The 144,179-nt window shown below is 39.5% G+C and overlaps 2 protein-coding genes across 8 annotated transcripts in view; both read right to left on the bottom strand.

Annotated features, from left to right (window-relative positions):
- The window catches only part of GRM8 (glutamate metabotropic receptor 8), a 680,449-nt gene extending 657,514 nt beyond the window's left edge, over nucleotides 1-22,935 (bottom strand). The window contains exons 1-2 of one of the 5 annotated variants that reach the window (XM_074315645.1): nucleotides 22,588-22,935; nucleotides 12,029-12,852 (exon numbers count right to left, since the gene is read on the bottom strand). In XM_074315645.1, coding sequence (XP_074171746.1) covers nucleotides 12,029-12,538 — 510 coding nt within the window. In that variant the 5' untranslated portion in view covers nucleotides 12,539-12,852; nucleotides 22,588-22,935. Of the gene's footprint in view, nucleotides 1-12,028; nucleotides 12,853-21,915; nucleotides 22,168-22,587 lie in introns of those variants that run through there. The other 4 variants (XM_019749052.2, XM_019749054.2, XM_019749053.2 and 1 more) reach the window with 4 other exon arrangements.
- Nucleotides 22,936-67,526: 44,591 nt separating this feature from the next.
- On the bottom strand, nucleotides 67,527-111,207 carry ZNF800 (zinc finger protein 800). Of its 3 annotated transcripts, none has more exons than XM_074315644.1 (6): nucleotides 111,067-111,207; nucleotides 110,472-110,590; nucleotides 105,456-105,551; nucleotides 97,392-97,535; nucleotides 93,552-95,244; nucleotides 67,527-68,676 (listed from the first exon to the last, which is right to left on the bottom strand). In XM_074315644.1, exons 2-6 carry the CDS (start codon nucleotides 110,530-110,532, stop codon nucleotides 68,490-68,492), a joined length of 2,181 nt encoding a protein of 726 aa, XP_074171745.1. In that variant the 5' UTR covers nucleotides 110,533-110,590; nucleotides 111,067-111,207; the 3' UTR covers nucleotides 67,527-68,489. The 3 variants fall into 3 exon arrangements, with proteins under 3 accessions (XP_074171745.1, XP_019604609.1, XP_019604610.1); XM_019749050.2 differs by lacking the exon at nucleotides 67,527-68,676 and adding an exon at nucleotides 68,684-71,139; XM_019749051.2 differs by lacking the exon at nucleotides 67,527-68,676 and adding an exon at nucleotides 90,514-92,306.
- Between the last annotated feature and the right edge of the window lie 32,972 nt (nucleotides 111,208-144,179).

Here is a 144,179-nt window from a genome sequence, read left to right as displayed (position 1 = left end):
CACTCAAAACACTTTACGCTTAGAATATTGTAAAATCTCCAAATTTTTACCTTACCGACATCTATGGCCACTTTGTGAAACAGGGAAAGTGCATATATGCTTACTCCCAGTTTTTCGAGGGTCCAGAAGACAGAAAGAACAAATTGTGAGCCTTGCAAGGACCGTGGCTTTCCTTATTGGAATGAGGCAAGTAAAATCGATTCACTGAGAAAGCGTTTCATTTCTCTCTCAGCAATTAATTGTGTATCCATGCTTAATGAGAACGGTATAAACAGTCAAGATACATGTGGCAAATGAACATTTTTTTTCTTTGATCTTAAGCTACATGGATTTGCAAAGTGAAAGAATGGGGAGTGAGGGTAGGGCTTCTGCTGGGTCCTCCAGCTCCTTCCTTGAATCCCACAGTAATTCAGCTCCTTTATCTATTCCCACCCAGATTAAGAAGGTATAGCATTCTGCCCTCTGGACGTTCTTACCCACTACTTGGACTTGAACTGAGGCCTCAAGTTTTGTGTTCAATGGGAGCTGGGGACAGAGCCCTCCAACCTTCCTCATTTTGAATCCTCCTAGGAGACTCTTAAAGTAACCCTTTGAAGTTTTGTCAAGGGAGAGAGGCTATGAGGAAGGAATGAAGTTTTCACTTACTTCCATTTTCACATAGCTGAACGGGACCGGGCCTCAGGTCAAAGGTTCAGGGGTTCCCCCATGCCGAGAAGAGCCCTCTTCGCCTGGCCAATCGGTTTTTACACTCCTACCCAACCCGCTAGACCCAGGCCAATCCCACAATTCCACACCCAGCCTTCGCTGAGAGCCGCAGCTTCCTCAGGTGCAGTTGGTCTTTCTTCTCAACGCTGGTACCACCCTACGGTCCTTATTACATCGTTTTATATTATTCATTGTTGTTTTATATGTGTTAGTGGCTTCTCCCCAATTAGGTTCTAAGCAACATGAAGGCTTAGAATCTTCTACTTCTTTCATAGTTATCCCCTACAGTGCCAAACACGATGGATACACTTACAGGATGCTGAATAAATACCTGCTGGGGGATTGATTGATTATTACCTGTTTCACCTGTTAAGTAAAGAAGGCAAATAATTGGATAATATGCTGGTATTTCTTCATCTTATTCTGCTTCTCTTAGTGGGGGAAAAAATACAGATTTAGCATTTACTGAATTTAAAGAACTGTACCAAAAACTATTCAGCAGTATCTCACAACACTCCGATAGGAGTCTGTGCTTCCTAATGAAACCACAGAATTCCACATTATGAAAATATTGTTTCTCTTTCTCTGTGAAGTCCTTTTACATTTGAGCACATTATCCATGTTTGATTAACATGGAAATTTACCAGGGCATAATGGATATGTGTTGACCTGAATGATTCATATTATAAACAGGTGGAGCAAGACAGGTCATAGTGTGAGTCAAACTTGAATATATTTAGTTCCACTATTTTTCTGGTTGTCCAAAAGTGAATGTGACTTCTAAAGAAAGCACCTCTAAATTCTTTTGTTGTTGACATTTCTGATGTCTGTATCAGAAAGTAATAGATATGTGTTATACAGTCCATCACTGGGAGAAAGAAAAATTATTCCTGCAATAAAAGGGTAGTATTCTTTGTCCAGAGTGGGCCTGGGTTTCTGTCTATGTCGGGTCCTTGTACCAAACACGGCAAAAAAAATAAAATAAAATAAAATAAAATAAAAGTTGCAGAAGGAATTCCAACCCAAAAGACAGACTCACAGGCTGCCATCTACACTTGGGGTTAGTTAGCCGCTATCCTCAACCACAGCTTCACCTTTTATACCATCAAATTGGGGGTACTAGGAAAGATTCCAAAAGAGCCAGAATTTGCTGTTGTTTTTTTCCAAAACTGAACCCAAGTGGCACTTTTGTTTGGGTACTGGAACAATATTAGACTGTAGCACAGCTTATCTTTGGGTCATCCAATCTTCCCCGGGGTTTCTGTTCATTAAATAAAACTGACTCTGCCCACCTACCACCTGGGTTTGGGAGACTTCCAAACCCGACTTCCTTAGCTCAGTTGGTGGGAGCACAGGACTGGTGAGATCCAGTCTCCTATTTGGCCTTCAGGCGGACAAGACACCCTTGCTCAATGCCAGAGCCTATCCGGACCTGTCAATTGTGCTATTTCTTGGTCCACGACTACACCTTTAATGCTAACCTGCCACTGTTCACAAACTAAGGCAAGTCGGTATGAATGGCTGAGAAATGCGAGGAGAAGCATAACTCGAAATAAATATCCTATTGATGGTAGACATGTATCATCCCCCTCGTTCTCATCATCAGAGCCATCATTTATGGTGTTAACCGTACGTGTAGAATCCTGCTTAGGATTCTACACTCCTATCTTATTTGTCTTTACTTTAAACCTTATGAAGGAAGTACTATTATTATCTACTCTTTACAGATAAGAAAGCTAAGATTTAGAGAGATTAACTAGCTTGATTAAGGTAATACAGCTAATAAGCGTTGCATAAGAATTTGAAAGCAAATCTGACTACAGAGCCTGACCTATTTCATAGAATTCATATTAATCTGTTTCACTCAAAAGAGTTTGAGCACCACTGGATAAATACAATATAATAACCTATAATTTGAATAGACAGCGCCTGATGATAAATATCTATAGGCCACAAGTATCTATACAACCAATCTGCTTAAGTATGATATGCCATTTGTTCTATAAACATTACAAATGCAAGCATTCTCAGAGCTGAGACGATAAATCACTTTGACAACTCTAATATATGAAATTGTCACAATGTGCACTTAAAGTGTAAGAAATAGCACGTGCACTAAGCAAAGCTAGAGTTCACAACCCACCCATGTGAAAGGAAGCAAGGGTGAGATGCTGGAGCAAGAATACGTCACCATCTTCACATCCTAAGGGAGACCGGTGTGGCACTGGGGGGACGCAGAGACAGACCTGTGACTCTTCCAAAGCTGGGGCAGTCCAATAGATCTGGGGCAAAATTATGCCAGGGAACCCAGTCTCCTCAAGTACCGAGGGAGCTGGGATTGTCTGGGAAAGAGACTAATGGCCAACAATGAGAACACACTGTATTAGCTTGGTGCGCCTAATGGGTAAGCAGCAGAGATTGGCCGCCTTCTGGAAACAGATAAAGGTGGCTTTGGACAAAGCTATACCTGGACCCCTTGCCTCCCCACCAGGCTGGTGCTCATTACGTATTTAAAATACAGAGATTACATGTATATTTTCATGATATTAAGAGTGCCTGAAGATAGGGAAAATCCCTAACTACAGCTAAAAGAGATGTCTCTCTTTTGCCAGAGAGTGTGTTCTGTCAATTAAATGGGTAAATGGGCCCTCTTTCCCCACTGCGGGGAGAGAAGGGCCCCTTGTGACCCTCTATTGATTAAGACTGCTGTGGAATGTTATTTGCAATCCCGTTGCATAATGGAAATCAGGAGGTAGCTGTCATGGTTTCTGAAGACAAATTGCTGGTAGCTGAGACAAATCATAGCCTCTGTCGTCTCTTACTGTTCTCAATTCCCAGTTAATGTGTATCTTACAGTCTAAGTTTCTTAAATCAGTCTGCTGTACTGTCACAGGTAGTGAAAATGAGTAAAAGTGGTCATCTGAGTGACTCTGCTTTAGAAACTGTGTTCAAGTAACCATTGCACTGACCATTACTCCTGAGCTATGCATTATTTAATAAGAAACACAACTTCCAAAAGAGCACACAATTAAAAATAGATCCATACAGCAGCTGCTGTGATTATGACCAATACAAACAGAAATCCAACCAGGCCTGAGTCAAAAGAAAAAAGGCTGCTGCCAGACAGAACCTTGTTCAATCTCATTTTTGTTTTGTGTCCTTTGACTTGCTAAGTCAGCCAGCAAGTGATGTGTATGGAGCAGTGGTTCTCAAAGTGTGTTCTGAATAACATCAGCCTCTGGGAACTGCTGGAAATGCAAAGACTCAGACCCCAACCCAGAAACTCAGAAGGTAGGCTCAGCAAGCTGGGTTTTAACAAGCCCTCTGGGAGATTTTGATATACACTAAAGTTTAATAACTACTGGGTGGGAGCCAGGGGGCCGCCCGCAGATTGTAAATCTTCCCAGGATGGTACAATTTTGGTTGCAAAAAGCACCTTCAGAAGACTCTGGGAAGCAAACTGTCCTGAAACCAAATACGAGGTTGGACAATTATGTTCACGAACTCATCCTAGAGAAAGTGCTACATACCTCATTGCTGAGTATCACTATAGTCACCTTCAAAGTGCTCCCCTTGGGAAGCTGTGCACCAATACCAGCGCCTAGTCCACCCTTCAAAGCAATTTTGGAACTCTTTTTCTGGAATGGCCATCAGAGCTGTCATCGTATTACCCTTGATGTCCTGAATGTCATCAAAAGGTCTTCCTTTCAATATTTCCTTTATGTTCAGGTAAAGGAAGAAGTCATTGGGGGTCAGATCAGGTGAGTAGGGAAGGTGTTCCAATACAGTTATTTGTTTACTGGCTAAAAACTCCCTCACAGACAGTGTCATGTGAGCTGGTGCATTGTCGTGATGCAAGAGCCATGAATTGTTGCTGAAAAGTTCAGGTCATTTAACTTTTTCACACAGCCTTTTCAGCGCTTCCAAATAGGAAACTTCATTAACTGTTTGTCCTGTTGGTGCAAATTCATAATGAGTAAGCCCTCTGATATCAAAAAAGGTTAGCAACATCATTGTAACAAGTTCACGAACTTGATTGTCAGACCTCATAAAACCACTGCAATCTTTAGGGTGAATAAGTAGAAAGAAGAGCACAGGACTTTTCTTCTTTTTTTTTTTTTTTTTTTATTTTAAGTGTGTATTTTTTTCCAGGACCCATCAGCTCCAAGTTAAGTAATTGTTTCAATCTAGTTGTGGAGGACGTAGCTCACAGTGGCCCATGTGGGGATCGAACCGGCAACCTTGTTGTTAAGAGCACCGCGCTCTAACCAACTGAGCTAACCGGCCGCCCCCAGGATTTTTCTTATGCGAATTTACTTCTTTTTCTACTATCTCCTGATTTGTTCTATAAAGGTTTTCAGAGAACTTCTTAAATAAAATATCTATAGCATCCAGTCACAAGCCGTTCTCTTGGAAAGACTCCTCACTACTTTTAAAACAACCTCATTATTTAAAAACACCCAAAAGATAGGCATTAATCACAAGGTAAGCTATCGGGATGTCTCCAGTATTCACTGTAGGATTTCAGACCTTTAAAGACTAGTGGGGAAAAAGTAAGAAAGATTCAACTTAAATTAACCAAGTTAAAAATCTGCTCCGCCCAACGAGAGCCACAATGCTCCTTTAGCGGTCTGAGCATACGATCACTGCCCTGATTCTAAGTTACTACATGTCATGAAGAGCCATGGCCTGTGAGGTGTGTAGTGTGAGTCAACCATGTAGTAAGGTGTTTGTGGTGATTCATTAATTGAACCCCTTTGCTGGTCAAAAAAGGGGCTGTACGAAACCGAAATTCACTCTAGAGCTAATAGTGTTCGAATAAGCCTCTGGCACCACTTCCACTTTTTGCAAATGATAAATGATCTTAAGAACTGAAAGGGAAGTAAGCCATCAGTAAGGGATTTATTAAATAAATTAAGGTCTATTCATATAATTAAAAACCAAGCAACTGCTTAGAAAAGGTTTTGTAGTTCTCACTCCTGGACAAATATCAAAATCACCTGGTGATCATTTAAAAACATACAAATGCCAGGGCTCTCACCCAGTTCCGTTGGTCTTGGGCAGGGTTTGGGCGTCCATATTTTTTAAAAAGCCATCCAGGTGATTCTAATGTGCAGCCAGGATTGAGAATCACTGGGGTAGACTTGTCGTAACCAATGTGGAAATTTCTCCCAGATATATTATTACATGGAAATGAAAGTCGTAAGACACATAGCTATTATTAAATTGTGTGTGTGTAATTTTATTAATAGATATGTGTGTTTGGATGTGGTTTCTTTCCACTTTACACTATTTATTTATTCATTGCTTAAACCTTCCAAAATGAAAATGTGCTCATGTCTTTTACTTATTTAATTTTTAAATTTAAAAACCTGTTTAGAGAAACTGTGAATTGGTTTAAAAAAAGAAATGCGGAAACAACATGAAAACAGGAACTCCAGCAATACACCATATCTCCTTCTTTCTCCTCTTCTCCCTCCTTCCGTTCCCTTTTCTCAAAGAGTATAAAAGCAAAATACACCAATTTCTATCCTATCTACCCAATACCTATTATTTCCAATATTTGGGTTGGGGTAAGGGAAGGAGTATGGAGGGGATTGAGCGATACGATTCATTCATTCATTCATTCATTCATTCATTTAGCAAACATTTATTGGGTTTCCAGACAGGTCCATGCTAAGTGCTGGAAATAAAACAACAAACAAGATACACAAGCCCTCATGGATATTAGGGATATCATTCTGCTCTCGTGGAGTTTTGAAACATTAACAAACTTACTTAATCTGTCAAGAGAAGTGAGAAAAGATTTCCCAAAGTACAGGTGGATGGCCTTCATCCTGGAGGAAATGTTAGCCATTAGAGTTTTAGGAAGGGGAGTCACATTCCCAAATCAAACATTTATATATATATATATATAAAATGGCTGTGAGTTTAAGTGCTGATAACCATGGGCAGTGCCCATTTCCCCTAATACTCCCACTTACGGCAATTCTAAGAAAGAATACCCAGCATCTCTCATATGAGGTGAGTGGGCTCGTTACAAATAAATTAGAGCTTGCTACAGTAGCAAAGGATGGAGTGAAGGAGTCTATCTTTCCATTTTCTATCATCTATTTACCATCAAATAAGATTTAACATCAAATATTACCTCCTGCTAAGTTTATTGACTGGGCTTATTTATGGGTCCATCTAATTAGATGAGCCCGGAAATGGCAGATTTAGCTTTTCAGAGTTTACAGTTAATAAAGCCCACTGTATGCAATACATAACTCACAAAACTCTTGGCCTTATGGAAGTGGTTGCTACACTTAGTACAGTCTCTTGGAAGAAAATATATCTTCATAAACATAGGTGGGTGGGAAAGACTTCCAGGGTAACAGGACGCCTCACAGGACTTCATTTACTTAACACGAAGGTCAAGTGTAGCCATTTATCACCAGGACTCTTCCACATGGGAAGAAATTACCTAGCCCACCCACAGGTGGATTTCTCTTTAAATGTCTCATTTGATTGCTTTGGGAAGTATTCACTACAGACTATCTACCGTGTTTCCCCAAAAATAAGACCAGATCTTATATTAAGTTTTATGCCAAAAGACGCATTAGGGCTTATGTTCAGGGGATATTATCCTGAAAAATCATGCCAGGGCTTATTTTCCAGTTAGGTCTCACTTTCGGGGAAACACAGTAACCCCTATCCGTCAAGAGTAGAAAGTTAACTCTCTAGGTAAAGTTAACTGGACACACATGAGAGAGAAATTATATCTGACACTGGCCTTTTATAACCCCAGTGCATCTATGGGACATTACTGTGTATTACCAGCATCACTGTGCTATTTTTAACTCAGAATGTTCCATCTTTGCTCAAAGTAAGACATAGGTTAGTGTTTTGATTTGCTCTAATTTAAAGGCGAGGGGTGGAAATGTTCTAGAAAAGGAGGGAAAATCAGAGCTCTTTATAAAACATATACATATTCGTTGAAACTGCTTTATAAAACATGGAAATTATGGGCTTCCCAGTCAATATTTCCAAAAGGCCCTCTTATTCTTCTTTAATTATTTTCAAACTACACAATGTCTCGGTGAGAGCTGGACCCCTCTTTCCTTCAATCTCTGCAATACAGAAGCCACCGAGCTGGCATGGTCACCTTTATATAGGATGGACCAGTTCTGGGTTTGCTTTTCTGGACTGGCATGTCACATTATCCTGTTTGATACTACTATTACCTAAAACCATTAACTTGCGATAAGGATTAAACTATCACTTAGGTGACCATTCTAACCCATGTTAACCCACATATGAAGTGTGTGTGTGTGTGTGTGTGTGTGTGTGTGTGTCTGTCTGTCTGTCTGTCTGTCTGTCTGTCTGTCTGTGTTAAGACATAATAGCGCTTCTAAAAACTTCAGATCATTAAAGTCTTGTTCTGTAACTCTCCAACTTGTTTTCACTCCCAACACACCTAAGAAATTTGAGGCAGTTCAGTCAGTAAAAATGATTCCCAGGGAGGGAGTTGGGAGGCAGGCACTCAAGCCATCCGAGACATGAGGAGAGCATTCAGTGTCCCAGGGGCCCAGACTTCAGGGCCGGTGGTGTCAGGTGGTGTCAGGCTCCAGCCTCCTGTACAAGTCTCCTCTGAAGTTACAGGGGCTGAATTTTTTCATTTGCCTCTGAGCTTTGATAAGAAGAGAAACAAAGGTAGGACAACACCCCTCCCCTCTAGAGATGAGCAGGGCCAGCTGTACTCCCGGAAGGAGGAGGCTGCCCCCAGGGAGGTGCAGTCTCTGGGTAGCTACATGAACCCCCCCACACACTGATGCTTGCATCCCCTTTACAAAGACGAGTCACTGCATTCCACAGTTAGTGACCCTGCAGAAAATGCAAGCCTGCTCTGACTTAAACACAGGCATACTATAGGCAGATGACTGATAACACAGCGCCTTCCCTGAAACCAGGATCCAATTAGGAGAACACAGAAGCATATAAGGACAGGTGAGGGGCACGGGAGGGGCAAGATTGAAGGACGAGGAAGATGGGGAGTCCTGGAAGACTTTGTGTCCTTAGCCCAGGCAGATACTACATGGCTTTACCAGGATTGTCCAAAGAAAAGAGAAATGAGAAATGTGAAAATTACTTCTGATTTCAGCCCATTTGCAATACAGTTTTAAACAGGTCCCAGCCACATTCTAAAATCCCCAACTAATGTTTATTGTTGAGCAGGACAGTAAATAAATTCATTAATCAAGACCTTACCTACACCCCAATGGTCAAGGTTAATATTTTGTATGTTTTCAAACCAAGATGCTCTACCTTCATTAACTCCATGAATTCAGGAGTAAGTGGCAATATATTTATATCCATGCACCTTTTTAGATCCTGTGGGTCTTACACTGTCCTGGGGGGACCCAAGCTCCATAAAACTGTCCTGAAGTTTCACCTTTACTCAAGTCATAGAATTTGTCTTACTCTCAGTATTATTTTTCAAAACAGAACTATAAGCGAATCCCTAGTGCATTAATGTGCTAATTATTCCTTTGATAACTATTCTACTATTTCACGTCAGTCGTGACATAGGTGTTTAAATAGGATACATTCTTACATAAAATGAAACATTTTCTATTCCGAGAGTGACCATAATAATATCACAATTAATATCCTTGTGAAGTGCTGGCTGGAGGTGTCGTAGAAATCATCAAAGTAAATTAAAGTAGCACAACAATAAGCTGTAATTATCAGATTCACGTGCATGTGGTTCCAGGTTCAGCTGGAAGATGGCTGAGCACCCATATCCCTTCACTTACTTTTGAAAGACACAATTTTTTCAAGTGCCGGTATGTTGGTCAATAAGTCCATTTGCTTCCATATAGTAAATGCTCACTCCATGACGGGGCTGATCTTAGTCAGGACATCCACCATAACCAGCACCCCCTCCGAGCTAAAAGTCACCCATCCCTTGTGTTTTGGTTCAGGGTGGCAAGAGCAGCCCCTTTCTGTGCCGGCCACTGTCCCAGGAGTTAGCCTGGAGCATTGGACTCTGTCCAAAGAGTCAGTGGTAATTCTCCCACCTGGTTAGATAAGGTCCATCCAGAATCACCCAAGAGAGTAAGGAGAGAATTGGCCGGTCAGTGAGGGAAGAATGGGGCAAAAAGAAGCCAGGTCCAGAATGTATAAAAACAAACCCCACTCTTCACGTTGCCTAAAAAGGCTCCCAGGTTCCTATGGGCAGGTTAAGGGGGCAAAGGACATGGCCAGGTCTTGGTGGAACCCTTCACCTGCATTTTCTCATTAAATCCATCCAACAACCTAACAGAATGTTAATATTCCCATTTCACAGATAAGCCAATTCTGTGGCAAAATTAATGTAAACAAGCTATGAGAACCTCAAGTAAGCATTTGTCACTTCCATCCCACTCCTCAAATCCTTGCCTACCGTCGGTGGGCACCAGGCTACAGGAGGGAGACAGTGGGGTTGATGGGAACCAGAATCAATGTATAAGGGGAGATAAGAGAAGGAAAGGAGAAGATCCTCGTGAAGGTTCTCCTCGTCTCTAAAAGTGGGTGTTGTTGGGCCACAGTTGCTGAGTTAAGAACAGAAAAGAGATGCTTTGGAGACGGCAGGGAGGGAGATCAAGTCGGAGGGGAGGGGAGGGGAGGAGAGCAGAAGGGAAGAGAGAGGATTGGGAAAGTGGCTAGAGTTGGACCTCATCCCCGACCAGAAAATGCCATGCGGTTCAGAATTGACACTACTAAGAGAAATCCTAGGTCCCAGGATGTGGGGAAAAACCTATAGAATCCTGGTTCTGCATCTTGCCTCCAAGCAGGAGGTCAGCTAGCATAAGAAAAATGATGAACAACTTTCCTGTTTCCCTTGAAAGTTTCCAGCAATGGAGAATTAGCGCCCCCTTGGCTGCCTGTTTCAACCTTGTGTCCTTCTCACTGCCACGAGGCTCTTCCTGACGTCCTGCTCAATGTCTCTGGAATTCCCTGAAGCCTGTCTGTGCCTGTTTGGTGCTCCTTAGACACACCCCCTCTGCTCAGCAGCATCCTCATTCGAGAAAATGTCATCAATCTGAAAATAGTCATTACACTGCCTCTTAGCACTGTCGCTTATAAACGAAGGGAATTCACACAGAAGCTGGACAGCCACTTGGGGGTGGGGGTGGGGCTGAGGGTCGGTTACAGAGAGGATTCCAGCATATGAAGTGAACCAGACTAGATGGTCCCCCAAGATATCATCCGAACCAGAAAAACATTGATTCGATTCCTTTTCTTTTTTGTGAAGCAAATTTTCTATCACTTTGATTTTGTCACTAGATCTGTCACCTGTCCAACTTCTCCATATTCTTTTAATATTTTAAAATCTAATATGCCTAAGTACATTTTCTTATAATATAAAATGAAGCCTCATTAATTCAGAAAACGTTGGAAAAGTCATGTCCCATTGAGTTGAGTAAGAAATCAGAGTGAAAAGTATTGTCAATTTAAAAAAAAGTATGCCATTACGAAAGACTACGTAATGGATATTAATAAATAAAATGAGAAAGTTAAGGAAAGATGGTGAGTTATGATAACTATTTTTATGGCACTTCATACTTCCAAAGTGTTAATGGTATATTGTTGTATTTTGCCATTTTTATTCAATATGTAAATGCAGTTTACAGGTAATAGATCATCTGAGTAGAAATCTAAATCAAAAAGTCTTGAGTTATCCTATAAACTTGAACTTTTAACTCAAGAAGAATTACATATAATTATTCCAAGTCTGCATCAGAGCAGTCTGAATGAGGTTCTGCTCTATTGTAGCTATAATAAATCTGACAATTTTATGGCCATCTTATATCCCGGAGTGTCACTCTCATCTACATATTAGTAATAAATACTGTGTCTTCACACAGGAGCTTTTGTCATAACAGAGCATTCCACTTTAAAGAAGTTTCACCAACTAAATTATCTTATACCTCGAATACCATAGAGGTGTTTTATATGATAAATGGGTGAGTTCATTCTACTCTAAACGTACTTGCTTTGATTTAAAATGAACCTCAGTAAAGAGGCTAGTCCAAGATATTCAGCCCTCCACATGTCACAGAAATGATCACCTTTCTATTTGTTCAGGGGGGAAAACGTCACAATTAATGCAACTAATTGCAAATAATGGAACTAAACAAACACATGTAGAAACCCAGACACAGATTTCCTCTAGTTGAGGAACCTGGTAACTCTATGAGCATCTTGACCATTTTCACTTTCTTCCTAAACCTGCAGTTGGAGTCAGAACAATGTATTACCCTTTCGCAATGGTCTGAAAGACGATGCCTTTACCTACCTTAAAAAGTCTTAAAATGTTAGCGACCATGATGGACACAGAGCTTGCTGCAGCACCTATGACTCCAGAAATCTTGTCAGGTTTGGTGAAAATGGGCGGATCTCCGTTGGCACACTTCACGTCGGAAGCGTCCTTCTCAATCAAGGCTTGCACGAACGTCAGCGACTGCTCCAGAGCATAGGTGTCCCTGGAGCACGTGTCAAGGATCCGGACACCCAGTGTGATATTGGAGAGGAGATCAGGGTCCTTATTAATCTGGTCAATTGCATAAAGCATGGCCTCCAGTCTGTGGATCCCCTTTTCCTTCTTGAGCTCCCCACAAGGCACCCCTCTCTCTCCCTTGGCATGGACAGGGAAAAGACCCCCCAAAATGATGTCCCCGTCCACGCGTATGGAGTGGGCATACTCCTGGCTGTGAGTTCTTTGCATCATTGTGAGGATCCAGTAGAACTTGGCGGTCAGGAGGAAGAAACAAGGGCAGGAAGCTGATCGCTTTCCCTCGTGTACCATTTTCTCCACAGGTGGTGCTGCGATCCAAGACCCAAAGTTTATTCTTGCCACAGAAGCAGGAGGACCACCTGAGGCTGCGACTTCTGGAGGCTACCATCAGGGCCCATGGGGAAAAGGCTCTGTGGGTTTCAGCTAGTTTTCTTGATTTGAATGTCACAGTGAACGTCCATCAGACCCTTAAGGTTCAATTTTATTTCCATATACAGTCAACTTGCCTGGAATGGTGCAGAAATTAGAATAACAGCTGAGGTTCTGATGTTGGGGTGAGGTCAACAATTCACATCCTTGAAGTCAGCCCTGATGCAGAATTATTCCTGGAGGCAGGAGGAAGGGAAAAAAAGGTTCAGTTCAATGGGTCTACATTTTTAAGCCCTGTTGACACCAACTTTTTTTTTTTTTAATTTCCTCTGTTCAGCAAGAAGCTAATTCTTTTTGTCCCCCTCTGATTCTGAACACCTGGCTGCACAGCATCCAAACAGAGAGATTGATGACACTTTTGGAGCAAGGAAAACAGAAAAGTATCAGAAATGAGGTTGATTCTCCCAAGCCAGAAAGTATTTTTATTTACCAGTTTATTTCAATAAATCAAATTCCCATGAAGGTAAAAATCCTGTGATTGATGGCATTATTTCTTTTCAAACCTGTTTTTACTTTTTACAGCTGTCTGAATTTAGCATTGAAATTTTGTCCACAAAATCATAATAATGAAAGGTTATTTTCTGTGATGTATTCAACAAGCCAGTCATCTGTTAATGACATTTTTTGGTGCCTCAGATTCCCCAGTGGGAAAAAGCGATTATTCAATCACAACAAAAAAACACACACAAAAGCAAGAAATCCACCCAAGGAGCCCAAAATGTCTAAGTTTCATAGCTTGTGAAAAGATTTTACATAGCATGTCAGCTACTTCATAAAAATTGTCTTATTGTTCTCTGATAACAAAACAAAGACTTAAAAATGAAACACACAGGGAGGGTTGTGTGTGAAGATATTCCTATTGCCATTGTCAGCATTTCCTATTAAATTTGTTGGGGTGGAAGCCATGGGTAGGCTTACAGTTCTGAAGTAAACACTCCTGGATCCTACAATCACTAGCAGCAAATCAGAGCTGGAGATCAATTGAAGAGCTTCTTAATTTTGTCTGACTCAGTGGGGAAAACAGTTACTTCATCAAGACTGGAAATAACCTAGAGTGAAAACGTCTACAAGCACATCTATAGAAAAAAAGTTCATTCTAGGACCTTCGCTCTTAAAGAATTCTATGAGAGTCTTTCAAAGGGCTTTTGAGAAGACTTAACGGAAACCAAGAACTGACTTAACATAAGGGAATCTCATATTTGAAACGCACATACAATTAAGAAAATCAACAGCACCAACATATTTGGGCAGGATGGTTAATCGAATGCTGATTTCTAACATATATTTATGTGTGTATGTGTATATATATGTATATACACACACACATATACATATATATATGCTATGGATTTGAAACCTGAAATTTGGACAATCTTCCTCTGCCCTAGCCAACCAACATCTGCGTTTATTTTCCATTCACTTGTTCAATTTCCAGTTCACGAAATTTCCATCCCATCCTCCCCGTCCCAAAGGAAAGGATGGTGCCTCCCTGGAGGACAACTGAACATATGTCCAAGAGCCTTCAGAGGAAGCTGCACATTTTTCACTTTCAGATTAGAACAGGGGACTTGTCACAGCCCACTGCCCTAGATTTCTGAGTATTCACCTGGACGATACTCAGAGACGCAGCCAATGGCCGGCTCTGCTGAGATAGTTCCATTCTGCCTATGACAAGCAGTGCTTGCTTCCTGGCACAGGCTAGGTCCTAGATTTCCTCTCTCCTGGCGCAAGATACTTAGTCCTTTTCTGACTTTTCTCACCATTTGAGTGATATTCCCTTACACTCAGTTCTCCTGGCAGCTGCTTCTCCTTCAGAAAAAAAATCTGTGATTCAACAACAGCCTAACCTCAGGCATGCTGCAAAAGGAAACACTTAGAAAGTCAACTTGACTTTCTGGATGAAACCATCTAAGAAATGGATCATAAATTACACCGACCACCTATTAAGGAAAGTAGGAGTGTGTTTTACAGTTTCACAGGAAAGACCAATTATGAGACAGTCAAACCTCATTAACTCTGACCACCAATTCAGAACTTCAATCCAGGTCCAATGGCTAGGCTGACCCGTCGCATAACCATTCTGACAGAGCACAAAATAAACAGATACATGAAGGAGGCCTGTGTATGGGGCAAAGGAAGGGGACCTGTTGTTCTCCAAAGACCAGCCTTTCTTCATTTCACAGACCCGCCTCCCAAGTATTTAAAACACTACAGAGAACAAACAGTTTTCAATTACAGACAACATAAAGACAGCCCATCTGTTAATAGCAAAGCATCCTTACCTACTTGCTGTACAGTGCTAGAATAAAATTGAGGTTCTTTTCAAAGTATTCAAGTTTGCAATAATTTTTAGTCTCTTTAGCATCTCAAGGCTCTGTTTAGAGCTTTAAGTTAAGGGAAGGTTGGGGGTTGAATAGCAGTGAGGCAGGAAATAGTTGTGTTTAGTGGATGGACGCCCTTAAATAAAAAACGAGAGGTTCATTTTGGTTATTCTTTCTTGGACAGCTCACTTGAATTTTTGCTTAAGGTCCTTCCTTTGCAACATACAACTAGTGGCCAATCATCTCCCTAAAGCTTGGTTTTCTTGCCTGTGAAGGGGTGACAGAACCTGCCACACAGTACACACATACCTGGCACAGGGTAAGAGCTCAGTAAACAGGAACTACCATCACTGATGTAGTCTGCAACTCATTTTCCATTAAAGCAGAGCGACTTTCTCCATGTTTGCCCAGTTGGTGAGGTTGTCACTGAATTCTGTCACTTTAAAATTAAAATCAGAGCTACTTATAAAATATTGAAATATTGAGGTTGTTTCAAAATCTGATACAGTGTCATAAAAATCACAGACTTGACAGCCAGAAGGTTGTTTCCCTTTTAAATTCTAAGGAAAATATATTTGAAAGTGTGTAGAAAACTACATAAATTCGGTTTCATTGTATAATCTTACATTGCTTCCTCTTGCTGGCATGAAATTCTTGGGAGCTTTAATCTAAACTCATCGACTCCAGCTGGAGTCGATGAGTTTTAAAGAAATAATGACTTTGGGGGTCTACAGAACCCAGTAGCTCCACTTCCCCTTCTGTGCTTGATTTGAACTAGAAGAGTTTTTCTCTCAAACTGACCTGCTTCCTCTGGGGTTTGGTACAAACCTCACTTGTGCTGAGGGACTTCTTCACGGAGGTGAGAGGTCTGCTGCACTCCTGAGATCGACCTCTGAGGGGAGCAGAGGCCGTGAAGTGTTTCTGAGCCCACAGGAGGGGCTCTGCAACCTTGGAGAAGGCCTAACCATTAACCTGAGCCGGGGAAGCCCTTCCGCTTCACTCCCTCCCAGCGAGTCCTAAGTAAATGACACAGCATCTATCATTAGCACCTAACAGTCTTGCTGGCCTGGGTCTGCTGGGGAGCAGACACCCCCACACACACCACACACAGACAGCCCTCCCACACACACACACACACACACACACACTGGAACTTGAGTCTGGGGCTCCCTGACAGTGTTCTAGCTCTTTCCTGAAAGTCCAGTGACAAGGATAGCTCCTCCAGGGGTCATGGCCCTGAATTCTGCTCCTTTTTATTTCCTACGCACCTTCTCTGTACCAAAGTCTCAAATGCCTTACACTGAGTTGTAATGAAATTCAATGTATCTTATTGAATTTTCATACACGGATTATTAGCTCTTGTATAAATAAGAAAGGGAGGCTCAGAAAGGTTGAGCAAGGCCCCAGGCCCCAAGCTAGTAAGTGGCACGACAGTCCAAGTCCTCGGGCCCCAAGGTGGGTCCTGTCCTCTGAGCAAGGCCCCAGCACTGCAGAGACTGGCTGTGGCAGCGCACGTGAGCTTGCCAGCACCTCCCCTGCACTGAAATCGTTCCGAACTGTGTCCATCGTCAATGGTCAGCTCTTTAAGAAAATGAATGTACTAATTAAGAGGGGACAACCTGGGGGCATTTCCAGAGCAGCATGATCTCTGAATCTCTCAAAGGGTGGAGAATCTTAAATACAGTTTGTCCAAACACCTCTACTTCACGTCAAGTTTCCTCGCCATCCTGATGGCAGTGAGAACAAACCCACCAACATAGGATCTATCAGGGTCTGTCATGCCCGTGGCAAGTGCTTGTAAGACGTGACATGGTTTTTGTTTCTCATTCGTGTGTCTTGTGCTTTTGTTGTTTTTGGTCACCCCAATAAACTTTAATTTAAAAAAATAAAAGATATGACATGGTAAAATCCTCACTGAAGAATACCATTAGCCAAAAATTGTCATTTTTATTTTTCCTATAAAAAGCATCCCTGTGCTGGACTCCATTCAGTTCTTTAACAAAAAGGTTAAGCTGAATATTGTCACCAATTCACAAAATTGCAAACCCAGCAGTTTTCCCTTGAAAGTGCTCCTACTTGCCGCTGTTTCGGGTTGTTTTAGAAAATGCATCATAGTCGCCTATTATCTCCTATTTGGAAACATGTGTGTCTGGCCTGGAATCTTGCTGGGAACAGAGTGAGGGTAGGTCAGACAGAGCCTTCCCCTTGCAATGAAGGCCTGGAATTGGATCCTTGTCTGCTGGCCACTGCTTGGCGACACTGACCATGTCACTTTACCTCTGTGTGCTTCCATCTCCTCATCTGAGAAACGAGATGGGCCATGTGATGTCTAAGGTACCTTCCAGCTTCCCGTTCTGAGATTCTATTATTGAATAATAAGGGAATATGAGATTATGCTCAAACACTAGAGCCGAGCTTTGCCAAATGAACACAATAACTAATTTTATTTGTAAGCTGAGGGACTTTTTCCCATGAGTGAGAGATGAGGAAAGCTATTCTGTACAAGAAAGCCCCATATTAAGAAAATCTGATACATGAGAAGTTCAACTGACTAAACAGATAAATTAGAAAGTGATTATGTGCATCGCAAAAGAATTCACTACAGATTTCCTTTAAATAGCTAAATCCCCTGTGCATTTAAAATGCAATCTGATTTAGTGGAATTCAATTTGCCCAATTTTTTTTCAATAACACTGCTATTGCATAAACAGACCAAACTTAAAGTAATGAGAAGCTACTTTTTTAGTATGAATTATATAAGAAGAGGGACGGGGGTAAATCCGATATTCATTGACTGCCTACAGTTTACCTAGAACCTCACACATGTTATCTCATTTCCTTTGCAAAATACACCTATGAGGTTGATATCACGGCCCCTGTTTGAGATACAAGAAACTGAAACACAGAAATCTTATACGAATATGTCGAAAATATTGAGCCAGAATTCAGATGTGGAACGGCTGCTACTACTACATTCTTTCCCTGATTCCACATCCCTTGGGAGCAGGACAACATGATAGCTATCGAGCTAACCCTGATCAGATAACAGGGACTCTGAGTGTGGCCGCCTGGGGTCCAAGAAGTCCCTGATTCTAATCTCACTTCCACCAGTACTCACTATATGACATTGGGCAGGTCACTTAGCCTGGGCTCAGTTTCTTTGTTTCTAAACTGAGGAATGATTTCTGGCCACCTCTCCCGGTTGTGAAATGAAATGATATAATGCATGCAAAGGTACTTTATAAACTGCCAGTATTATAAGAATGTACACGGGTATTATTAGTTTAACAAGCAACCACAGAACGCAAATATTTTGCTGGAGTACTGTGCTTAGAAGACCTGAAGAGAAAAAAAAACACTTTCCTTTCCCACTCAGGGCTGATCAGATCTTCACAAGTCATGTGTCCCAGAAATAGAAGGATATCGAAGGAAAACTGGGAAGGACACCGAGGAAAAGTCAATGGAAGCGTAATATCTGACCTGGGTGCTGAATATCATGAACACTTGGAACATCCAAGAGGCTATTCTGCAGGAAGTGGTGACAAGATATTCTTCTGCAGTGAAAAGAGGACAATTGGAAACCTTCCTAAGTTGTATGCAGGATATAATACAGAGCTTCTACAACTAAGGGTCATTACCACTGGAAAAGTTAGCCAATAAACAACCAGCAGATTTCTATCTTTAGGCATAACCTCATCTGGAAAAGTATGAAACTGGGAACACAGGTGCTCAATAATCTCCACATACCCTTCGGTGGGCGTCTCCTGCATCTTCCTACTTCTGCTCACCTGCTCCCTCCCCACCCCCCCACCCCCAACCCCCAGACCTGGCTGTCCTCCCTGCCTCAGTACTGATGTGTCCTACAGGTCATAGTCTTAAGACCTGGTTCTGTCCTTACCTTGGCCCTCCCCAAGGAGCGAGTAGATTCATTAACAGGTATCAAAACCAGAAGATACATTACTGTCGTCTCCCAGTTGGAACATCTGCATTTATAAGATAATTTCCAGGAGATCCATAATTTCTTTACCAAAGAAAGCTCTCTAATAATGGTAAAGACTGGCAATGTAATAAGCCAAAGAAGGGAATTATCAGGAGCCTCTCAGCAGTGCCCCTTAAATCACTCCAACAGGGTCCACCACTCAGAAGGCAGGTCCTAGCATCAGAATGCATCACATTCAAGGTCCTTAGTCAGTGAGTTAGTCACCACTTGTCAAAGCACCAAGTAGGTATGAAAATCAAAGAAAACACCTCTCTGAGCCAAGAAAGAGTGAGAGAAGAAAGAAAAGAAAAGAAAAGAAAAGAAAAGAAAAGAAAAGAAAAGAAAAGAAAAGAAAAGAGAAAAGAAAAGAAAAGAAAAGAAAGAAGAGAGAGGGAGGGAAGCAAAGAAGGGAGGGAGGGAGGGAGGGAGGGAGGGAGGGAGGGAGGGAAGGAGGGAGGGAAGGAGGGAGGGAAGGAGGGAGGGGAAGGGGAAGAAAGGGATATAAATTCCTAGCAGACAGAAAACTCCGCTCTTAGGATGGAAACGATATGTCCCAGTTGGCTCTCTGTTCACATCCTCACCTCAAACAATGCTAGTGACGGTTTCTCCTCAGCAAAGTGCATGTGTGAGTCTGGTAATGTCCAGTCAAGTTGGACAAGAAAACAGAGACAGTTTCCTGACCCTTCGAAAGCCAGCCTATTCAACAGGCTTGGAGATGGGCCAGGTCTTAGCTGAGTCCAGTTAAGAGATAAATATAGGCAGCATCTTCTGTTTAAGACATTGGAACAGAGCAACTCCACTTCCCAGACTAAAGCAAGGATCTCTTCATGTTGGGCATTCTAACTACAGGAGGGAGACAGTAAGAAACTTGGAAGGCAAATCATCATTGCTACCAGGAGTGTGTGTGTACAGTGCCTCGTGCCCTGAAGACAATGGAACATTCTTACACAAAGATTCGCATTGGATTGTCAACATGAATATCAGCTGGTTGTTTGCTACGTAAATACTGATTAAACGAGCCCTGTAGCAGCTCCAACCTACCCAGCCAACTTTGAATAGAGCACATCTCTCCAGACCTCTAACTTTCTCCTGAACTCATTGAAGCTCAACTCTGCCTTGTATCTATTCCTTTTGGATTTAGATGTTTTTAGAATTATTCAAGTAGTCATAATTTGCATGGCCAGGCAAAACTAGCTAACACAAACCAAATAGAACAAATCAAGCCTAAATAACACAATACAGCTGTGTTCTCAGCATCTTATTTCTTTATTCTGGGTAAAATCCTCTCCTAGAGAGCTTCCCCTCAGCTATTTCTCCACGAGTCCCAGATTTTAAAGCAAGAATTCTCTGTCTTTATCTCAGGTATGATACAACCTATAGTTGACTCTGAAATGGAAAAACTACATTTAACACTCTTACTTCATTTTCCCTGATGAATATGGCTTTTCTCTTCAAAATTATCAAACCACACATTTTCAAACACCAGGCAATGAGTTTCAGACAGGCGATTCTGTCTCCTCCAGAGATCTTTCAAGACATTACTCACAAGCAAGTGGCTAAGGTACGCTAAAGTGGTTTCTGTAGCTATTTGCAATTATTGACAAACAATTTCATAACGGAAAATAGAAATTACAGTCAAGTGTTTATCCAAGATCTACCTGCTGGTGGCTCTTTTTCTCTTTTTATTTTTTTCTTTCAAGCAAAATACACGCTATCATCGGAATGCATTTGTCCCGTTTTTTATTTTTCTTGTATCTCCATTACCAACCCTGATTTCCAGTTCTGTCCTTTGGCAGAATTGGTATTCAATCGGGGTAAGTGGTGGAGACAGTAGTATACTCTTGAGTGTTCGCGAGAGAGACTCCCACGCCGTCAGGTCTGTGGGAAAGGATCACCCCAAATGGCAAACACGGCATTCCCTCCCAGGGCGAGAACTGAGAGGTTTGGGTTTCTGCAGCTGGTGAACAGGTCTATTTTCACTCCAGCCATCCCCGGCCGCAGACACCTGACCCCAAGCTCTGCAGTTTGGGCCCCGGGGAAAACAATCTTCAAGGAAGCGTGAGGGTGCTGTCTTGCGCAGTTGAGTGACTCGCACGTCCCTCTGCCTTTCATTTGCACTAAGGGAGCGCGTCAGACAGACGGGTTTTGGGTGTGTGTGTGTGTGTGTGATTCTATTATATTTTCGCCAACTGTACGAACCTCAAGGGTCTCCGAGCTATTTGGCAGAGCAGATGGGCTGGCTCCCCGTGCGGCTCAGAGGGTTCTCTCCCTCTACCGCTGTCTCAGCCCGCAGCCACTCACCCCGGCCCCCTCCCCTCTTCTCCACCGCATCTTCCTTTTTCTTCTGGGTTCCTTCAGCTGATGAACCGGGGTTCGAGGAGAGACCTGGGCCTTGGGAGAAGTACCTGGTGGCTCTCGCCTCTCCCGCGCCGCCGGGATCTGCCTGCGCCGCCCCAGGAGCGCGCGGGGATCCAGCCTCCGCCCCACCGCACCTGGCCGCCCGAAGCGCCCACGCCCCGCGCGGGTCCGTGCGAAACTGGGGCCAGACTGGCCGCAGGTGCTTGGGAGGAGCTGTTGGGCGCATTTGCCTTTGCTTCTTAAACTCAAGATACTCGGGATCATTCCTCCTCCCCTCCCCCCGCCCCCAACAGGACGCGGAACTCCAGTGTTTTCCCGAAAGCCACAAAAGGGGGGGCGCGGAAATCCCAGCCTCGCCGCGCCAACTCCGAGAACGCAAACTCCAGGCAGGCGTACGCGGTGCGGGGATGCGGGGTCTCGAGGACGCCCCAGCCGCTGGGCTTCTGCCGCGACCCCCATCTTCCCAGGTCCTGGTCAGACATGCATCGCCCAGCCCCACGCTCAGGAAGACGGGGGTTACCCCAACGCATCTCTAACTTCAGAAATCCCTCCCGTTAGTTAGATTCGCAGAACGGAGGTACCTCGTCATCTCGGCGGGCAAGTCCGGATTCCGCCAGGGCAGGTCCGGGAGGTCACCCAGGGCAGGCCAGCCGAGGGAGGGCGCCTGGAAATCCGCCGCCGCGCGCCCGCAGAGCGACCTGGGCGCCAGCCCCCTTCCCTCGCCCTTCAGGCTCCCATTCGCCGGCTAAACTTTTGGGGGATCACATCTCCAAGACTTGGCAGTCCCGAGCTAAGCCTCCCTCTTTTCTGAACCTCTTCACTGGAATGTAATCATGGGAAGACAAGAGGGGTGGCTGCCTTGTTCTTTGCCACGTAAAATCAACAGACACCCAATCAAGCGCCAATGCCCGGCCAGCCCCTCGCCCCCTGGTGCCCGCTCTCCCTCGCCCCCCATTCCCGTCCCCTCCGCCTGCCAGTTCTCTCCCAGACTCCGGGGGTGCAAGGCCATGGACCGTGCCCAGGAAAAGCAAATCACTAAAGTGATCCGAGAAGGAACGGTGCACCTGGTTGGCTCTACACTGAACGGTTTGGGAGAAGAAAACGGAAAGGGGAATCCAATACGGGGCGGGGGGGTGGGGGGAGGTCCCCTTTTCCTCCAACACGGCGTTTGGGGGGAGTTGGGGCGGGGGCTTCTTCCTGCGGTTCGGCACTGGCTCTCCTCTCTTCCTGGGTCTGCGCTCAGCGAGTCTTACCCTGCTCCCCGCAGAGGGCGCGGTGAGGAAGCCGGCGGGGACACCGCAGCTCCATGTCAGCGCCGCCGCCGCCGCCGCCGCCGCGTGAGGCGAGCGCCGCAGCCGCACTTGTGGCTGGTCTCGGGGCTGAGGGGGCTGAGCTGGCCCTGCCGGCGCCAAGTCTCTTCCATGTGAATAACAAATACTCCCACCGGCGGCCGCGATTGGTCTGCGCCCGGCGCCTCCCGATCCTCCGCCCGCGGCCATTCACCCGGCGCGGCGCGGGGAGCCGCGGCCGGGATCGCGCCCGGAGTCGCCAATCGCTTCGCGCCAACCAGTCACCTCTGGAAACGGAAGGAGGAACCCCGTGGGGCAGGAGCCCCTGGATGTCGCTGTCACTGAGCTGCCCCGGCGCGGGCGCGGGCGCAGAGAGGGACGCTCGGCGGATTCCCCTCCGCGCATCATCGCCTCAGCCCTCACCCGCGCGGGGACCAGAAATGTCAACAGTTCTGATTTTTAAAATCACCCCTAGCATCCCGCCCCCAACAGAAAAGGGAGGACCCAAAGGCGGCGGGGAAGGGGGAGAGAGGCGGGGAGGGGGTGGATAGAAGGAGGCACACGGCTGGAAAGGAGCTAAGCAGCTCCGACTGCCTGCCCAGCGCGGGACCCACGCGGGCAGGCGCCGCGCGACCGCCACCCACCCGGAGCACGGAGTCGGGGACCGCAAGCCGGGGCTCCTGGTTCCCGAGCACGGCTCCGAAAAGGGTCCCTGTAAGAATACATGGTAGATGGCAAGTGTCCCGCCACACGCTCTCTTTTCGGGGATGCTCAAAGTAGAATCGGCCGGCCGCGCGGTCCCCCTGCAAAGTTTGCCTCCAGCCGCGCGGCTGCTCCGCCATTCGTCCTGCCCCGCAGCTTGGGCGACAGTCTCCCGCACCCTCGCCCCGGGGGGTCTCGGGGGTGCCCTCCACCGAGCCGCCGAAGCGCGTGGTGGACACGACACGGCCCTGCTGCGGGCACAGCACTGAGGGGGCCGCGGGCGGTCACAGTGACGGTCATTTTATTGAGCTGATTCAAGGAGCCGCGGACACCCGCAGGAACTCCTGGTGACCGCGCCGCGTGGCTGCTGGGTTTCTGAGGGAAACCTCGGGATTCCCTTCGCCTCGAGCTCATGGAAACTCGCCGGGCTGACGTGCACAGTCCCGCGGCCCTCCCCACGAGTTACCGCCCCGGCGCCCTGCACCTGCAGCGGCGACAGGCGGAGGGAGCGCCCTGGTCGCCCCGCGCGCGGGCAGCGGCGGCCCGGCCTTCTGTTGGTGAGAAAGTTCCATCTAGAGGCGGCCGCGCGCAACTGCAGCTGGCGCCGGGTGAGCCCAGATGCGGTGGGAGCACTGAGGGACAGGGACAGCCGGCAGGACACAGAGGATGGAGGAGGGAGGGCAGGCCCTATGCAAGGCAGGTCCTCTTCCCCCATTCGGCATCTCTGCAATGAACGCCAACTCCCTAAGCATCGTGATAGGTATCTCGCATTATCCTGTATATTGCTTCTCCTGTTTGGGCTTCTTTAATTCTCACAACAGCTCTGTGAGGTGATCAAAATTAAGTTCAATACAGATGAAGAAGGAAAGGGACTTAGAGACACAGCTGGAAAGTGCTAAAGCCAAAAATCAGGGCTGCCCAGCTTCCACACCCCACACACACTTCCTCCCTGGCTTGTTGCTTTTCCCAAGGCTGGTATTACTGCATGAAGTTTCCATTGAGGAAACAGCTGTCTCTTTCCTGGTTTCATAAAGCCACTCTTTGTCACTTAGAAAACGTTACATGCTTCCAGCCCAGGAGACCTCTTCCTTTTTCTTTCCCTTCTCCTCTACATAAGGGGCTATAGAATCATTGTTTTCTGGCCACAACAACCTGGAGGGAGAATGAGGGGTTTGGAGAGATAAAATGGGGTGAGCCTGGGTGCCCTGTCCTCAGTTTCTATATAGGGAAGCTCAATTCACAGCCTTGAAAGGGGTGACCAGTGGGGAGCGCAGCATGGAGCAGGGAAGGTGCAGGGAAGAACCCCTAACTGGCACAGAAAGGGGGCTCAGGTTGGGGGCTCGTTGGTCACTTATTGGCACATGAAGTTTGGGGAATTTCTTACCAACTGGAAGGGCTCCCTCCTTTTCCCCAGAAGGAAGCTCAGCAGCCTGGTTTCTATAGTAGACAGCCCACCCCACCCCAGCCCCACCTGCAGATTGGTGATGCCTGTCTCAGAAGAGATATCATAGGTAACACCATGTATGAATGTCCCTCTCTAAACCCTTTACTATGTGTGCATTACAATACTGGCGGGGCATGAAGGAGGGAGCAGGCAGAGCAAGCCCAAAAATACCCGAAGCCCATAAAGCTTCTGACCACACCATGGTCGTCAGGGTCCCGTAGAGGCCAACTGTGGGCCCAGTAGAGTTGTTGCCCCAGAACGAGCAAGGAGGGCAGCACCCTGAAACTGGTGGGCCCATTTCAGTAATAAGGACAGCACAGCGGGCTGTGGTTTGGGAAGCCTGACAAGGTTAAGTGAGCTGCTCAGGGCAGAAATGCCTAATGAGCTGCTTTTTTCCTTTCCTTGTTGATCATTCCCTGCAGAGAACTGGTGTTCTACAGGCATAATGCTACCTTTTTTGGTACAGCCATCTGAGAAGTGAGTAAAATCGATGTCTCTTAGGGAAAATACAATCTGATGTCTTGAAACTCAGAATGGGGCCTCACCCCACTCCTACATGGAATCTGGTCAAGTAGAAAACAGATCCATTCTAATATTCTGGAGTGTTTCTAAGGACTTTATCTGGTGGCCCCTAAGCGAGTGACATAAGCTTATACACAGGTTACAATCCATCCAAAATGAAAGCAACATCGGGGCACAGGAAGAGAGATGGTCTCCACGACTCATTGGTCCCTGTCAGTAACACGCGAAAAAGGCACTCAGCTGTTCAACCCCTATTCATCAAGCTCACTTCCCATGGTTCTGCTTGCCTTCTGCTGCAGCCTGTGTCAGAGAAGAGGGTCTGAGCCCAGGTCCAGAGAGCAGCTGATTCCAGAGTCATGCCCTGGTCTTGCCTTGGGCTACCACGTGACAATATGAAAGGTGTCTTTGGATACCTTTCGGACCTCATCATCTATCCCACCCCAAATATTTAAGCAAACCAAATCTATTTCCCGGTGGCTAAGCCTCCAAGAAGATTTGCCTATAATCTTCTCATATTCAGTTGATTTAAGATACGAGAAACTGCCCATGTGTTAGAAAATACAGAAAACAATGCCATATGTTTAGGGTCCATTTAACGCAAGCTGTTATGTGTATTGCACACATGGAAATTTATGCCACAATTCCTGCTTTGGGGTAATCATTCAGACTCGGAACCTTTGCAGGCTACTCACCCAGGAGAAGTATTGACAGCGTGAAGCTCCCACATGGAGCAAAGCTGACAGGGCAAAGTGGGAATGGGATTTGTTTGTTTTAGAAACGAAGACCATATTTTTCTTGCTAGACTACCTGCAAGTGGTGATAAGTGTACCGTGTGGGTTTTGCTCAGTTTATTAACGTCCTGGCTACTGGCAGCAGATCAAGCATGAGGGTCTGACAGACAGAGCCTGTGCGGTTGCCAGCAGCACTGTGCTGTTCACCTCCGCAATCAGCTCCCACCTCTGAGCAGGAGCCGTGGAAGGGGTTTCCTGAGAGGGTACATGTGGCACAGTGTACTACATGCATCCCTACATGCACAGTGTACTTTGGGTTCCCCCAGAAGTACGAGCTGAGGCAAACATTCAAGGGCAGGTGGTGTATCTCAGAGCTGAAGGGAGTCCCAGTAGTCGGGTGGATAAGTTGGCCAGTAAAGGGTACCTTACCGAGCCCGCTGCCAGTCTGGGCGCCCAGAGCTTAATTCCACTGGAGAACTCTGGAAGGCTGGAATACACAGCACAGCGCTGCTTCAACCTAGGTATGAGGAAGTCGAGAAATCTGTGCACCCACTGCTGTCAGTTGTTGGTAGGACCTGCTCCCAGGTGGTTAATTTTCCAGCAGTTCCAGCCTACCACATCCACGTGGCCGTTCTTAGCAACATTTACGCACCCAGACACACAGGGGCATGTTTACGTCCTTCCCAAGCGCAATCCTCCCAACCGCTGGCATAACCTGGCCCAAAGGAAGGAAAAGACAATGCAACAACTCCACATAATTGTGGTGTTTGCCTCCTCCCCGAAGAGCCACTCACTGGGACCAGCGACATCTCCAGGCCAAGGGCACTGCACTGACGACAGAAGAATTGCTTTTCACTTTTTCTTATACGACCTCTTTCAAGGACCAAAGAAATATTCTTTGGAACCACCTGGGAGATGGAAATTGTTTCCTAGCACTGCAACACATTCATTGTCTCTTCGCTACCCATCCTTCCCAGACCAGTTCAGTCCTCTTTTTCCCAAAACCCTTCCCAAACTCCTAGAGCACCTTACTACGACCTCTACAACTCAGTGGTTGGTTGTCTATAGTCTTACGTTGTCTCCCGTATTGCACGTCTGTCCGGCTGGACTATACCGTCTTATGGCGTAGCAGCAGTGACTTCATTTTGGGTCCCTGGACACATACTAAGTAATCGTGAGTTACTTGACGGTTGACGTTAGAAAGAATCAAACAGCCACATGCCCATTACTGTGGCTATTGTCCAGAAAACAATTTGTATTACATTTCCTACGGGTTTGCATTCATAACAAACGCTTCTTGTGATAATCTTGATGGCAAAAATGAGCATTAGCTTCATGAGCCTTCCAGTGACAGGCTATTTTGGCTGGTTTTGCTGCTTGTCATCAGTTGACCAGGTTGTAATAACCCAACAGAAGTCCTCAGATGATCATGGAATCAATAATGAGTCCAGAGAAGCCATTTGATTCTTTCCAAGATTAGTGACCACGTGACTCATGATTACCTTCATGGCCCAGGGAACTAAATAAAGTCACAGTCATACATCATAAGATAATATAGTCCAACCGGACAAATGTGTAATAATATAGAGAAAATGCAGGAAAATAAACAACCCACAGCTAAATTATATAGGTCAGAAGAGGGTGCTGCGGAATTTGGGAAGGTTTTTAGAGGATAGAACCAAGCTGGTCTAGGAAGAATGGGTAGAGAAGAAATAATGAGCATATTCTTGTGCTTGTGGGAATCACAGCTTTCCCTTCCGAGGCAGTTCTAACGAATATTACTAAAACATTATTTTCTAGGTGTAAAATGTGGCTTACAATAAGCAAATCATGAATCCCACCTAGGTATATTGGGATACCAAAAGGACTCTGTTAATGGAAGTTAACTTAAAAGGCAGTGTGCTAGGTATTTACTGCTATGTAGCAAATCACCCCAAAACTTATCAGCTTTAAATAGCACAAATTTATTATCTCAAAATTTCTATTGGTCAGGAATCCAGACCTGATTTCCCTAGGTCTCCAGCTCAGATTCTCTCACAAAACTGCCAAGTGTTGGCTGGGGCCTCATCTCAAGACTTGACTGGGACAGGATCTGCTTCCAAACTTACTTAGTGGTGTTGGCAGGATTTAGTTCCTGGCGGGATAGTGAACAGACAGCTTCAGTTCCTTGCTGGCTGTTGGGCAGAGGCCGCCCCTAGTTCCTTGCCACCTGACCTCTCTATAATGCAGCTAACATGATGACAACTGACTTCATCAGAGTGAACAAGTGAGAGGGAAAGCAGAAGGGAAAGCCAGCACGATGGATGGAAGTCATAGTCTTCTGTAACCCAGTCTTGGAAGTGACATCCCATCAGTTTGCCATATTCTATTCAGCAAAAGTGAGTCACTAGGTTCAATTTCCACTCAAGGAAAAGGGGGCAATTACACAAGGGTTTGAATTCCAGGAAGCGGGGATCCTTGGGGGCCATCTGAGAATTTTGCCTCCCACAGGTAGGTCTTCAGTTGTTGCCCTGAAGATCCTATTACAGGGGTGTGGGGGGAGCGGGGGGGGGGCTATAGAGCTTTAAATATGTCTGTCTATAGCTCCATCAGGCACTCAGAGCAGTTGTTAAACAAGGAACAGCATCTACCATTTATAAAGCGCTCCTCAATTGACAAAGTGCTAATATATTGTTGCATTTAAAGAGAAAAATATAAATTTGGGAGGTAGAGAAACAACAGTGGGAATCCACTGCTTTTTAACAGGCTTTAATTTTGTTATTTTCCTTCTTGATGGTTGCAAAGCACTAAAGGATTTCTCCTGCCCATGCCTGACAGTATTCTTATTTTCCCCTTTCTTCTTCTTTTCCTCTTTATCTTCTCACTTCTCCCATCTTCAGATACTTAGTGGTGATTTAATTGGAGGGAACAAGAGTGAAAAATGTGATCTTTGTTTGGAAGAGTTATTGCACCTCTTAATTTTCTTTCCTATTTCAAGCTGAGAGAAGGGAGGGAGAGAAGCAGAAAAGGAATCAAACAGGGAAGGAGACAGAGGAGGGGAAATGAAGGGTCTGAGGAAGACTCTCGCCATCTGAGTGTTGCCTCCAATTAGAAATGAGGGAGGAGTCCCCGGTCCACTTTCCTGAGTTAGAGAAGCAAATTCCAGGAGGATTTCCAGGGGCGAGTTCTGGGTGCAGTTTTTTGAGTGGGAAAGTGAGTGGTAGAGATGGGTGTGGAGCCTGGTGGGAACACGCAGGGCTGCAGATGGGGAGGGCTGCCCCACAGCTCGGGGGCTCGGTGAGTCCAGGGCAAGTCTGGGAAGGTCAGGGGAGAAAACTGTCACAAGAACAGTAGCTGGTGGGCGGGGCCAGGCCCAGAGAAGGGGATATGAAAAGTGAGAAATTAAACAAGAGATGAAGAAGGAGTAATTTTTCCCAAGGACATGTTAATGGTTGCTCAGAACTGGGAGGGGTATTAAACTGGCCCGTGGAAAGTCTCCATCCCTACGTCCTGGATCTGCTCATTCGCTCCTTTCCTTCTCTACCTTTACCTCCTAACTCCATCCTTTCACTGTCTGCTTTCCTTTCTTCCATCTTTCTTTCTCCCTTTCTTTCAGTCCTCATTCCTGAAGCAGAACAGAAGAATATTTATTGTATGGTGTACTTCCAGAATAGAATTTCCCATTTTCTGTTCTCAGTTAAAAACCTTAAACAGATGGGTTTTTTGTTTAAAACCCTTATTATGTTTTGTTATTTTTAATTTGTGGTACCTTCAATAGATTTTTTTCCCCTTCTCTGACCCCCGATAGAAAAAGTTTTCATATCCTTCCTATAATGGTAGGGTTGAGTCTCTATATATTATGCTTGGCTATAAAATAGAACACTTGTTAGTAAATTCTTCCTTGATGAAATGGTCATTTAAAAAGAAAGTCCAAGTTTCCAATTGGAAATTAGCATGACCTGTCAAATCTGAACTAAATTAAAAATCTTTTCATGTGACCTGTGGCTTGAAGATCTCTTACCATATAAAGTCAGTACAAAGACAGACTTATGTTAAACTGGTTTCAGTAACCTGTACTACAAATGTATTGCTACAGCCTGGTGAATGACGTTAAAGAGTTTTATGGGTGGCAGCAAAAAAATACAAAAGATGATCAGCAACAATTTGATCTCAGCCTTTGGAAAAAAAAATTTTAAGCCTAGCTCTTAAAAGCCTAAAATTAAAACTTTCACCTCAATTCTGATACTTTTTTAACAGCATGTGTAAGGCCTCCAGCTGCTACACTCTGAGGTGTGATCCAGTCATTGCCACAGCATAAGGAGGACTGTGTCACAGCAGTGTCTTGACTAGGGAAATGCCCAGAGGTAACTGAATGTCACTGGATGGTGCCCCAGCTGCCACAAGTAAGGGGGAGCCTCACCCTTCCCTATTCCAGGCCAAAACAGCCCCCCACGTAAGTAAACATTTCAGGCACATCCGGTGACCTACCACAGAGACATTAAATAGTTCACTGTGTCCAAGTCCAAATTAATAGGGAGGAATTTGTAAACTCCCTGTGAAATGGACAGACAATACTAGCATATCTTCAGAGCAGCTCTGTGCCCAATCAGCAGCATGGATGGTGCCATTTTACCATCCGACAAGACCAGCCATTTTGCTGGGGTGACTCCTTCTTAAGAATTGTTTTTAGACAAATACATTCTCACACATTCATCTCTGAAGCTAAAATTAAACGTATAATGTGTGAGGTTTCACTTTATGAAAGTTTATAAGTGTTGGGAGAAGAAATTCGAAACTTCCCTCTATCGATGAGAACACCCACTCCCACCTGGGCTTTCAGAAGAGACAACAGTGTAAGAAAAAAAAAAGGGCAAAGGAAACAGAGAGGGAGATAAGGCAGGAAGGGAAGCCAGAAAGATGCTTCGGAATGGACAGAATTAAAGTCACCAAAACAGAGTAGCATTGTTGCTAAAGAACTTAAATTTTGGCCCAACCTATAATCACTGAGCTAGAAAAAAATGTTGAGATGATCGCTTCCAAACCCTTCAAATCATGGTGAGGAAAGTGATGCCCAGAACAGGACACAGACTTGCCCAAAGTTCCCTTGTGGGTCAGAGGAAGAGATGAAAGTAGAAGATTGGCCTGCTGATGCTGGCCCAGTCCTTTGCACAGCACCCCAAAACTCTACTAAGGAGTGTTTAAGTTTACATTATTAGATGTGTATCTATGTATATATGTTTATACTATTATAGATTTCTTTCCCTGTGTTTGTAGATTGTCTTATGCAACATACTTTTCAAATTAAGGTGATAAATTGTTTTCTACAAATCATGCTCTAATGTTTACCGGGTATTTAAGTTTACTTGACCAAAAGTCTTAACCACAAATATATTGAAATAAAGGAGACAGATAAACAAACTAACAATTCTAATTTATTTACATTTTCCAAAAGCGTGTATTAAGCGTTACCTACTCTTGAGCACAGCATTATCCTGGCTATGGCTTTCTATAGTCAATCTTATTTTCAAGACATATAAATAAAAGGTATGGAGACTATGACAACCTAGACTCCTCCCTGAGAATAGGATTAATCCTGGATAACGCCGACAAACTACCAAGATTGCTAACGTTCATCTTCCCAAGCTATCCTGACCTTAGTCCCCAGCCTTCCTCCTCCCTGTCCCTTGCACCCTCTATACCAGGAGTAAAATTATAAACATTTTACTGCAAACCCTTAATGCTTAACATATGCAGCCTATTTCTTCATTAATGAAAACTATTCAGATTACTGAATCGTATCAATCCAAATATTCCAGAGCTGAAAGCAGTCATGTGTTAATTTGGTAGACAAAGAAATATAATTTCCCAGATTTTGCCCTCAGCTAAGGTTAAACTACCTAGCTCCTCAAGGATTGCTCCTAAGTGACTTACTTAGCAACCTCTGTGGCATGTTTAAGCTGGTGCCCATTTATAAGACAATGAGATCCTTTGAATTTCTAGAACTTGTTTCCTCCACCTGCCCTACTAACACCCCCCCGTCAGGGCCCAGATAACTATAGGAAGGTTTGGCTGAATTTCTGTAATGTCCTTCTTTCCCTTCTGTTCCTTTCTTTCTCACCTTAACCAGTCAGCCAACCAACAAATAACTAACCAATCATCTTCTCTCAAAATAATAACTTAAAACCAATTCCTACAAACCTCCTACACATTCTTAAGAATGACTGGAATTCTGTCATCCATTTTCTTCATTCTATTTTTCCAAGGGAAGTCTCTCTTTTCATCCCTTGGGTGCTCAAATGCTCTCACATTCTCTATTCCAATCAAAATCTACTCTCAAGAAAAGACTGAGACATCAGAAGCATGGCAGTGTGAGAGGTCCCCTAGTCTCTCCCCTTGAAGTTACAACAAGTTGAACAACTATCATTCAAGAAAGGATTCCCTGCTCAACACACAAATATGTCTGAGAGGTGCGCACACTGAAACATCTGAAGGTGGATGAATCAGAGCAAATGGGGCGAGGGGGGAGAAGAGCAGAAATGGGTGCCATAGACGCAGCCCAGAGCTCACTACAGGTTTCAGGAGAGGGGACGAATCAGGTTGCAGTGTACACTCTCTGCAGTCCCGAGGAACAGAGACATAGAATAAGCACTCCTGCCTGAGTCATCAGCACATACTGTGGCTGAACCCAGCGAGCAGGTCAGAGATGGAATACAGAAGTGCAGCAGCTGTGGTCCAGGCAAAAAACAAAGCCATGGAGCCTGTGCACCTACCCTGACCCTCCCAGAGCTAGCAGCTGGCCCCAGAAGAAGCTGTAGCAGTGAGTGTTGCGTTACAGAGCACACTATCTGCAGTCCTGAGAACTGGAGAGGCAGAAGTATTCCTCCTTGAGTGTCAGGTGCACAGTGCAGCTAATCTCAGTGACAAGGGTTGCGATACAAAGATGTAGCAGCTAAGGTCTGGTGATCGCCATTACTGGGAGGAGAACAAAGCCACAAATGCAGGATATGGCCTCTCCCAGCCCACCCCACCCCAACCCCACCCATCGCAGCTGATCCCAGCAGGGGCACCTGGAATACCTTGGGCAGTGCCACACCGCCAGCAGCATCTGGTTGCAGGGGGCAGCCCTGGGACCTCACAGGCTCAGAACCCCATCACCCACCACATTTCCCAATGGGGGTGGTGCCCTGAGCCAGCGGTGACCTGGTCATAGAGGAGACGCCCACCTCAGGGCATACAAGGCATTTTCCACTGCCCCACAGAGATCCAAGAAGCTGGAGCAGTGCAAGAGAAAATGAAAACTTGAACTTTGGCACCACCTATTGGAAAACAAAAGAAAAACCTCTTCTTAACCGGCTAAATAGAGAAGTGCCACTTTTTTAAAAACCAGATTTCACTCCCATAACTGCCTAGGCAGATAAATAATCCATCAAATAACATGAATAACCTAGGTAATAAGGCAGCTCAGAAAGAAAATGAGAAACCTCCAGAAGATAAACTTAAAGACTTGGAAATATGTGATTTAAATGACAGAGAATTCAAGATTGCAATTCTGAAAAAAAAATCTCAATGAAATAAAAAGAAACTCAGATACACCGCTTAATGAACTCAGAAATGAAATCAATGAACAAAAGGAGTACTTTACCAAAGACATTGAAACTTTAAAAAGAAACCAAATAGAAATTCTGGAGCTGAAGAACTCAATAAAAAATATGAAGAATGAACTAGTGAGCTTACGAAATAGAGTTAAACAGATGGAAGAAAGAACTAGTGGTATCGAAGATAGAAATTGAGAAATGACACAGATGGAAGTAGATAGAAAATGGGGAGAGAAAAAAAAATGAAAGAGCTCCATGAGAACTATCTGACTCCAGCAGAAAGAGCAATATAAGAATAATGGGTATACCAGAAGGAGAAGAGAGGGAGCAGGACAAAGAAATCCTATTCAAATAGTGGGCAAGAACTTCCAAAACCAATGAAAAGAGCTGGATCCTCAAATCCAAGAAGCAAACAGATTATCTCAATCCAAAAAGGCCTCTCCAAGTGACATTATATTAAAACTGTCAAAAATTAATGACAAAGAAAGAATTCTCAAGGCAGCCACGGGGAAAAAAAAGATGGGAACCTATTAAGGAAATCCCATTCGATTATCATCAAATTTTTAAAGCAGAAACCCTACAAGAGAAGAGAGAGTGGAATCAAATATTCAAATTATTGAAAGAGAAATTACTAGCCAAGAATAATATATCCAAAAAAGTTATCCTTTAGATATGAAGGTGAAATAAAGACTTTTCCAGACATACAGAAGCTGAGGGAATTTACTACCACAAGACCTGTATTACAGGAAATACTGAAGGGGGTTATTTTGCCTGAAACAAAAACACGAAAGGTTACAAAACTATGATAAGATGACTAACAAACAGACAAAAGAAAGAAATTGCAACTCTTATTCAGAATAGGGTATTATACACTTAAATATAACATAAAGTTTAAAGGAGATAAAGACATTTTAAAAAGAAGACAATAGTTACTGCAATTTGGAAATGATCTCAGAGCATAAAAAGACATTATTTGTGGCAACAATCACATAAAATGAATGTTTTCTTTTGCAAAGACATGTCTGAATTTGCAAAGAGGAATGCAGATAAGATGTGTTCAACAGAAAAAGGACTACTGTATATATGAAATGTTCTTTTGCATAAACCTAATAGTAACCACACACAAACAAATCTAGAACTGAGACACATAACATAAAAGAAGAGGAAACAAAAGAAAATATCATAAAATACCACCAAACTAAAATAACAGACAGAAACACAAGGGGAAAGAAAAAATGGAGACACAAAGCTGCCAAAAAAGAGAAAAAGAAAAAAAAAGATAAAATGACTATAGGAAATCCTCATCAATAATCACCCTAAATGTAAATGGACTGAACTCACCAGTAAAAAGGCACAGAGTAGCAGATCGGATCAAAAAACAAAATGCAACCATATTCTGCCTTCAGGAAACATATCTCAGCTGCAAGAGCAAATATAAACTCAAAGTGAAAGGGTGGAAAAATGATACTCCAAGCAAATGGCATTCAGAAAAAAGCAGGTATATTCATACTTATATTTGGGGAAAAAACGTTTCAAGATACAAAAGGTAACAAGAGACAAAGATGGACATTTTATAGTGATAAAGGGGACAATACATCATGAACACACAACACTTATCAATATATATACACCCAACCAAAGAGCAGCAAAATATATAAAGCAACTAATAACAGAACTAAAGGGAGAAACTGACAAAAACACAGTTATAGTAGGGGACCTAAATACCCCATTGACAGCTATGGATAGATCAACCAAACAGAAAATCAATAAGGAAATATCAGCCTTAAATGACACAGACCAAATGGATATAATCGACATTTATGGAGCCTTTCATCCCAGAACACCAGATGTTGGGACACAAAACTAGCCTCACCAATAAATTTAAGGAAATCGATATCATACCAAACATATTCTGCGACCATAATGCTTTGAAGTCAGGGAGTGTGATACTTCTGGCTTTGCTCTTTTTGTTTAATTGAATCAACATATAGTTCAGTAGGCAAAATTAAAGATTTCCAGATCAAACTATCTTCATTAGGATACTGCTATCAGAGTGATAAATGTTTCTATTGATAATTCATACGGGAGGGTTTGAGAATCTTGGCATTAGAAAGAAATCTTTGAATTGCAATATTGTTGTTTTACTCTTGGCAAACAAAATAACACCTGTAATATAATTTTATGGATGTCTTGTCTCACGAACTAGTTTATAAACTTATTTTCAGAGAAGACATAGGTCTGATATCTTAAGGATGTATTCTCCACATTTCTTAACAGATGCCTTACCTGTAATCAGAGTTCAGCCAATGCTTGCTGAATAAATGTGAGAATAAATTAATAAAAAATGAGATAGGAAAATAGATAGATGGAAGGATGAATGGATGGATGAATAAATGGATGGTTGGATAGATGAAAGAAAAGAGAGTGTCAATGGGACTAGAAGGGCAGTCAGGTTAAATGCCACAATTCACTTTCACCCAAGATAAAACAAGTAGAGTGTCAATTAGAAGGAAATATATATAAATATATATATATATATATATATATATACACACACACACACACACACACACACATATTTCCTTCTAATAAATGCATAAATATATATATATATATATATGTATACGTATGTATATATGTACATATATTTATTGGAGACAGAAAGGGGAGAGAGTGGTGATGGTAAGAGAGTGGTGATGGTAAGAAATCTTGGCATACCAGGTATCCGAAAATTATCTTGGAAATAGGCAAAAAGAGATTACTAGGAACACTTTTCAGTGCAGTGCTGGGCTTGGCTTTTTGTTCTCTGGACCAATTTACAACTCTGTAGGGGCAGAGGTTAATGTGCAGATTTTTGTTTGGTGGAATAGATAACCAGAGAGGTTATGGTTTATGGCTCTGTTGGATATTAACCAGTTTTGTATCTAACCCTTCACTCTTATCTTAGTATTGCCTACAAAAGCCCAGCTACTCAAATTTTCTTTGAACAAGTTATAACATCATACTGGTTCCCTCATAATGAATGAGTTGAATAAAATCTTTGACAAATGTTCATTTTACATATGCATGAGAGTCATGATTTTCTTTTTACCAAAATTATCAATGATCTTCATGACACATCATTAGGGAAACATTAGGTGATTTAGAAACTAAAACGTCTACAGTTGTACCTGGTTCTCAGGCTCTGCAATGTAACCAGCTACTTGGCTAGTCCTTTGATGTCTGGCTTCTCATCTGTGACAGTCTTATTATCTTCATCCAGTGCTACCAAAGGAGTGATAAGTAACAAATATCTTTACGTTACTTTATATACATCTTTTTGATGACCAAAGTAAATATTTATTCATTCATTCCACAATATTAATATTAAGTACCTTTTTTATATTGTCTCTGTACTAGAAAATATGGGAAAATGACCTTTTGAAAAAAATCAATTGTTTTCAAATTATAAGGACATAAAAAGCTATTGCACAGTTTTTTACCAGTTTTTCTAAAAAAGAAATTTAATGGTTCCCTTTCTGTTTGAAGGAGACTAAACTTGAAAAGTCTATATCTGCAGTAAAAATATGGCTTTAATGGGCCAATGCTTTTCCAAGACCGAAAGAGGAAATACTTTTAAAACCCAAGGTAATTACTAATACTTGAAAATTTCAAGAAAATGGAGGCAATGAGAATTTTGGTAATGCTTAGACAAAGTTCTCTAGCAGTAGTAATTAGATTGAGGTCTACACACAGCAAGTATTTCTCCCTCATTCGTCTCATAATGAAAACAAACAGTATTGGTAATCTGGGAGAACCCATATGGACTGGTTAGTTTGGTTAGAATGCTGTGTTAAAGAGATCGTGATGGAAGGTCATCTTCCCAGGTGAGCTAGTTGTTTACTCATTCCCACAGCTGAAAAACTGTCCCCATATCTCCAGTTAACCGTAAGAACATGAGGCAGTGTGAATTACATAGAAGAGTCCATAATTAGTAGTCAGAGGGCTGGAAATAGTCTAGATTCTACCACTAACAGGCTACATGACCTTAGGTAAGACACAATCCACTCAGACCCTCAAGAGGAGGTCCCTTATGAAGTCATGTGTTGGCTTAATTTAGAAAGAGTTTGCCAATAAAATTAGAGGTCAGAAAGTAACTCACTAAAATGTAGCACTAAGATAAATTGTTAAGTGTTTTAAGAAGTGACACTGTAATAATAAAAGTTTGGGGGAACTGATAAAGGGTCAAAAACAGCAGGGTCATCAAAATAAATATTTGTAACTTCAGCTCGGAGGAAGAAAGTACCTAAATATCGATAATCAGGATTTAGTTAGACAAAAATATTCATTCCTAAGCTGGAGAAAGCTCACTTAGGAATTAATATTAACCTAAATCAAATATCATTTCAGTGACACCCTCTTTCCTCCCTCTAACTCTCTGCTCACCAACCACAGCCGTAGCCTCCAAGAACAAACCCATCATCCCACCATCTAAGGGACGTGGTCCTTCCTGTGCAATTGAGGACACTGGAATTCCTATTTATTCATAAAACATCCTATGAATCTGGCTTGATTTAATCAACCCCAAGACAAGTTAAGCTTCATGAAGTGACAAATTTAATTTCATAACGTATAAAAACTGAGGATCTCAGCCTGGGCTAAAGTAATATAATTCCAAAACGTAACCCATGAGGTTCTACCTGAAACAGGCAGTCAGCCATACCCTGACCTGCAGCACAAATGCATGTGTGGGGCTTTTACCAGAATTTTCCCATAAACACTGTTAGCAAACTCATTGATTAGGCTTCGTTTTAATTACGTCTATGTTGAGGCACAGCTCCCAACTACATGGTGACAACAAAAAGATTTCAAGAAAAAAAAAAGAAGGATTTTTCTATACAGTGAAAGGCATTGATTCAATGCTCCTGCCTCTCTAGATTCTTCATAAGTTGTGGAACTTGGGAGAGCAGCCTAGGGATATAGATGCTGAAGACATTAACATTTAAACTTAATGACAGTCGCGAGGATAACCGTTACATTTCATTTATAGAGAGCTCTTCAAGAGAGTTTGCGGAGCACTCGCATTGCAAGTCAATGAATATTTTCAGAAGGCATGTTTGCACCCAAGAACTGTGTGTTCCAATCACCACCCCTGTCAGTAACTGTCAGTCACCAACCAGCCAAATGGCGAAGGCTCCTTAAGGGAGCAGTTAAACCAACGTGAATGTCTTCATATGACAGAATCCTCCATTTTTTAGAGGAAGAGATTAAAACTGAAATATTGAATATTTTAGGGACTCAATAAGTCTCTAAAGTCTTTTTTTTTTTTTTTTTTTTTTTTTCACTTACCTTAGGGACAGATTTCTGGCTGTGATCTCTAGGTCAGCTGCTTCGAAACCACAGGAGAGCTGGTTGAGAATGCAGATTTCCAGGTCCACAGATTTATTAAACTAAGCCTGGAGTGCAGCCTATGAATCGGTATTTAATGTAATCCCCAGGAAGTGTCTAAGCACACTCAAGCTTGAGAGACACTATCGTAAGAGATGTTAGGTGAACAGGAAGCTAGAAATAAAAAACAAACTGAAGGTCACACTGCTTACTATATCCCTCCTTTTGACCAACGTCTACTTAGTCTTTCTCCTTCTGTTCTAGGTTAGTTTGTTTTACATGTAAATTCAAGAATGTTGTAATTCAGCTTTCTGGACTCACCTCTCTGATCTTCAAATTCCATACCCCCTTCCCCCAGACCTCAGAACCTCAAAAGGTCATGTTCAAGGCTAGAATTACAAAAAATCCACAAACTTCCCTTTGTTTGTATGCAGTCGCCTTCATCCTAGCATGACAAACCACAATTCAGTCTGTTTTTATCAAGTATAATCCCATTTTAGAGGACGTGATGTTGGCATTAAAGAAAGCACACTGGTTTCGGTGGCAGGCAGACCTGTCATGAATCCTGTCCCTGGCTCTTGGTAACTTCTTTTATTTGGACAAGATACTCAATCTCTCTGATCTCCAGATTCCTCGTCTACAAAACAGGAATCATCGCACTAGGGACGGTGAAGAAGACTCAGAATCATTTCTGCAATGTGGTTGTTCAATCAGGCATTCAACAAATATTTCCTAAGCACCAACTGTGTACCTAGCATTCCCTCAGGCCCTTGGGACCCATAGGAGAAAAAAGATCCCTGTCCTCATGCAGCCTGAGGACAGGAATCTTTTAGAAAGATCCGTTTTAGGAAAAGGAGCTAAATGGTAAACAGTAAATAAAATAAAAAGTAAATTATAGCAGAGGGTAGAAATGCTAAATTTAATGGAAAGAAAAGAAAAAGTAAGGGCAGGGTCATTGAGATTGGGGTAGCAGGTGTGGGGGAGCAGGTGAAGGCGGGCTTCTTTGAGAAAGTGAGATTTGAGCAGACTTGATGGACGGGAGGGAGGGAGCCAGAGGACGAACTTTCCAAGAGGGAACAGCGGGTGCGAAGGCCCTGCGACAATGGGGGAGTGAAAGGGGCGGGCCTTTGCAGCCGCCATGATGACTTTGGCTTCTACTCGGGGTGAAAGGCAGAGTAGTTACAGGATTTTGAACAGAGGAGTGATGTGAGCATGAGAATCATGATTCCTAACCTCTCCTTACAGATGATGCCCTTCCATCATATTCCATCATATATTCTAAGGTGTTCGCTGAAGTCCAAAAAATGTTAATAGATGAGTCCTTTTCAAGAGGAATAGATTCTGCTTGGGTTTAGAGTGATTGTTTTTTATAATAGAACTTTAAAACAGGACAAAGTTTGCCCACGGACTCTCTCACATTTGCATAACCATCTTTAAACATGGTATCTCTGGAGATGAGTGTGAGTGTTGTGTGTATGTGTGTGTGAGGGTGTATGTATACTTGTGCACACACTCTCAACCTAATACCTAAGCGTCACCGCCAGCCCTACCTGGATATCAGGCCAAGTCCCACCCTACTCTGACATTTGACATTTAGGTGCAAACCTGTGTTCTGAAGAAAAAGCGATAGCCCTAGACCTTTAGTCACAAGCCATTATATCTGCGCAAGACAGGAAAATTCAACCCTAGATATACACACCTCAGGCCACTTGACATTCTAAGTGAAAGATTTTATAAATTATGCATGTGCTCAATTCTGCACAGTTAAATGAGAGATGATACAATGTTAGATCTGTGCATGAAGGAAATGGGCAGGCATTTAATCTACACCAGATTTGGAAACAGCTTGCAAGGGTAAGATGGTATCCTTTCTATCATGGAGCACCACATATTTCAAAGAAATGTTACTACTAGGACTTTGTGGTACATTTTAGGGACCCTAGTAGCCAGAGTATTAACTTTCCATATTTTACCTCACTCCTGATATCTTTATTGAAAGTTAATTTTTCTTTACAGGCCATTGTACTTGCTAATATTGCCTGAATAAAGTGTAATGGTGCAATAAAATAAAATTTGTCCCATGGAACGGATAAATGCCAGGCTATTGAATGGGGACACACCTGTGTTGAGCTGTGGGTATTTTTATATTGAACATCAGTGTGAAAATGAATTTTAAGCACAGAGGGCTTCTTGGAATCAATGACCCACTTTTAACCTTTGATCATTTCCTGGAATTATTGATATGGGTTAGAAATCTCAATGTCCTATGTGATTCAGATCTAATTATGCTGTTTGGGCTTCTAACACTAATATTCTTTTATATTGTACGCACTCAACTGCATGAAGCCATGACTTATCCCTTTCTTCCTTTCCTGAACACTTTCTTTTACCTGTCCTATTGTCTTCCCAGGGGTGGTATATCTATCTCTACCCAGTACACATATCTACCTGCTTCTTTTACCCCCATTTTCAGATTTTCATTTCTTACAAAATTTCTTTGTGGCTCACTCATGCTTAAAAGTGATGAACCATAGAACAGGGTAGGACCAGTGCTTTGTCTTAGAAACAGGAATCGTTTCTAAATTAATTGACTTAAAGTCAATACTTTCCCACCATGAAGCCTATTATGCAAATGAATAAAACTTTAAAGTAAAGAATTAAAGATAATTTTTCATTTTATACTGTTTGCCATATTTGACTCACAAATTTCACATTTAAATAAAAGAAGCTGGGGTTGAAATAAAAGACTATTAACACAAGGAAAAAAATTATTTAATAGAAATCTAATGATTAAGCGCAGGTATATTTCTCTTAAAAAGAAAATAGATTACTTTTGACAAAAGTATTCAAATGAGTGACTTGTGACATTATTAGTTATGCATTGAAATATGAATTTTTTTTGCACACACAATTAGTGAATTGCCTTGGAAAACTTGGGGTTTTTTTCCCAACCTATGGCCAACTGATGTGAATAGTATCATTTGCACTCCTACTAAACGAGTAAGCTATGTTTCAGACAAACTGGATAGAGGAATCAGAAAATGGAACTATAGAGTTTTTAAGAATTTGCCAATATTATATTTTTATATTACAGAAACTAAATATATATGTGTGTGTATATATATATATATACGTATATATATATATATATATATATATATATATACGTATATACGTATATATATATATACGTATATATATATATATCACTTTCATATATAAATGTGAGCGTGTGTGTGTGTGTTTCAAAACAGAAACTATAGAAAGCAAACCAATGTTTGCCAACATTCTCTAGGCTGGAAGAAATATGCACGATACACAGTGATTCTCAAACGGAGGTTCACCCTTTGGGGGTGGCATTGGAATCTCAGAAAAAAAGGAGTGAAAAGTAAATTTTTTATCAACTGTGGTTAAAGATTTTAAAGGGTTGTACAATATTGGCATATGGGAGCTATAAAGAGGGTAAATGGACATTAGGGCTATTTGGACTGAAGAAGTCTCTATTTGGACTCCTGCCCTGAGCTCACAATCATAACTCCAACATTTTGACCATCACTCTGTGCCAGGCTCTAGGCCAAGCCCTTTAGCACCATCTCGTTTAGTCCTCCCCCAACCCTTGACATACACACTAATGTATCTCCATTTTATGGATCAAGGAATGGATGCTTCGAGGGCTCAAATAACTCACCCAAGATCACACAGAGAGTGAGCTCGAAGCCAAGATTTTAAAAAGGACATCCAAGCTCTTAATCATCTTACTCGATTCTATTCTACTGGAAAGAGCTGATGCTCACCTCTCACTAGAACATTCCCCTTAACATTCTTACTATAATTGACTGTAATTACCTCATACAGTCTCTTCTCTTAAACTGTGTCATTTCCTAAGAGCTATATTGGGTGTTCAGCATAAACTAGTAATAGTCATGGGTTATATTAGGATTCAAATTGTCAAATTACTAATTCCCTACAAATTTGTTCTGTCATGAGGTGTATAATGAAAGCTCTTGTCCAATAGGAATAATAATAATAATAATAATAATAATAACTAATCATTATTGAGTGTCATGTGCTAGGTATTGTTCTAAGAACTTTATCAACTGAAATAGATTTAGTCTTCATAACAACCTTACGAGGCAGGTGATACAATATCTAATTTATGGATGAGAAAACTGAAAATGTGTTTTGAAAGCCTATGAAAATACATGATGCCTAAAAAGATATGAAAAGAAAACTGCAAAATGAAAACAAATCCTTAATAAAATGTCTACCACAGACAGCATTGCATAGGTTCTATTAATTCTTGAATGTAATATATCTAAAATCTTTACTATATCTGAAAACAACTTGTAGGATAGATTTTTGTCACTTGCAGGAATACTCATGCTAAGATATCACTGTCACTTTTTAAATAGCCTAATAACTCAAGAACAAAATTATAAAAATCTCTCAAAATTCTCACAGGAAAAAGAAAAAAATCAGAGAGGAGAAAAGATAGAGAAAGATGTTGGGGTTTTTCCCAAAGAAAAAGGAAGACCTATGAAGAGGCTAAAACTGCCACAATTTGTGCTTGTGATTACTCCAGGAACCTGGGAAGAGCTGACAGACTTTACATTCACTTGTTCAAGTTCACTCTAAGTTTATGTGGCACCAAAGAGCCATGAAAGAGACTTGAAAGCTTCTGATCCTGCTCTGCTCCCTGCTGGCTGTGACCCTGGGCAAAGCCCTCGGAAGCCCCGTTTCTCATCATCAAAAGGTGTGGTTGTAAGATTAAACGACATGGGATATTGCTCAGACAACTACATATTTCTGTGGATGCTAAGATATACAGTTTTGCTCTTACTGAAGGAAGCACAGTGAAAATTCTAAGATGTTTTTGGGAAAAATTTTGTTTTCTTACCATTAAGTAAAGGCAATAACCCAACAAAATGCTGTCAAATAGATATCCGCCCTTGGGAGTCTTTCTATAAAGGGCTAAGAATAATTGGCCTATTGACATTCCTTAAATGAGCTTGTTTTACATGCCAGAGAAGTTTATTTAAGTAGTTCCCACATACTCTCTGAAATATTACTTGGACCCGCCAGATCTCATCAAGGTGTTTTGGACTCGGTGGCAGCCACCACCTTTGCGTAAGGTGTTGATGAAGACCTGAAAGGCAAATGTCCTCTCCGTTTTTCTCAGAAACCCGAGTTCTAGAACTGCGTGTGGGGCTGCCCTGGACGGTGTGAGACTCTCCACCCCCCCGCAAAGCCTGGGCCTGAGCAGAAGAGACACAGACCTTCCTTGCTGCAGTCTAGTGAGGAGATGGCCCAATCTGTCAGCCAGAGACTTTTTCCTGGTTTCCCTGACCTTCAAAAAATGTAGGGGACCAAAGAAGGGGCACCTGCAGGCCCACCTGGACATGGGGGTGAATGGAGATAAATGAAGAAGAAGCAGAAAGACAGGAGAATGATGGAATCCCGTGATTCTCCATCTACATGCAGATAATTGTGACAATAGTCTCACCTGGCTGGGTGGAGCCTCCAATACTGAGTGTGGCCGAACCTCCACTCTGCCTTCTCTTAGTTCAACTGTCTCCCCACTTCAATACCTGTCTCTGCCCAGCCATATGCATTATGCATAGCATTTATGTTTTCTTCCCGGAGGAAACTGGTGTGGAGTGATGAAAAGGGCCGTCTTATCTTAGAAGTGGCATGTAAGACCCCGTCCAAGAGAGCTTGCTTCCTCCTCACGTGTATCAGGGGCGTCCAGATGCTAAATCCCATTCATGGGAGACACTCCTAGCTGCACATACAATGGACTCAGGGGCCGGGGTCCCACATTCTTGAGGTTGTTTTGTCTGTCTTCTTGGTTGCACCTCAGAACAGAGGTTCATCATATTCCATAGCTCATGGCATATTGTTTTTCTCGACTCCAGGAAAGGTCTCTCTTTTACTTTACTTTTTACTTTCCCCTACTGCCATCTCCATCTCCCTCTTCCACCACGTTTCTAATGGTTTTGATGCCTATTTCTTTAAGGGAACCACTCCTACTCTGTACCTCCTCCTCCTCCCTATCTTGGCACCCATTCTCCAGGGTCTTCTTCTCCCCATCCTCACATTTGATCACACCTTTTTTTTTTTAAGTTTCAGGTGTACAAAACAGTGTAATAGTTAGACATTTATAATTTATATCCCTCACACAGTGATAACCATCTTCTACCCCTCTGACATCGCACACAGCCATTACATTTCCACTGTCTCTGTTCCTAATGCTGTACTCCCCTTCTTGTAACTATATATATAAAGTTGTAGTTGATGTTCATTATTGTTCAGCTTCAGCTTCAGGTGTACAGTGGAGTGATCGGGCATCTACATTATCCCTGAGGTGGTTTCCCTAATGGGACAAGTGTCCATCGGATACCCTACAAGATCTTTGGTGCCCTTCTGCCTCCTCACTTGCCATTTCAGTCCCTTCATTCCCTGTGGGCTTGGTGTTGCCATGACAATGAGTAGTAACACCCTTCCTAGGCTCAGGGTTATAGCTCTCCAACAAGGACCACCCTGGCAGGAATGGCCTGGCCCTTCCAGAGAAGACTTTGGCTCCCCATAATCTACCGTCAGGGAGTCTCCATCTAATACTAACCAAAAATGAATAAATAACTCTTCTAGAACTCCGATCATGTGTCAGACTTACTCCTAACTCACAGTCAGGAAATAAAAACATCTTCCTCGCTGATGTCAGGCTTTACTTGAGAGGAATTTGGAAAGTGCAAATGAGAAGAAACACCTGTGTGTGCCTGCTCTTCATCAATGGTGCTGTACTCGTCAGGATTTGCACAGCAACTGTAACATTCAGACATCGACTAGCTCTCCAGAACGCAGACAATGTGTGCCCCCAAGTCTTAAGAAAAAGAATGAGAAAATATTGTTGTGCTTATAACACCATAAAAGAATTGGAAACGAGCCAGGGCCTACCTAACTGACAAGGCTCAGGTTTGTGCTCCTTTTTTGGGCCTGTTGCTGGTCTGGGATGACAGTAGCCCCTGCTGTAGACTGAAGGAGCCTTAACGTGTCCAAGAACCTCTGTTCACCCACTGGACACACTGTTCTTTGGGTAGATTTTCCATGACAGGCATGGCAAACATGTGGCTTGGTAACATAGACTGTGAGTAATTGTGTTCTTTATGAAAAAGGCTTCAAAATATGCAATACCATGAAAATTCTTTAAAACTCATTGTAACCTTCAATCTGGCAGTGTCAAGCAGACAAAATGTAGAGGAGCATATGTTTTTAAGTATCTCACAGCTGTCATCTTAAAAGCTGTGGACGGCTTTAGTTCAGCCAACACACTCATTTCCTGCAAATAAAGGGCTGAACTGACAAATACCCATATCTCTGCATTCATAATGCATGTGCTTGAGTATTATTCTTCACTTACATGTATCACTTTTTATTGTCCAAGGGCTTTGCGATTGCCCTGGTTACTTACTCCGTGTGGCAATCCTGTGAATTACATTTCCTAAATTGACAGACAAAAGAACTGGAACACTGAGATTATGTTACAGGCTGAGGGACTGTACCTCCGGGGCCTGCAGCTCCATGCACTAGGGAGAAGAGACAGTTAAAAAAGTGTAAGAACAGTACGTTCAAAGACCTGTGAATCACCACATCCTGTCCTAAGTGGATAACTTCCTGTCCTAAGTAGATGTTCCTGGGAAGACCTGGTAGGTAGTAGAATCTCTCCTAGTGGGCAGTGTGAAAGTAATGCTGGTCTACATTTTATGATTCTTTTCTCCTAAGATACTTAAAGTACTTTTCAGGTAATAACTCGCAAATTACCCTAACATCTCTGTGATGTGTCTGTGGCAGATAGCTCCATTTTAGCAAGGAGGAAGAAATTGAAGGAGAGAATCATGGAACAACTTGGAGCCTCTCCTGGCTCCCGGGCAGCCGGCTGATTTAGCAAAGGAGGATGCAAGGAAGTTCAATGAAGAGCATTTGGACAGAAAAAACTTAAAACATGCTTATTTACTAGCAAGAAAACTAAGACATAATTATATGTGAAACTTATAACAGAGCTATTTGCACTGATGATTCTCAATCAATATGAGATGGCTATAGCAACAATATGGACCTGGTTGTTCTTTGTTTAGGAGCCCATCCCAGACCCCCCTTTGGCCATGTAAATGTCTTTCAAGGCCACTAAATTCTTACTGAGGTATTAATAGAAGTCCCTTTTGTTTCTCTGAAAAAAATTCAACCAGAAAAGAAAAAAAAAGCTTATGAAAAAAGCAAAAAATAAATGGAGCATGTCTACTTCCTGTGATGCATAATTAACCAGGTACCTCTTTGCATGCATGTGTGTTTATTCATTTGATTTTCTAGCTCTCTCAGGGATCCAAATGCAAAATAGAGCACTTGGGAACAACTCAACAGATTTACAAGGCACTCCAGGGAGTACAAGGTCTATAAACTGACACATTAGCCTCATCCATAGATGGGGTGTAAAGGACTTTTACCACCACAACACAGACCACTGTGTTTCTAATCCAGAAATAATTTGGTATCGGTACCAACACAACACTGGCACAAAATGTCCTTCATTTCCCTTAACTGCTTTCAACTGTGGAAAAGTAAATGCAACTGAATGGAAATTGCTTCTCAAGGAGTTGTGCTGTGCTAGAAATGTGAAGCAAGGGATCGAGAGTCCATCTCATGAAACCAGGCCCAAGACCGAGCACTTTCTATTTGAAAACGTGACAGAAAGTTCATAAGGGGGCTTCCTGTGTTGAAGTTGTATGATTTCCGTAGTTACGTACTAAACACAGTTTTTACAAGCGAATCATCAGGGGTACAGCACTATAACCTTTACCTTTCCGAGAATTGAACTTGTATCTCAAGCTCTCAATCCTTTCTGTAGTGGGACAATTTACCTCCATAATTTAACTCAAATTAGTGATTCTTCAATCATTTTATGGATAAAATCAGATAAATTCAGGGTTTCACCCTTTTCCTTTCATTCTCTTGAGATGGCAGCGAAGTTCTGTGGGTGTGCGTGTGGCGTGGCATTGGGGAGTGAGGCAGCCCCTCCACAGGCATCTGATGAGGGTCTATGGTCATTGGTCTCTATCTCCATAGCGTCCCCTGCCCTTGTGCATGGGTCCACTATGGCCTCTGGCTTTTCTATGCTGCTCTTGCTAACAGTGAACCCTCATCACAACCTCTCTCAGCTATGTCCACAACCCTCTCACAGACAATGAATATTTTGTGGGCTCTCCTCTGGGCTGCAGGAGACTCAAAACTGTCAGATCCCTTCTTGCCTAGACTGGCCAGGCTGCCATCTCTGCTTTACTACTGTTCCAATGTGCCCAGGAAGTTTGGTGCACACTCAGGCTTCATGCTGGAGCAAGGCACAGATCGTCCCTGCTCTTGGAACCTGCCAAACCAAGATGAGTGTTCTGTCATCCTCGCCCAGAGCTTGATAACTGCCAACCAAGTGAGTGCAAACACGGGCTCGGCCACTTACTATGTGATTTGGGGCCCATCACTTGCCCCTCTGTGCCTCAGTTTCCTCACCTGCAAAATGGGATCTCATAAGGGTGTTGAGAGGGTAAATGAATTAAAATATGTAATGCACTTAGAATAATGCTTGGCACATAGTAAATATTAGATGTGTTGGGTAGTGTTATTGTTGCTAATCCATGATGGAGGCTGGAATGGGAATCCCTTCTCCTAGGACCGTACCAGCATCTTCCACCTAGCCTTTTAGGAGAACTAGCTGTCACCCTTGTGCTGTCTGTCCAAAGCTATTGTCTATTCTATGAACTTTGTGCTCTGAATCTTTCAGTCTCTTAGCCTCCCAGAACTCAAAATACTTTTTCTCTTTCACAAACCTGGACTTTTGCAACTTAAGTCCTTGCCTCTGCCCTAGATATCAAGGAACTATTGAACTAGTGGAGGTTCAAAGTCAAGAATTAGTCTTCTGCACCTGTCTCTCCCCTGAGGCAGTAACCCTGATCCCTGTTATCCAGCATATACGTACGTATAATGAAAACAGTGTGAGTTAAAAAGTTAGTATTCCTCTCAATTGAACTACTAGTCTCAGCATTTTGTGGGGAGAAGATGACAAGGTGGCTAGCCTGGTTATGCCTGCCCCATGCTTTCAATATTCCGAGGAATCATGAGCGCAGCTAAACACTAGTTGAGGCAATAACCTGCTAAACTAATGAGTTGAGGCAACTCATGGAAAAATGCAAAACTACACTAAAACAGGGGTGAGATAGCCATCTTCACAAAAACTCATCGTCAGGACTCAGCTGTCATCAATACTACTAGAGCAACGATGTTAGTGGTTTTCCCCAAAAAAATGAACATTAAATAATTCTGTTCTCACAAGAGCTTTGTTCTAAGCACAAATGGCATCAAGACCGTGGGAGCTGATGGGTAGCCAATCTGAAGAGGACCCTCTAGAAACGTATTTAAATCATAGACTTTCCATTGGGATTTTGACTTTAAGCTCTAAATATGTTTTTGGTTACGGAACCCGACCCTCTGGCATTCAAGTGCATCCCCTGTGCATAGGCAGAAATATGTTGCCTCTTCCAGGCCACTAGAGCAATATTTGATGAGTTACAACCCAGACTGCAGGGGGCATTACTCAGACTGAGTCCCTGAAAGCATCTGTTTGGCTCTAAAGTTACAGCTTAAAGTCAAGTCTTCAAAAGCCTTATTAAGAAACAGCTAAATGACACCACCAAGCATTTTGAATCAGTCCACAGTCATTTGAACTTCAAGTGGCCAAACTTTATGCGAGAAAAGGTAACTCTACCTCAATACAACGTCCTTCCGCCTTCTGATTGTCTCCAGACACGTGTTTCAAATGTCAGCTTCTCAGGCACTAATGAATCCACAGATTCAGCTCAGTGGTTACAACTGAGTTAATTATGTTATAGGAGAGGCAGGATCCCAGAATGCCCCGGGCAGGCAGCTTTTAAAATCTCAGATTCATTTATGTATGTAAATGGAGCCTGTTCCACGTTTCTGTAAAACCACAAAACTATTGATCATTTTCATTGGCCTCACCTTTACTCCAATAGCCTCAGACTGATATTAAGTGCATAATGAAATGACTGCCCGATTGTTTGGTCTCAGATAATGGTGATAGCTCTCACTTACGGGGGCAGGTTTTATGACTTACTCACTGTGCCAAGCTATTTGAGCGGTGATCCGATTTGGTACTATAGACATTGCCATTTTCCATAAGCGTCATGAAAGTTTGGGAACTTGTCTAAGGTCACACAGCTCGTGAGTGTAGAAGTAGACCTAACCTCACGTCTGCCTTCACTCAACGACAACCAGGCTATACCGCTGCCTGTACGGCACCGTTGAACCAAAAATCCAGACTACGACCTCCACTTTCAGCCCTGACAAAACCAAATACGATTTTGACCCTGAATAGATGTTAGATTTTCCTCCTGGAAATGTCTTCTCTTCTTCTCCTCTTTTCCCTGTTAGCATATCTCTTTGTTTCCTTTCACCTTACAAAATATCTGGCCCCTTTTAAATGCCAAGAGTCTCAAGCTCCTTTATCATGGAATGCCTCTAACATAATACGACATATCTATTAGGGCCTATAAGGCATTTGAAAAATTAAAGAAGTCTTTACACAATATAAATATTCTTATACTGTGTTTCCTCGAAAAAAAGACCTAGCTGGACCACGAGCTCTAACATGTGTTTTGGAGCAAAAATTAATATAAGACCCGGTATTATATTATATTATATTATATTATATTACTTATATTATATATAAGACCTGTCTTATATTATAATAAAATAAGATCGGGTCTTATATTAATTTTTGCTCCAAAAGACGCATTAGAACTGATGGTCCTGCTAGGTCTTATTTTCAGGGAAACACAGAAACATTATAAGAATATTGTGAGTAATCCTTACTTCTCAATTCTTAAAAATATATTTTTTGAAAAAGTGGTCCTACTATAGACACATCGAAAAATTAAAAGCAATTACATTGAACAAAACATCTTGCCTAAAGCATGCCATAAAAAACTGTCAAATTTGTACTGATATTTGCTTCTTAATAGCCCATGCCTGAAATAATCTAACTGAAAATTCCCCAAAACTTCATTTGGATGGGGTAATTCTTTATTGTTCATTGTACTTAGATTAATTGTGGACTTACTGTCACTTTCACCCATTTTTCAGTCTTTCATAATCTTATGCTTGAGTAGTAGTTCATTTTTATGCCTTTAAAATGTAGAAATACTGTAAATCAATATAGAATGTTGCATATAATATTGTTAAAACTTTCGCAGCTTAAGCTTAGTGAGATAATTATAATAATTCATTTGATCATAAGGCAACTTCCAACAGTCTTTAAAATCATTACATGAATATATCTAAATGACAGGGCTGCTTCAGGGGATCTGTCGTGAAAACAGGCATGGACACCACATGATGTAAGAACAAAATGAGTGTTTAAATAAATTTTGTAGGAAAAACTTACAGGCAATGAAACAGCAGGGGTATGAGCTCCATCCTCTTGAGAGCCCACGGTGAGGTGGTTTTGGGTCGTGCGTAGACAGACATGCCACGGGAAGTGCACCAAAAAACAATCCTGTGCCACTGAAGCATTGAAAGGAGTCAGGAAAGATCTAGACACCTATGAAACAATGGGAACTTCATGGTAGATGAGATGGCCTTGTTAGAAAGGGGGACACCCCTGAGTTCAGCCTCTGGGATATTCAACCCCTCTGTGGAGCTGTCTCAGAGGCCAGAGCCAGCTTCTTTCTAAGATGGGCCAGAATGAACCTCCAGAAGTTTCTGGATTTGTATCTTTTCAGGATTTGAGCAAATAGTTGTAGTATTTCAGTTTCAGAGAGGAACGACTTCAAATATGGTGGTAGCCAACTTGAAGGGGGTCCCAAAAGTCAAATATGAGCCAATTTGAGCAACAAGAACAAAAAAGGATCATAATGAATTAGGATTCATGGACGAAAATAAGAATCCAAGAGTCCATAGTGATATAAATAAATAAATAAACAAACAAGCAAACAAATAAATAAATCTTCCTTACAGTAGATTTCCAACTACTAAATATTGGATGAAGAAATCGATAAGCCAGGGAGAAGGGGAGGAAAGAGAGGAAGGGCAACTCCGTTTCACAGTGATTGAGTTACCTTGAATTGGCAAGATTACCTTTCCCCTATTGATTTTTTTTTCTAAAAACCACTATATTTCTCTTTACCACTTGAATTTTCTAACTATGTGAATACCATGCTTGCCACAAACGAAACAATCATTACGTATTCTCAGGTGTCTCCCTCTCCGCACCTCTCGCCTCTTTCAGCCGCAGGCGAGGAATTCGAATTCCATAGTCCGCCCCAAGAGGGACATTTAACCTTGTAAAACTTCAGACTTTTGCTTTTTACCTGTGCACTTTCCCCACTTCTTTCACCCTGTCTGTTCTCAGAGAGGAAATAGTGGTACGTTTCTTAGAAAAATCTGATCACACATGGTTGTTTAGGAAATTGGAATAAGTTGTGGTCCGAGTCTGCAGCAGATGACACAGCACCTGTTGCCAACCATTTGTGTCCAAAGTGACGGCGAGGGAGGGGCCAGAGTTCAAGGCAGAGCTGCTCCATCAGAACAGTTTAACCTTGTAGATCTTAATGGTGGAAGGACTAAGTTCTTACTCATTGAATGTCCTCTTCCAAGGTGAGCGTGGTTTGGGTAAGGTACGGCATCTATAGTGTGTATTCTTTAACTTGAGGAATAAAATATGAAATGTTTCATTTTACAGGCTTGTATTTAAGCTGCACAACTGCAAAATGTAGATTCTTTCTGAAAATGAGTAGTTTAACTCCTTGCTCTGCCCAAGCAGTGGCTTTAACACAATTCAGAGCCTTTCCTATCACCTTTCTTCTTTCACATAATCTAGCGTCATGATGCCCTGTGGGACTGTTTAATAATAACAGTAATTGCTAACACTTATTGAGATTGAGCATTTACTTATGCCAGGGACTGCTATAATGCCTCTATATAAATTAGCTCATTTAATGCTTACAACCCTGAGACAACTACTGTTATTAGTCCCAATCTATAGATGAACAAATGAAGCATAGACAGGTTAATAAGGTCTTACAGCTAACAAGTTTAGAGCCCATCTCTAAACCACACTAATTTCATATTTAAACTTTGTGTTAAATAAATTTTAAAACTCTTTACCAGTGGCCTAGCTACAGCCGCAGGGTTCTTGGGTACCATATTTATCTCCACCCCACCCCCATGCTTTCTTTACTCTCAACTAGTAGATCTAGTGTGCTGGGGGAAACTTATGGGCTGAGTATTTCCCAAGTTCAAACACAGCCTACCTCCCAGCCAGGGAACTTCTGTGCCATCCTGACAAGGCCTACTAGAGATCCAGTGGCTAGCTTGCTCTAAACTGGCCTTTTCTTGCCTTGGTGGTGAGGTCTGAGACTTGGAAATGAGCTTAAGAGAAAGAGTCATCTTTCAGCCTGTCTTGGTACTAGATGCCCAGCTGCCTCTTGTGGCAGCCAATGGAACCCTGTGCTACAAGGATTAAGGTTTGGCACCAAAGTTATAACAAGTGAACATTGGCAGACTTCTGTCTTCTGTGCCCATATTTCCAACAAGTTCCTTGAAGAGATGGAAGATTGCTTCAAGACAAAGGTTATATAGAGCAGGGACTTCTGATCAAATACCGCTATTATCTTCACTCGTGACTCTAGGTCCCCAGCATTCTGGAAAACGTATTATTATTTATGCTACAAATATAATTCATCTATTGAGCTAAAATTGTGCTCACTGGCTCCTAAAAGTTCTAGTTAAATGTTTCTAATTAGCATAGACTATCGGATAGCTAAAAGCAGTTCATGTCATTCACTAGAATTGTTTTTTAATTGCATTTATCTAACTGGATTAATATTCTCAGTCATTTAGTTCTGTTTTTAAGAGTGAAAAATACAAGGCAGAGATCCTGAGAGCTGAGGCTGATGGGTACTTGCCTATATGTCTTCGGATTGATTCTGATGGGAATGGAAATTCATCATCAACAGCCTGAGGTGATGGTTTAGTTTTTAGCAAAAAATACCAAAGTAAGAAACTATCTCCAATGGTTCCATTGATCTTCCCACATCATCCTCAGACTATTCGTTACTTCTTAATAATAGTTCATTTTCTCCTTTCTTAGGAAGAATTGATTTTTCAGTTTAATCCTCATGATTCGCAGAAGAAAGAATATGAAGATTTTTGCCTTTAGAATATGAAAGCTCATGAAGAGAATATGAAATTAAAATGAATCATTATTTTTAATATGATATCCTTTCTGAAAAATCAATGTGACTTAAAAAAAAAGAAAGAGCACACCCCCTAAAGTTACTGCAAATATAGCTAGCAAATCTAAATCAGAAAAAAATATTTAAGTTAACTTTATTTAAATTGAAAAACATAACAATACATTTCTCTCCAGGAGAGAAAATGAAACGTGAAGGCATTGGAGGACTTTTGCAGCTAAATGTACTCATGGCAGCTTTCCAGTTCACCCCCAAGTTGGAGGATGAGCATAGAAGTAATGACAATAGGAGTGATAGTGATTGCAGCTAACATTGGAGGGTTTACTATGTGCCAGAACCTACAAGGTCTTTACATACATTATTTAATTTAATCCTTAAGGAAATCTCTAAGAGATAAATAATTATTGTTATTATTATTCCCATTTTACAGATAAGAAAACTAAGGCTTCAAAACATGTAAGTGACTTGTCTAAGGTCCCATAATGAAGAAGCAGTGAGGCAGGGTTTGAACCCAGGCATTGATCTAAGCAACTGGACTCAGAATTTTAGGACTGAAGCAGTCTGTGCATGGTCTCTAATCCAGTTCCTCGTTCCAGAGGTTAAGGGGCTAACGCCTAGAGTGCAAATGATTCCTGCCATGTTGTACAGCGAGAGTTAATGGAAGAAAGAGCAGGGCGAGAAATCAGGTCTCCTCTCTTCAGCTCGGTGTCCTTTACACTGTGCAAAGCCAATGTAACAGCCCCTCTCCTTTGTGGAACTGTCTCATATTCCGATTCCTAGAGTCAAAAAACAGATGCCACAGTGCATAATACTGTCAAGCACACACACTCATTCCTGGAGAGGTGGTATGGGGTGGCCCAACCAACCAGGGAGTTGGTCCTTCCCTCCACCTGCCCTCTTAGGCTATGCCTGTGGGCTGTGGGGGCAGAACCACCGCGTGCCGGGCAGCACAGGGGGAATTCAGGGGACTCGAGGAAACACAGGTAAGATGGACAGCAAACGGGAATTTGAGTGGCCCGAGGAACTGCTGAGGACCCAAAACATCCAGAGAGTTCAAGGGCTGTAGAGGGCATAGGAAATATCCCGACCGAACCCTGCAAGCAAAGGCCTGAAGCAAACAAACTAGGTGGGAAGAAGGAAAGCTGAAGAGTAGGGGGCTTACTGGGAGGACGAGCGTGCGGATGTCCCAACTCCAGGAAGAGCAACATGCCCACTGCACAAGTGTAAATACACCATATTTTCCCATCATTTTATTATAAAACTGTTCAAACACATAGAAAAGTTGAAATTATTGTGCACTGCACACCTGCATACTCCCACTTAAATTCACATTTTACTGCATGTTCATTGTAACACATAGAACCCTCTCTCCATCCCTCTACCCACCCATCAGGCTCTTATATCTGCTGCACTTTAAAGTAAGTCGCAGACATCAGTACATCTTGCCCCCAAACAGCTCAGCAGGCGTCCCATCAACTAGAGTTCAATATTTGTTTACGGCTCGTCTCCCTTTTTGCTCTAAAATGTACATACTCGTACAGTGAAATGCACAGATTTTAATTCAAGTGTTGTATGTTGACAAATGCACACAGCTGTCTAAGCCAAAGCCGTGAAGTCTGTCCACTGTCCTCCTGAAGAATAGCTCAGATGTTTCCAGTATGCAGCTATTATGAACAAAGCTAATATGAATATACGTATACAAGTCTTTGGGTCGCCATACTCATTTCCCCTAGGTAAACACCTAGGAGTGAAATGTCTGGGCCATCTGGTAGCTGTATGTTTAATTTTATGAGAAATTGCCAGGTTTTTTCCAAAGTCACTGTACCACTGTACATTCCCAGCAACAATGAACATTAGTGTCTGGCTGCTCTGTACACTCATCAACCTTCAGTGTTGCTGGTTTTTAGAGTTGTAGCCATTCTGGTGGCTAACATTTATTCACATCATTTCCCACCCATTTTCCTTTCCCAGAATTTAGAGGGGAAAACAATAATTCCTCCATCTTTAATGCTCGTAATAGCATTCATTGGGCACGTATTACGTGTCAGATGCTGCGCTAACCACACTGTACGGATGCCGTTGTATAGACATTCTTTATTATCATTTCACAGATGAAGCAGCTCAGACTCAGGAACTCCATCAAGGCTGCACATCGAGTCACCTTTACTTGCCTGACTCCAGAGCCCACGGTTTTAACTTCTCCACTGGACCACCTCTGAACCCTGGTGCTAGGACAGAAAAAGATTGCCCACGTGGAGCTACTGCCTGTCTTTTCTTCTGCATAACTAAGTCTCCTCCCATCACACACTCAAGTCCTCTTTGGTTAGTATGTGAAATTACTAGAGCAGACTCAAAGCTTAACAGGAATCCATAGACCACAGGTAACCCACCTGAGTGCCCACGCGACACACATCCAGTTCCCTGCACCACTGTGCCACTCCTCTGCCCGTCCGCCAATAACCCCTCACTGGGCCCCTCGAGGGGGCCTAATGCTGTGCTAGACTCAGGATTCCAGAAAATCTAGTAAATGTCACAGAGCCGAAGATGCCACTCTTTTGTGTACTGCTTCAGAAATACTAACACCGCTTTCTTGTCATTTGCAATTTTTATTTTGTACTTATTAAAAGAATTCTTGGTACACCTAGAGACAGATGTCAAGTAACCTGTGCTCACCTGGTCTAGGTCTTTTCTAGCACCTTTGTATGAACAGTATAAGTTCAAGGCACACCTGGGTTTACATTGCCACTTTAAACTCAGAGTTCAAGTTTCTCCCTCAACAAAATCACATGTTGCTGGAAGTTAAGGAGTTTCTCCTCAAAGGTAGCAGGAAATTTCTGATAAAGGCACATTTGGTGCCTTAACGATAGACCCGCATCTGGCATCACTAAGCCCACCAGCTTCTCTCATTGCTTTAAAATTCGATCACCTATTCCAAGGGATGTGACAAGTTGTGCCTTCGGGGGTTTTGCTTGACCTGCAGTAGGGAGTGCTTTTGCACATGTCTCAGGAAGAAACATGCCACCGCTTCACCTGCCTGCCAGGGATGGCTTGGTTTTGCTTTCATAGTTTTACAGTTATTCCTCCAACAATCAGTATCTGATTTACTAACATCAAATATATGCCCTGTTGCTCTATTTCTGTGCCTTTCTTTGTACATCTTAACTTTTCAATGCGGAATCATACAGTAATATTTTTGAAGACTTTTTTACCAGCAAATTTATTGGCTTAACAAAAAAACAAACAAACAGAAAAACAACAACCAATCTTCACGGAGAATTGAGATTGTTGTGGTTGGTTTAAGCCTATTCCTGAGCTCTGAGGAAGCTGGCCACTTTCTGAGCAACCTGGTCTTTCTTCTAGACAAGACAGATTTTAGAACTCTTCTACCTTTTCTTTTAAACTCTAAATTTCTTGTGATAGCCTGGATTCTCCAGTGTAGCAGCAAGAGCTTTCTAATACCTCTTCCATCAAGCCTGGAGCGATGTTTTTCCTTAAGCTTTGAAATAATTATTTCTTATAAGCATACACCCCGTCATATGTCGACCGCATACTTCTGCGTGGAATTATTGCCTTCTGAATCGTAACCAGGGAATCACTTGGGACCTGGGAGGGGTGGGACACCCCGAATCCTCAGTTCCCTCAGAGTCTCAAAAACTTTGTTCCTGAAGGCATCTGGCAAGGCCCGCATCTGAACAGCACACAGAGGCAGCAGGCTGACCATCGGCTTTGCCCACTGCCTTCCTCCCTAGTCACCTGCACTGCATGTAGCCTCGTCCATAGAAGTGCCCTCTGCCCTGGCATGGCTTAGAAAGCAACCCACACATGCTTGAGAGCGTGAGCAGAAGCTGCACAAACTACCATGTCCACTTTTATTCAGGCACAAGCAAGCTGGCAGAGTACCACAAACCTTGGCTGGAACCACAAACTGTCATCCTGCGTTTGGGTGACAGATTCCTTCGTAGCCTGGATCACCAAGTGCCCTAAGCATGAGGATCACACTTTGCCCTCCTCCTTCTCAAGTTCACATTGTATCTCTTGACAACTTTAATAAACCCTGTCCTTCCTTTTTATGGCCTCATACAGATCTGCAGGCTTTGCAATACTACAAAGGAAAAGGTTTTTCAAGACAGTTTTAAATGCCTTTTGTTTAAATTAAACTCAACGTGTAGTACCAACAATGTACATCACTTGATTGAGGAAAGGACTGTATGAAAAGCCATGAGCATGTTTGTGCTGCAATGTCAATGTCACTACATCACTACTGCCACCAAGGTCAGGGTGATAAAAAAAAAAAAATCTCATCCTGAAATGGACGAACAATGGTAAGGAATGATCCTGATTTTAGGAAGTACCAGGGCATACCTCCTCTGACCCTACACTCTCTGACAAGAGTGCATTTGGCTGTCATTTCTGGGATCAGTTTTACACATAAGTGAAAAATTACCTTGAAAATTTTCTCTTTTCTATTATACAGCTAAAATGGGAATAAATTTAATATTGATTGAAGCTTAAAGACTAATACCAGTGTACATTGCTGGGAATAATAGTGGGCCTTAACTAGAATTATGTTTTTTTCTTCTATTGAGAATTTTTTAACTTACAGGACTACTTGAAATGTGATTTCTGGTGGCAGCCTGGAAAAGTACTGATGATTTTCATTTCTGTCATACAAAGACATGAAATTCAAACCTACTAGTATATATGCAACTATATTATCAGTTACTCCAGGTTTCCAAGTAACTAAAGGGGAAAAAAATCTTACCTAAAACAAATTAAAGCTTAGTCTTGAAAACAGAAGTATAAACAGTGGCCTAACTGACGAATTCAAGGTTTCCTTTTTGTTTTGCCCAATCATCCACATTTTTTCATCTTGAACCATAGCATGTAATGTAGTTGGACTTTGCAGATCTCATTTTTGTCAGTGTTTTACTCTGATTAACATGTTTTCCAAGGACACTGAGGTAAATGAGTTCCACAGGTTCCACTTTATTTATAATCAAGAAGTCAGCATCAAAAGACAAAACTAGTATCTGCGGGCCAAAACTATTAGATGTCAGACCCATGTCCCAATCTTTTGCTTATCCTATTAAACTGCACTTTCTTTCCATTTATGTTTCAATTCAGTTCTCTTCATTCATTTCTATTAACTTATTCCATCAAAATGAACTGAGTGTCTTTGATAGGGGACCCACAATAGTGACAGCTCAAAAGCAAATCATTTCTCCTCTTTTTAGTTCCTTTATCATCTTTTCAACTTACCTGAGAACCCAGAGGACTAAAAGAAAAAATTTTAAAGAAAGCGTGACATTTTGTAAGTTTGATTATGTTAAAGCATCTGCTTCAGCCAGAAAATCAGTCCTTTTATAATGGGTTTTCTCAGGTTACATATCCCTAGTTCTTCATTTGGTCTCTTTGATTTTTATGTATATGACATAATGCTGACGTGAGCAACTACTGGAAATAGTATTTGCAGGAGGATGATCACCCAATTACTTAGAGGTATTTCCTGGGTAATTAATCAAGAGAAACAATTTCTGACATTCTATTGAATTTAATGTGCTGTCTTACATTTTCAATGGTCAGCAAATATCCACATTATGAAGTATGAATAGGAACATTTCTGAGGGCTGTGAACTTTAAGTCTTGCCCTTACTGTTTTTCCTTTCTGAACCTCAGCCTACGTTTATTCAATACAGAATTTCTACTGACTTGAAAAGCAGAACTGTAATATAGCTGAAGTGTTTTCAGAAAATTAGCATTAAGCCATTTGATTGGGTTTGATGAATTACGCACAATGATAAATAATCATATATCACAGACTCATGAAAGTCAGGTGAGTGAAACAACAGCAAACTGCTTTTAAGTGTTGTTTTAATCCTAAGAAACTTGGGTTTGCTTATATCATTTTCAGATTTCTGCTAATGCTACAGGCAAACATCTGCAAAGGAAGATTAATTGTATTATTTGTATGAAATCTAATTTCTATAAAGCACTTTATAGTATTTGGATGAAAGAAAAGTGTCAGAGAAAATTATCAAAGCTGATTTGATAAATTGCTGATTGCATATTCCTTTTACTTAGAAAACAGTGAACACTCTTAAAGAATGACATTAAAGGAAAACTGCAAATTTATGGTTTGTAATTTGGGGAATATTTTTCATTCAGCTCAAAATTAATAAACTGGTTATTAAGCACTGCCAGTTCAAATCAAAGCTTTGCTTTTCCCCACCACAAACAAGCAATGAAACCGCTTAAGAGGGAGTTATGCCAAGCATCCAAGCACCGTGCTGTTTAAAAATGAAATTGAAATCTGACTTATGACAAGTCAAAGTACAGGGACTTTAAAAAGACCACCCAGTCACCGTGTGTTCCTACAAATTTGGGGCTACAATGAGCTGAGGTCTGGCTCTTGCTTGTTTGTTTCCTACTACTGCTGTAACAAAGTACCCCAAGCTTAGTGGCTTACAATGCAGATGTACTATCTTACCATTCTGGAGGTCAGAACTGTCAATCGGATAAATTCTAGGTATCAGCCGGGCTGTGTTCCTTCTGGTGCTTCTAGAGGAGAATCAATTTCTTGCATTTTCCAGCTTCCAGAGGCTGTTCACCTTCCTTGGTGGATTATTCCAACCTCTGCTTCTGTCATCACCTCTTCTCTGGCTCTCCTGCCTCTCTGTTACTGATAAGGGCAGAAGTCCTACAACGGAGGACATACAGAAGAAGACATATGGAGACTGGTATGAGGGGCAGAGACATAGGTCAGGCAGGCCCCACACCCACGGTGCACCAGTTAACAAATGGGAGGGCTATCTCTGCTGCAGAGGTCCCCCCTGAGGAGCGAGGGGACCCAGCCCCACAGCAAGTTCCCCAGCCCAGGCTTCCAGTGCCAGAAAGAGAAGTCCCCATAACTTCTGGCTGTGAAAAACAGTGGGGATTGTGGCTGAGTAAGCCGAATGACTGTTGGAGTCTCCAGCGTTCCACATAAAGGGCCCACACACAGACTTACTGCTGACAGACTCACAGACTCTGAGCTCCAGTGCTGGGGTAGCAGCTTGAAAAGGGCCAGGGACATACAGGAGGAACTGAGTTGTTTGGCTTCAAAATGAGGGCTGGAGGGGCAGCTTTCTCCCAAACAAAAGAGGTTGGGCAAGCTAGGAGAGAGGTAGGAGCACTGAGCCAGGAAAGGGGGAGGAAGCCTGTCCACACTCCTGCAAATAGCCATCTTCTGACCACCCTTTGGACCTAGGAAGGCTCAACTGATGGCACAATAAAATGGACCCGAAGAAGCTCCAGAAGGCAAGGCTGTTTGGATTGAGAATTTGGGGTCCCAGGCACCCAGAATGTAGTCTACATAAGAAGGCTCAGGATCTAAGCGGGCATGTTCCCTTGGCTCCCAGACTCTTCATCCTGGCACAGCAAGAGTGACCAAAAAAGGCCCACAGTGGGGCCCTATAAAGCATAGGACCCATAGCAGGGGTCTCTCATACCAGAGTCTGAGGGCAATCCTGAGGTCAGATCCTCAGGCCATGCCAGGACCAACTTTTCAGTGTAGAACAATAAGAGGCACCAGAAAACCAATTTATTCTACACATTAAATCAATTGAAAGTTATACTACCAATACCAATTTGACTACATAATACTGTGGTACCTCGGTTTTCTAACATAATCCGTTCCAGAGGACCGTTCAAGTTCTGAAACATTTAAAAACTGAGGCACAGTTTCACCATAGAAAGTAATGCAGGATGGATTAATCCATTCCAGACCTTTAAAATCAACCCCTAAAACTGCAAATTTAGCATGAATTTTACCATCTAATGATACCATAGATCCATAAAATTTACAGCATTTGTAAACCGAAATGTTCATCAATGGAGACGTTCAAAAACCGAGGTACCACTGTACTGATGTGTAGAAGCCAAGCAAAAGGGCCATCAGGATGCTGCTAAGCTAATAAACCAAATCTGTGTTTCCTGAAGTTTTATTAAAAAAGAGCAAGCACTCTGGGCTTAGAAACCACAGCAGAAAGAGCCCAATGCTAATGTTAATAATACTGAAAAACATCAATTCGCAAAGATCTCTACTTCCTTATGTATTAGGGCAATGCTCACAAATAAGTGAAAAAAACAAAACCAGGGTGCAAAAGAATATGAGCCCAATTCTATTAAAAAGAAACAAAGACAAATGTACAGAAACAGTCCTAGAAGGAAATACAACAAAAGGTTATGGATTTTTTTCTGGATGATAAAGTTAGAGGTAATTTTTACTTTATTTATGTACATCAATTACATTTGTAATTATAAAATTAAACATTTTTAAAACTACTGTCTCCAAGTCTAAAAGAGAAACTGTTCTAATGCTAAAATTTTGTGACAAAGTCCATGTTCACAATTTTCAAATCCTTCCTGAGTTCATAAACTTTGATAATGAGTTTCTCTAATTATTAGATGCTCATTTAAGTTCTCTATTACCTGAGGATTTTTGATGCAATAAACATTTTTAAAGCTCTTTCTTGTCTTCTACATGAGTAACTAGGGTATTATATAGGAATCACAATTCCAGTAAATTACTGCTATTAGTGGTATGCCAATCCCATTGTAATTAGTATAGTCACCACTAGTTGATGCTATTGGTAGGCTCTTGTAACAAGGAACTCTAGATAATGCCTGCATATAACTTCAGATAAGACCATTTCACAGGTAACTTTACTTTTTTCAAACACAATTAGCTCTTTATTAAAATAGCAACATAAATACTAATAAATTTATTCTTTATTAAAAAGGAAACAATTCACAGTAACAAAAACCTTACAACACTATCTTAAATAACACAAGTCAAAAATGAAATAAAAACAGCAATTATAATCCATTATTTTAAAATAGCAACAATTAAGAGACTACATACCAAAACTTTTAAGATGCAGTGAAAGCTGTGCTCAGAGGTAAATTTATAGCCTTACATGTCCTATTATTAAATAAGAAATAAAAATAAATGAACTAAGTCATCAATTACAAAGAAACATCCAGGAAACAACAAAATAAACTTAAGAAAAAATAAAGAAGGAATTAATAAGTTGTAAAAGTTATATTAATAATATTGAAAATAGAAAAAAGTATACTTTATAAAACAGCTAAGTGTTGGTTCCTTTAAAAGACTAGCAAGTCTAATAAAAGAAGGAAAAATGCAGCTAGAAAGATCAGAAATAAGAAAGGAGTTATAACTATGAATATAGAGAAAATACTTTAGTTATATATAGATATCTATTAATAAACTTTAAAATTCTATTAAAATGCATGGTTTCCTTTTTAAAATATTATTTTTTTTAATTGATATTGAAGAATTAGTAGTTAACCTGTCTAGCCCAAAATCATAGAAGAAAATTTTAATGTTTTCAGAGATTTATCTTTCATTCATCTACCCTGAAATAAAGCTTGGAGCCTAAACAGCACTATGGGTCAGTTCCTCCAAAACTTCAGAGTAGGCAATTCCTGTACTCTACACTAATCTGGAGCACAGAACATTTTCAGAATCTGATAAAGATAGAATTATAGAATTAAGAAATGTAAAACTACAGTACAATCTTATTCATGAATTATCCTAAATAAAATGTAAGAAGTTAAATTCAACACTATTATACTGCAAGAGGAAAAAAAACACCATGATGACACAGGACGCATCTTATGCAAAAATAATTCAATATTGAAAAATCAATTAATATAATTTATTGTAATAATAGGTCAAGAGAGTATAACCATATAATAATTTCTAGTTCCCCAGAATATGTTTAATATAATTCAACAGCTTCCAATAAAATGTTTAGCATACTTAAACCAGGAAACCACTTTCTTCACCTGATAAAGACCTCTATTTTAATCCAACAGCTAACATCTAGAGCTGGTGAAATATTAATGGCATTCCTAAAAAGTCAGGAATAATACCAAAATTAATACTATGATTTATTTAATATGTGAGGTATAAAAATTGTAAAGAGAGAAAATTATCATTAATTACACTTCAAATGATTGTCTATTTAGAAGAGAATCAACTAGTAGGATTAATGAAAGAGTTCAGAAAATTTACCAAATACAAAAATCAATAACTTGACCCTGCAAGAAGGGTCAAGTTAAATAATCCCAACAAAGATATAAACTACATAACATTATTATTAATAAGAAATATGCAGGACTTACAAAATCTCTGAGGAATATAGAAGAAGCCTTCAAAAAACTTGACGTGATATTTCCTGAATGGGAAAATTAATATTACAAAGATGGCAATTCTCCCCCAATTATCTATACTGTTAAAGCAATTTTAAACAAAATGCCAATGGAATTTATTTTGAAACTTGACCAAAATATAATTAAAGTTTATCTGGAAGAATAAGTGCACAAATATAGCTGAAAATCTTTTTGAAAAAGAAGAGTAATGTTTACCCCATTAAAAAGTTAATCACACAATAAAATAAATTACAAAATGACAATATAAAATGACAGCATGGTTCAGGAATAGAGAAGGATACCAAAAAACAAATAATAAATTCAGAAACATTCCAAGTATATGCAAATATTTAATATTTAATAAATGTGGTATTTTCAAAACAGTGGAAGAGAGAGTTTTCAATCAATGATGATGCAACAACTAAATAAATATTTAGGTCCTTAATCACATCTATATCAAAAATAAATTTCATTTGGAGTAAAGATTTAAATCTAAAAGAAAATTTTTAAAGAAAACATAAACAAATATTTATATAACATTGAGATGGAGAAGACTTTTTACAACATATCACCAAATGCAGAAATCATGAAGGAAAAGATAGATTTATCTAAATGAAAAATGTAATATTTCCGTATATCAAAGACATCATGAATTAAATTGGTAAATATATGACAAGGGGGAAAATGTCTGCAGCATATAGAATAAACAAATCATTAGTGGTTTTAATATATAAAGAGCTTTTACAAATCAATAAAAAGTGAACTCCCAAAAGAAAAATTAGCAAATGTGTTTATTTGTTATTTCAACAGATATTTATTGTGCACCTATTTGTGCCAAGTATTGTTCTAGGGGCTGGGAATACAATGTTGAAGAATCTAGACATTCACACATAGTCTCTTCCCTCATTCATTCCAGTGTGGCAAACACACACATAATTAAACAAATAAATAAAGTTACAAATTGAGATAAGGGATTTGAGTAAAGAACTGAGATAGCAAATGGGAGAAGGGAAACAAGGACTACTTTCAAGCAATGCTCAGGGCAGGCCTATCTCAAGAAGTATTTCAGCTCTTATCTAAAAGACAAGGGTGCCATGAGGAAGAGGGTAGATAAGAAGACAGCTTATGCAGAGATAACAGCATTTACTAAGCCCCTGAGGTGAAGATCTCAAGCATGTTGGAGGAACCAGTGTAGCTGCTTTAGAGTGAGCAATACACAAAGGTGTACAGATGGGGCTGGAGAGATAGGTGAGGGTCAGATTTTGCAAGGCTCTGTGAGACACAGGAGTTTAGATTGTATCTATGAGCAGCACTTGACTCAATTCAATTTCTGAGTAAGCTCTCTGTTGCCATTCTATCAAGAAGTGGGTCATGGGTTGGAGCAGAGACCAGGTAGGACTGGCAGTCACTACAATCAAGTGAGGAAAAAATATTGATCAGGATTAAGTGATGGCATTGAAAATGGAAAGAAGCAGACAGATTAAAGATAGATTTTGAGGATAAAACTGATAGATTATGCTGGTTTATTTGATGTAGGGGAAAGGTCATGAAAAGAATCAAGGATGATGCTTGGGTTTCTGGCTGGAGCAATTGGTTGGACGGGTGGTGCTGTTTCCTATCATTGGGGGAATGGAAACAGGTTTGGGGTGAGAATGAGGAATTAGACTTTGGACAGATTAAGTATGAGAGATCTGAGTCATCCAAAGGAAGATATTGAGCAAGCAATTAGACATTTGAGTCCAGCACTTAAAGGAAAGGGCAACGTGGGAAACGTAAATTTGAAACTCATTCGCATAAAGACTTAAATCCATGGAAAGTGATAAGCTCGTCCTGGGAAAGAACGTAGAAAGAAAAGAGGGCTCCAAATGGAGGTGAGACCTCAACTTTTCAGTTAGGTATAGGAGATGGAGCATAAGACTGAGGACTGATCAGTGAAGAAGAAATCCAGGAGAGAATAGTGCTTTGAATATGAAGAGAGAACATTTAAAGAAGGAGAGAGTGGTCAGGTGAGGACAGGAAAGTACCCTTTTGGATAGGGTAATGAGGAAGTGACTGGTGACCTTAACAATGACACTTTCAGTGGTGATGGGGAAGTCAGATTGTGGATTGAAACGTGAATAGAAGATGATTCGAAAATGAAGACAATATATAAGGATAACTCTATAAAGAAGTACGGTTATAAAGGAGGGCTGAGAAATGGCTCATATGTAGATGGAAGAAATGTGCACAAGGAAAGGTTTGGTTAAGGTTGGGGACACTGAAGCACATCTGCAATCTGATGAGAATGATCCATTTGAGACAGAGATTGATGATGCAGAAGAGAGAAAGGGGAAAGCCTAAGAAGAGAAGTCCGTGAAAAGGCAAGAGGGTTGGGATCCAGAGTGAAAGAGGAGCTGGCCTTTAAAACTTCCTCCATAGTCACAAGAAGATGGTTACCAAGGCAGCTGGGTGGGGGGTTGGCGGGTCTTGTGGTGGAAAGATGAGAAAGTTTGTATGTAATATCTTCTATTTTCCAAGGAAAATTTGAAGTAAACTGGGAGGAGGGGATCAGAAATCTTGGAGATGAAAAGATATAAATAGTAGTTTCAGAAGTGGGAAACTGAGAGCCGCAGTACGAACAATAGCACCCATTTGAAATTTGAGATAGACTGAAAGTAAAACTAGTCGGTTGTGTTGTGTGATTTTCTTGAAGAAAATGTTCAGTTATCCCAGTCAGGCCCAGAGAAGGCAAATGGTAAGGTTCATCCAGAGTTGGGATTTTACCAGGAAAGTAAATTGGAAGAAATTGAGGTTCAAGGCTGCTGAAAGCATTGCATTTCAAGGAGGATGATTATAATCGTGAACCAGGGTATGGATCTAGACTAGACGAGGAAGGAAGTGAGTCCAACAAGGGGTTGATAAACAGGGGAAATGAGGTTACTGAATTAGCTATCAGGGAACAAGGGATCCAGAAGGATAGGATGGTGATGATCAGAGTGGAATGTTTGATAATGTGTTAGGTCAGGTCCTCCGCGAAGCAGACACCAAGGCAGGGTTCAACTTGCAAGAGTTTTATTGAGGGAAACATCAGTGAAGGGTAAAGGGGAGGAATCAGAAGCAGGATGGAGGAGGCCTTCACACCATAATGCACGTCTGACACCTATGAAAGGAGACAGGGATTGGGCGAGAAGAGCCTCAGACTGCATGCAGCACAGTTCTAAGGAAGTTTCAGCCAGGCTGCTGAAGAGTCCCCACGCCGAAGTTGCTCGTTAGGCGAGTCCAGCGTCTCACCCGAATGGGTCACCACTAATACCCTCACTGAGCTGTCTGACTGGAAACAGCCTGGGAGAAGGGGGGCCTCCGCGCAAACCCAGTGCATAGTGGACGCCCTGGGATGGCAGTCTAGAACCGTGGGAGCAAGGACTGATTCCAAAGGGAAGAAATGGTCATCGGAGATGAACTACGAGGAGGGGGCTGGATGTTGGAGTTCAAGTTCAAGCACAGAAATGCATCACACAACTCCAGATTGTGTCAGTCGCTCCATAGTCACTGGGATTTGTACACTTATTAAAACAATCTTCTGGCAGGTGTGGGGGGGGGCAGTTAGCTGGCTGATAGGATTTGAGGTGACGAAGCCTAAAGTGGGCGCTAGTCTTTGAAGAACTAATAACTAAAGAAATCGACTAGGTAGTTGATAAATCACGTGGAGAGGGAAAGAGGATGGTATTGTCCGGTGGCAAGATTCTCAGAAGCCCGGGTGTCGGCAGGACGGACGAGGAAGCAGCGCTTGGCGAGCAGCAGCCGGCACGGAGGCCGTCCTCCCGCCCGCCGGCCCTAAGGCACGCGGTCCTCCAGTTCTGCGGGAAACCGGTCCAGTTAAAACAAGGGGCTCTGCGAGTCGCTGCGGACACCGGGAGTTCGCTGACCACCGTGGTCTTCCGATCGCTCTGGGAGGGTCTGGAGGGCGCGCCGGGGAGAAGCGCCCGAGGTGCGCGGCGCGGCGCGGGTGCGGGGGCGCTCACGGGGGCGCGGGCTTCCGGAGGCCGCGGGCGGCGTGCTGGCGCTCCCGGGCGGCGCCCCCGCGGAGCTTGGCGCGGCAGTTGGCGGCGGCCTGGCGCGTGGTGACGGCGGCCGCGGGCGGGCAGCGGCTCCCCGGGGCGGCCGGGCGCAGGGCGGCGGCGCTGCGGGGCGACGGCTTCCCGAGGCTTCGGCCCGCGCGGGCGGCAGCGGTCCCCAGGGAGAAAGACAAAGACACGCCGGTTAGAAACGGGGCAAACGCGCTTCCCGGTTATGCCAAGTGCTGCAAACCCAAACTCAGCGCGATGCCATTTGCGCCCGACAGGTGGTCTGTCCCACGGACACAGGAGGTGCAAACCTGTGTGGGTCGGAGGAAAACGGCATCCAGTGGAAGTCTCATACAACATGCTTTAGCAATTTAGGAAACAGCATCAAAACCCTGACTTTTTTTAACACTCTCTGACCCAGAAATTCCAGTTTTAGAACTTTCCATTAAGTAATAATTATGAAGACATACAAAATTTTCGTACAGGGTATTCAGAGCAATGTCTATAATAGCACAAAAACAAAGTCAAAAAAATAAAAACTGGAAGTATCCTATATCCAACAATAAGGGGTTGGTTAGGTCAGTCCTTTTCTCATAATGGATACAAACCTGCTACTAAAATAATGCTGAGAAATACCACCTAATCATATGGGAAAATATGATAGATAAAATTTTTTAAAAAAATCAGTTTCATCCCCATTTGTAGTGTGTGTGGGTGTGTGTACCCTTATGTGTATACCTGTGTATCAACACAACACACCACACATGTATTCAATAGAAACACTCCAAAATGTTAACTGGTTATCTCCAGGTGATGAGGCTGCAGGTGATCTTTATTTATATGTTTCCCAAATGGTGTACAATAAGCATATTCTATATTTATAATAAAAATCCAAGTTAATTAAATGAAAGGAATTTTACTCCAGTCTTATTACCCATTCTAACTTCCTCCCAATTTAAATTTATGGAAAAAAACTACTTTATATTGTGTAGCAAAGTGGTGCACATCCGAAGATTTTAAGAATTAATGGTCTACAGAAGTTTATCTTCCTCAAAGGTTCTAAATAAATCACCATATTACAGAGCAGTTTATTCCTTCAACATTACATCGGTAATCAAAACCAGTCTTTTGTAACGTTTTACCTTATTTTACTCTATTAAACATTTCTACTTCAGAAAAAAAGAAAGTTTTCTGGGCTTCTAACAAACCTAATTTGATTTGTAATCTCCACACATTTGGGAATACAAAGTGTGCTAAAAACAGAAGAAAAATTACCATAAAATTACCATTTGGAACAAATAATTTAGATAATACCAATGTTTTAACAATGTATTCAATAATTTTGTCTTTAACTTGAAAGAATGATGTGGGAGCAAAACTGAAAATAATTGAACTAGAGTCTAAACAATGAACTAGAATCTAAACAATGAACTAGAGTTTAAACAACATCTTGGTCTTTCGATCATAGCAAATGTAAATTTTTTGCAGTTATTATACCTAGGGAATCTGTCTTGCTAAATCTTTTTCCAGGAAAATATGTAAGGATGACAATAAAAGTATACTAATATGACATTGGGGCATGGTTCCAGGGCTTTGTTATTAAACTGATAGAAGAGCCATTATAAGTTACAATAATATTTTAACCCAAAGTGATTTCAGAATTGTCAGGTTGGTTTTATTTAATGATGAGCAAATCTAAGCTTAGATGTTGATTGAAATGTTGCTTAAACAGCTGATTACCTAATCAACCACACCAACCTGCAAGTTTCCTTCCCTCTAAAGATACTGGATAAAATTACCATGTCTAAAAGCATACCTATAGTTTAAGAAAATACCAGAAATAAAATTTACAAAGAGGACAAATCCTAAGAGGCCAAAAGTTTGTTAACCAACTGCTCCTAAACAAAAAGGTTATATGAGCTTTTATGAAGCATTCCCTCTTCAAAAATCTGTTTATCACAAAATGACTTAACAGGAATAAATACAGATAAGACAGAAGAGCATTTATTTTTGGTGCTATAGTCCAACTTTCATCGTCCATATTTCAATTTAATTCAACATTCAACATTTTTGAGTGCCCATTATGTTTAAAACACTGTGCTTAGACACTAAGAACTACATATATATGTATATATATGTACATATATATACATATATATATAAATGTATATATATCTATATCTCGTGAGGTTCCTACCTTTGAGAAGCTCTATCTGGAAAATTACCTTCAGATCATCAGGATAACGCAGACCCTGGGGCTGAATTCCTAAACCACCCAGCAGTCCTGCCAAGGCTTTCTTTCCCATATTCTTCAGGTGAGCTAATTTCCTGTCATTCCTTTGCTCAAATTCATCCAGAGCACGTCAGTGTCTTCACACAAGCTAACTCACTAGTGCTTAACCTTTCAGGGAAGTCAAGGACCAGTTTGAGACGCTGATGAAAGACGTGGACTCTGAACTGCAGAAACATGCAAAGCATGGCATACACCACAGACTTCATCACTGGAAACCGAGCTCCTGAACATACGCAATGTATAAAAAATATTACTTACAAAGGATTATGCCTCCTTCGCATTATTTCTGATGAAAGAAAAAGGGTGGCTTCCTGAAAAAAATTAATTAAGAAAATTCTAACTGCTCAGTAGTAAATTTCAATGAGATTTGGCTTAGTGAGTTGAAACTGTGACATGGTCTTTGACATATCAACACATACATCATCTTTGATAATCAAGTGCAATTTTTTTTCTCCATGGCAACAAATGACCAAATCCTTGGCTCAGAGAGGTCCATAGAACCAAAGTGGAATTCCATGTCATGCTGTGCCTGCCAGGTTAAGGTAGCCTGTGTACTGGAACACTAACCTCCTTCAAGACTTTCAAGTTTAACTAACATTATTTCCTTTGCCTTCAAGTTCAATTAAGACTTCTGGAAAGGCGGTAAATTTCTATCTGGTAGAGAAAAACATCAGATTCTGTTCAGATTTCTTGGCAATACCTCTGGGAAAGCTGGTGACAGCTGCTATGGAAAGTAATAAGGCACAATGATGTGTGGCTTTCCTGTCCTCGTCAAAGCAGGAAAATCATACGTGCCTGACATAGGCGCACATCTGCTTTCAGGGAGCAATCATTGTTTTCTTCCATGTGAATGTTTTTTAGAGAGGAGAGAATTTTGAAGATGCTGACACTCTTTACAGTTTCCAAAATGTGTCCTAAAATGAATACGTTTTGTAAAATGAAATTCTTTGGTAACATCAGAGAGCACACGAAAACATGAAGCTTGGTGCAGTGAGAGGCATCAAGTCGTATCCAGTTGCTGAACAGAAACAGTAGAGCGCTCATTTTTTTCTGGAATGATATCATTGGACAGAAGCACTGCCTCAGTTCTCTCTCATGGACCATACTTAGGAACCTTTACACCAAACTACTTGAGTCTCCACTCCCCCAACATACACTATTATTTCCCATCCGATGCTTTCATTCTTGGCATTTCACCCATCAATAAAAATACCTTCTCCCTTCTCTCATCAAATGCTGGCCATCCCTCAAGTCCCAGACCAAAAGCCATTGTGATAAGCTTTCCCTGGTTACTGCAATCTGAAAGAATCTATCCATTTTCTTAACCCCCACAATGTTTACTATCTATGACTGTCCTCAAAGTGTGACTCTGAGACCACCAGCTTCAAAAATGCACGATAATCTGTATTTTTACAAACACCAGAAAGAGCTGTGGCAATTTTCCCACTGTTTTCACAAATCTATTTTGCAACTCTTAAAAGACTAACTCATCCCCACATGCATGGAGAGAAGCCTGACAAGGCTTATTATTGCTGGAGTGACCAACTGACTCATCTCAATTATTCCTTTCTGTACTCATTTTCACAGAAAAAGTTTTGATTTGTCAATGTGTATTTGCAAGATCTGTAATGTCACTGTTGACTGCTGAATGTACCATCATTAAACCTCCACCCCTGTGGTTTTCAATCATTGATTGCCTGTCAATTCCATGCCCATCCTACTGTTCTAGAGATTCAGATTCAGATACTGTTACCATTTGCAAAATAACTTTACATTCTATGAGAGAGAAATTAAGCAGAGCTCGAAATGAAGGTAAGCATGATTAGATGGAAAGGACTACAACTGACATTATAGATATATATATATATGGACCAGGGAATAAAAATATATATTTTTTAAATATATATATATATAAATATATTTAAAAATATATATATATTTATGTGTATATATATATATATATATATATATTTTTTTTTTCCCCCTAGTGCTGAGCAGTAACTTGAAGGTCACCTCTGCCAAAAGAATCACATTACAGATGGGGGAACTGTGGGGAATGGGGTATTTTGAAGAAACTAAAATTTTGAAAAAATCAAAATCTCAAAAAAAAAAAATAGTAGCAAAATCATGCAGAGCCAAAAGGGATTGTCCTAAGTAGTTCGTGGATTCAACATTAAGGATAAATTATATTAAGGAGTTAAAAGAATTAAATAAAGACTTAAAAACTAAAAAATGTAAAAGATGAGACAGATTAGTCATCTAAAGAAATGGTCCAAAATATTGTCTTGACATTATAAGTATCAAAGTGACCTGAATTCAACACCAGTTATATTTATATTATCATTTATTTACTGATATGCCAGGCATTAAGCTAAGTGTTTCACATACATTAGTGCAATTTTATTAAACTCGAGTAGGAAAAAACATACTAAAGGAGATAGTCTATAGTAACTCTACAAGAAAAGACATCAAGGAAGGAAAAGCTGGCCGTGTCTGCACCCTGGCCTAGAAGAAAAGATGCTCCGAAAATTGCAAACGATCTGGTCTGAGTGGCAAGTATATTCCTATGGGAAAGTTGAATGTATCACACTACCAGCGCTTGCTGATACTGGGCAGAGAGTGCTAACTCAATGCTCATCAAGCAACCGCATGACTACAATATTTAGTTTTCCATGTAGATCTGCCCACTGAGAGAAAAATACGTTGAACCATAAACATGAGAAGCGAGTGTGCCCGATACTTCTCACTGCAAATTTTAAAAACTAGCATTGTGGTATTTATACACCAGTATAGGCTCGTCACCTTGCTAGAGAACCAACCATCTGGCCAGCCTTAGAAAGTCGTGGCCATGTCAAAGTTACCTGTGCGGCCTGGCAGGGAGGTTAGCCTGCCCTTTCTGTCTTGCTGTTCACCGTTTTCAAATTATACCATGTGATTTCACACATGCTCAAAGGAACCATTTAAAAAGAAATGCAAATGATGGGAAAGGAGGAAAATACAGTGTTGTTTCTCCATGCTCCAGAGCACCACCTTGTGAATTCAGAACTTAGTTTTTATAGCAGAGAAGGCTAAAGGTGTTTTTTTTAATGGCATAAACAAGTACTTGTTTCACTTATTAAAAAATTAGTCACCTAAACAAAAAAGTTCATATAAACTTTTACTAAAGAATAAATATCAAAACATTTCCCATGTCCTCAAATATATACAATATGCAGTTGTTCTTAGGGTTGTTTTTTTCCCACGTTTGGAGCGTTTTGTCAGTTTGTTTTCTGATAACATCCCCACAGAAGAAAGACCTATAAATACAGCAAGGTCCTAACATGATTTATCACAATTCTTGACAAGACTTTAGTGCACGATCTTACATCAAGAATTCCAAAGTCAGAATGCAATCAGAACCAAGAGGACCCGATGTCGAAGCTGCACTAATGCTACGACCTGCAAGGATATAATCTTACTTGTTCTACCACTGATTTTTAACTATTGTGACAGTATTATGAAAATATATTTTTAATCTGATTAACTTTTTTCAGTCAATAATGGAGTTGCAATTAATACTATTTTCAAAGAGAATTACTCCATAAATAATACACTGAGATGTACTGCCATCTTTAGGGAGAATGCTGGATTACTAATTAAATGATTTAGTCCAAATATAAGTAACCTCTATGAATCCTATCATGGACATTTGGCATGGGACACATTTTTTTTTAATGATTTGTCTTTTGTGATACAGTTTGGTCCAAAAGATCTAAAATCAAGCTATTTTGATAGGCCCCATTCACCTCTGAAAAATAAAGCAATAATGGCATTGATAGATAAGTTGGCCAAAATAAACCCAGAATGATCAAAATTAAGGTTATATTTTTATACAGATTATGAGTCCTATCAAAAAGATTAAAAAACATAGTTTCAAGAAACTATTTCAAGAAACTGTTTCAAGAAACAAATGAAAAGTTATTTCTGTGATTTGAGGTTGCAGATTTTAAAATTCAGAAAATAAACATTTGTGGTTTGATATTTATAACATGATGGCTTTTCACTGGCAATGATATTAAACTGTTTTGTACCTACCACACAGATTTTTACACAACTCTAAAGGTAAATCATTTCCCTGAAAACTTCACCTGCCATTTCTTCCTCAAATGGAAAAAGAAAAATCCTAATCAGCTATTTTTGGTAACTAGCAGTAATTATTATATAACCTCACTTGCTATTTTTTAACTTCAACATTTACCATAAAATAAATGACCACGATCTCTTTCTGAAAAAAAATGTGAAATACTACATTAGATACTCAGTACGATATGCTAGAAACAAAGAATAATTTAACACTTTGTCCATTGACATTAACAAAAACTGGGTATCTAAATGATAGGCAATATAGTAAAAAATGGAAAGTTCATGGACCAAGGAATAAAAATATCTGGGTTCTACAATTTTCAGACATATTGTTAAAATGTGGGGGGAAAAAAGGAAGGAACAGAAAAGTGTGTTCAATATGCTACCATTTGCATGAAGGGAAATGTGTATATTAATATGGAGAGATACATACATATAAATTACAGCTCTTGAAAGCCCAAGAAACTGGTAATTTCTTGACTCTGGGGAAGAGCATGAGAGAACTGAGAGATGGGGCAGGAAGAAACTTACCTTTCACAGTACACCTCTGTGCACTGTTTCATTTTCTTATATGTACGTGTCATCACCTACTAAAATGATCTTTTAAGAAAAAGCTGGCCTCTATTCCTGACTTCTTCATTAACTGTATGTGTGATCTTAGGCAATCACTTACCTCAATTTTCTCCATTTTAAAATGAGGTTATACTAAATCTCTAGGTCCCCATCTACAATTCAGCAGAACCATGGTTCAGAAGAAGGTGTATACAAAATGCTAGGTGCCCAAATAAAATAACATAAGCCTTACTTTGCCGTGACTTCTATAACATGGTATAATTATTTACATTTCTACCTGCTCTGTTCCCATCAGGCTATAAAACCAGCATAGTAAGCAAGAGTCTGGGAAGAAAATTTGTGTTCGTGAACTTGACAATGTTTACCTTCTTTTTGTTCTGTATCAAAAGTAAATGTCTGGTTAATCCTCCTTTTTCTATATACAAACTATTGCTTCTCAGATATAGACTCTCAAAACATATTTTGATAAATGAATAAATATTATTAAAAGTGATTATAGACAGGAAGAATTTTTGTGGTACAGTTTAAAAATGAATCCTGATAGGAAAAAGCTAAGAAAGCACCTCTCCAGTCCCATAAAATTTGCCCAGAATCTCCTAAAATCATCCATAATCTTTATAAACACAAGATACTAACAGAACCACAGGAGCCAAAAGTAGAGCAATTGAATGTTTAGACCAGTAAAAGTAGGACATGAGGACATGAAGAGGACACTGAAAAAAAAGAAACCAAAACTGACAGTTGGAGAACAGAGAACAGGGGCAAGCCTGGGACCCCCTCGACCATAACCCTACATGCTGTAGAGTAAAACGGTTAGTCTAGGGTCTCAATGGGGTTAGAGTCTAATCATGGGGACACTGTAATTAAATAGTAATGCAATAACACAAAAGATGAAAGGGAAATATAAATGATAAGGTAAATGTTGTGAGGTCATCAAAGGAAGAGGTCGCCATGGGTTGGAACTATCAAGAACAGATTCACAGAAGAAACCGGACTTTGAAACCTGTGTGATAAGCAAAATGACAGTGCTAGCACGGACACAATAAAGTCAGCTAGGGGAGTCAGTTCTGGTAGTAGGATGATAAATTTAGTTTTAGTCATACTTTGAGTTTAAAGAGTAACTTGGCAAAAAAAAATGTTAGAAATATTTTTCAAATAGTGGGTTGCAAATTTTCTTCATATAATACTAACAACGGAGGGATGACATGCTAGAAATATATCAAAAGTGACTTAACAGGCTCAAATACAAGACCAATATGCATCTTTTAACAGGGTAGGGCTCTGAGGTATGAGAAAATCAGACATACAGGATGTTTGGCAACCTTCTTCCAGTATTTTCTTACACGTACCTCTATTATTTCCTAGCACGACCTTCATACTCAGGAGTCAGCTCCACCCAAAAATACACAAAACCAGGAAATCAAGAGCTGCCAGTTTTACTTTTCCATTGATTAAGTTTGTGAACTGGATCTGGTTAATGAAATAGAGTGCTATGGATTTCACTGTATGAAAAAAATGTCAAAACAACAAAAAATATCCTCTCTCTTTCAGTGATCTAGTGATCTTGTAAAGCTAAAGGAATAATGTATAACCACCTAAAAACTTTGGGCAAAATATGCAATGTGTATGCGTGTGTGTGTGTTTTATTGGTACCATACTGATAAACTTTAAAATGAATTCCTAAACAAAATTTATATATAAAATGTTGGCATAGGGTGAGAATATAAAGAAGGTTATTAAGCAAATGAAGTCCTCAATTCAGAAAGTACATTATTCTAAAATTCTATTCCACTGTTCATTTGTGTTACAATCCTTCAAAAGCCTAAATACACATTACCTTTCTTCAATAATCTCTCAGTGATTTACTGAGGTTAGAATGGGTATGTAGAGGCTTGCCAGGAAAAAAAAAAATCAATGTTTAAAAACAAATTTATTTTAAAAGGAAGCTTTGAAACAAGTATTAAAGTTTTATGGTTTAAAATGATTCTGTGCTGCAGCAATGTGTTTTGTGTTATTTTGACACGGGTATTAGGTTTATGCTAACACGGAAATTAGATTTATTGATTAGTTTAAAATTCAAAACACAAGAAAAACAAATCATTAAAACAGAAAACTTGAAAGGTTTTTTTCCCCCTCATTTTACTATAGATTATAAGATTATAATAAACTGTTGTTTTATCATATCCTCTTCTAGTGGGAATATCTTCCCTTCAAAGGCAGATTTTAAGTTAATCAAAAGTTGGATATCTCAAATGGATGCAGAGCTATGCTTTCAGCATTGAATCATCGGTTCCAAGCCCAAACAGGGCTGACTTCTTAAAAGTCTTTCTGCATACCTTCCTAAGTATCCACCGACCTGGGCAGGATACACAGGCTGCTTCATTTCAGTTCTAAGGTTGACAAAAATCTTCACTTGAACTCTAGTGGTTATCTAGATGGCAAAGTCCAAGGTTTTATTGCTGGTTCTCCCTTCAAAACGGACGCGAAAAGAAATTGGGAGAAACCAGTGAGGACCGCAGGGACACATGGGACAGTGCAGGACCTTGTTTTTATTAAGTGTTATTTTAAATACACAACAGTCCAAAAAGTGCAGCTTGCCAAGGTAGAATCAATATATTTCAATCATCTATTCAATGTTTAATAGCTTATTTTTTCCCCATAGAACCTGGCTATGGATATTAAGTTTATCATATGGATTATGTCAGATTCTATTAGTTTACCCAGATGGCGTGCCCTTACATTTCAGAAAGTTTCTTCCTTGGTCAGAGGCTTAGGGACTAAATCACAAACAATTCCTGGGCAGATCAAAGCTATAGGACTCAACAAATCTTGTTCAGCCCAAGAATACCAATAGATTATTTTATTTTTGAAAATATTTCCTTTTTAAAGAAATAATCTTTTTAAACAGGTCTTACAGATTTTTTAAAAGCCCTCCAACTATGACATAGATTAGTTCACAGTGTCTAATACTGTTACGATTTAATTATCCAGCATTTCTTAGAGTAATATCAAATACATGTTATATGACAGCTTTTATACGTGATGGTGGGTGGAGGGGGTGAATGGGATGGGGAAGGACAGAGAGACAGAACCAGTGTTGGCCAAACATCATTTCCCAAATGGAAAACTGTAATAGGAAAACACTGACCTAAATTACATAATAAACTAAAAGAATGTTAGTAGTAGGATATGGTACCTGCATTTATTCTTCCTGGTGATTTCTTCGAAACTTACAGCTTTCTCAACCACGTGTACACTAATGACTCCTAACCCTCCAGCCCCCGGACAATCTCTCTCCTGGCCGCCAGTCTGCAGCTGCTGCCCCGACTAAGCATCTCCCATTAGATGTCCCAAAGGCACTTCAAACTCAACACATCTAAACTTGAACTCAACATTTCCCCCCTGGAAAAGTGTTCCCTTCTCCCATGGTTCCTACCTTAAAGTGGTACCACCCACCTGCCCAAACCTGGGAATCATACTAGGTTCCTTCTTCCTCTCCATTGACAATTCCACTTCTGAAATAACCAGAGAATCTGTCTTCATCTGCATAGTCTCATTGCCATTACCTAAGTGGAGGCCCTTATCACGTCTTAGATTTCTGAAACTGGTTTCTATTTGATTTCCCCACCACAAGTATTACCCTCTCCCTCCACGCCAACTCAGCCTCCTCAGTGCTGTCAGACGTCCTTGCTTAAAACCCTAAGCAGCTACTTCTAGTCTTGAAAATATGATTCAAATTACTTACTTGGTATATGAGATCTTTCTTGATTTGGCCACTGTCATCTCTCATATTCCTGCCCTTGGTCTACATGAGGTCTCATGTCTCTGTACCTACCTGGAAAGATTTTCTGCCTAACTCACTCAAACTCAACGCAAAAATGAATTTAGGAATTCGGAAAAGCCTTCGCTGAGCCCTCGGTGTGCCTTAATGTTCCACTTACACTGTGCATCCTTATAATGTGTCCCTCTTCCCCAGAACCTGAGAGGAGGATCTGTGTTTCTTCTCTCTGTAACTCCAGCATCTAATTCAGTGTCTCCCAGAAAGTAGGAGCTCATGTCTACTGAATGGACGAAGCAAGTGAAGGGAAGAAGTAAAATCTGAAGAATACTCATCAACTTCTTGGACTTTTGACACCTGAGCAGGCTCCACAGGGGAAAATAGTTTCATTCGCTTATTATTACTAATCTGCCCCTGGATAATATTTTTAACAATTTATTTCGTCTTCTAGTCAATAAAAGTTTGTTAAAATTAAATCTTTAATCTTTAGAAGGCAAATCGATACCTCATTTCAAACACAACTGGTTCTACAAGTAATAAACACTTTAATTAACATATGGTACAAAGGCCTGCATCATTCAAGAGGCTAAAAAGGAATCTGGGTTGACACAACCTAGCAAATACCTGTTTGGCTGCATGCCTAAGGCACTACTACCGATGCATCAATTTCACAGGTAAACAAACCTAGCTGTCACCACCAAGGGCCGCGAAATCAGCATTAGTATGAGTGCTGTGCAGTAATGGTTGACTCCCATCCTCAGGGAAACAAATGCAAAGGCGGAAGGGAGAAGCACAATACTATTTCCGAAAGGCTAGAGCACAAACCAAGGACCCCGAGAATGGAGGGAGACTCTAGGAGCCTGTAACTTTTCTGCTGTCGCTCTCCTGCCTGCCCACACTGATGAGCTACCCATCAACCATCCACTCAATCAACAAGTATTTTTTAAACATTACTATGTCCTGAGCATTATGGTAGGTACAGGGTCTACATAATTCTTCCCAGTCTTTTCTTTTCTTCTCCCTAGTCTCTTATATAAATTTCTCCAGTGGGAAGACACATTAAACAAACCAATGCACATATAAGTGTAATTACAAACTGTATTAGATGACAATCAAGAAAGGAACAGGAAACAGAACTACAAGGGAGCCATACTTCAGATTATCTTTATTCAGAAATGACATTTAAAATGAGACCTGAGAATGAGAAAATTAGTCAAGTGATGAACAAAAGCGACAAACATACAGTAACAACAGATCTGTTTCAGGAAGATAGTTCTGACAGCAGCTTGGAATAGATTAGAAAGGAGGTCAGTTAAGAGACTACTGCAACAGTGCAAGTAAGAGATAAGAGTCCAAACTAAACTACTAAGGTGGAGATGGCAAATGGGAAAAACATTCAAGGGCAGGATGGACAGGCATTGATCGCTGATTAGGGAGCGTGCAAGAGAAAGCAGTCAAGGTATTTCCTCGGATTCTAATCAGCGTAGGTAAAACTGGGAGGGTAGGAGTGTGAACAATTGAGACAGGGGACACATAAAGGAGAAACAAGTTTAAAGGGAAGATAAGTTTGGTTTACTGAGTTTCTGTAGCATTTAAGATACTGGAGAAACATCCATGCAGCGATGTCTGACGTGCAGCTTTAAAAACAAATGGTCTTATCATCAGAATAGGCAGACTAGAAAATAGGTCTGGGGTCATCTTCACAGAATGATGAGTGATGATTTAGGAGTGGACAAACCACTCAGAGAGTATAAAGAAAAGGGACTAAGGAAACTTTGATCCATATTTAAAAACCTAGTAACAAAATAAAAGCCAGTGGCAAGAGAGGAAGGATGAGAGCTCAGAGGAGCATCAGCTCAGGGAATACCAGCATCCACCATGTTCCAGGTGCAATGTTAGACGTCGGGAGTCTAAGTAACAGACGGGCCCTAACCTTAGGGATGCTTAGCCCAGGAGTGAGACACACACAGGTCATTTCAATACAGTTATAGAGGGGGCACTAGAGGAACACACAAGGGGGAAACCCAACTGAACCTAGGAGTTCAGGAAATGCAAACTGGAGGAGACAAGGTCTGATGTATGGTTTTAAGGTTGATTAAAGTCATGCAGAGAAAGTTGGCAAGGACCAAACAGAGAAAGCCAAAAGAACGCTCCCAGACTTTTGAAATGCTAAACAGGATAATGGATAAAAAAATAAGTGAAAGATAAAAATCTGGAGGAAGCCTAAAAGCTAAAGTGATTTAAATTGCAAAGAGTAGAGCTACACTTGGAAGAAAAGGAGGCCTAGATGATGGGAAAAGTGGACAGTTTTGGTAGAAAGTTTATAGGTTTTGGGGGAAATGTTACAGAAGAGAGTTTGGGGGAAGCTGCCAAGCGGTACGAGGATTTGGGAAGGGAAATGGGTAAAGAACTTGTGTGAAGTTTGCTGAACTTTATGTAAGATTTCTGTAAATAGTAAAGAAGTTCATGATTTTCCTAAGAATGTGGAGGCTTGTCTATTTCTTTTGGATCTAATACCATGCTGAGACTGGCCTAAGGTGACCCAGTTGTAAGTGACCATGGAAATCTGGGACAGGTAAGTTTGTATTAATGGTTGTAGAGAGGTCAAACATGATGAAAAGGGAGACGCCACCAGATTTAGCATTTATGTGGTCGCTGACGCCCTTGACGTGAACTTTCAGTAGAAATGCCGGGGTAGAAAACAACCACAGACGGTTCACAAGTGAGTGGTCTAGGCGTGGCTCTACATTGTTCATTCATTCAGCAAATATTCACTGAGGGCCTGCTATGTCTGAGGACTATCCTAGGCCCTGGGGAATCAAGGCGATCAAGACACAGATCTCCTAGGAGCTTACAGTCTCGTGGAGAAGGAAGCCAAGGAAATAGACAGTTACAGTTATAGTGAAACGAGTGCTAAAACAGAGCAACATGAGAGCACAGGGAAGTTTGACAGTGAAAGGAGGGAGGAACAGATGGCGGTAACTAGAGTGAAGACAATATGGAGGGATAGTTTACTTTTTGGCTAAAAGGAATGTGAACATGTTTGTAGGCTGAGAGGGAGAAACTTGTGAAAAGGAAGACAGAGGATAGGAAGGGAAAAGAGAGCAGGGTTGCTGGAGGAAGGTTCAGGGAAGAAGGCTGGCAAGGGTAGACGTGTTGGAGTTGGAAAACAAGTACTCTTCTTCCTCCCAAGAACCAAAGAAGGAACAGAAGACAAAAAATAATCTTGACGTGGAAGGGGAGCCTTAAAAAACGTGCTCCACCTTTTGCAATAATATAGGCAAGGCTACCTCTTATCAAGGAAGCAAAAATAGCATTGGAGGCTTTGAGGGCAGAGTAAAAGTTTTGAAATAGGCAACATGAGAACTGGGTAAATGAAATAACCAATCAATTCCAATTCCTAAGATTATGCAAATGCCAGAAGAGGCAATCAACAATTGTATGCTCACTTTGTTTAGATCTGCAAGTAGAATATGAAGTGAGATGTGACCTGCACTTCACAAAATTCAATAGGCATGAATTAAACAAAGATAAATCTTCAGAAGAATTATCAAAAACAAAATCACCAAGTGTACGTCCATACAGTGCATAATTGATTATGGATGATTTATCAGGGTATACAGTCAATACAGAGCTCCTGTGAGTTCGAATCTGTCACCCTTAGTAGCGATGGCAGAAACTAGGAGGCTCACACAAAGAAGGCAGGCAACAGAAGCCATCAGTAACGAGAAGGAAGAGGTTATAGGCAAAGAAGCGAAATGGATTAGATGATGAGGAAATGGGAAAAGAAGTTTAAAAGCAAAGACATATTTAGGACTAATGATAAAACCCTAAATAAAGCCTGAAGATAATTGATATAATAGCCCTGCCTGCCTTCTTTCCTTCCTTCTACATTCTCTTAACACCTGTTATATGCCAGGTACACTCTGAGACATTAGTGATACAAGAGAAGACATAATTCTTGCTTGTAAATTCAGAATATGTTCATGTACCCATAGTCTAATGTCTACAACCACCAGAAAAAAAAAAAAAGCTGCTCAGTTTTGTTACCCAAAACGATACATGTTCTGTAAGACATTAATCACAAAGAAGCAAAGCTGTATCAAAAAGTTCAATCCTTCAAATGTTAGCAAAAGGTACTGCCAAAAATGGCCGCATATTAAAGACCCATAAAATAATAGGTTCTAACTTAATAAACTGCTGCGTATCTTGGCTTTATCACAGATGTTACATCTGACTTTTCATTAAACAGTCGGATTAATGCCAACAAAAAGGCAACAAACACCAAATGGCAAAGCAAGATAACCAGAAACTAAGTGCTAGAAAATATCTCAGCAGCCAATTAATAGCAATTTTAGTGACCACTGCAACAATGCATACTTCTTGAGCTCTTACTTGAGCCAGGCATCGTGCTAAGTATTTTATATATTATCAATTATTAAACTTTTCTGAATTCCCACAACAAACCTACCTATAGTTTCTAATTATCATTTTACAGACAAGAGAAAGTAAAGCTTCGAAAAAGTATTACTTGCCCAAACTACATGGCTTTTAAGTAAAGGAGCCAGAACTTGAACACACATGTCTGGTTCTTAAAAATCTACGCGTTAACCATGGATGCTTCTGCTTCCCCACAAGAGTGGAATGGTGCCAGGCACACGATGGACTCAATAGTGTCTGTCGTTGAAGGAATGAATTAGGGGATATAAAGCAGCTATTGCACAGTAAGCCTAGATGTGGAAAGTACAAGTAGAAAAGCAGAAGCAATATTTGAAGGATTCGCTAAATCACCAACTCAAATTGTGCGGCATAATAGTGGGTGTCTGGGAAATAGCAGCAATGACAGAAAGGCCTACTACACCATTACAGGAAACGCAATGGCTGTTTCTGAGTGAAAACTTCAGGCTGCCTATGAATCTGCAAAGCCATAGATGGAAACAGCATCAGGCAGTCCAGGAAAGGAAGGGCGAATCAGAAAACTCGCTCCCACATTTCCTCAATATGGAAAGGACTGTTGGGGCCACACTGACATTAACAGTCAAGCCCACATTACTTTTAATTCTGTCACCTTTAAAATGGAAGAAGCCTTGGTACTGAAAAGATTATTACACTTTAAGACTATCCAGAGCTCTCTTTTAAAAGATTCCCATCAAAAGGTCCCTTTTCCTGGGTCCAGGGCCGTGTTTTATACCAGGCTCTGCCACCATATCACCTAGGATAGGGCCAACAGAGCACCTGTCGCAAGAGCAGCCAATCAACAAAGAGTGACCTGAGGCCAGCAATCTATGAAGAGGCCAGACATGGGAGATCTGCCCAACCTAACTGAACCAATCAGACCTTCTCTTGCACGGCTCTGAACTCAAGCTATATGAAGAGGGAAAGCAGCTGACAGACACAGAGAGGCAGGCAGCAGAAGTAATGAGGCAGTTATAATCATATTGAGAAGATATAGAATGAGATAATTCAAAAGAAAAAAAGTAGAAGCAGAGTCTAAGAAGGGCCAGTAGCAGCAAGAAGCAATACTTCTGCTACGAAAGCAACACCCAATCACTATAGAGTTGCACTGATTTTGTTTCGTTTCTGTAACACCTCATTGAAATCTACATGGTGGAGCCCGACAATTACTCCTAGATTCCCGTAAGACCTGGCCACTTCTATCTGCCTTATTTCCCCAGGTAAATCCTTCTAATAAACCTTGGGATAGGTGCTCTCTGTTGGTCCTATCCCAGCGGTTCTAATAAACCTCTCTTTACTAGCTACTGACCAAGTAAAACTGTGCTTGCAACCACAAGAAAAAAAAAAAAAAGCTCAGCACTGTATTTATATATATGGGTAGATGGGCGCACGTCCACTCACACACCTGCAATTAGACGACATGGCAAGTTGGAGGGCTAGTAATCCAAGCATTCTGGGTCTTACTTTCATCTTGTAGCGCCTGTGGTTTGAAAATACTGCATTACTTGGTCCTAGTTAACTGTTCTAGGAAGAAGGGCCTTCAACGAACTACCTTAAACCTTAAAAATTAATAATTCATATCATTACAAGTGTGCACTTAAGAGATTAAAAAGAGATCCTGGGCATTTATAGGCAACAAAACCATCTCTTAGAAGTTTATTCCTCTTGTGTATGCATAAATCTGTGCCCGAATTTCATGACAAATACGTGATTTTGTTCTCTTACAATCACAAGAAACAATAGTTGACTATATAGTCAAGTTGGCCAGGCAAAAAAGGGACAAACTGGAAAATTATGAAAATGTTTTGGAAAAAGTTTAACTTGAGGATATAAATATCATAAATTTAACATATATATTAAAAATTATTTCTAAATTTCACTGTGTTCTTGCCTGTCTTTACCACAGACAGCCCCATTAGTCTATCTTATCTCCCCAAAGTCTACCTATTCAAAGGAAAGGAGAACGATGCTCAGAAAGTCTCCAACACTGACAAATGCCCAGTCTGAATGCCAAGGAACTCACACAATTATCGAAGGATCAAAAGGCATGAAAATGACATGGTCACTCTCCCACAGAAGCTTAACCCTAACAACTTGCATGTCAAAAATTTACGGAAACTACATTAAAATGTACTTTTTTCATTTCTGTAACACCTGCTTGAAATCTACATGGTGAATCCAGTTTGCACAATTACTCCAAGATTCCCATAAGGCCTGGCCACTTCTATCTCCCTTATTTCCCCATATAAAGCCTTCTAATAAATCTCTCCTTACTAGCTACCAACCAAGTAAAACTGTGCTTGCAACTGTGATTCACTTAGGAAAGCCTTATTTTTATATTTATATATATATAATTCAGTCACTTGTGCACACAATGTTCCTGGTGTTTCGCTATTTTTTCATAGAAGAAAAGTATTCCTTGCTTTTTTTCCCATCTGAAACAAAAGCTACCAGTCTCAACTATCAGGTACGTGGGGGGTCAGGTCTACCAAAGCACTGATCTACCCAAAAGAGTCTCAGCTTTTAAAAAAAAATAATTTTGCACAGCTTAGAAAGTTTGATTAAAACCCACAGTTCCATTTCTCAGAGCTAATTTATTTTCAGGATAATCCCACAGATAGAAGGGCTTAAAAACCAATATTCAAAACCTGAGTTGTAGTAAGAGTTCTATGCACTTAAGGTTCATTTTGGTGGAATAATTTTTCCTCTGAATATAACATCATTACACACTCTTGTATTGAAAGCATTACCAGATTATATAGAACAGGACAGCCAAATACATTGCAAGTTATTATTGCTCAAGCATTCAAAGTGGGCTTTTCTGTTTAGTTTTGTTTGGCTGTTTTTTCAACCACATCAGTCTATTGCTTAAATGTTATGATATTTTGTGTGCCAGGAATATGCCCCAGATACCTGACGCAAGCATTTGAGTATCAGAATCATTAAGAAGCCACACAACCCAGGTGCTGGTACCCCAGCACTTTATCTGAAGTTCAGGATATGAAAGTTCATCCAAACCGAGGGACAAATTATACCAGTCCCTAAACACTAACATTTCTAAAATCATCATCTTATTGTTATAAAAACCAGGTCAAGAATAGTCAGGTGTGTGGATAAAGCCTCTCAGCAGATAACTGAACAGTCTTTGGGCCTCAGCTGAAATCTGGAGAATGGCCACGTGTATCATTGGCAAGACTGTTGAAAACTGCCATTTCTTATCTCTTCATGACACACTCACCAAAGAAATTCCTGACTTAGCCCAAATCGTGCTGTCCTGAAGAATCCACTCTTTCCAAAATTGCTTTCTTTCAAATAGTACTGCAAATCTACTTTTGTTTTATACAACTACTTCAGCTGTTAATATTTACTTCATGTCAGTCTTTTGTACATGACCAAAAATAAAATATTTCTGTGACAGGACACATACTAATGAGAATTTTAAGACAGATGGCTTACTCTTGGGAGTAAGCATAAAAACAAAGCCTAACTTACAATGAATGTGCTTACAACTACCTAGTACCTTTTTCAAGATCAATGAAAAATTTGAGTAAGAAGGATAAACTAGTAATATCTGATTAGAATAGTTTGTAGCAAATAATATAGTTGGTTATCTTCATTGTCCTAATTAAATACAAAAGCAGCAGCTAAAATAGGATGTGTTCTCAAAGTTCTCTTTTAATGCACACATTTTCATCTCAACTTAGAGGTCATAAAAAATTTCCACATTTGGATACGCTATGAAAATTACTTACAGTAATCGTATCTAACATTTATTGTAACACACAAGGCACTATTCTGAGAGTTTTACATGTAGGTTTCACTTTATCCTTAGAACAACCTATGAGGTAAGAAATATCTCCATTTTATACGTAATTAGGGCACAGAATGTTTAAGTAACTTGCACAAGGTCACACAGAAAATAATTTGTGGATTCAAAAATTTCACCAACTAATCTAGCCCCTGATTATTACACTAAGCTGTCAATGATGCAATGAATGTACTTTGCAAATGGTAAAATGTGCAAATGTAAGGAGCATTGATCAAGGGTACATGCTTTGTAGTAAGACCTAGTGTCAGGTCTCAATCTGTAATTTACTAGCTATGTGAACTTGAGTAAATCACCTACCTTCTCTAAACTTTAATTTTCTGTTCTATAAAATGGGGGTAATGAAGTAACGGTTCTTACTTCCTAGGGCTGTTGGTGGATTATGCATGTAAAAGATTACAGAGTACTTGGCATACAGTAAGTATTCCGTGAATGTTCATAATTATTAGCTAATACTAAGAATTCTCTTTATCATAAACTCTCATTTTAGTACTGGTGGCATTTTCTAAAATGTGAAAGCTATCAATATTGAGATAATAAAAGTTTATGAAATTTAGACCCAAAGTCTCAAAGTATATGACAGCACAGTGTGGAGATGGAAAAGGCTACTACTTACTTTATGTCATTATCAAACATTTATTTAAAGTGCCTGGGTATACATCAAAATGTGCTCGGCACTAAACAGAATTATCAAGACATAGTCCCTGACTTCAAAAATACAATCAAGCAAATTAATTCTGCTGAATGGGCACAAACAGCAAAACCTCCAACTTTGGGCCTTTTCCCAACCAGATGTTCCCACGTTCCCCTCGGCTTGTTCTGCGGTAGTGGTGAATGTATGCAGAGGAGAAGCTTAGAAATAAATAATAAACCTAACAAACAGAAGGCAGAGTATTAAGATTCAGGAACAAATGAGCTGACTTTCCACCCTCTTACCATTTAGCTAAAACATTTTAGCTATATCGATACTGATGGTCTCTGTCTATTATCCAGAAGACAAAATAGGAAAGAGCTGGAAGCTCAGAACAGAGGTCAGAGGAAAAGGATGCAGAAATAAGTTATACGGGAGGAGAACTAAATTTGGAAAGTTAGAAAAGCCAAAACAATTGTGAGTTTGAGTGAAACATGTTTTACTCTGCATTCTACCACGTGCCTCATGACTTAGAAACCAAACAACTAATAGCAGTTCTTAAGATTGCTGATCCTTTCTCCTTTTCAATCATGAGGTTTCCATTAGCTCAAGTCAGAAGAGGGAAAGAACAGCATAGAGCACAGAAGGGTTTTGTGTATCCCACAGCCGGTATCATGCTGCACATCTTAGAGCTCAGCTTCAGATCAACTATGAGCGCCATGGCTAAATCGTAATCCTGGTTTTATCTATGGATCCCATTAGAAAGTAACTCCTAAGGATCTAGATTACTTCCGTAGGCCCCTGCAGGAAACCTCATCTATAGTTTTAGAAGCATTTCTGTCTCATCTTCAGTGGTCATGCTATCTGAAAGAGATCTTTTGCAATTTCACGACAGGAAATGATAGCCACTTGTGCCTCTCCATCTCCATTCCTAGTTGCCATAACAGCTACTGGGAAACTCCTCTTTCTAGACCCACATGCTCAAGCCTTAGCAAAGACACAGAACTCCCCACTACTGCATCCATAGGCTCTTTAAATTAAGTAGAAGAGCCTATTTATTGACCATAAAGCAATATAAGAAACACATATTCCCCAAAAATGTGAAGGTACTTTTTAAACAATACAAGCAATTGGTGTCAAAACCTACCTCTTATATGCAAAACTAGGCTAAAACTTAAGGATGGGTAATTTATATATTCTTCAAGAACATACACATATATATTCTTTAAGATTTTCTTCTTGAAGTAGGGCGTAAAGAAGAAAAATAAGAGATGTGAACACCACCCCCAAAGTGGTCACTGTGCTTTCAAGGTACAGCTGCATATTCTACTGAGCACACCCAGTGTCAGCTATACCTCCTCCAGCTCCACTTACACTACCTACACTTAGGAAGTTGAAGTGCAAGCCACACCTTTTATTGCTTCTCCTCTTCCACCTCACATAGGAATGGAAGGTGTCTTCAGGAAAGAAGAGGAGTTGAATTCTACAGAAAAACTCTGAAGTGATCAAATAGCAGCACAGGACATAATCCTCCAACCAGGGGTCAGTCTTAACATGAGCAGTTTCTGAAGGTTTTACCTGCTTAACTATTCCTCCCAACAACAACCAGTGCTATTAATATCAGCTTATATAGCCTACATGCAGAAAAGCTTCTGACACAAATCTCCTGGGCCTCTTCTTAAGACCCTCAAGCCTCAGCCTCTGAGATGACGGCACTCAAGAATCAAAGTAAAACTAAAAAGTTAAGAATGAAGACCAGAAAGAAATAAGAACAAACAATTTCTAGTCACTTCTTACTTGTTCCTTCTACCTTTCTAAACTGGTCCCAGTTCAGCGTCTAACTTCTGCGTCTCCATGATCCATTCTTTGACTATTATGATAAAATATTCCTAATCTCTCTAGGCCCTTCTAATTTACCCCAGTCCTGACATAGTGCTAATTTTTTCTCAATGACCCACATAATAATTTTTGACAGTCTTTGAACTCCCTATTCCTCCTTCTAAATTTCTGTTCTGTGGCCCTGGAGTTATGACAGAGCAGACGTGTAAACAGGTGAGTAGGAAATTCCAGCAGTGGGGCTCCCCTCTACCAACATCAGGCTATTTCTCTTTCTTCCCGATAGTACTGAACAAATAAAGCAGAGAGGAAAAGGCTGCATACAGATGAGAAGCTGTAGCGAAGAGCTAGCCCGAGCTTTTTAGGAATCCTTACATCTTTTCACTGGTTATAGGTATTTAAGTCTGGAAAGTATCTTTGGAATATGTCTTGTGTGTAGGAATGCATAAAAGATAACACCTTACAAAAGTCAAACATACAGGTTTAATAATGTGCAACTAATGAAGATGGTTTATAAATGAAATACCACCTACACATTTAGTTCCCTAAATATATTACACTATTAATCATTAAAGTTAGACCTATAAGTACAAGTTTTCCATATGTGGAAAAGTAAATCTGTTTTTAAATTAAAGAGAAATTATCACTCTAATTCTTAAAAATAAAACTATCAGGATAAAATTCAAGTGTAGCTGCTCAGGTCACTGAATAAATTTAAATTTGATAATAAAACATTTAAGTTTCAACCAATGCACCTTGGTTCAGCACATTTAGCTGAAATAACTCCGAGTCTGGTTTATTTCCATCACATAAAGTACATTTTCCAACAAGAGCATGTACATTCAATATAGAACATTTCCAGCAACAGTTACAGTCTTTCTAGTTTCCTTTCACAGTATATTTTAGTGCAAAGCACTGGGAAGGGTAAATGTTTTTCTAGCTATAGAAGCATTTTACTATGACCTTGTGGATCTTCAACATTTTTAAATTTTGTACAAAAAGTAGTATAGATGGACAGGGTCCCTCCTAAGTACAGGTGTGAACCTATATAAAAACACGGTATAGTCTCTGCTGTACCTTTTAAAATTATAATTTGACAAAAATTACTAAAAAATAAAATATTCCCTAAAAAGTACAAAATATTGATACACAAAAACCTGTCCAAAATTTCATAAAGATAGATGTACTTCTGTTTTTCCTAAAATCTTGATTATAAAAATGGACAAGAATTCATTATTTTCCAAATTTTACAGTAGGAATCAAATATTATCTAAAGTGGTCATTTAAGACTTTACTTGGGAGGGAAAAAAGTCAGGGTTTACACCCCTATCTTCCTTTTTTAGCAATATTTAAAGAAATAAACTAGTATCATAAGAAGTGGTTGTGCATGGATTGTCTGCATCCATAAAAATATCAGTAAGCTACTTACTACCTTCATATAACATTAGTAAATGTGTGGTCTTTAAAAAACAATAGAAACTGAAAAGTTAAGTTGCCTCTATCATTAAAGTGCTTTGTATAAAATTTAAAGAAAAATAGGGGAATGTTTAATTTTCATAAAAACCTCAGATGTTTACAAATGAAAAATGTAATGATCCATGGACAAAAATGAACTAGAACTTTCCTGTAGTATATATTTTAGAATGAAACTTTGAAACATTTAAGTGCTGGAGAACAAGTTAGAAATAAATGGATTTAAAAATAATTACAAATATTTAGTAGGCTAAATATATATAATGTATTGATACTAATTTGTCTTTTACTCCTAACATACACTCACTAGGAAATCATATATCTATACAATTCAGATAAAAATTTTGCCAAATAAAATGGAACAAACCTAAAATCATTAAGATATAAAGTCTTGTCAATTAAAAATCACCAGTGGTGATATTTTCTTCAGGTTGTTGATCACTTTAATCAACAAATTGTTTGGAAAACAAAATTTGCAACATTTTTATAGAAACTGTAGACCAAATGCACAAGGTCAAGGATGGTTAGCTGATGGACTGTGATGACAATATATAATGTCACAGGTACTTGAAAGTGCTGGGAAAGGCAGTGCCTTTGAAACAAGTGGTTAGATGGTTATTATTTTAGTCAGAAAACAGCAGTTACAGTCGAATATTTATGAAAATGTTTTTCTTTTTTTTTTTCCTCATAGTACCATTTGAAGACGTTTAGTGGTTCTAACACCAATTTAAAGTCTTTCCACAAAAATGAACTCCAAACCTTTTCGTACATCACTTGAAGTTATCTGAGGAGAAATGGGAATAAATGAACACTTTTGAGTTTACCAATAAAACCTTGTTTTTAAAATTATACAATAGTAAATGACTTCTAAAGAACGGTTTCATCTCAAGTTTTCCACACAAATAAAAAAAAAGTGTGATAATCAAACCACAATATTTAACCTACTCAGCACTCAAACTATACTGCTTTAGAACCTGAATCCAAAACTAATTTAATACTAATTAAATATATTAACTGCCTTAACACAAGGGACACAGGTACTGAAGGTAAACTTTAAAAACACATAGAGACTTGCAAAAACAAGTCTAGGGAGTCTACTCCTTATTTTATATTGCATTTTAAAAGTCCACATTTGTTCCAAAATCTTATAAAAAAAAAAAAAGTAGTATTTTTTCTTTCTTCCCGATAGGGATTTTACTTTTTTTGCAACGCACAACCACACACACCAAAATAAACCAAAAAAACAAGAAAATCCCTATTTAATAATATTAACTATGTTGAAATTATCACCAAAAAGTGTATTTAAACAAAAAGGGAGAAATAAGAGGAAATAAAAGTGATTACCTAAGTAATCACTATTTCCATTGATCAAAACTAAAAAACTGACACATACTCCCAAGAAGGAAAACATAAAAAATTCCAAACTTTTGTTTGTCAAGTTTCCCCTTTGCCTAGAAGCACTATGTTAAAAGTAAATAATAAATGTTAATCGCTCTAAATTCATTTTGGGGATTTTTTTTTTCTGAGTGCAGCACTTTATTTAGCCGTCACAGATTAATTTTTACAATAATTACAGTGCCTCAAAAGACTTTTTTCCTATAATTATCTCCTTCACAAATTCATTCTAATATATTTAACTTTCCTACAACGCATTAATTAGTAGACTAAGTCACTGAATCAAATTAAACCTGTGCAAAGTTAGTTAAACAGAAGTCTTCTATTGTAAACATAAGCCAATATAAATGTGTATTTTACAACAGTGAGAGGAAAGCACTGACCCTGTGCCATCTACCTGTAACTATATTGCATTGTCCTGTGGAAGTTCTGAAGTTAACTTTTGTTCCCAAGCCACTGGAATAAAGGTCACTGAAGAGATAAATGCAATATGCACATTACTCTTGCAGTTCCCACTGCCATAAGATATATGGAAGCAAACATGTGTTAAAATGGAACCAGCTATAAATTAAGGTCAAATGATTTTTTTAGTTCGATGGGGGGAAAAAAGCAAAACTCTGTAACTGTTCCTCACCAGACAAGAGCCTTAGATCTTGTACTTCGGCCTTTGGTTTTGTTTCCTTCAGGTGAATTGGAAGCATTTGCCTTATGAGTTTTCTTATGATGTTCAAGATAAGTCTTTTTGGCAAATGCCTTTCCACATTTATTGCATCTGTGAAGAGAAAAGTTTTTTGTGACTTTTACTTCAATACCAACGTCAGCTACTTCATACTTTTTACTGGGAGAGTTAGAAGTGCCATCATGTTTTGAATCACTGTGTTTTGCTTCATCCCTCGAAGGGCCTCTTTTAGCCACTTTATTTAGAACAAAATCAATGGGCTTTTTTATAGCTCTGATCTCCAAACTGGCTGTTATTTTCCCAAGATAGCGGGATGACTTTTTATGAACCACAGTTATATGTCGTATCACATCACGCTTCCGACGAGTTTCGTAAGTGCAAAGAGGACACTTGTAGAATTTAACATAAATGTTATTCCCATCTGTGTGCAACTCAATGTGTTTAGTCAAGTTCTGTTTGGAAGTAAACTGACGTTTACAAAGTTTACAGTAAAGTTGCTTAAAGTCAAAGCCAGCTGAAAGTTTTGGTTTCCTGGTTTTTTGCTGGCCACCTGCAGCAGACGGACTAGTTGATTTAGGGCTTTCAGAGTCTTGTTTAACTTTATTTTTCTGTGCTGCCGGTGTGTTCTTTTTTTCATTTGAATGATTTGTTCCCTTTAATTCATTCTGTGGAGAAAGGGTAATGGAAGGGGGTGAAGATTCTACAGAATCTGCTGGTTCAACTTTAACTTTTATTTCTGAACTGTTGGCAGTATTATTAGGGCCTTTCTCTCTTTTAGAGTTTGTTCCAGAAAGAGTTATCTTGTGGACAATTTGCATATGTCTTTTAAGCATTATTTGTGAACTATATTTCCTCTTGCAAAGGAGGCATTTGCATGCAGTTAAATTGTATTCAGCCTTTGAAGACGACTTTTGTTTTCGAGTCTTAAAAGATTTTTTAGGAGGAACAGAATCCAGGAACAAAGGTTGCCCAGGCTTTGTTGCTATATCAGGAGTAATTGAATCCCTCCTTAGTCCTCTATGAACTTCATCAAAATGCCTTCTTACATTCGCTTTTGTAGCAAATGATTTACAACATACTGGACAACTCCTACTTAATGGAACTAGAACATTCTTACTGCGTCCTTTAGAGGATTGGTTTGGATTCTTTCGTGTTTCAATGTACTTTTTTAGTTCTTCCATCTTTTTCTTATGTACTTTTCGAATGTGACGACGAACACCTCGTCTGGAATTGAATTCTTTTCTACAAAGACAGCATATCAACTGGTGACCAAAATCAGAATTGTCAGAAGTTTCCAAGTCAGCCTGTGATTCCTGAGGTTGTTCATCAGATGTAGGTGCAACTTCATCTGCAACAATCTCAACAGGAGGGGGCTCTACCGTTTCCACTTCTGTATCTGTTACTGGTACTGTTTTAGACTGTTCAGTGCTGGTTTCCTGTATTTGAACTTCACTTTGTTCTGGAGTACTGCTTGACTCTGTGACTTCAGTAGGATTATCAGTCCTTGAAATATATTGAAACACTGCATTCTGATTAGTTTCTATGGGTTCTAGCTTAATAATATATTCTCGCTTGTCCACACTTGGATATATGGCTTCTAGTAGATCGTTTATGGCTTGGCTTTGTTTATCATTTACATCAGGAAGGTCTGTTAAGGAAAAAACAACATTTTAATCTGAAATAATTGGTCTTCTCTAGCCCTCTAATGTTTTTTAATGTATTATGAACGCTTATCTTAAAATTTGTTATGTTTCTGGTTCATCTTTCTATTTACAACAGCATTCTCTTTTCAGTATTTTATGAAGACAGAAACTAGTATTAAACTAAAACTTGCTTTAATTTAAAACCTCATTAGGGTACGCAAATTTTGAGAAATAGATGCAACTGAAGACCTATTTCCACTTCTAAGTGCCCTTAATATAAAATAGATGAGCCTATGGATGTCTTAAATCATAAAGTATTTCTTAGTTTTAATCTAAAATATTTAGGCTACCAAAGGCAAATCAGAGTTCTCATAACCCAAGACGGAGAAAACATCATAAAGAATGTTACTATATATAAAAACTTTTTTTTTTTTTTAGAAAACATAGCAGTATTCCTATTAACCTAATTCACAATAAATTACCTAGTCTAATTGTATGGAGACATACTTATGGAAATGTAAAAGAAAATTTGTAGGAAAATATATAAACATGAATGACATGATACATAAGTATTTGCTAAACTTGGTCCTATTACGAGTCTCCTTAACATGACACAATTCTATTAAAACAAATGATTAAAAATTACAGATTTATTCTGAAAATAGAGCTAGTTTTATTTACTTGTGCAACAATTACAACTCTATAGGTAACTAAATATTCCTATTTTAACACTGGTTGTGTTTCCAGATACAACTCTAAATTCTAGGTAGAAACGCAGCATCAAATCTGCTATCTATTTAGAAAGTAAGAAATGATTTGTTATAGCTCTTCTCATCTACTCATCTTCCTTTTTAAAAAGTAGTGTCTTTAAGAAAGATAACACTTTCCTTCACAAAGTTTTTCTGGAGTGAGTATTGGCAAAAAGAGTGCACAATAATCCAGCAAATCCGTTTATCTATTTCCTGCTACAAGTCAACTCCACACTAAAAAGTAACACGTAACTACCAAAAAATTAACTTCTTTTCTAATAGTACTTAATTAAAAAGTTAGATTTGAAACTAATCTTTATAGACTGGCTTTTCATTTACATCTCAATGATAAAACGAAGTATGGTAGATTCTATAGCAATAGGAAATTTCCAGACACATATGGAATTTTCATTTCATCTATCTCCTGTATCATGTTTTAAATCGGTTTCATGCTAATGATTAATGCAGGACTTAGGATAACTAAATTTGCATTCATTCCCATCCCAAAGGTTAACTTAAAAACACACAAAATCCATAATGCAACCATAGTATCTAACGGACAAAATAAGTTCTATAGTAAGTCCACAAGAGTTAAAACCCTGAATAAGAATAATGAAAGTAACCTATTACTTATTAAAATATTTTAAGGAAATTACATTAGTTTTTTTAAAGGAAGAAAATAACACCATTATACATATTGCTAACTTAATCATAGAGGGGCAATACATTTAATTCAACAAACATTTAATTCAACAAAGACTTTATTAGCCTACTATCTACCTTTACCTATTTCAGATCTCAAGTTAGCCCATAATACAATCTAACTTCTGATAAAAAGACTAATATAAATTTCACTGAGAACAAAACTGACCTTCAAATCAAGACCCAGAGAACATTAGAAAGATCAGTAAATATTTTTTAATGTTCTCTACCATTTCCAAGAAATCAACTCATTTACTCATTCTTTACTCTGCTCTCAACAATCTCATTTACTTAAGGGGAATCTAAGCAAAAATCTAAGTCATATCTGGTGACAAGTTGTTAAAGACGTAAAGAGGAAAAATATCAATACCACCCTTCAGGCATTAATTTAACTTACAAAAATCCTGAATATAACCTATATGATCCATATGAACACTCAAAAACAATATTCAGTATTTTAATACAAACAGATATATTCATAAATCTAACCTCATATATCTTTAGGAAAACCCAAATGAAGAGCACATACATGTAAGTACCTTCCTAAGAAACTGAATACAACATTGAGTCAAGTATTTAATTTTATTCTCTATTATTAAATTATCCATAACTAGATATCCATAATTTAACACAAACATATAGTTATAGTATAAAAATACTTAATTGTAAAATGCATAACTGAATACGTAAATAAAACTTACTGTCATCCATCTGGAGACTTGGTGGGCAATAGAATTTTTTATGGGTAATTAAATTTGGTAATCCTCTGAAGAGACTGCGGCATAATTTACATTCAAAAATAGTGTCCACATCTTTTAATAAAATATGCTTAAGTTGTTTAGTTCCTGAGGGAAAAAAGAAAAGAAAACTTCACACAAAAGGTAACTTTAATATGTACTTTAAACTGGGCAACCACTGTTGACAACCCAAAAGTGCAGTTTTATTCTTTAAAAACAAAATATACAGTCAGTGCCAATTTCTACTACCATGTATTCAGGATTAAGTTATAAACTAAGTTCTATGCAAAAATCCTACTATCATTTAGATATTAGGGGAGCTAAAATTGATGCTCTTTTTCTAATGCAACAGCCAATCAATTCTTGGGATAGCCTAATAGTGGTTCAAACATCTGTTTGGTCATCACAATAACCTGGGAATAAAGATGTATGTGATCCACCGCTAGAGATTCTAATTCTATGGATCTGGAGTGGGACAGAAGAACTAAATGTTCCCATTCCCTCCCATTTTCTGCCAAAGTTTTTGGCTGGTTCTTCCAGCTCTTTCTGCATTAGGACGTGAACACAGAGTTTTGTAATACATTTTCCCCCGATTCCTTAAAGAAGGTCAAAACTGACACAGGTTTGTCTGTGACTTTCCTTTTTAAATTCAGCTCAAATTATTTCAGGTTCTGGGCCAACACAGGATTATGGTCATTTACTGTGACAGTAGTTGTCCATAATTTTGAATTTTGCTTAGGCCTCTTGTTATCAACATAAATTTATTCAAAACCTTTCTCCCTCAAACCCCAATTGCAATTAATTAAATACTGACATAGTAACTAGTTTAAAGTCTGTCTTCTCCACTAGATTATGAACTCCAAAGTAGCCAACACCAAGTCTGTCTTATTTATAAGTATAAAGTGCTCAGCTCTAATAATGCTCAATAAATATTCGTTGAAAAAATGCCAGTGATCTAGGGAACCTGAGCACTATAACAAAAGATCAAAAGGCAAAGAAAAAATAAATGGCAACAAGCATCTGATCTTTGAAATAAAAACATCCACAGGAAAAAATACACAACTGGGAAAAGGTCTTTTGTCACTGATTCCTATAGGTCTTTGCCACTGGTAAAATCACAAAATTAATATGAAGCACTTTCCTAATTAAGGAGCGCCTTCAGTTTCATCAAATAAAAACAAATGATAATAATATTCACTCAAATTAAACAGGAAAAATAAAGCATCCTGAAAAATATCTTTAAGACTAGCTAGATGCAAAGTGTTCGTTCCATGACTCAACAAGCATCTGACTATGTATTTAGCTTGGGACTACTGGAGAGTAAACACAATCTTAGTAGTATAATTAATACTAGAGAGTCCATAAGAGTTAAGCATTTCTAATTCAATCTTTTGCAATCTGTTTACGTTGAATTTTTTTATTAATTACCATTGTATATTTTATCACCATTTTGAATACAGGCCAGCCCTCAAAATTCTACTGCAAAAAGACTGATTACCAGATTATTAGAACTTTACTAAGTCTTTAGAGATTCCAATTCTGATAGCTGTGTGACCTTAAAGAGCTATATAATCTTTGCACTTTGGTTTATCCATCTTGTAAAATGAACAAACTATACCAAACCTATCTTAGAGAATTATGAAAGAAAATATGAACCTAAATCCCCCCCAAAGTTAAGTTATACATCTAGGTTTCTACTGGGGAAAAAATATGTATAACGAAATAATTTCCACCATTCCCTAAATCCAAATCAATATTTACTCCACTAGACTGTATTAACACAAAATCAGAAAACATAATTTTTAAAAAATTCAGAAGACAGTCTGGGTATTACTCTTTATATAAAAGTAAATTATGCACATATATACATGCGTACATACACACATTATTTGTGCAGTCCAATTCACATTACAAAATATATTGGCAATAAACTGCTCATAGTTCACAGTTAACCTCATAAGTGATTGACAGACTAGGAGAGGTAGACTGATGGTAAAAATACTTTAAATGAAAACCTCTATAACTGATCTACATGAAGTTCTCAGGAAGTATAGTTGAGTGTAGTACCAGTAGGAAGAAAACATAGGAAATATTTGCACACTTGAATTAAAAGACCTGCAAGACCTACACTAAAGATTCAATTCTGCCTTTACAGATAGTCAGAAAGAACTACAGAGGGAAACAGAAATAACCTGAACTAGGTTAACCTAAGAATTCAACTGAAGGTTAGTAGCTTGGGGGATGGGTTATCACTTTATGAAGGGTTTAAATGTCTTAACTATTACATTGCTTTGTACACGTGAAACTGAAAAAAAATAAACAAAAACGAAAGAATTCAACTGAAGAATTAAATGAGTAATACAGTGAGGTTACACATAAAACAGTTACTTGTAAAAATGTAAGACTGCATCCCTAAATCAGACATATCCCTTTGTTTACCAGGTTCTCTCAATCAACCATGAAAAATATATATATTAATTCTTATATATACATTACTAGTTATAGAGTTAGTTATATTCAGTAGTGTGCCCAATAAACATTAAAAAGTATTTAGCTCTAACCTTGACTAGTCACTCTTAATTATCGATCACAAACACTCCCTCACCCCCACTCCACCTACACAAAAGGTACACATACACGGTTGTGTTGATCTGGGCATAACAAATGTACTTCAGATCCATGGATTCACCAAATTCTATTTCTCTGTCACTTTTAAGGTCTTCACCTGTTTTTTCTCTTCTCTCTGCTTATAACATTCTCCCATTTCCCTAGTCTGGTTCATCTGCTGTGATCCTTCAGATCCCAGGTTAGATGTCACTTCCTCCAGGAAGCCTTCTCTGACCCCTCCTATTTTTTTGTTAAGAATTCTTCATCTATATTCCCATAGCATCCTACACACCTGTATTATCCTACTATCTCGTAATTAATTACTTTTCTGTATCCCCATTAAACTGGAAGCTCTAAAAGAACAGAGAAGTTATCGTTTAACGCTCACCACTATATTCCCAGCCCTCAGGCCCATGCCTAATTGACATTTTTTAAATGACATATTGAAGAGCTTTCTCTATGTTTAAGAAAACCTCTATAAATAAGATGTTTTTCTAGTCTACGTAAAGGTGACTGGGAGGTCAAAAAAGGGACCTGAAAGATTTTCTAATTCTATTTACACATTTTACAAATGAGAAAAATAAGATGTCACTCATTCCACAAATACAGATAGTGACAGTTTTTCCCTAAGTTAGTTTCAGTAGCCATTTAAGGTTTTGTTTTTTTCCCCAAGGGGACAAAATAACTTTATTGTAATCAGCTACCATTTTCTGACTGTTTACTTGCTAACAATTAGACAGCCTCTGTCAACAGCTAAAACTTTGTCACCTGAGACACCTGGTCAGCAACATAGCTCTTCCACAGCTCTTGATCCTGAAGACAGCCATGCTGCCTTACTCCCAATTATTCCTTTTCCTGTCACTTTCTTACCTTAAATTATCTTAGAAGTCACTACACACTGATTACATATCAGTATTTTTCAAAAAAACAGCCCTCTATAAAGGGTAAGGTTTTTGATGCCTAGAAATTAACTAATTAGTTAATATTTCAGATTCTCACACATAACAGGTGTTCAATAAAAATAAGTCAAACCTCATCAAAGGTTTATCTTGTGCTATTCCTTAATACCAAATATACTGTATGCATTGACAAAAATGCTTAAAAGATTTTTTCCAAAAAGAATCAGTATTTACATTAGGTTGGAGGGCTGTCACTTTACATGACATAATATCAACTCTTCCATGCTAGACAAAAACAAGCTTTCTTTTTTTTTTCCTTAAATATACTGATATGTTGGTTAATGACCATTGTAAGGTGTGGCAGTCATCATTTTTAAACGGTCCACTTCTTGCTTTACTATTATTGACTCACACATGAGCTCAGTCTTCTTCAGGACGACTATTTAACCACAATATCATCCCACCACTGCAGGCAAAGCTTTAACTCCTGTCAAACTGCCTGAGTTCCAAGGCAAGTACGAAAGAAATTTCTAACTGATCATCCCTTTATGTAAAGGTAAAAAGTAGAAAAACTTAAGAATATTAAGATTGTTATCTTAAAACCACCACCTACAAGGGTTGGTGAAAACAAATTACTAGGTTAATCATGGAACATAAATTTATAAGAGGAATAAAATTACTTTATTGCTTACTTAGTGAATATTTGAGTTTAGTTTAACAAATATTTATTGAACATCTATTAAATACCAGGTACAATGTTATTCACTGGAGACATGAAAGTGAAGGGGACGATATGTACCTTTGAGAAATTCCCAGACTAATATAAATGTCTGCTCTTCTAAAAACAGCCCCAAATGACATGCTTTGAAGATGAATTTAAGAACAAATCAAATAAATCTAAATTTTTCTTACTCATCCAGGAAATATCTAGTCCTATTTTAAATTGCCTACAATTGCTATGTAAGAAACAAACAAAAAATCCATCATATAGCAATATGGTACTCTCTTCTTATGTATCTCTGATAAATCATAATTCCATCCTAACCTTTTGCTTACAGAGTCAGAAATGAGACATCATCACCCAGTCATGGCTTATACTAATTGACGTTAAAGTTGCTTTAAGCAGTTTAAAAAACAAAAACAAAAAAAAACTTCTAAGGAGTTCAATGACCAGATCTAAATTTAGGAAGATAATGACAGTAACAAACACAAAGCCAATTCTCATTTTCACTACAATTTATTCCTCCCTAAAATAAAATAAAAATGCTGTTCGTTGTACATAGTAGTCGTGCATTCTACAGGTAGAATCTTTTTTCTGTAATATTACATGTTGTCTCTTTTTATAATATTACATATTTCAAGAATTCAAAAAAAGATGTCAATTTCATATTAAAGACTAGTTTTGAATACCAGACAAAAATGACTATCCTTCTCTTTCCTCCCATTTTTTCTGTTTCTACCCTTAGGGAAATCCATAACTCCTCTATCTCTACCAGAAGACTAAGAATGAATATTAAGCCCAATTAAATCCATTTTAATAAACTGCTTTTGTTACTTAAAATTTTGCTATTTAAAATTTTGTTTCAGTTTGGCGAGAAAAGTCAGGAAGAAAGGAAGCTAAAATAAAAGTGTGAATGGATAGGAGGGAAATTTGAAGACACTGAGTCACAGATGTGCTCCTAGAAGGACTAACAGAGCCAAGCCAAGGCTCCAACAAAGGGCTGGCACAGTAAAGGTAGGCCCAGAAGTCAGGGATTCAGTGCAAAAGGCATGTCTCAAGTCACCCAACCATCAGGGATTTCAGAGTAGAAAATCTGTAGGTCTGGCAAAACAGGCAGTTTTCTACCCAAAAAAAAAAAAGAAACATCTATCTATGGAAAAATTCCAAACAAGAGTGGAATGTACTATTAATAAAGCAAACATACATAACAGTACGCAGAGTCGGCTACTACCATTTGTATTGGGAAGAAATTAAGAGACATATGATATATGCTTCTATATGTATAGAAGGAAGGTCTCTGGAAGAAGATACAAATCATATAACAGTGGTTGCCTGAGCAAAGAGAGTTATTTTTGTATTTTTGTATCTCTTTTTGTACTTCTTTATTTCTTAAAAACCACAAGCACACATCACTTATTCCAAAAAAGAAAAATCTATTCAAATTAACTTACAAGTCAAGCAGAAAGAAATAAAAATATCAGAGGTCAAGCAGAATTTGTAATTTAAAGACAGGAAAACAGGCCAAAACAAAAGCTGTGTGAGGCAAAGAGAATGATCAAAACTGGTCAAGCAGTCATTACAGCACACATGGCGTTGGTGGACCTAAACAATGAGTCAACTCCTTCCTCAGCCTTTCATGAACTTCCAGCTTGGGTAGGAATTAAAACCAGGTCATAGAGCCCAGTGTAGGCAGGAGAAGGTGAGTCACTTAAACAGGAATGATACAGTAGCTGAAGACAACTATCTGAGCTGGAAGACAAAGGTAGATATCCTAACACATTACTATTGCCCTACCTGACTTTGCCTCTATAGGTCAACAAGAACAAAAGCATGGACTTCAAAGTTCTACCTGCAGATATCTGTCAGATGCATAACAACCAAGAGAGCTCTTTATACGTGTGTGACCTCGCTGTAATGGAAAGAGCCTACAAAGAGATGAGTTGTTGAAGGCAGGCTTGGGAGTAGAGTGGGGCCTAGGAGGAACTTCCAGGAGTCTCCGAGTGGGAAGCAATCTCAGTTCCTAAGGCATATGGTCCCAAACCTCAACCCCATCCTCCCAAGATTTCAGCTAGCCACAGCTTGAATACCTCAGTGTTAACTAAGAGCTACCTTAGTAGACTTTAGATTATCCATATATGTAAGAGATTATTACTATCTTGAGGAAATTAAAATTCCTTAGTTATAAGATACATTCATGAAGTAAAATAAATCAATTTTAATCTAAGATTAGTTTCTCTGTACCAATCAGTACATTTCTAAATGATCTTTAATTTAAATTATTGGTACTTAAAGAATTAAAATTTTAGTATTTTCAGAATTTGCCTAAATAAAAAATAACTCAGAAGGCAAATTTGCTGGGGACATTTAAAAAAGAACATATTACCCATTTCACAGTCTCTTTACTTTAGCTAATAAAAAAATGGCAAACATAGAAAACAGATTATGACCACAGTATAAGGAAACAAATCATTTCATTTTTAAATATTAATCTTTCAAAGTTAAAAAAATACAAATTTTGAGTATAGGATCTTGTCGAAAAAGTACTTTTTGTAAGAAAGCATTTATGAATGGATCAATTCTAACTTCTTAAACAAATAAACACTATAATATACTGAAGCAGAAAATAAGATTAATTTCAAATTATGAATTTTTAAAAAGCAAAACAGATTATGCCACCAACCAACATGAGCACAGGCATAGGGTAAACACTAAATACTTCTTGAATTAAATAATACATAAAAGCAATGCCATGAGAACTATAGATGAAAAGTCTAAGAAATGGATCTTAGAGAGTCAGGAAAAATCCTTTAGATTAAGGTACAATTTTTTTCTTGGAATACTAAAGTAAACCAAATATATGCTATTTCCCTTTACAATGTTTTAAAAACAAGCACCTCAAAAAATTTCTCATCAATACAAAACACGTGGTGCATATAAATTATCTTTTCCTTTGAATCTCAGAAATTTTTCATTAAGATAGTAAGCTTTAAAATAATAAAAGATATTCTAATTCTTTAAGTATCCATCAGTCATGTTTGCTTGTTCATATTTGACTCAATAGTCTGAAATGTCAGAGAAGCCAAATCTAAGAGGTGGACAAATGGATCATAAGAATCACAGCAACTTAAGATCTTACTGACAGCACAGGAGTTCTAACAGTTCTCAAACATTTATATGTAGCAAGCAACACCTATTTTAAAGCATTGGATTGCAACTGCACAGATACACTTATATATATAATTATTATAAAACCTAATAGAAAAACTAAACAAATTTATCTGCAGATATCAGGGCTGGAATAAGTTTTTTCTATCTTGTACTCTATTAAAGATATTTAAATTCCAGAAACTCCAGGGTTAGGCAGAAGGTGAGTCACAGAGATGATAAAGTAATTAATCTAGAACAAGTGACATCTCCAACATTCTGAGTAAATAATCTACTACGCCAAAGCTTATAAAGACCCAGTATAATTTACTAATGCCCTTTGAGAGTTTATAAAGCATGTCAAAAAATAACAATGAATCTTTAATAGGAAGAGGCACTTTATCAACAAATATACCACATGTTACTTTAACCATATTAAGTTTATTTTTAAATTAATGTATAATATATAGTACTGAAAAAGAATTTTTAGATCAAGTTAATATTTATTCATCCACTTTTTAAAAAATATGACATTAAAAATATTCTATTAAAAAATCAACGTACACATTTTAATTTTCAAAAATTATTTCTAAGGATTTCTAGATAGTTTTTAACTACTATGTGAAGATTGAAAAATACATCCTAAAACATTCATACCTGATCGAAAGCATTCAATTATTTGCTGAATACCAGATTTGGATGTCTGTAGTGGTTGCTGTAACAAAGGAGCATCTCCGGGTTCCAGGATATAAACTACATGAAAGACAAATACCCACCCCAATCCCCACAAAAAAGGGTTATTTAAATCATTTACTCTTGAAGAAAAATAATGGCTTGCTACAATCATGTAAATGACAAGTACACTTGTATATGTTTCACCATCATCGTTGTAAAGCAAAATGAAATAATGGGAAAAGAAATAACTAAAATCATTCTCAATTCAAGGCTAAAATACGGCTACTTAAGACTAGAAAATAGGTTTAAAGACAAAGATCTTCCTATTCTGGTATTATTTAGTACATACTACGTGTCATGTTTGCCTTTGTATTCCGCTTGAAGAGAAACCTCTATATTTAACCAAAACTCAAGGGCAATGATGGCATAGCCGTACCTCATAAACCATTCCAAAACCCTCTGGACAATCTACTACAGCTCTCTGGGCAATCATAAGGGAACTCAAAAACCACTGCCTAAAGGAAGAACTGGTGGAGTGCACAATGACAGATGTACAAGAATGTTCACTGCAGCACTCTGCAGCACTGTAAATAATTGAGAAAAATTTCAAACTTAAAAGTCTCTCAAAAGGAGCCAGACTAAATGAGCTATGAAATATCCATACAATGGAATCTCTGATGGCTGTTAGAAAGCATGAGTTAGATCTACATGTACTGACAACAAAAGACATCAATAATAGATTAAGAATATGATCTTTTATATTAATATAAATTAATATATTTCAGTAGATACAGACAGGCATAAATTTAACGTATATTTGTGTATATGTATAAATGCTAATATAAACACAAAAAGTCTGGTGGGATAACAAAACTTAACAAAGGTTCTGTCAGGGTGGATTTACAAGGGTGATTTTCACTTTCTGCCTCCCTTACACTTCACTAGTACTTCAGAGCCTTGGTTTTTAGAAGCGTGCATTTGAGAAAGAACGTATTTTCATAAGTAAAAATATTTCTTTTTTAAAAATGAAAATTTTCATTTTCCTATACAGAGGTCTAGATCATCCCTGCTTTCCAAAATTATCAGATTAGCAGAACAAATATGCAATCAATTAGATAATGGTGATATGAAACAAGGTAAGTGAAAGGAAAACTGAGTTTTCCATCAGATATCAAATAGAGATGGCTATGGTGGAGAAAACCGGCCACTTTAATTACCTCTTGTTTCAATAGACTATAACGTTCTTCTCGACTATTACCATCTTAACCCAGGATCACCTGCTCAGTGTGGGGAGATAAGGAAGCTTACTTCAGTAATGTGTGCGGCTACTGCTTCACAGCCTGGGCTTGGATAGCACTGAGCTTTCTGATAAAGGTTTGGCTAAAGCCTGTGCTATGTATATAGACACAGCCTTAGATTCTTTAAGGCTTCAAGACTTGTGCTCAGTATACACAAATAAGAGGAACTATGTTTCAGGACCACGTCACTTCATTAAGCAAAATTCACCTAATTTTAAGAGATACTTTAGAGGTATTTTAAATAAATTCAGAACATACACACAAACACAACTCATTCTGATAACATCTGACATTGGTACTAACTGCAGTGATTACGATTCCAGACCTGGACTGACTGCGCTGAAATTCCTTTTCTGCCAACTAGGGCAAATTAAAATCTCTGATGTCTCTTTTCTCTAAAATAGGGATAACAAAAATACCTAAATCACAGGACTGTGTGAGGATTAAATTAGCTAATGCAGGTTAACTGGTTAAAACAGAGCCCAGAACATAGTAAGTGCTCAATAAATGTTCTATCGCCATCACCATCACCACCATCACCATCTCCATCACCGTCATGTACAAATCAATTGCTTTCCTGACACTAAAAACTGAAATCTTTTCCAAAATCTAAGAGAAGTAATAAAATTCAACCCCTTATAGAAACAATAGCAAAAGTTTGTAAATAGATTGGTTACACCATTTATTCGGATTAAATGAATTTCTTTCCAGTATTTGTACATTAAAACTGGTAACTGTTTAAAAAATATAACTACAACAAAAAAGGATGGAAATTGTACAACTGTAAAAAACTAAAAGCTTCAAGGTTTGGCCCTGTAAGTGGCAAGAATTCTAGAAAGGGAGAATGCAAAAACAGTAATGATTAAGGGAGGGAATAAAGGAAAACAATGGAAACTTAGAGCCCCCTTCCTCATTTAGGTCCATTCTCCAGAAAAGTTTCTGTAATACACCAAATTTTACTTCCACATGACATCTGATTTTAAAGCAAGCGCTAAATTTTGTTACCCATCACTGCTACCACCAGAACACATGTACCTCCTGAGATACCATTCAAAATAACCCCAGGTTTAGTTACGCATGGACACAGCCACTTGGTAGACACGTCTGTGTAGTTCCCATTTAAGAAACTGTTTTTCCTTCATTTGAAAACATACATTAAAAAACATTATGTATTAATATTTTATAAAGTTTCTTCTGACATATCACTTCCAACAGGTTACATGGCCATTTAGGGGGAAAACAAAAAAAAACAGCATCTCCCTCCAACCAAAAAAACCCAAACCCTCAGAATTTTAACATGTTTCTTTTAACACAATTCCAGAATAAAACACAAACACAAAACAAGTTAACACAATTCCAGAATAAAATATTTATTTTTGTAAGAGTGCCTCCTACCTTTCAAAAAGCCCCTTAAAAGATCCTTTTACTTACGATGTCTGGGGTTTGCTTACATATAGAGGGTGGGGAGGAGAGTAATCATGGGGAGGGGAGAATAGAGATAAAAAGAGACTGCCCATGTATTGATAACTGACGGGAGTTGTAGGTTCCTTTATACCATTCTCTCTACTGTAGAATGTTTGAAAACTTCTATAATAAAAAACATTCTGAAAACATAACTAAGAAAATACTTCACATACACTGGCACAAACTGACCCATCCTATCAAGGCCTCCTCAGGGAAACACTGCTCTCAGCCAAGGAACTCACCCACTATTCATACTGCAAACCAGGACAGACCTCTCAGAAGAACCCATTCAAAGAATTTCTCAAACATCTGATCATTTTCTTCTATTGTAATATATTCCTCTCAGTACTGAAACCATCCTCACTCAGCACCTACCTTCCTCTGAAATAATGACAATTAACTACCCTGTAAGTTACAAACTTCTACCTTTCCACTGAACTAAATGCTCAAAAAGTATTCAATTATAGCTAAGAAAGCAAAGAAACAATAACTACTTTTGACCTGATAGTCTGAAAAATAAACTGCATGGAAAGTTTATGGTAAAATAAAGTTGAAATGTTTTAATTATTGCAACTTATCTGATTTCTTGTTAAGGGGAGAGAAAAAAGAATCAAGAAAGTTCCAATGCATATTAAAAAGTTCAACTCTAGAAAACGTCTGTAAAAAGACAATAAAGTCTCTACATAATACACTAAAAAAGGTATGGTCACAAGTTATTTATGTCTATCTCTTTCCACTCAAAAGTTCTATGAGGGAATGACCTTCCCTGTTTTGTTCACCACTTATATCCCAATTGCCTTGGACAGTGCCTAGCACCAAACAGGTGCTCAATAACAATTTGTCAAAGAAATGAATAAACTTCTTCCTAAATGAGATTTCATTAATTAATTCAACCAAAATAACCTGAAGTGTTTTCAGAAATAAACTGAAATAAAAAGCCAGTGGAACACAGGTATGAAAGGCCTTCACAGCCTTCTATTTCAAAACTAGCAAATTCCATTCAACATGTGGTGAGACAAGTGCGTTTATCTTCACTTCAAATATACAAAATATGCAGTGTGAAAGCGTGCTGAAAGTCAGATAGGTACAGGGACAGTTGAACAGAAACTGGCTCCCATCCCGGAACTACCTGTTTTATAAGCACAGGTGAATTACTGATTTTTCAGCAAATCAGTGGGGATAGGGTCATAGTACAAATTTTATTCTCACGTGTACCAAAGTTTTCTGAAAATGGAAGTTCTTCCCCTTTACCATTGCCAATTTTTCCCATTAAGGAAAAGAATCCTTAAAATGAACTCTATGATAAAACTGAGTACATTAGTATACTACTAACTGCAGTTAAAAATACTCCAACAAAAGTGCTAATAACTTTTAGGTCAAAAATAATGGTAACAGCTGCCTTTAACGAGAGCAGCCTTTATTCGGTTTAGTGGTAGTATGTTCAGTAACTCCCTTTTAAGTTGTTCCTCTGTTTGTGACAACGCACCTCAAACCTCTAAGTAGAAAAACTATCAATGGTTTGTGTATCACATTCATCAAATGAAAGTTTTCTAATAGTCTTCATGAGACTCCAAAGAGCAACATTTTCATTTCATAAATTCTACTTTTAAAAGTTCCACTGCATAAATTTGCTGAAAATACTTATGTATTCTACCTAAATAATCAGATGTTCTTTATGTTGAAATACAGTATGTTCTGGCCAAGAAATTTTTTTAAAGGTTGCACTTGGCAAAACCTGATTCTCCCAATAAGCTGAGTTCCACGAACTTTTTTCAGTCCAAACTACACTCATTTTAGGCTTTAAAGTGTTATCCTCTGATAAAAACACCAAACAGACTTTTAAGTTTTTCAAGTTTAAATGAAACAACTTTCACGAAGCTAAATGCTAGCATTCTACTATTTTTTTCCTTTCTCTTCAGTTTTAAATACTTACAGAACATGGGGGGATACTACCAACAGCAGACTGCCTTTAAAGAGAAGAGAGTAGGTGATAGATCTTGTGGAAAAGATTTAAGGTGACACCTGTACTTTTTCTAAGGGATCAGGCAGGGGAGACCTCTTATTTGTACAAGCGATGTAGCTTTATAACCGGTTTGATGCTGGGAAAATTATAGCCTGCTTACTTAAGAATGATTTCTTGGGCAGGAGTAAAAGAAAACTACGGCAGAAGCAAACTGAAGGTGGAGTGGTTCTGACGGGAGGGCAAAGTAACTGGAGAAGGAAGGGGTACGCGTACCTGGCTCACAGCATCCGTGATGATGGTGGTCAGTCTGACAGTATTTGTCCCTCAAAGGCATTTTCAGTGGGCGCGACCTACTTTCCTTTTACTGTAAGAAGCTCTTCATTGCGGCTTGGCTGTTGAAAGAAGCACAAACCCGTCACTCACCCTGAACTTCCTGGGGAGGCTCTGGGTTCATTTTCCAGCTCTGTCCCCTCCACCCGCCCTCCGCTGTCCCTCCACCGACCCGCACCTTCTTCTGGAACAGAAAAAACAAACACGCACTAAGCTCCTCCAACCCCAACTCGCGCACAGGTTCATCGCCCTACCCGGAAACGCAGTCGCCGGCGCACAGCGCACGACGACGGCCTGGCCGGCTGGGCGGTCGGCGGCGGCCTCGCCGTCCCGGGCGGGCGCGCGCGGAGACGGAGGCGCGGAGCGCGGCGGGCACGACCGGCGCGGGGGCACGCGGGGCGGCCGGGTGGGGGCGAGGTGCCCAGAGCGACCGCGATGCCTCTCCCGGCGACCGGCCCACGCCCCCCCCCGCTACGCACGTGCGTTGGGGTCTCCCCGGCGGAGCCCCTGTCCCCACAACCAAGTGCGCCCAACTTACTTAACTCCTAGGGCGGGCCGGCGGGCAGGCGGAAGGAAGGAAGGCCGGGCGGCCGCAGGGACAGCCTGGCGTGGGAGGCGGCTTCGGGCCCCACCTGGCGCGGCCTCCGCGGACCACGCGAAGGGAACTGGGGTTCCGGCCCGACGCGCTCCCAAAGAGTCCCCGCCGACGCTGACGCGGAAGCGCCACAGCTCACCACGTCCCTCCGCGACCCGAGGCGACGGCTGCGGCGGCTCACGGCGTCCTCTGCGCTGTGGAGCCGGCGAGCGGGCGGCGCGCGGGTGCAGGCAGTTGACAGGAGGAACCGCCCCGCAGCAGCCGCCGCCGCCACCGAAGAAGCCGGAACCGGAGCGGGCTGGACCAGAGGTGCCCCTCACCCGGGCAACGGCTGCCGCCGAAGCCCGGCTCCCCCCAGCGCCGCTCCACCTGCAACGGTCCCTCAGGCTTTTGGAGAGGGGCGAAGAAGAACGGGGGTCTCCCCCCTCCTTGGGCCTTTTTTGGTAGTAGTTGTTGTTTCAGGAAACTTTATTAAGTCAGTCCCTCTCTTTCTCTGTCTCCCCCTCCCAGAAGAGCCTGCGCTACCGCCGCGGAGCGGGTAGGAAGGGGGAAGCAGAGACTCTCCGGCAGCGACAGCGAGCGACTGACTGACCCCGGACGGAGATGGGGCGAGGGCAGGAAGTGACAAGCTCTCGGAGTGGGTGGGGGGAGTGTGGCCGGCACGCCCGGGAGCGCCGCGCGCATGCGCCCGGCCCGGCGCCCCTGCCAGTGGGGAGGCGACCAGCGGCGGCCCGGCAGGGGGAGGGCGCGGTGGCGGGTGGTGCCGGGGCCGCGGCCGGGCTGTCGAGCAGGCCACTCGCCCGCGCGTCCTCCCGCCGGCAGATGGAGAGCCGAAGCCCTGCGCCGCGCGCGCCGAGAGCAGTGAGGCCCCAGCGCGGCTTTCGCGCCCTGGAGACGGGCTCCTCCGCCACCAAACTGTTGCTATCGCTTTTTTCTTTTCAATGGGACTGAAACAGGGAACGTTGGTAAAGAACTGTTGGGAGAGGCTTGGAGAACGTGTAAGCCGTGAGAGGTGCTGATTTCCGAAAAGGTGGTGGGCGCACTTACAAATGGTAAACGACCTTGTTTTTTGTTTTTTTTTCACCCAACAATTTCCGTAGTGTGCCTCAGACCTTAGGGGTTTTTTTATCAGGTCCGTGGGAGGAAAACAATCTAGCGGTGGTATTGATTCCAGCAGCGCTTCGCTTTGGAACCCGAAAGTGAAGTTAGGTCACGTGGGCAGTACGCACTTTCCATCCCTCTTCTGCGCCTGCATCCTGCTTGGAAAATCCCCGAAGATGGAAGATCGCTGTCGTCTGTCAAATTCAGCAAACCCATGTTCCACTTTTTGAAGACGGGAGAGCCACCTCCTCCACCATCAGCCCAACTCCTAGAACGGAAATCTTCAAGAAGCACATATGTGCCGGGAGATTTGAAGGGAGAAAAAGCCCATCCGCTTTGTTTATACCCCACCACCAAGCTCCACTGAAAACTTTGGAAGTTGTCTAAGTTGCCAGTTTTGGGGGTCCTGAAAAAGCAAAGTTTAGTTAGGTAGGCTCACTGTGCGTTTTGGAAGAGGAAATGAATGACTAAAATCCATTTTCAGAATCCAAAGGAAAGTTTTTAGTAGGCCTAGTAATTAATAAATTTGTTATTGTAAAATATTGAATGAAGCCTTTGCATAGATCTTAGGGGAGTGTAGCAGCCTGATTGTGGGGGTAACAAGAAAAGGATAGAAAAATTACGAACTTTTAAAAATTTCCACATAATACACACCAGTCATTTAGTATTATGATCAGGTTTTTTCTGTCCCATTGTCAAGAGCATCACACAACATCAAACTAAAACGTAAGGAAACACCACAATTTATAAATCAAGATAAATGATGATACATCCATATGAAGATGTCTGCTATGCAGCCAAAATGTATAACATTTTGTATAACATTCAATTGTATGCAAGATGCTTAAGCAAAAAAAACAATGTTTAATGTTATACCTTAGTGGAATTATAGGTGATTTTTATTTAACAAGATCTATAGTAAAATTTGAGGTGAAATATTTTCTTCATTTTTGGAGGCTCTTTTCCTAACTTTTGTTTAATACGCCTATTTATCACAGGTTTTAAAATGAATGTACAATTTTATGTTTCCGTAAACCTGAAAGGGTATTGCTTCAGATATGTGAGTTATAAATGTTTGCTGACCAGATGTGAGTACAAAAGTTTAGTTTTCTCAGTAAATGCAGTGTTATTTATACTTTCAAAGTGGTCCTAACTAGAGGGTCCTCAAAATTGCTTGCTATTCAAATAAGTTTTAGACAATCTGAAAAATTAGAGACAAGATTGAAATGTGCTTAATGGGTAAAACAAATATTGAACACTGAACCACAGAATTTTAAAGATGAAAGGAAACCATGGAAATTATCTGGTGAGCCTTACTTTATAGATGACGAAACTGAAACCCAGAGAAGTTAAGTGATTTGCCAAAGGTCACACAGTAACAGAACCCTGTCTAGGACCTAGATTATTCCCTTCTAGAACATACCAATATTAGTATCTGACATATATTGAATAATTAATATGTTTTAAGCTCAAATGTTAACTCATTCTTATCAACAGTTCAATAAGATTTTGTTATTCTACAGGTGGGGAGTCTGAGGCAAAGATAACTCATCAAAGTTACAGCTGATAACAACTGAGTCAGCATTTGAATCCAAGTAGTATGGCTTTGGAACTCACAACCTTGTCATTATGCTATATTGCCTTTGCAGTGTTTTCTACACTATACCATCCAGAGCTGTTTTCAAACATATTGCAAGTGAAAGAGGAGCCAGTAGATCCTGTTAGTTGTGAAAGGTATTAAAATGCTATGTACAAGTTCATGAAGTGGAGATGGAGTTGCTAAAATCCCAAGAATTTAATTGGAATTTCACAGGGCTCTAGAGTTTAGAGAGACTTGGAACACCATCTAGAATATCCCCGCTATCTCTGAAGACACTGGGTACAAAACTTCCCAGAAAAAAATGATCTGTCTTCCCTTCCATTTTTGACTGCAGCAATATAGATGACTCATCATAACAGCTTTAAGAGACTTTTTTTTTTTCCTTTCTTCCGTCTCCCCACCCCACTCCGGATCAAGCCGTTGTTTCTCAGTCTAGTTGTGTAGGACACAGCTCCCTGGCCCATGCTGGTATTATGAGACTTACGCTCCCCCCACCCACCCCAGGCTGAGGCAGTCGGTCCTCGGTCATTGGTCGGCTGCTCACGACATCTCACGGCACCTCTCACAGGCTGCCGGCCGCTCACACACCACCGGCTCACACACCACCAGCCGCTCATGGCAGCACACAGTAGCCCACAGCAGCCCAGCTCCAGGGAGAGCTGTTATTCATAGTCTTAGCTGTAGAGGGCGCAGCTCATTGGCCCATGAGGGAATCGAACTTGTGACCTTGGCATTAGGAGCACGGAGTTCCAACCACCTGAGTCACCCGGCCAGCCCTAAGGGACTTTTTTGAGCCTTATAGTCTGAAACTACATCCTAATAATGAACCTAAGACCCTTGTACAGTTAAAAACCGTGTTACAGTTTATAACCGTATTATATTGTATTATACCTGGGTCTATAATATAATACTGGGTCTTAATTTTTGCTCCAAAAGACGCATTAGAGTTGATGGTCCAGCTAGGTCTTATTTTCGGGGAAACACGGAATTATTCTCTCATCTTCAAGGCAGAACACACACATTGCTGCATAACAAACCACCCTAGAATTAGTTCCTTAAAGCCTTTGATGTGCTCTCAAGTCTATAGATCAGTGATTTGGACTGGCCTTGCCAGGTATCATGCATGTAGCTGCCACAATCATCTGGCAGTTTGACTGGGAGCACTCATGACTGGCAGTTGGTGTTGACCTTGGCACTGGAACCTCTCTCCTTGTAACCTTGTCCACAAGGTAAGCATGGGCTTCTCTATATGGGGGCAGCATGCCAAGTGGGTACAAAATGGAAGCTGCTTTTGAAGCAGACCTTTTGAAGCAGAACTTACATGAATGACATCACGTCCACCACGTTCTATTAGTCAAAGTTAAGCAAAAGGCCAGCACAGGTTCAAGAATTGGGGAAATAGATTCCCTTTTTTGATGGGAGGAGGAGCAACGTGACATTTCAAAGGGATACGCATATAAGAATGGGAGAATTACTGTGATGATCTTTGCATACAGTTTATTACAATATATAATTCAAGAACGATACTAGCTAATTAAAGCTGCTGACTTCTTGAATGCTTGATGATGCCTTTGAGAACAGCAAGACAAGGAAACGCTAGTCCAACCTATTCTTTAAACTGACTAATTGGATCAATTTGATGGCCTTGTGTAGATAAACTTTTGTGATTCCTTAACTTTTATCCCTAGACTTCTTTCTCATTTTATTGCTTTCGTTAAGATTTCCCATCTGCTCTAAACAGATCCCACTAAAACAGCATAAAAACCTAACATCAAGTAGAAGCAATTATCGTTCCCATAGGACCTATACACTCTGGTCCAGATTTTGCTACCTTTGATTATAACATGGCATTGTACAACACAAATAAATTCATGACTGTACAAATCAAATTACAGGCCACAATAAAGGCTGGGAGGTTAGAAAAGGTCATGGAAAACTGATTTAGAAGGACAAATACTAAACTGTTGATCTATTTTCAACTATGTGGAACTTAACACCTGATGTTGTGCAAGCAACATAATATGAAAAAAAGATAATGTTTCCCAAAATGCTTGTTTTTAGGAGAGTAGAGAGTAGTTGCACCTGGGTTGGTAACCTGGAGCTAAGTTGCCTCCTAGTACTAAACCCCTGACGTGGACTTGTGCCTTCCATTCCTGGCGCTAAAGGCACACTTCGGCCTTGCTGGCCAGGTGACACTGCATATGCCAGGCTGCCGTGTGGGCACCACGTCATACCTTACAGATCTTCCATTCAAACTCATTTCTAAGATTTAAGTGAATTCCATTTAAAAAATACTTTTTATTTGGTGGAATTTGTAAGTAAATCTGTATTGTAACCTGATAACAATTGCTAATGATAATTTTGTCACTCGTTGAACTCAGACAATGTGCTAAGTGCTTCTTAGTTTTTCACTGAATCCTTACAAAGATTCTGGGTTAGATATTATCCCATTTTACAAATAGAGGGAAAGATACTTACATCTAAGCTAAGATTTAAGTGTAGATCTGTCTGAATGCAGGTCCTGTCCCTCAAGTTACATATATTTTGATTATTCCTAACATTTTATTACCTGCCCCTGGAGCCTCTAAGCTCTGTTTGTAACTGCCCATGAGACAGAGCATCTGAATTTCCCCAGGCATTTCATAATTAGCAGGACCATAACTGGACTTATCTTCTCACCAAATCTGTCCTTCCTCTTCCAAAATCTCATCAACAGTTGTTATCCATTCAGGCTATTAAGGTAGAAGCTTTGGAGTCATAGAGAGGAACATACGCAAAGATGCAAAGTAATACGAGTTATTCGTGTACAAGATTTCTCATCTCACTTATCCCCACCTAACCTATCACCATAAACAATTGGTTATACCTCAGAAAGGCCTAGGATATAGTTTTCTCTCTCCACATGCACCATCAGTCTTCTAGAACAAAACCTCGTCTCTGAACCATTGCAATTACTACTCCCCTGGTCTCCCTACCATCAATCTCCCTCACTCCATTATTCCACACCATCAACAAAATTATAGTCCAAACAAATCTAATATTACTCCCCAATTTAAAATCCCTGTTGACTGCCAATTTTCTACGTGAAAAAGTCAAATCGTAAGAAGAAGCATTAGCACAAAGAGCATGTGCTTTGTAGTCCGATGAATCTAGATGTTAGTCCTGTCTTCATCACCCATGAGTTTTGTGTCTCTAAGCAAGAAGCTCTCTTGAGCCTCAGTTTCCTCTGCTACACGCTACTTTCGGTGTTGTGAGAAGTCAGTTAATGAATAAAGCACCCAGCAGGACCTGGAACACCATACAGGGCATGATGAGAACAAACACTTATAATGATACCTGTCCCTCCCATAACTTTACAACACTATGCTTCAAACACACAATTTCTCACACTTTGCAGAAACCTACAAACAAAACAGTCGTTAAACTGGGTGGGGAGAGAGTATGAGACAGGGAATTTTGGAGAAAGATGATAGAGGTGTTGGTTGTGTGGTTGCATCCATTTGTTAAAGCAACTAATAGGATAGTGGTTACCTTTGAGGGAACGAGAGGGCTGGGAAGTACATTGGGTGGGGGGGTGCCAATTTGGGGGTTGCTGGCCATTTTATGCATCTTGACCTCAACGATCGTTGCATTCTTATTTGCTTTGTAGTAATTCAATAAGCTGATAGTTATGTTTTATGCACTTTTATGAATGCGTATAACATTTCACAATAAAAGTATTTTTTCAAGTAGCTGATTTAGGTTTTAATGCCTCTGAACTACATCCAGCATTAAGTTAGAAAGTACCTTTGTACATGCTATTCCTCATGCACGGAAATATTCTTCCCCTTCACCTGGGAAACTCTTACTCTCCTTCAAGACCTACTTCAGATGTCACTTCTGTGAAACTAGTTCCCACGGACAAATAATTGCTCCATCTTCCTGCACCTGTAGTGCACCATTCTGATTAAATGTCTGACTCTCCCATTAGTCTGAATTCATCAATAAACAAACCGTACCTTATTCCTCTTCGTTTTGCTATCATCTACCTGACACATAATAGGCAAGCATTAAAAGTTACTGGATGGGCTTAGATGAATGAATTTTCATTTCAACTGGGCTAAAGAAGAAATATTTACAACATTCATTCTTTGCAATAAACGTAAGGAAAAGTTTGGTGGGGAAAATCAATTTTAGTAGTTCGGTTTAGTTAGGCCCTTGGCCTCATAGGACATCCATTTTCAGTGTAGAGAACAACCATGTAAGGACAATTAAAGGAAGCACTATTGTATAGAATTAGTAATGCCGTAGAATATATGCTATAGCTGGACACTTGAAACCACTAACCATTCATTATGGAAAACCTTCATTATGATTTTATTTTTGTTTTTATGAGGGGTGGTTTTTTGTTTGGTTGGTTTTCTTTAACTTGTAATTTTAAAATAATTTCAAATTTAAAAATAAATTGCAAGAATACAAATAATTCCAATACTTCTTTACCCAGATTCACCAAATTTTCACATTTTGTCATATTTGCATTCTCTCTCTCTCTCTCTCAAACCATATACATAAATGATTTTTTTGAACCACTGAGAGTAGGTTGCATACATCAAGCCCCTTTCTTCCTAATTACTTCAGTATGTATTTTCTAAAAGCAAGGATATTATTAACCTACATAAGCACAATAGTGTTATCAAATTCAGGAAATTTAACATCTATACATTTTTTTTGTTTAACCTATAGTCTATATTATAATCTCATCAGTTATCCTGATGATGTCTTTTATGAATTTTTCCCTTTTTGCTCCAGAATCACATACTGCATTTACTTGTTATGTCTCTTTACTTTCATTTAACCTGGAACCATTCTTCAACCTTTCTTTGTCTTTCATGACAATGAAATTGATACAGGCCAGTTGTTTTATAGAATGAGTCAATGTTTCGGCGTGATTAGATTGATGTTTTACATTTTTTGAATGGAATAGAACATAAGTGATGTGGTGTCTTTCTCAGGGTATGACATCCAGAGACATGTAATGTCTGACATTAATCTTTTTTTTATTGAGGTATAATTGACATATAACATTATATTAGTTTCAGGTACAAAACATAATATTTCAATATTTGTATATATCGCAAAATGATTACCACAATAAGTCTAGTTAATATCCATCATCATACATAGTTACAAATTTTGTGTGGGGGGGATAATTTTTAAGATCTACTCTCAGCAACTTTCAAATATAAAATACAGTATTATTAACTGTAGTCACCATGCTATACATTATATCCTCGGGATTTACTTATTTTACAACTGCAAGTTTGTATCTTTCAATACTATTCACCCACTTCACCCAGCCTCCCACCTTCCACTTCTGGCAACCACCAATATGCTCTCTGTATCTATGAGGTTTTATTTGGTATTTGTTTTTGTTTTTGTTTTTTTAAGATTTCACATATAAGATCATATGGTATTTATCTTTCTCTCTTTGACTTAGTATAATACCCTCAAGGTATTATGTTGTGGCAAATGGCAAGATTTCCTTCTTCTTATGGCTAAATAATAACCCACTGTGTGTGTCTGTGTGTGTGTGTGTGTGTGTGTGTGTGTATGTGTGTGTACACACATACATACATACACACTGGTTTAAGGGGTTAGTTTCTCCAATGAATAGTTACCTTTTTTCTTTTTGTTATGAATAAGTAACTTGTAAGAAGATAACAATGGTTTTATTATAGACTCCTTTTAACTACTGTTCTTAATAATCCTACTTAGGTTTTAGAAATTATCAAGGCAAGAGTAAAAGTTAATTGACTAGAATATAATTAGTAACTATGATTAATTATGTAACTGGAAACTGTATTTTGGTTTGCTCTTATAAGACATGAAGTTAGAAAAAGAAGTTTGTAATTACCCTGGGTGCTAATTTATTATCAGTAAATCCATTCAACCAACATTTACTGAGTATCTGTTATATTCCAAACATCACGCCAAATAGAATGCACAGATGAGTAAGACAAGATTTCTTTCTATTAGTCAACAAAAATTTCCTTAGTGCCTATGCACTAAGTCATAGGAATACATCCATAAATAATTTAGGAAATTCTTACCCTCCTAGAGTTTCTAGTCTAATTGTTGAGGAGATTCTAATCTAATAATGGTGGCATGTAAAAAAGTGTATCATTTCATCATAATTACATCAGCCAGGAACAAGAAAGATAACTGAAACCATGGATTTATACGGTCTTACACACAACAACAGCAGTGGGGTGGGGGGTGAGGATGTTTGCAGCATTCGTTTTTCAACTCACTTGAATAAGAGAAGAGATATAATAGATGATGAACAATAATGTGTTGTTTTTTCCAAATAAACATTATGTTACTAAGACCTATTTCTTTCTTTTTTTTTTTTAATTTTTTATTGGGGAACAGCATGTTTTTCCAGGACCCACCAGCTCCATGTCATGTCGTTGTTCTCAATCTAGCTAGCTGTGGAGGGCACAGCTCACTGGTCCATGTGGAAATAGAACCAGCACTGCACTCTAACCACTGACCAAACCGGCCACCCCCCAAGACCTATTTCTTCAGGATAACTAACTAATAGATTATCTACTGTTATATATTAGCAGGCTAATTCATCGTGAGCTATAACTTGTAAATGCTACGTGATTCAATTTGAACAGGTAGTCATTACATGTGATAATCATATCATCAAAAGGCATTCTGAGTTTTTCATTCATTTTCCCAACTGCTTCTCCTTAACAGCCAAGAAGGTTTGCAAGACTGAGAACAAAACTACAGTTCAAGACTGTGGAACAAAATGAAGTTAGTTCTTTTATGTAACTCTAACTTCATTAGCATCTTGAGCTAAAATACCAAATTGGAAACCTTCTCTGGAAAAGTGAGATGATGACTCATCTCCAATGACAAAGTACAGAAGAAATGTACACCTTTGGTTTTGTCTAATGAAAACTGAGTCGAAATTTTAAAATCAATCCATGGGCCTCAGGTCTTAATTCTAGTTGATCACATAGATTACAACACACCAGACTATAACCTACAAACACAAGTACTATATGAATGGAACATTTTAAGCAAATGTCTGGTGTTTGCACTTATTATATTTATCTGAGATTTTAAATAAGTTCTAAAATAATTTTTACAAAATGATCACATTTTTAGACTTAAGTTGACATCAATTTTTCCCATTCAAACTTTCTAATTTTTTCAAATAAAAGTTGTATTTCTTGAATCTGAGAAATCTCTAGAATTAGAGTTTCTGAAGGTAGAAGGTATTTTATATAAAGTCAGGAAGCTTGGTGGGTGTTTCATCAGATATTGACAGTCAGCAGACACCATGTTTAAAAAGCAATTTCAGACTTATAAGTGTTCTTATAATAAGGAAAGAGTTAGATTTGGTGAAAATTTTGAAAAAGCATCAGGAAATTATTCTCTCTACTCAGCAGAATAGTTTTTAGTTAGGAGAAGGCCCCACAATATCCAGAGCATCAAGATTCTTGGCAAGACCTGTTTTGCTAGGCAGTACTAAATCATCTAGTGACACCTACATGCCAGAGTTAATATCACTGATTTCTTTTTTTTATTAAATTTATTGGGGTGACAATGGTTAATAAAATTACATAGGTTTCAGGTATACAATTCTGTAATACATCATCTATATATCATATTGTGGGCTCACCACTGAGAGTCAGATCTCCTTCCATCACCATATATTGGATCCCCTTGACCGTCTTCTATCCTCCCCCCACCACCTTACCCTCTGATAACCACTAAACTGTTGTCTGTGTCTATGAGGTTTGGGTTCAGTGCCATAGTATGACTCTTTCTTCTTAATACTTTGTGGGGAGTACCTAACTCTAGTGTCACTCTCTTTTCTAAAATAAATGGCTTGGTAAAAAAGTGAGTCAAAGTTCCGTGGGTTTCTAATCATCTTACTGCTAGAAGTGACAGTATGCCAACACTGTCAGGAATGGCAGTTTCATTTATGGGAACAAAGCTACTTTACATTTCTCAGAATTTTTTTTTTTAAAAAGAACAAGTGCTATAGGATATTCAAAAATTCCCCCATTGATGTTAGTTCTCTTTTCTTAATTACTAGTGAAACTGAGAACTATAATACAGTAAGGTGAGAGAGGATCTAATTGAAACCTCTTGTTTTTAAATTCTTGTCTCTCTAGTGTTTGGAAGCTCATTTTAAATACACCATCCAGCCAAATGAATGAAGATCAAAATCATGAACAAGTCAACTAGATTAATAAAATGGATGTCTAAAGATTGTTCAACCTAAGTGCTATATTTTATTTGGAAAACATCTGAGACATTTGCATCTCATCTAAGTGTCCCTTCAGATTTGACTTAAAGAAAACAAAGAACTCATGTCTTCTGGAAATTAAAAAGGAGTCTCCAGAAATATTTTATAGTCTACGTGGTCATCCCTATGTCATCCCTGTGTTAAAAAGAGGGGGAAATTCCAAGAAAAAATATTAATATAAAGAGAATTGGCAAGAGAAAAAGGAAAGTTAACTAAGATTCGTTGAATCACTATTCTGAACCAGACACCAGGCTAGGCCCCTTACATTTATTATCTCACTTATAAGCAAGGCAAAAACATTAAACATTAAACAGTTTTGTATTAACCTTCATATGTTCTCTGAGCATGGAGATCAAAGTAGATACACACTCTCTCCCATTGTTTTTTATGTGACCTAGGAAAGAATCATTTTCCCCCAATCTAAAATGCTCTAGCTCTGATAATTGTGAGAGAGACAAAAAGGTTCTTGCAGATTCATAGGAATGGTCCCTATACTCCCAAGAAAACATATCTGGGACACTCCTGGCTACCTACAAACCCAGTATTTGTCAGGAGCATAGTTGTTGCACATAAACTACCTAAAATACTGCGTTCTGTCTGGACACTACACTTTAAAAGAGATAGAAACAAACAGAGGCACATTTGCTGGGAGAGGGACCAGGAAAGAGAAGAGACTTGGAATCATGTCTTACATGGAGTGTTCATACAAAGTGGGGACATTTGGCCTAGCCGGGAAGACATCAAATACACATGAGGGTGTTGGACAGAAGAGGAAGTATATGTGTTCTATAGACCCATCCTTGCTGGGTGTAAGAAGCACAGGAAGGCCAATTTCAATGCAATAGAATAAGAATTTTCTAACCACACTGTCCTAAAACGGAATGGATTGCCCCGGAGTTGCTAAGTTCCCCCTTTGGTTGGGTCCTTGGCAGAAATATTGTAAAAGGAGATTCAAACGATAGATGGAAGTTTGAATTTTAAAAAGAGGACTGTGAAGTTATTTCCAACCTTGACATCATGCAAAAATGACTGGTAATTGAACCAAACGTCCATACCTCTGAACTCTATATATAGTAGGAAATACAGTAACTCGGAACAAACTTTTCTCACATGAGCCAAGCACTAGCAAATCAGACTTTTCTTGCCCCTCCTAATTCAAAGTTAGAATTTTACTCACTAGTTTCTTTTCTTTTTTCTCTCTTTTTTTTAACAGTACAGAGGTTTTGGTTGTTTTTTTGTTTGTTTGTTTTTGTGTGTGTTTTTTTGACATTTATCATGCCATGAATTCATAAGAAATGGGTTCAGGGGTTTAAAATGACAATTCATTAAAAGAACACAATAACTTGAATAACTGAAAATCGTTTATGAAAATTAGTTAGCTGACTTTTTGCAGTTTTCAGATAGGTAGTAGTCGAGATAAGCGGTTGAAAACTTTCGGTTAGTATGCCTAGTTCTTACAGACCACCATAGTTTGATGTGCTGCAAAATTAATTTTACAGTTGAGCTGGGAGTTTGGTAGTAGGATTAGGTTAGGAGCTAGAAGAAACTTTCAGGATCAAGTTATATGATTTAGTGACTAACATTACCAAGAATAATATAGTGAAAATTCCGAAGGCAGAGTCGGTGAAGACTTAAGTTCCTACCGCATTATGAGGAGCTAAATTCCTATATTCTTGCAGGCCTATTCAGAATTTTCTGTAGATAAAACTACTCCTGGCTTCATAATCATAGATGATTAAACCAGCCATCATTTCATGAGTCACACGCAACTCTTCATTCCATGAGTCTGGCCCAGAGGTGGCACGCAATGAACATTTTTGAATGAATGAATGAACAAATGGGCAGAAGTGGAAGTAAACTCAGAAGTGGCACAACAAGGACAAAAGAGAAAGTGATTCACTCATTAACTTGATTCAGTAATATTTGCTGATCCCTGGAAATAGATCAGATACTGTGTGTCAGACATGTTCTAAGATACACAGATATAAGCAAAACCAGACATGATCATACTACCCCTTAAGGAGTTTACAGTCTAATTGAAAAGACAGATATTAATCCAAAAATCACCCATTAAAATGCAAAAGTGATAAGCATAATATGATAGAAGGTATGTAAGAGCTATGGTGCTACGAGAGGGTATAATAGAGGGATTGAACCTTGTTGGTGGGGGGGGGGGAGGTCAGGAAAGCCTTGCTAAAGAAGTGACAAAGAATTACCCAGATGAAGTAAGGTTGAAAAAGTGTTCCAGGTACAGGATCTGAAAAGTGCAAAGTCCATACAGAAGAATGAGGGCTAGTGTGACTTTGCACGGGGGACAAGATGTGAAATGAGGTAGGAATGACTTTTCTGGGCCATTCATAGAGGTCCTTTAACTTAAGAGCAAAGTAAAAGCATCAGAGTGGGTAGCAAGATTACAGATTTCATCACTACACTCATATGAGGACACAAAACATGGTGTCATTGTTATATGTGTGTGTACAATGCGTGTGTGTACATGTTTTTAAATTGAGATAACACTGGTATTATATAACTGATATAATAAATTCACTCTGTTAGAATGAACAATTCAGTGGGTTTTAGTCTATTTATAGAGCTGTGTAACTATCACCACTGTATAATTTCAGAACCTCTTCACCATCCCCAAAAGAAATCCCGTACCCCTTAGCAGTAACTCTTTATTCCCCTCTCCTCCCAGTCTCTGGACACCACTAATCTACTTTCTATTTCTATGGATTTGACTATTCTGGATGCTTCATGTGAATGAAATCGTATGCTACCATGTTTCCCCCAAAATAAGACCTAGCCAGACAATCAGCTCTAATGCGTCTTTTAGAGCCAAAATTAATATACGACCCGGTCTTATTTTACTCTAAGACCCGGTATAATATAATATAATACTGGGTCTTATATTAATTTTGACTCCAAAAGACGCATTAGAGCTGATTGTCGGGCTAGGTCTTATTTTCGGGGAAACATGGTAGCAGCCTTTTGTGCCTGACTCATCACTTAGCATAACGTTCTTAAGGTTCATCCATGTTGTAGCAGGTTTCAGGACTTCATGTCTTTTGATTGCTAAGTATGCCATTGTATGGATGCACCACATTTTATTTATCCATTTATTACCTGATGGACATCTGAGTTGTTTCCATTTTGGGGGCTCTTATGAATAGGTTGCCATGAACATTTGCATGCAAGTCTTTGTGTGGACATATATTTTAATATCCCTTGGGTAGGACATAGGAGTGGCATTACCTGGGTCATACGAATGTTCTGCTAGTTTTCACCATTAACATCTCCGGAAGAACTTCTGGCTTGTTCTTCATTCTGCTTAGTCAGAGCTCAGAGGTGCCCCTTGGACCCTGCTCAGCCTCCCCTGGGATCATGCTGGCATCTGTGTGTTTGCTACAAACTCCATCTAGTTCCTGGCAGACTGTCCCCAGCACATCAGCCAGCTCTATACACAGCATCCTGGCCACATGGGAACTGAGGAAGAATCACGAATGCAAATTAAACCTGTCTCTGACTGAGCACAGCATGGCACACTTTTAATTACGGCATGCACTCCCCCAGCTGAGTGAGAGACTCCCTGCGCAGCAGCTTCCTCCTAGGATTTCAACTAATGAGTGGAGGAATAATTCATCCCAACTTGTCAAATATACTTGCCCACAGTGGGTGAGGCCAGCATGTCTCATCTGCCCTCCAGTTTCAGGACCTCAGAATAAAGAGACGAGAATTTGTCCAAAAGTCTTCCTGCTCATTTCTGTCTCTACCCGTCTAGTCCACCAAACGGGGAGACTTTATTTTCACTTCTGCCACAGATCAGTGATTTTTACGAGGGGATGTTTCAGAACTCTGTGGAGATATTATTAGTTGTCACGATTATTGGGAGGTGCAACTGGCATTTAGTTGAAAAAGACTGAGGATACCAGATGTCTCACCCTGTGCAATGTGCTGCCTGACTTTTTTACATTAACAGCTTTATTGAGATAAAATTCACATACTATGAAATTCGCCCATTTAAAGTAGTATTCCATGGTTTTTAGTACATATTCAGAGGTGGGCAACCATGACTACAGTCAATCTTAGAACATTTCACCACCCCCAAAAGAAATCCTGTACCCATTATAATCACCCCCATTCACCTCAATCCCCTATCTTCGACAACCACCAATCTCCTTTCTGTCTCAGGATTTGTCTATTCTGAATATTTTGTATAATTGCACATCTACAATAGGTGGTCTTTTGTGTCTGACTTCTTTCACTTAGCATAATGTGTTCAAGGTTTATCTATGTTGTAGAATGTATCAGTACTTCATTTCTTTTCATTGCCAAATAATATCCCGTTGTGTGGATAGACCACATTTTATTTACCTATTTATCAGCTGATGGACATTTGGGTTGTTCCCACTTTGGGCTATTATAAATAGTGCTGCCAGAACATTCATATACAAGTTTTCGTGTGGATATACATTTTTATTTCTCTTGAGTATATGCCTAGGAGTGTAATTGCTGAGTTATATGGTAACTGTTTAACTTTTTGAGGAAATGCAAACTGTTTTTTTCAAAGTAGCTGCACCACTTTACAATCCTATCAGCAGTGAATGAAGGTTCCGATCTCTCCACATCCTTGCTAACAGTTGTTGTCTGTGCTGTTTATTATAACCATCCTAGTTAGGGTCAAGTGGTATTTCATCGTGGTTTTGATTTGCATTTCCCTGACAGCAAATAACGTTGAGCATCTTTTCATGTGTTTATTGGCCATTTATATGTTCTTCCCTTGAGAAATATCATACCTGACTTTTTAATGTCCCACTAGACTTTCATTAAGATGAAAAAATTTGCTTATAATTATCTGATCCTAGAATCTAACTCCAGTTTATATATAATCATGAAGTATTTTTGCATGGTTTTAATATACAGTGAATTCAAGGAATGCAACTGCCATGTAAATTGAGTGTCCATTACACCTGTTCTATTTGGAAGCTTAGCAAGATTTGTCCATTATTCCAGAACACATCAGCAGTGGCAGTGCCCTCACGGTGTCTGAAATGCTGGTGCAACATGCCTTTCTACATCGGTCTGCATTTGTTGCTGTGACATGCAAATATGAATCTAAAGGAATTTGAGATTCTTTTCAGAGTTAGAAACAGGGATCTCATTGAATGTTAACTATCAGGGTTGTTTTTAAATATTTTATGGTATTTCTAACATTTTAATGTTGTGTAACATTAAAATTTTTACAGTGTTATCCATGCTGTAAAAATTAAATATTAAAATTAAATAATTTGTAATGGTCTGTTGTTTTTCAATCTTACTTTGATTCTGGAGACAGGATCAAAGAATCCTCTTGGAAGCCTCTACCTATAGCGGTGTTATTCTCCAATCTGCCTTCTTCCCCTTTGCCTATAAGAATACAGTACCCAAGGTCTTTATAAATACCAAAGATTGGAAGCAGTGGGATTTTAAGACAGGAGATGTGTGTGTGTGTGTGTGTGTGTGTGTGTGTGTGTGTGTTACTGTATCATTGCCTGACTGATGTCATAATAAAGGGAATTATTCTACACTGTACTAACAAATAAGACCAAACTCATTTGTATGAATTTATACTTACTCGTTTTCTCTATTTCACTGCCTGTAATTTGTCCTGGCTGTTATCCACACTTCCATTATCCTTATTTCTCTTTCGCTTATCATATACAAATAAGTCTGATCTATTATTACATTCCTAATTCTAGTTTGGTCTTTCATTTTCCTGTATTTCTTGTACAATGAGTTTTTCACTTCTCCTAAATTCAAACTTTTTTGTTATAACCAGACCCAAGCATCTCACCCCTTCATAATATCTTTTAGTCTAGACATACCCAGGCATTTACACATTGAAAAACTTATTATTTTATAATAAATGACTTCCCCTTTATTTCTCCTTTATATTAGGTTTAGGTCATTACATTGATTTTCTGGAATTATATGTGGAGATAATTTATATTACCTATGACTTTCATTTCAGGATAATATAGAAGGCATTACAAAACATTAGCTATGAAAATGGAACATGGGATCTGAGAGGGCTGAGAACCATGGCTCTAGGTCATATCCTCATCCACTACAGGACAGCAAGCTTCACGGCCTGGCTATCTAGGAGGAGGGGGTATCTGCTCTACACTATGATCTCAAGTGAGTAGGTTTGGTTCTCGATACACTAAAGGAATTACATAATAATCGCTCACCCAAGCCTGATTTCAAGATTAAAGATGTTAGATAGCTTCCCTCTCAGCCCCAGAGCCGTAAGCCTCAAGGCTCAGCTTCAAATGTGGAAGATGATACAACTCATGATTTAAGGGACAACTTAAAATCTGTTATTTTAATTATTGTTAACAATAAATGTTTGAAGCAGGGGAGAGAGTCACATAATCGTGTTTGGGTTCTGCAAACTCTAGCTGCCATGCAGGTAATTGACTGTGAGAGGTTCAAGCATTGACTCAAGAGAAACTCAACAGCCTTTCTGGTTTTCTCTGAAATCCAATGCAAATGCGGCCAGGATTCCCCCATGCTCCCTTATGGTGTCAGGTATCATTAAATTAATCCTTTACCACTAAAAGTCATCTGGGACATTAAGAGACTAATTGCATAATAGTATAATTTATGGAGACGTGAAACATATAATTGGGGAGTGGTTTAATGATCTTAAGAATCTAATTCCTCCCTTATGTTATAATTTTATGCATCGATTATCTTTAACTAAAATAGTTGCTCAGCTGTGGTCTGAGTCTTTACAGCTTCTAGCTAATAAAGGCAGGTCTTGGAATGGGAGTCCAGTTGCTGCCGCATGAACAGGAAAATATGGGGGCTTTATGCATTATTGCTTTCTCAGTCTGAATCCTCCCATTTTATTTTAGTTTTCATATGTGATTTAATGAAGTTGAATTAGACCCAATATCAAGACATCTCCTATAATTATCACATGGTATTGTAGCAACAAGAGTCCTATTGGTCCATGTGAATTGTTTAATGAACACTGTATTACCGATCCAGCTACAAGTATGGCCATGGCATAACAGACTGGTAAGAAGAAGGAAAGATTCATCCATTGCCTCAAATTATTTGGGGGAGGAGGTGGATATAAATTGTATAGGATGGAATATCTAAGTCAAGATGGCCAAGAAGAAGACATTCCTGTGAAGGATCATGGACTCCTTCTATGGGAAATATTCAATAGCAAAAATATATCTATCCATTGAAAATAAACAGAGAGAAGACTGGATGTACTGGCTTTCCTTGTCCCTTTCAGACAGAGGGTTCTGTGACTCATTAAGAAATGTAATTTAATTAGTTGCTCAACTGCACTGTATCCCCCAGCTGCCCTTGAGTAGAGATATGTGCCTTATCATTCCTAGGCAGAGACTTTCAGATGGTGAGTCTGCTTTGTTTTTGCCTCCCCTCAGGCTAAAAAGATGTCCTTTCAGGCATAGTCAACTCAATTATTGAGGACCGTGTCCTAGAGGTTATGCTTGAGAAGAAAGCCACGATTGCGTGGAGCAGCCTGGAACTCAGACAGTGAATTAAAAAATGAATTTCTGTCTGTTTTGGGGGGAAAAAGAAATGTAATTTTTAAAAATTTAAGATTTTTTGGTTCATTTACTGGCTGGTTAGTTGATTGAAATTGATGGTTTACTCAGTGTACCTTAATAACACATGTGTTTTGTCACTTTTCTGTTGTTTGACAAGTCACTTCTTAATAAAATGAAGAATCTATGAAATATGACTTCTTACCGTATAGATTCAGCAATCCTGTGCTTACCATATTAATTTTCTAAGGCTGCCAATACAAATACCACAAACTCAGTGGCTTTAACAACGGAAGTTTATTGTCTCATAGTTCAGGAGACTGGAGGTATAAGATGGAGATGTGAGCAGGACTGTGCCTTCCGAAGGCGCTAGGAAAGACTCTGTTTCAAGCCTTTCTCCCAGCTTTGGGTATTCTTTGTCTCGTGGAAGCATAACAATCTTCACATGCGTTCTCCCTGCGTGCGTGTCTCGGTGTCCAAATTTCCCCTTTTCATAGAATATCAGTCATATTGAATTAGGGATCCACCCCGCTCCAGTGTGACTTCATCTTAACCAATTACTCCACAACAACCCTATTTCCAAATTACGCATTCTGAGGTACTAGGGGTTAGGACTTCAACATATGAATTGGGGGCAGGGGGCACAATTCAACCCATAACATTTACCTGTTTGCTTAAAGCAATTATGCTTTGCCTATGAAATTATAGCTGTGGGAAAGGAAGTAAACTCGTGGTTTTGAGGAGTGGTATGGCAACCATGACTTCTACTTTCAATTTCTAAGTCCTCCTGCTTAAGTTTCTTCTTGATTTTAAGGAAGAAACGTACCAGAAGTGTTGGACCATTCTAAGTGCCCATAAGTCGCTCTGAGTGTTTTTCATGAGACAGTAGCAATAGAGATACAGCGATTCGTCATGGAAACGATGCAAATTTATCAGCCATATTTAAAAGTGTCAAGAAATTATTAGTTTTAGATGTGATCATATAGAACGTTGCTGATACATACCACACCTCGGTTTCCTGCTGCCATTTTTCTCAAGTTTAAGAATCTTCAAAGCAAAACTCCACCTAAGCAAAGTGATGAAGTAAAGGAGAGTTGCCTTTTTGGCTACTCCTTTCTCTTCCCTACGCTGCTCCCTCCCCTTGCAAAGTCTTTCTCAGACTCTTCACCATGTGCAAATGCCTTTCCTGGCCAGGATCCCCTGGGGTCCTGAAGACATTCTGCCTGGGCCTGCCAGCCTTGCTGTTTGGTTCATTCTGCCTCTGCCACTCAGGATTTATTATTAGGAATTTACCAGCCGAAGTCTGTTCTGGATTTTCTCCCCATCAGACTCTAAATCTTTTATTATAATTTGCAAAACTAATGAATTTTACCCAGGGCAATGGGGTAGTGAGAGACAGACAAAGGGTCTTTCCATCCTTTCTAAGTAAATCTGTGTTAACAAAAAAAGAACAAAGAACTTCTGACACAACGGCGGATGCCTCTGCCGTATAGTTCAGCATAATGGCTTTCATTGGGATTTTCAGACAGGGATAGCTACATAATTTGCAGGATCCAGTGCAAAATCAAAACGCAAGACCCCACCCACAAGGGACAGGCAACCCCCAAAGGATCGTAATCTCCACGCCAGTGCACACTCAGTGACAGGATTGGGGATGTTCAAGAGGGCCCCTCAGAGTCACCTGACGAACGTGTGGCAGTGCTGACTCTGACCCTCCTGGCATCTGAACCCAGGCTGCCACCAAGGGCAGCAGGGCCAACAGAATGTAGATTCCTCTGCTGAGGCGACCTGGTTGCTGGGCCAGGTGGCAATGGCAATGGGGCGAGAGAGGGGAGGAGGAAGCAAGGTGAGCCCAGGGTACCAGGGGGAAGAGAGCAAGCAGGCAAGAACCTGCAGAGGGGCGGTGGGGGAAAGGAGGACAGTGGCAAGTGGCACTGCATGGGAGCCAAGGCTCCAAGTCCCCAGCAAACACTCCATTGTCCTATCAGATTTCACTTACAAAACACAACTTCAAAGACAACATTATTTTTTTAAGACAGTAGCCATAGAGCATTAAACCCCAAGCACAGTGGCTCCATAAAAAAGAGAGTATTTTCCTACAAGATATTTATATTGGTCCTTCAATCACATGTCATCATAAGGACACCAAGATATACTGCAAACAGTACAGGATATGGAATAAGAAAATCCAGATTTGTGTCCTGAGTTTCTAACTTACTAATTAAATGATAATAGCATTAAACTTTTCAAAACCATGCTTCTGTCACTTATGATGCTATCATAAAAAGTGATGTCCTCTAAGACTTATATTACATAAGGCTAGTTGTGGCAGAGACTACAAGCTAGCCACCAAAATTCATTCACTCCATCTTTGGGTACACAGCTACATTATGTTTCCTTGTCTTTCTTACAGATAGGTGGAGCCATATGACTAAGTTCTCTACAACAGAATGTGAGCAGATGTGACATATGCCCCTCCCAGGCCGAGCCCAGAAAAATCTCCCAAAGCTGCTTCTCTATGCCCTTCCCATTCTGCAGGCTCGTTGTAAATGATGAGACCCTAGAAACAGGAATTCTTAACCTGGGGTATATGGGGCCCCAAGGGATCTATGGATAGAACTCAAGGAGTCTGTGATTTAGAAGAAGAAAACCTTTCAATCTTTATTTTCACTAATCTCTATTTGAAATGTTGCATTTCCTTTCCTTATTAATGTAGGCAACAAAGTACAGTACTGTGAGCAATAAGTGACCCTTTTACCAACAAAAAGATCACCAATATTGTCGTATTTTATTACAGTTGTTGCAGACATCTCAAAATGCAGTGTGTACTCATCACTACTTTGACATGACAGTAATTAGACCCACTGCTAGATTTTATTATTTAATGCATTAATAAAAGTATGTGTAGCACATCACAAATTAGCTCTTTTAATACTTTAATAACCATATTTCAACATTTATTGTGGAATCTTAAATATTTTATTTTATGCATTTGTAAACATTATTCCAAGAAGAAAGGCTAGAGGCTCAGCCACACTGCCTAAGTGGCCCATGACACAAAACGTTAGGGCCCCTCATAGGATAGTGCTAAGGAGAAAAAAATCTAGAGACAAAAGGCTATTTACTATGTGATTCCATCTATATGACATACTGGAGAAGGCAAACTGATAGGAACAGAAACCAGTTAGGGAGAGAAGGATATTGACTTCAAAAAAAGACCCAAGGGTACTTTTTGGAATGAGGGAAATGTATATCTCAAATGCAATGGTGGTTGTACAACTATACAGTATATATTTATCAAAACTCATTGAACCGTAAACCTAAAAAGGGAGAATTTCACTATATGTAAATTATACCTAAATAAACCTGACTTTAAAACAAACAAGCAAACAAAAACTCTGCCAGGAGATAACAGAATCACAGATGAAAGGAGCCTGTATGACGTCGTGGAGGAGAGTCACCCACTGACCTGAACAACTGCCCAGGGCTGTTATGTGAGAAATAAACTTCAGTTGTATTGGGCCCAGCGTGGGTCCCTCTGTTTTGGGTCCACAGCTAAGACTATCTGTAACACATTCAGTAAATGTATTTTGTAAACTGTAAAACATAACACAAATGTTGGAATAAGAATATTCATGTTCAAGTCCTGACGCTGTTACTTCCGAAGTTTGCTTAATTTGAACAACCACTTAACTTCTCTGAACTTCCCTACCTTCATCCACAGAATGGATAGAACTGATAATACTCTCCCTACAATATTCTATGAAGATGAGAGACTATATAAATCTCAGCCTACAGAACAAAGTAAATGAAGAACTGTTCTTTAAGTAGTCACCTACTCTGATGGTGTCTGGAGCATTACTTAATGCATTCGTAGTAAATAAAATCTAGTATTTTATTTAAATCTAGCATTTTATTTACTACAAATGCATTAGGTAATGCTCCAGCAAAATTTCTTGAGATGTAGTCCCCCTTCTTTACCAAGTGACTTTCATATGTCATAGTTAGATGACCATAGTTCAAGACCATGTAATCCAACCTTTTCATTTTCTATTTCTGCTTAGAGGAACAAAGCTAAAGCAATAGTGTAGTTTCAGGTTCTGAGTAACAGAATTGGCAACTAAGACCCAGAGCTGAGAAAAGAGTCCAGAAAATCCCCACGTTATGAGTCAAAGCCACAGCTGTTGAGGGCAAGCTACCATCCCATGGGGCTTGAGAAGAGCTGCCATTCTGGGAGAACTGAGAAGGGAAAAACTGGACGAGAAGAGGTCACAATTCGGAAGGCTACAGTTTTCTTGAAATGAAGCTATACTCGTCCTTTACCTTCAGAAAGTCAAAGGAGGGCAATCAGAAAGACGGAGGATCCCCAAACTCTCTCCCTCAACCAACCCAGGGGATAGAGATTAGAATCTTGTCTAAGAGTATATCAAGGGCTGGGTTAGCCAAGTGCCTGATGGTGCCTCAGAGAATGTGACAGATCTGAGAGAAAGTTTGTCTGGGAGAGGCAACCTGCATTTTCACTGTTTCAAGGCACAAGGATGCTTGAGTGTCTGTGAGTTGAGATGACCCTGCTGAAGGAGTCTGAACCTGAACCATCTTGCTTTTACTGCAATGAAGAATCACCCAACAGTTGACGGGACCCCGTGTAAAGTGGACAACCTATGGCAGGGGCTGTGGCCAAGGCAGCAGTGGAGTCCAAGCCAGATCTCTCATGCAAAGAGGAGGCCCCTATTAGCACCCTTCAAAGAATCAACCAATACACCTCAAAGAGAATCAATATTTGTTGCTACTACAAAATGCAAATGTATAAGCACCAATCATAATCAACAGAGGAGTAATTGCTACTTTTCTATGAGCCATTCTATAAGGAGACCACTGCCTCTTGCTTTCGTACTTGACTATCGTTCCAGCACCACAGGGGAAGCAGTGAGAAGGTAGAGGTGAGGAAAGTTGCCTCGATAGTGTCCATTGTGTATTCTCTTCCCACTCCAGTCAGCCAGGCCACAAACCACAGCTCCAGTTCCTAGTATCATCACCACCAACAACCACCACCGCCATTCCCTTTACCACCACCCCTCCCACCATCTCCATCATCATCGCCACTACCATCACCCCCACCCCCTCACCTACCACCAGCACCACCATTACTCCCAGTACCAAAGATCTGGACAGGGGTATGGATAGAGATTTGAACCAAGTATGAGTTTAATATTTGGAAGTGAATAGTACTAGGTCTTAAAATGTGGTTGAGAAACTGTTCTAATAACTGTGTCTTCAAAATTGTGGAAATGCACAGCAATGTCTCAAAGGAGCCCATCACCTAGAAGCAGAGCTTAACTTGAGATAGTAAAATTAGTTCATATTTACACCCACAATGAATTGAGACTTTGATAGAATTCATAACAAATTGATATTCATTGAGCACCCAGTACATCCCAAACACTAAGCTTGGCACTCGAACGCGATCTCTTTCACACCTAGAAGAACTTCTTTGATGAAACAGCTCCCGAGACAAGGCAAGCTGATGTATTCTTTCCAACTCCAATGGCAATAGACTATGTTTAAATACATCTTAAATACATTTACTGGTTGGACAATCTTTAGCATGTCATGAATTAAGAGCATGAGGCAGAAACAAGAGGTCCACTGGATCTCAGAGCTTTGCCAGGTAACTGCCCATGAGGGCATTAATTGTTGGTTAATGGATGCCCACATAGCAGAAAACATGGAATGTGAAAATTATTTCTTGGTACTATGTATTTAATTTGTGAACGATCAGTATTCATTAGCAGACAGTGAGGACATCAGTTCTGAGACATTCATCCATACCAAAAAGGAAGTCACAACCAATATGAACACCACTGAAAAAGCCAGCTCATGTGGAGTCATGTCAGTAATTCTTAGAAAACAAGATATGATTAGGGAAATCTGTTAGCATTTAAAACATATGTTCTAACGTCAAATGGTCATTCAAGAATTATTTTGTTTTAAATCAATGCCACTGCTTTTTTTCTGGGTTTTGGTGGTTGATGGTAGTGGTATTTTGGGTTTCTTTGGGTTTTTGTTTTTGGCTAGCCAATGGTTTACCATGAAATGACTTACCAAAACAGAAACTGAAAACCCAAAATTAAGGATAAATTCATCACAATTCTTCATCAAACCCAGTAGGGGGAAAAAGGCCCAAATTGCATGCTCAGCCACTGTTATGGCTGAATTATGTCCCCTTAAAATCTATATGTTAAAGTCTTCACCCCCTGACAACTCAAAATGTGGCTGAATTTGGAGGTAGTGTCTTTCAAGGGGTAATTAAGTTAAAATAAGGTTATTAGGGTGGGCCCTAATCTAATAAGACTGATTCCTTATAAGAATAGGAAATTTGGACACAAACACACAGAGGAAACAACCATGTGAAGACACAGGGAGAAGACAGCCATCTATCTACAAGACAAAGAAAGAAGTGTCAAAAGAAACCAACCCTGTGACATCTTATCTTGGACTTGTGGTCTCCAGAAGTGTGAGAAAATAAATTTCCGTTGCTTAAGCCACCCAGTCTGCAATATTTTGTCATGGCAACTCTAGCAGACTAATTAATACAGCTATCATTGTTTTCAACGATATATTTCACTTAAAATCACAGCATTGTAGAGCTGGAAAGTGCCCAAGCACCAATTCTCCAGTCCAACCTTATCATTTTATGTATAGTAATAATAAATGGTAGCATTGAGTGCCTGCTGTGTGGGGCAGACATATTCTGACATTTACATCAACCCTGCTCTGTGTAATTGTTATTTTCCCCATTTTTACAGATTCCCAGAACCAGTGAGCACCAGAAACTGGGATTCAAACCCAGGTCTGCTTCACACCAAAGTCCTGAAGTCTTGGACACTACAGGGGAAGGAGTTAAACGATTTGCCTGAAGTTAACAACCGAGTCACAGCAGAGCTAGAGATGAAATGGAGGTCACCTGACTCCCAAACCAGTATCCTGACTCAATCACTATCAAGACATTTTGAAATACAAAGCTTTATAGAGTTCACGTGCTGGTGTGTGGTTACCTGGCAAAATTCTGAGACCCACTGGAACGCTTATTTCTATCTCATGCTCTGCAAATGTTTTATAAAGCATCAGAGGATTTGAGTATGTTAGGAAATGTGTGAGGCTCCTGGACTAGAAACATCTGTGAGAGTGGCTGGAGATTGATCGTGGGCAAGAGACGATGCTGACAGTTTTAGGGTTTGAAAAGGAAAACTCAAATAGCAGGGGTTTAGAATGTGAGAAAGTGAAGTTTTCACCATCCGTACAGATTCATAAGCTGGCACACACCCTAAGTGCTTTTATAGACACTCTGCACATACATAGGAAATTCTGGCATTTAGGAGGTTTTCTTTTGAAGGAATTGCTTTTCCTCTCTTAGGCCTACAGAGCTTTGTTTAGGTGAAGTCTTTAATACTCGAGCATGTTCCTGACATTCTCCTTAAAATCAGACTACAAAATTTCACTTTAAAAATCCTAAATAAAACCTAGGGCTCGTCACTGTTGCGTGAAATAGCTGCAATGGAAGATGCTAACTTGTAAGCGTGAAACTATTTGGGGCACAATTAGGGGAAATTGCCTCTTCTAGTCTGAGTTCATGTAAGTGGGCATGATATCTGTGGTTCTCAAAGTGTGGTCCCCAAACCAGTAGCACCATCAGCACCTGGGGTGGTGCTTGTTAGACAGGCAAAGTCTCCAGACCTGCCCCAGACACAGTGTTGAATCAGAAACTCAGCAAAGTGTTTTAATAAGCCCTCCAGGCCATTCTGCTGCATACGTATGTTTTAGAACCACTGCTCTATAATTAATATTTTTTCATTTTTGATCAAGTCTTGAAATATTAAACTCCAAAGTCTTTAATAAGTAAATGACTTAAAAGGGAAAGGTGTCAGAATGATCCAAACCAATTATGAAATCATTCTGTCAAAGACTCAATACTACCTATTGAAGTGATCTCTGCCTATGGTTCTCTTGGGTACCTGTCAAACCTAGAATCTGTGAGCATGGAGACAGAATAATCTCCTGATTGAGTAATCGTATAATTACAAATAATTGGCATTTTAGTTTTTTTCAGTTTAGATTTTTCATTCCATAAAAAAAAAATAAAGGGCCATTTCTATGAATATATCCTTCTGATTCCATCAGCAGTTTAAAATCCAAATAAGAAATATACCATGATGTTAACAGTGGTTTTCTCTGGGAAGAGGAATTATGGATGAATTTTATTCTTGTCATTATATATTTGTATTAATAATTGCTCCTTGAAAATATTAAGGTGAGGTTAGATAAGCATAGGAGTTTCCACTAAACCCAAGAGAAATCCATCATTCATATGACTGTAACCAGATCCACTATTTATAGGTGAAGAAAGATTTTTTTTATACAAATTGACATAGAATGCATTTTCAATAAACAAGATTGAACAGAGACTTTTTCCCCCATTACTTTTCTTCTTTTCCTTCTAACGTGTCACAGATGGATGGACTATATTACATGGGAATTAAACAAGAATTATTCTAGGAAAGAAGGGCAAATAGATTTAGTTTAATCGAAACAAAGTTTTTAAAAAATGTTGAAATGCTTCCAACCCTAACAAATATGCTTTGGAATCTACAGAGAAATTCTCTTTACAATACATGGAGTCACTATACAAAACCTCTAGTCATTCTTGATGGTCCTCAGGTCCGTGGGCTGTTACTCTCTGGTTGATTGGCAGTTATACTGTAATGAAAAGGGATTCACACTTTAGCTATTCACTCTGTATTGCAGCCACTGAGATTGAAATTTTTTATGTTCCCCACTTTGATTCCTTAAGATGTGTTTCCCTTAACGTAGATCTATTGTTTTCATTTTTAAATGTTTTTCATTTAGATATCCTTTAGGTACTTCCTGTGAATTTTAGGGGCTTCTATTCTTATTATTGCTGTAGTTGTCATTTCTGAAATTAATGAAGCATAGCCTTTTATAGGGTTGACGTGTACCAGTCTACTGAGCTAGGAGAAAGTTTGGCATTCTATTTCTCTACTGTTTCCTACCCAGATAATGACTCTCTATGTGATGTTGTTAGACTAACTTTTCAAAATCCTAAATATGGTCTTTTTCCTTATGCTGATTTTTGTCATCTCCTACATGCTGTGCTATTGTCTTTGTGTTATGGTTTGGTAAAGGAAGCACAGAGTTCGAGTTCAAAGTCCTGGACAAAGTCCAATTTCTGCCACTTATTGGTTCTATGAATAACTTAACTTCATTGAATTCCACTTTTTTTCAGTTGTAAAACAGAATCAATATTAACTATATCACAGGGTTATAGGAATAAATAATGTAATAGTGAGACCATGACATTTTAGAGTAATTACTTTGATTGTTTCCTGTCCTCACTCAAGTGTGCCAGGTAGCATGAAGTAACTAAAGAAGGACATGGAAAGAGTATAAGTAAAATGAATTTTTAAAAAAATTTTAACATTTTTTATTAGTTGCAGGTGCACACAGCAATGCAATAGTTAGACATTTATCATTTATATCCCTCACACAGTGACAACCCCCCCATCCACTACCCCTCTGACATCGCACACCGCCATTACAATGAATTAAAATTTGCCTTCAGAATTGAGCCTAGAACTTGTCCTTGTCACATTTTCTCTGCCACATACAGACCCTTCACCATACTGCATGCCTTTTTTCAGCTTACCATCTTTTTCGTGTGGTTTGGTTGGGGAGGTTTTTAACCAGGCCCTGGGAGAGTTTCTCCATTGAAAGAGTTTCTAAGGTGGGGTTGCAGGCTACTGGTGAAAAATATCCTAGAAGGAAACAAAATCTAAACACTCCCTTAGCACTTCAATCTTCTGTTCAACCCATACAGTTTCCCCCCAGAAAGGAGTGGCATATCCTGCCCTCAAGCCAGTTTGAAGCTACCGGTAGATAGCGATTCTGAGACAGGGATGAAAATAGAGGAGTGGCTATGCAGGTGTGCAGTCAGGTATATATAGCGTCACTTAGATTCATGGGGACAAACGGAGTGCTGGAAAGTAAGAACAGATGGACTTTGTGAAATGGAAGAAAGACACAGTCCCAGAACAATTTCTAGGAGCTTGAAAAGTCAGACGGGAACATATGTGTAGGAAGATCTGAGTCTTAGGGTAACTACAGAATGGGAACAAAAGTAATAGTTCTAGGCCACTAGAATGGAAATTTAAAATAGGTCTGACATTGACAGGTGGTTGTTGGTTAAGTACAAACACAGGAAGGGTTGCAGTTTAGTAGTTAGTCTCTCTTATTTCACTATGTTTCACTCTGCTAATGAAAAACCTTTGTCCATTAGAGGATACTTCATTTACAGTCTATTCTCATTTGTAAATATCTTTTTGATATTTCCCAGAATTAAGAAATTATTTTGTACCAACTACAATTAATAATGATGAAAAATAGTATTCAATCAAAAGAACAGATGGATGCTGTATACCTAATATAAGAATGAGAAAACTCTTATGACACTAAATGATTCAACACATTCACTGCAGACATGGTCCCTGAATTTACCAAGCTGTAAGTAGAAGATAATAATACTTATTTTATAAGGATGTTATGATGGGGAATGGGACTAATGCTTATAAAGCACTGAAGGTGGTTTAACTCATTAATTTTTATGTGTTTTTTCCATGGGGTGAGCGTGTTGTGAAAAACACCTTGAGAAGAAAAATGGCAATATCCACTTAGCTGGCCCAAAAGAAATAAACATACTTCTTTATTTTAAGATAAAAGGAAGTATTACTAGAACTGCAAAGGGTTTTGTGTCATTCAGAGACAAGTGGAACTACTCTATTTGTTCTTTGATTAGGCCTTACCAATAGCAACAGAGGAAAAACTCATTTTTGACTCAAGCAAAATTTATTGAGCACCAGCTATGCACTGTATTGATTTCTAAAGATTCAATTTTATTAAAACATGATTCCTGTCCTCAATATAGGTAAACTCTATTACAGAAATTCTCTCTCATTTTAAAACAATGAAAAAGAAAAATGTGGTCATGCATTTCACAGTTTATTCGGTGGTCTATGCAACAGAGATATAGTTTGCACACAGAAAAGAATAATTCTGTCTATCTGCCAGTGTTAGTTCAAAAAATAAGTCATACTTCCATGTCTAAACATTCCTGAATATAAAATGTTTCAAACTAAAAAAAAAAAAATTTTTTAACTAAGAACTTGTTTTGAAAAGAATATATGTGAAGTACAACCAAGAAAGATTATTTGATAGATTAGGAGTAAGAAGGATGAATTAATTACGAACTTTACTCCAACTGAAATAAAACTAAAGAATCCTTAAAGAACAAGTTTTACCACCGATAAGCTGTCATTTCATGAAAATAAGCCATTAAAATGTGCGTTGGTTTTTGGGGGCATTGTTGATGTCTAGCAATATCAAATAAATAATAATCATTGTAGGTAATAAAGGTTTTCTCTCCCCTAACACGGCTAATCCCAAGATAAATGTTCACTCCTTTTGTGCAGACTCATCTGCCAATGAAATCTTCCTAGGAGTAGACACGGCCCCACTACGGACAGGGACACTCAGCCACATTCGTCACTAACTGGTCCCCACCTGAGACCTCTCAGCAGCATACCTCAGAAGATACAGTAGCTTGTGTGTTAAAATAAACCAGCATCAGCACCAAGGCTCACAGCATCTTATCCAGGACATGGGCGTAATTTAGGAAACACATCAGCAGACCCTCCACAATCTTCCCAATCACACTTCACACACCAAACGATGGGCCCTTCTAATAGGAGGAACAGACCTCAGTGAGCCTTCCATTAGATGTAAGCCCCCAAATCACAGACAGTCCTAATGACTTTAAGGGTACTAGATTTGCCACAATAAGGCAAAATATCATAACATCACCATCATCAACCAACATTTTCCTCAGTGTCTATGACGAGTAAAAAACATAATGCACAGTGCTAAGGCTACACAGAGAAATAAAGCACAATATTTGACCTCAAAGCATTTATAAGATAATTGAGAAAGAGAAAATAGATATTAAAAGTGAAGTAAAACACACTGCAGCATGAGGCAAACTACAGCACTACGAGTAGAAGAGCATTGGGTCTGAAAGGGGGGCAGTCAGTATTTAATTAAGGTCCATTTTATACACGTGAGCCAGTCATTGACCGATGTGCTCTACCTACCATGTTTCCCCGAAATAAGACCTAACCGGAAAATAAGCCCTAACCAGTAGCATGATTTTTCAGGATCACATCCCTTGAATATAAGCGCTAATGCGTGTTTTGGAGCAAAAATTAATATAAGACCCAGTCTTATTTTCGGGGAAACATGGTAGCTACATGCTTCATAGGGGTTTTAAGAAAACAGACTTTATCCTAAGGAAATAACTCAAAATTTAAGCAAAAATTCAGGTACAAACTATTCCAAAACATATTCATGACCATGAATAATGGAAACAATCAATATTTCATAGAAAATAATTTTGATACAACTATAAGAAAAATTATATGTATTCATTAAGGGAGAGATATTTACAAATCATTAGAAGTGTGAGAAACTGCTAACTCTAGTATAATAGTATACTAACAAGAAAGAAGTACAGGAACTGGATATATGCATTCTGACCTCAACTTTGTGCCTTTAAAAAAAAAAGAAATATTATACTACTTATTTACTCTGAAAATTAGTAAATAAAAGGAAATTATTAAGCATTTACCCAGGCTCTATAGGAGGACAGAAAGTTAATGAGGGAAAGCTCTTCTCTACTGAATAATTCCAGCTCACAGATGTAGAAAGAATAGAACTATAAAATCACTATTTTGCAACATGCCCACCCCACCCCCCCACAATGAAATAATTAATTTAGGCAAGAATCTCAGTGGATGCTGAAACCATTAGATGAAAAGAGGATGACGGACTAGATATTTGAAAATGTCAACATTTCACATCACGCATTACTCACCAATCAAAATGGAGGGGGGGAAATGGAGGGAAGTGGCTACACCACTTTAATGAGGGGAGCAAACAGCATCACTCCTAGTGAGACAACCTGATATCATATTCTTCTTGACATGAACTTATATGAACTACACCACATCACCCATGAAACAGTCTTGCCAAAAATGTTAGTGTAAATCTAACCAATGCCTTAGATCTAACTTCCAGTTTATAGGAAACACAAGGAATAGAACAAGTTAAATGTCATCTTGAAGAAACAATCACCCACCAAAACATGGGACATTCTATAAAACTAGTCCCTTCAAAAGGCAATGTCATGAAAAGAGCGTAAAGAAACATGACAACCCAATGGCCATTCTTGATCGTATCCCGGTTGGAAGAAGAAAAGCAATTATAACAGACATTTGGGGGAAATGGAGCAAATTTTAAAAACTGACTCAGTTATAGGTTATATTTGAGAGTTGTTAATTTTGTTGCTAATGCTATTGTTATATAAGAGAATGTCTTGTTTTTTGGAAAGTAAAGAAGCATGGTTCACTCTCCCAAAAAAGAGATAGAGGCAGAGATAGACAGAGACAGAAGCAACAGAGAAAGATGAATCATTTATTGCAAATCCTAATAACTGTTGAATCTAAGGAGTAAGAATATGGGTAGTCCTTATGCTAGTATTTCATTTTTTCTATATGTCTAAAATTTTTATTATAAAAGCTTGAAAATATATATATATATATATATAGAAAAAAGACTAAGAAGAAATATACCGAAATACTGACAGTAGTTATGTCAGCATAATTACAGGTGATTTCCCTCTCAATTTAAAAAATGTTACTCTGTAATTTCAAATTTTTTCTTAATTATCACATATTATTTTTATAATCAAAAAAGGTGAGTAAAAGAGATGTAGGCCTTAGACAGAGTTGTGTGTGAAAAATTAAAAACCCTTAAGCCTAACCATTTAAGGCAATTGTGATGTGGGGCTATTGTTGTTTTGGTTCTGACGTTATTACGTATATTAATAGCTTCCAAAAGGAAGTTCAAGGCACATTAAGTCATATTTCAAACAGTATCTTGGCAAGCCATGGGGAGGGCTACAAGAACAAGCCAACCCAGTTGATCAAAATGACCAGCAGTTCATTAGTAAACAAGGGCATTTTTTAAATCTTGAAAAAATTCAATGCAAAACCTCTGGGGAAATTCTTTTCTCCATGTTATTCAGTAACAGAGAAGCCTAGAAAGCAACAAAGGGCAAGCAGGAACAGCAGTGGAGAAAAGGGAAGAGATCGTGGAATGATTATGGAAAAGAAATTAGAGATTCGTTTCCAGTGACATGAGTGCTGATTTGGGCGGAGTGTCTGGGCAAGACCGCCACTGCTTCTGGCTTGCTGGGACCATCTAGTCCCATGGAATGTGCAAATTGGGGACACAAGAAACCAGTGAACAGTCGGTCTAGCAAAGCATATAAATAGGAGTCGTCAGGGATTCAGTC

Source organism: Rhinolophus sinicus, linkage group LG11 (assembly GCF_036562045.2).
Source record: "Rhinolophus sinicus isolate RSC01 linkage group LG11, ASM3656204v1, whole genome shotgun sequence".
NCBI classification, from domain to species: domain Eukaryota; kingdom Metazoa; phylum Chordata; class Mammalia; order Chiroptera; family Rhinolophidae; genus Rhinolophus; species Rhinolophus sinicus.
This window is presented reverse-complemented; position numbering and strand designations above follow the sequence as displayed.

Bases quoted from the DNA above. Each gene is read 5' to 3' on its own strand.
- ZNF800 (XM_074315644.1), bottom strand. From the start codon at position 110,532: ATGCCTTTGAGGGACAAATACTGTCAGACTGACCACCATCATCACGGA. The intron at 105,552-110,471 runs GTACGCGTACCC...TCTTTCATGTAG, and splicing joins TCACGGATGCTGTGAGCCAG to TTTATATCCTGGAACCCGGA. The intron at 97,536-105,455 runs GTATGAATGTTT...TTTTTCCCTCAG, and splicing joins AATTGAATGCTTTCGATCAG to GAACTAAACAACTTAAGCAT.